Below are 144179 nucleotides of genomic sequence, written 5' to 3'. Positions count from 1 at the left end.
CATGTAAAAATGACTTGGAGGATTATCTGATATTGGAGGTTCCCCTTGACCCAGGAAACTGCTCCCTGCCATAAGCAAAGACTAAGTTCCAAATTGACTGTACTTGTCCTTGAATATATATAATAAATTATGTGCATTCCCACCAAGAAATTCATACTGAATCTGCATGTCCTCAAGTGAAACGTAACTGTAGCTTCTTTCTTTTTCTTGGTCCAAAGAGATTTTTATTCAGGTCACAAAGAACAAAATTTCCTTTGTTTTTATTGCTTTACAATGATCTGGTCTGGTCACTTGGATGGCTTGTTAGATCACACTGTAAGACAAATCAACTAACCTTCATGGGCCTTAGTTTACTCATCTCTAAAATAAGAGGGTTAGATAAGATGTTCTATATAAGAATGTTCCTTATACTTCACTTAAGAGAAGGGGAAATAAGGACTCTATGCACCTTGTAGTGAGGAGGAAGTGAGATATAATATTCTGGATCAATCAGACTCAGAAAGACTTCCTCCAAATACAAACCATTGAGTTAAAGCTAGAGTTTATTTTATATCCTGAGTTATTTAAATATATGCCTCAGTCTTCAGCTTCCCTCTATGTAGGGCATAGCCTAATTTCAGAAAAACAAGAAATCCTCATTCATAGAGCTAAGAAGGTCATTCTGTGAGTCTGAGACAATGCAGTTTCCCCTAGTTCCTCAAGGTACTTTGGATCTTGCCATAAAAATGAGTATGGCCAGGTGGGGAGCAGGTGGTAAAAGCCAAGGACCAGATGATTTTTTGGAGGCAGTCATCCCATGCATTTCAAATATATGTACCAGCTTTTTGTTTTTCACATACAAGCCAGCCACAAACCTCTCAGACTTTGAATAGCTTTACATAAGAAAAATAGAGAGATCTAGTCCATGACCAAGATACTTCCCATACTAAACTGAAAAGTCCCATGTTGCCTAAATATTTCCCTATTTGACTGCCTTTTACAATTTTCCTCTGGATGTTTGATGTTATATAGGCAAGACCCCAATCCTTGTCCTGTCTCACTCCTTATTCAACTAAAAGTCCACTTAATCTATCATATGTTCCAGAAGATTGTCTCTAAAAACAAATAAAACAAGTTTCCAAAGTAGATCTGGAGAGCAAAAATGACTTGACCAACACTCTATTTCCTCTTGTAGTAGAGAGAAAATAAACATTCATTTGATAATCCTGGCCCCAGAGAATCAGCTCGATGGATGTATAGATACCTTGTCAATGAATGAAGCAAATTTGTTGTTCAGAGTCTTGATTTGCTCCTTCTCATCCTTCTTCACCCTTTGAACATTGGGGTCAATCTCCAGGTTGAGGGGTGTCAGCAGGCTTGGATTGACAGTCACAGTTGTGATGGAAGATGGGGCTCCAATTCCACCAACCCTATACCCAAAACCAGGTCTGCCATACCCATAGCCAACACTGCCACTAGGCCCCAAGCCAATACTACTTCCAGCTCCAAAGCCAATGCTATTTCTAGTACCAAAGACAAGGCTACTTCCAGTTCCAAAGCCAATGCTACTACCAGCCCCAAAGCAAGATCCGCTGCTTGGTCCAAATCCAAAGCCAATGCCACTGCCAGACCCAAAACCAATTCTGCCACCACATCTAAAACCAATTCCAGAGTGGATGGGATAAGAGCTCACTGCCACCCTTCGGGGTGAGTAGGATCCAAAATTGCATAGACTCCGGCTCCCAAAACCACTCAAGCCCCTGAAGCTGACACCACTTCGGCAGGAGACAGAGTTGGTCTGATAACGATTCAGATTCTGGGGCACCACTGCTGAGCAGGAGCTAAAGTTGCCAACATGGCGGCCAGAGCTGACCCGAAAGGAACGGCAGGACATGATGGCTTCTAAGATGGGAGCAGAGAGTAACCAAGGAGCAATGAAGCCAATTGGTGCTAGGAGTCCCTTTGGAGGTAGTGGGTCCTATTCAACCCTTTTATGCATTTGGTGAGCTGAGGTTTGGCCCCATAAAATGAAAAAAGTCATTTGGTGGCTTTTATGAGCTTGGGTTGTTAGCAGAAACTCTTCATGCCTATAACCTCTTTAACAGTGAGTTAATCAGAGGCACACCTATTTCCATCTTCATTATGGCCTATAACATCAAACTCATAAACATTAAGAACACATAAACATTATAATCCTATATTCTCCTTAAGTCCACCACAATTGCACTTATGAGGACATTAATGGGCCATACTTATAAAACCAATAAGGTTATTTTTCTGAGTTTGTGGCTAACCACTGAAAAGTTAGAATGGCAACTGACTTGAGCAAGAGGTATTTGAGCCCAAGTATCTACACAGTCATGGCCATGATGAGAAGAAATGGGGGTTTTGGTGAGGACAGGCAATAAGGAAAGGGTCTATATACCCTAAATGAAAAGAGATGTGCTACCACTTCACATTAATGCATCTCTAGTTAGGCAGACTAATTATTCATTCAAGTTTCAAGAGGATTTGTTTGGATAGTTGAGTGTGGTAGAAATGGAGCTTATTTGACCTCCATGAATCCTTTTGGTTTTCTCCATATATTTAGTGAGCTTGTTTATTAACAAATCACTAGGTCACTAAAGGGCAATATAAACATATTTCAGATGTGAGACACTCAACAGATTCATTCATCCTCTTAGTTCAATGAATACCTACCATAAGCAAGTCATACTGGTCACTGAAGCAGATCCAAAGTTCATATGCTGATTCCCCTTGGTGAACTTACAGTTTAGTTGGGAAAAAAGATTTCATTTGAGAACCCCTTTTGGTTTCATCTATATGGCACAAGGTTATGGGAAGAAATAATATACCAATAAAATTCTTGGGTCTATTTAGCCAGCAGGATGTTACAGTTCTGTTCTTTTCTCTTCTCACCTCAAACCAACACTCCACCTCCACAGATTTTTGGATTCTGAATTATTGACTTATCTGCAAGGACTGAATGGACTGGAGAGGCCAGAAACCTAGAAATGCTTAGATCAAAAGTGAAATATTCAATCAGTCATACAGATATTTCTAAAAGATGTTTAACCTTATGTTAACTATATGGATGATTGACTTTTTCTTTACTTTCTGTTCTGGTGACATGAAGGTGAAATTATTTTCTTTTTATTGAAATCAATTAAATTCAACAATCTATTGAAAATTTGCAAGATTTTTTAAAGTCATTGCTTTAATTATAAATTATTCAGGTCAAGGAATTTATTCTCATGGATACATACCAGTTAAATGTGCAAATGGAAGAGCAACAAGTGGATAAAAGAAACAATTGATAAAAAAAAATAGAAGGGTAAGAGAAAGAATAGCAAGGAGGGAAAGAAGTTAGTAAAATATATAGGGAAAGGAAAAATCCAGGGACCTAGTTAAACTTGTAGGCTCCATGTACTTTTAGAATAATAGAACTTATTTAATATTTTCCCCAGTTACATATGAAAACACTTTTTAACTTTAATTCTTAAGACCCTGAGCTTCAAATTCTCTTCCTTTCTCCCTCCTCGAGCCCCTGTCCAACATTGAGAAGGCTAGCAATTCAATATAATTTATTCAAGAACAATCAAGTAAAATATTTCCATATTGGTTTTGTTATGAAAGAAAAGATTTAAAAAAAACTCAAGAAAAAAAGTAAAAAAAAAAGTATGTTTCAATCTGCATTCAGACACCATTAGTTCTTTCTCTGGAGATGGCCACAGTTTTGAACATTAAAGCCCTCATAGTTGTCTTGGATTATTGTATTGTTGAGAATAGCTATGTCATTCACAGATGATTATCCCACAATTTGACTGTTACTTTAAAAACTGCATTTCACCTTGCATCATTCCATGTAGTCTTTCTAGATTTCAGAATTAATAGAACTTAGAAGTTGAATGGACCTCAGGGATTTAATTCCAATCCTCTTGCATAAATAACTAAAATAAGAAAGTGAAGGTGGTGGTAGTAATGGGTCAGCTGGGATACTCAGGAACCTAGAAGACATCTGTATTTTTTATACTTGGGTAAGGGGAGAGTGTAAGGTTGGGCCATGTGGCAGAGGGACCAGGCTACTGAGGTGAAAGGCATCTATACTTCATCTAAATTCTTTGAAAGTTAGAGATCATTTAGAGAACTCAACCTTCTTTGTGATTATGCAAGAGTTTTTAGGTAAGGAAGTGGGAGTGGGAATTGTGAACAACATTATTTTCATCTATGAGAGGTATGGAGGATAGAGAGCTCATCTTGGAGCGAAGAAGACTGGAATTGAAAGTCTACTTCTGACATATACTGGTTGGGCAAGTTATGACCTCTCTAAGACACTCTAAAATTAGAAAATGCATGAAGATGCTAACTTACACTGGTTTAGGAAGTTTCCTTCTCTTGAAATTCCTCATAAAAATGAAATAAAAGTTCAATCCCTATCTAGGCATGATTCTGTACACATTGGAGGCTACCCTCAAAGGTGAGGGAGATGAATGGTGGTGACAGCTCTTCCTTTTCCCCTTCCTTCCTTCCTTCCTTCCTTCCTTCCTTCCTTCCTTCCTTCCTTCCTTCCTTCCTTCTTTCCTTCCTTTCTTTCTTCTTTTGTTCCTTTCCTTCTTTCATGCTCTCTCTTTATCCTCTTTCCCCTCTTTCATTTTGGACAAACCAGTCACATCTAAATTCTTGCCCCCATTACAATGAATTGGGATCTCTAATTTTCTGGACCCACTTTCCTCTCATTCTATAAGATGTATCTCTGCATATTTGTTACAGAGTTTGTGAGGGAGTCCCAACCTTAGTTCCTTCACTAGTTTGAAGGAGGGAGTAGAAGTAATTGTGATCCAGTCAAGCAAATCTCACCTCCTACCTCCTGATGAGTTGTCCCAAGCAATAGTTTATAGGTCTGAGACATCATTTCTCTCAATCAGCAATTGTCTGCTGCTTGGTGGGGGGAGATGTGCTGATTTTGCTGCTGTGACAGTTTCTTCTGATTGTTGACAGCCTGTAATCCCAAATATCTGATGGCAGGAGCCCAGCCCCAGCACCTGACAGGAATTACTATCAGGAAGTAGATGACTGCTGTTTCATCATGATACTATCTCAGGGCTCTTGGGATGATGGTAAAACTTTGATATAAGGAAGGGGAGATGGAGAAGAGGCCCCAGGGAAGTGGAAGGTTGAGGCAGGTAGAGGTGGGTGGAGGTGAAAATCAGACTTTTTGCTGGTTTAATGCCCCAGTGACTGGGGATAATCCTATAGTAAGTGGCTGAGGTGGAGGAGGATGTGGAAAACTTGCAATAGCAGGAATTCCTTTCATTTGGCAAGGCACTCATTTCTGCTGAATGGACAGAAATTGATCTGGTGAGGCTTACCTGTTATGGCATGCCTAGTCTTGCTTGTAAAGGAAGCTTTGTTCTCTCCACCTGGGAAAGAAGTCAAAGAGGACACTTCTTAGCCTGGACCTCAAGTGGGAAAGACTCCTAATGTCTTGAGAATTTCTCCTTGATTTAAAAATGTGTGTGTTTGTGGGTGTGGGTAAGAAGAGAGAGAGAATGAAAGAGAGAGAGAGAGAGAGAGAGAGAGAGAGAGAGAGAGAGAGTCAGACAGAGAGACAGAGACAGAAAGAGTGAGAGAGAGAGCATCCCATGTTCTTTATATTTATGCTTAACTTCTCTTTCATTACCTCCCAGATCCATACTATTCCTCTAGCTGTACAACCCAGCACATCCTTATACACCCTGACCCTCTTCCCTAATGGTACTTGACCTTGCTCTAGTATCTGCATCATTCTGTTCCCCACCTTCATTTCTCCTCCCAATCTATTACATAGAGAAGTTTCCCACCCCCACCTGTCAAAATGTTCATTCAATTTCATTTCAATTTCTTATTTAAATAAACAGAAACAAATAAAAAACCATTTTTATTCCTTAGTGATGATGAAGACCAAATCCATGGCAACCCAGTTAGTACCCTCTCTCACTTTTAATTATCCTTAATTTATTTTTTTTGAAAGGGTGTGTTTACATCTTTATTCTGAGTCTCTTTTGTAAGTCCGCTGGCTCCTAGTATCTCCAAGCTCAAAGTTCTCAGCTTCACATTGGAACACTTCAAAACCTGGCCCCTTCTAAGTTGCCAATTTCATACTTTATTCTTCTCACTCGTTCTAAGATCCAGTTATACCAATCTACTTCTTTATTTGGTAAGATGATACCAGAGGAGTGTGATCATAAAGCTGACTTGCCATCTTCCCTGAGTTCCCATCAAATAAACCAATTCTCTGAGGATCATGAGGTGTGAAACTTGCAAAGCTGGAGTCTGGGTATCAATCTACCATGATGAAGTCATAATGAATGTTCCATGTAGCCTTGCCGTGAGGGTCATGAGGTGTTGGAATGAGGTATCCAATGGGAGGTTGAGAAACAAGCATTTGTTAAGCATCTAATATAAATTATAGAAATGCTTGTACATAGGGTGCTGGTCTTTATGGATTTGTGTGAGAGTTATTATGTATAGGATGGGGTGGTGAAGTCAAGTATGGTTGAGGGTATTACTGTTTTGATTTGGTAGAGAAACATGGGAAGCCTAGGATATAAGTTGACTTCAATACTTCAATGAAGCCTACAGTTATCACGGCACAGTATTTAGAAGTTTGGGGGATATTCCCTGAGGACAGAAAGAGTTGAGAATATTGGACTAATGATGAGAATGAATACTGAAGTCTGTGTGTCTTGCTTATATCAAAAGTTCTCAATTAATGTTTGTAGAATTTTAAAGTAGATATTACTGAGGAAAATGTCTGAGAAAATTTTATCAGCTTATCTGAAACAGAAGCAGGTATTTTGAGCAATGCAGGTTGAATAGACTACAGAGGAAAACAAAAAATATTAATGGCAATGTTTTTCAAATAGTCAAACTAACTGGTAAAGCTCTTAAGATGGTAACCTCTAAGTGGCAAAGAAAATGTGCAGTGGATAGAGCACTGGTTCTGGAGTCAAGAGGACCTGAGTTCAAATTCAGCCTCAGATACTTGACACTTTCTAGCTGTATGACCTTGGGCAAATCATTTAATCCTAATTGTCTCACTTTCAGGGCCATCTCCAGTCATGCTAATCTCTGGTCACTGGATCCAAATGAGGAGAAAGAGAGGCTGATGAGTTTTCATAGCAACCCCTCACTCAATTACAATTCATGTACTTGTCTTGACATCACTTCCCTTATTTCATGGTCTTCTTCGAGAATGAAGGAGAAACACCAATATATACTCTTGTGCTAAGTCCTTTTCAGCTGTCTCATTTGATCCTCACAACAACCCTTAAATGCTATTTTAAAAAAATTTAATAGTATTTTATATTTACTAATTACATGTAATGACAATTTTCAACATTAATTTTAAATATAATTTTAATAGCATTTCAATTACAAGTAAAAATGGTTTTCAACATTCATTTTTGTAATATTTTGAGTTCAAAATTTTTCTCCCTCTTTCCCTTCCCTCCCCCCTTAAGACAGCAAGAATCTGATATAGGTTATACATGTATAATCATGTCAAACAGTTTTCTACATTAGTCATTAGCATATATTTTTTAATGATTTAGAGATCCAAATTTTTCTCCCTCCTTCTCCCTCCCCCTTTCTCTAAGATGGCAAGTAATAGGTGTATGTATGTATATATATATATATATATATATATGTATATATATATATATTATGTGTGTGTATACATATGCAATAGGCTATACATGTACAGTCCACATATTTGTCTATTAATAATGTTGTGAGGGGCAACAGATAGAGTATTTCCCTGGAGTCAGGTGGACTATGTGACCGTGGGCAAGTCATTTAACCCCACTGCTTTGCAAAAACCAAAAAAAAATCATGTTGTGAAAGAAGAAAAAAACCAAAAAAAAAAAAAGAAAATAGTATGTTTCATTTTACATTCAGACTCCATCAGTTCTTTTTCTGGATATGAAGAACATATTCTATCAAGAGTCTTTTGAAATTGTTTTGGATCATTGTATTGCCAAGAAGAACTAAGTCTGCCATAGCTGATCATCATACAGTCTTACTATTACTGTGAACACTGTTCTCTTGGTTGAGTTCACTTTGCAAAGCATCAGTTCATGTAAGTTCTTCCAGATTTTTTCTGAAATCTACCTGCTCATCATTTCTTATAGTGCAATAGTATTCCATTACATTCCTATATGATAACTTGTTTAGCCATTCTCCAATTGATAGGTATAATCTTAATTTGGTAGCTGCTATTAATATTATTTTACAGATAAGGAAACTACAGCAGACAGATTTACCCACAATTACATGAATGACTTCCATTTTTGTGTCTTTCCAGTGACTGTTCCCCAAATCTAGAATGTTCTTCCCTTCACCTTAATCTTTTAGTTTTCTTGCCTTCCTTCAGAACATCTTAAATTCTACCTTCTGCAGGAGATATTCCTCAGTTCACCTCAACTGCTAATACCTTCTGCTCCATACCTTCCTTTGCTCTTTATATATCTTGTATGTACTCATTTATATTTTACATGTTATCTCATCATTAGAGTGTGAACTTCTTGAAGACAGAGATCCTACAACAGCACCTAGCCTTGTGCCTGAATAACAAGTAGCTAATACATACTTGACTGAATGCCTAACTATTTCTCAGAAGCTTGTGTGAGACTTAGCTACTTTCAACACATCCATTTCTGAAGAGGAAAGGCAAGGATGGGATGCAATGGGATGAGATGAGGACTGAAGTCTCAGTAGTAGATCCAGAAAGGGAGACGGGGAAGCAGTGGCAACTGAGGTCTGAGCCTGATGTTCTGTTTGCTGGTTGGTGTGACAGGAAAACAACAACCCCCCCTCCCCTGGTTATACTACTCACACCTACTATGTTCCTAACCACAATGCTATTGAGTAATAGCCAGCACAACCAATGCTGCTATTGTGGACATGAAGTAGACATCTTGTCATAAATGAGTTGATGCTGTGCTTCTTGTACAATGTTATGGGGCTGGGACAAGGGGTCTAGAGGGGCTCTCAGAGTCTGAGAATGACACAGTTTAGGAGTCCTAAGTGGGTGAGTTCTGGGTTTGAATGTTAAGAGTGTTTGACACTTGACTCAGCAGTCAAGCCAAACTGGCCATCTTTCTGTTTCTTATCCATGATACTCCATCTCCTGTTGTCATGCCTTTGTATGGACTGGGCAGTATTCTAGGATTACCTTCCCTCCTCATCTCTATCTCCCAGAATTCCTTTATTCCTACAAGACTCAGCTTGAGCACCACCTTCTACATCCAACCTTTCCCGACTCACTTAAACCCCCTTGAATTTAACTAACTTGGGCTTTATTCCCTTTCTATACTCATAAGTATACTTGTTTTCTTCTCACATCAAATATAAGCTGCCTGAAGGTAGGAATTATTTCATTCTTTGTATTTGAGTCCCTGCTTAGAAGAGTGATCAAAACCCACCAAAGGAGCTTATCATAGGTACTTGTAATATTTGCATAGAACACTGAGCCTGAAAGTATTGAAGACCTGGGTTCAAATGCAACCTCAGACACTACATATATGAGCCTGGGCAAGTCATTTAACATCTGTTTCCTGTTTCCTGTAAAATGGGGAAAAATATTAACACTTCTCTCCCAGGGTAGTTGTGAGGATCAAATGAGACATTTGTAAAGTGCATAGTTCAGTACTTATCACATTGTAAGCACTATATAAACGTTTTAGCTATTATTATGTGATGAGTTGATCAATTGATTTAAGATTTGGCTACTTATTCTTTTTTAAATGTTTATTTTTATCAATTTATTAATATTCTTTTAAAAAATTTTCCAAATTCTCTCCTTTCTTTTACTTCCTCCTCTACCCATTAAGAAGGCAAGCAATATGACATTTACATATACACATGAAATCATGCAAAGCATATTTCCACATTAGCTATGTTGCAAAAGAAAACAACCCAGGAAAAACAAAGTGAAAAATTATACTTTAATTTGCACTCAAGAATTCATCTCTCTGTGAAGGTGGAGAGCATTTTCTACAAGTCCCCATCTTGGATCAGAGTGGCCAAGTCTTTCACAGTTGATCATCATTACAATTTGCTGTCAATGTGTACAATGATCTCCAAGTTCTTCTCACTTTACTTTTCATCAATTCATAGAGATCATGCCATGTTTTTTTCTGAAAATAATCCTCTCATCATTTCTTATTTTACAATAGGACTCTATCACAATCATGCATCACCACCTGTTCAGCCATTCCCCAATTGATAAGTATCCTTTTCCTAGGGGCTAGATGACTTAATGGATAGAGTACTGACTTTGAAGTCAGGAGGACAGGAGTTCCAATCTGTCCTCAGACAATGGACACTTATTAACTGTGTGTCCTTGGACAAGTACCTCCCATCCAGGGTCATTTCCAGTCATCCTGATCCATATCTAGTCATTGTACCCAGATGGCTCTGGAAGAGAAAGTGAGGCTCACTCAAATCCAATTCACCTGCTTGTTGTAGCATCACCTCCCTGATGTCATGATCTTGAAGGACAGACATCATCATCATCATCATCATTATTCCTTTTAAAGCACATGTCTGATGCTTTGTCTTTGCTATATTATGCTATACTGTGCCATATTATACTATACTACACTATAATATTATTTATTCTGATTTGATCTAGGAAGATTCAGTAGAAAATGAGGTTTGTTAGCTATGGCTTGAACTGGATGTACCCCTTTGAGTACAAAACACTTGAGAATGGTCCACAGAGACCATGCTATAAGTATATTTATTTGTATAACTTTTGTATTCCTTTAGTAGAATATAAAGGCTTTGAGGAAAGAGGTGGTTTACTTGTTTCCTTATATCTCTAATATTTAATCTAGTGATTTTTTAAATAGTGTGTTTAAGTTAACCAATATTTACTAAATCAAACTGAATCTAGTCAGCCTCCATTGTCTAATACTCTCCATAGACTTAAAAAGACTATTCCATCATCCATTAGATTTCCTCTTCTAGATTTTTTCCTTTTCTCTTCCTTTTGTCTATGCCTTCCCATCCTCAGAGATAGAATTCTTCAGTTTTTCCCACTTTCATGATATATTTCTAAAATTGGTGCATATTCTCCACATCTCTAGAGTGAAGGAGGCAAAAGAAAGCTAGGATCTAACAGGTACAGTTGTAAGAGCATTGAACTTTGGCAGTCTTTATTTCAACCTTTGCTCCTCTTGCTGGGTGACCTTGAGAAAGGTATTCAACCTCTCTGCCCTCTAGTTTTCTTATCTGTAAAATGAGGATGTTGGACTAATTCAAATTCTAATATTCTATACTTCCATGAAGTCCTTTGGGGAGGGGAAGAGGAGAATAAAGGAATTAGAAATGAATGATGCCAAACACTAAAGTGAGACCAAGAGCAATTGGGAAGAAGGGCAGGGTATATAAAAAAGAATGTATGCGTGTGTGTGTGTGTGTGTGTGTGTGTGTGTGTGAGTTTGTGTATATGTGTGTATGTATGTATGTATGTGTAACTATTACTATGGGGTAGAATTGGGTTGGGGACAAAGGAGAACAGAAGCTAAGCAGACAGAAGAGGAATATCAGAGAAGAGTGAACATAGACTTTTGGGGGGATGACTGGAGGACAAGAGGGGTCTGTGTGTGTATGTATGTGTGTGTGTGTGTGTGTGTGTGTGTGTGTGTGTGTTTGTGTGTGTTTCACGATCTAGGTAAGGGCAGCTTTCCATTCTTTGTTTCTCCTTGATTTTTCTTCATTTTTATCTACATCTTTCATTAACTACATCAGACAAATGATTAGAGGACTTGGGTCATTGTCTTTCTGAGGGCAGATGAGATGGCCAGAGAAGACCTGGTTATGCTTCTTATTCCTCCCACTCCAAAAAATATTAAAAAAGATCATTAGCAGGATCTGGCAAGATTGTTGGCCTTGTCTCCTTAAAATGGCAACTCCTAATGGAGGAGATAGGAAGAGGAAGCCTGGATAAATCTTCCCAGAGACACATTCTCTCACTAGGAAAATTCTGGGAATGTCACTGGTCTTGGAACATGTCCAGGTATTACCTTGTCTTGTTTCAGTCAATAAGAATTAAGAACAAGTTAAACCTAATAAGGATCTTTAGATAATTACTTGTGAACCATTTAATACTGTGACTGACACATAGTAGCTCTTGTTGATAAAGCTAACATTTTTAGTGCAATATTGAATAATAGTGAGGATAATGATCATCCTTGTTTCACCCTTGATAATATTGGATTTGCCTCTAGTTTATCCCCATTGCATACAATGTTTGCTGCTGATTTTAGATAGATACTGCTAATTGGTTTTTTTTCAGGTTTGTTTTTTTTTTTTACAAGGCAATGGGGTTAAGTGGCTTGCCTAAGGCCACACAGCTAGGTAATTATTAAGTGTCTGAGGTCAAATTTGAACTCAGGTACTCCTGATTCTAGGACTGGTGCTCTATCCACTGTGCTATCTAGCTGCCCATACTGCTAATTGTTTTGAGGAAATTTTTGATATGTTCAATTTTTTAGGTTTTTGCAAGGCAAACGGGGTTAAGTGGCTTGCCCAAGGCCACACAGGTAGGTAATTATTAAGTGTCTGAGGTTGGATTTGAACTCAGGTACTCCTGACTCCAGGGCCAGTGCTCTATCCACTGCTCTAACCACCCTTCTGAGGGCAGATGAGATGGCCAGAGAAGACCTGGTTATTGTTACTAACTGTGTGTCCTTGGACAAGTACCTCCCATCCAGGGTCATTTCCAGTCCTCCTGATCCATATCTAGTCATTGTACCCAGATGGCTCTGGAAGAGAAAGTGAGGCTCACTCAAATCCAATTCATCTGCTTGTTGTAGCATCACCTCCCTGATGTCATGATCTTGAAGGACAGACATCATCATCATCATCACCTAAATCGAACTGAATCTAGTCAGCCTCCTTTATCTAATACTCTCCATAGACTTAAAAAAGTCTAGTGAGAGAATGTGTCTCTGGGAAGTAACTTCCCGTGTCAAATTCCAATGCTTTAGCTAAAGCTACAAGTCCCTTTTCTCCACATATCTATTCCTGTAACTTTGAATGGTCCTCTAGACAAGTACACCTGTTCTCATCCTTCACCCTTACCTCTTTTGTCCTTTCTCTTAGGCTGCGAAAAAATCATTTCCCCAGTCTAAGTCAGTCTCCCTCCACCTCCATCTAGCCATGACTCTGTTGTGTAACCTTTTTTGACAATTCTCTCCAACAGATTAGATGCACTAGTTCTGCTCAACTACAACCTAGCTGCCCCAATATGTTCAATTTTGCTGATTGGTTTCCTAATTTTGAATCTCCCTTGCATTCCTGGTATATATCCTACCTGATCATAGTATACTATCTTAGTAATAACTTTGCTATAATCACTTTGCTAATATTTTATTTAAAATTTGATTTATAATTTTCTTTGTCTATTTTGACTTTCCTAGTTTAGGTATCAGAACCATAATGGTGTCTTAAAAGGAATTTGGAAGAACTTCATCTCTTTTTTCAAATATTTCCTTTAGAATTTGAATTAATTGATTTTTAAATCTATGATAGAATTCACTTTTTATCCATCTGGCCCTGGAGATTTTTTTATTAACTTCATTGATGAATTATTGATTAACATTGTCCTTCAGATATTTTTAATAGCCCTTCATCAACCAAAAAACCCTATCAACCTGTTTTTTAGGATGAATGATACTGATATCTGGATCCTTTGATTAAGAATTTATTTAATGACTTATCTGTGTTTCATGTCAAAATACCTTTACATGGGAGTTTGGACTCCAGAGATACTGGGAATGCAGGTACTGGAGGCAGAGCTCTTGCTCATGTCCTCCCCTGGGAGCCCATGGGAACACACTCTAAGCTACTCTAAAATGCTGGAGACATTATGTTGGGGAAGGGAAGGGAATGGGGGAGGGGGTGGAATAGGCTGGCTGCACTGTTAGAGATAAAGTAGGAAGAATGGAGAGAAGATTTGGTGCAATGTCCTTGAATACGTTGTTCTGCCTGCAAATTATCTACTTTTGTCATTTACAGCAATTGTTCTTAGTTGTTGGCTAGGCTTTTTCTAGGCTCAACCCCCCCTCATCTTCAGTCAGTGTGTGCTCAGAGACCATAGACACAGGAATAACAGAAGTAGTTGGGTAAATCTTCAGCAAAACCAAAAACATCCTGGAAAGTCAACTCTCAGTTTTATAGGTTTTTTTTTTTTTGCAAGGCAAATGGGGTTAAGTGGCTTGCCCAAGGCCACACAGCTAGGTAATTATTAAGTGTCTGAGACCGGATTTGAACCCAGGTTCTCCTGACTCCAGGCCCAGTGCTTTATCCACTGCATCACCTAGCCGCCCCAACTCTCAGTTTTATAAACCAGAAGAAAGGAGAAAAAAGTCCTAAAGTCATTTGTATGACCCAGTGCCTCCCTTGAAGACCCATTCCTCATTTTGGTTAAGGTAGATATGCATTGAGTTTGCTTTCTTTAGGCTAGTAAGAACCAAGCAAACTGGATAATTCTTTGCTTGGTGTTATTTGTTTTGTGAAAAGACTGGAGAGGCTATCTACTATTTTTATAATATCCTTTGTTTATCTAACCAGCTGCCTAAAGAGAATGGAGAATCAGCTCCATGAAGTTGAGATCTGTGTCTTAATGTCTGAATCTCATCTTTCCACCTCTGTCCCTGCAACAATAGCTAACACAGTGAAGATCAATAAATACAAACCCAGCACTGCATGGAGAATCAGAAGTTTTCACCACAATGAAAGACGGGTTCAAATGAAAACATACTATTGTACCACAAAAATGTTATGTAAGGGTTGGTTTCAGAGAAGGTTTGTATGAACTGTTGAAGAGTGATGGGAGCAGAGGCAGAACAATTTATAAAATTGCAGTCACAAAAGGAGGCAAAGTGACTGGTATGCTATGACTGGAATCAGTATGACTTATCTTTTTTGAATTCAAATATGGCCTCAGACAATGGGAAATTCACTTTAGCTCTGTATTTCTCAGTTTCCTCATTTGTAAAATGAACTGGAGGAGGAAAGGGTAAACCATTCCAGTACCTTTACAAAAAAAACCCAAATGGGGTAATGAAGTATCTAAGATGACTGAAATGACTGAACATTTCAACAATCACATTGTTAACAAAATGATTTTGAAAAACAAAATAATTCTTATCAAAGAATAACACATGATGACTCCAGAGAATCAATGATGAATAGGTTTGAGAATAAGTTTTGAGAGAATAGGTTTTGTTTGACCATGCATATTTGTTGGGAGAGCTTCTTTTTCTTTCATTTGGGGTGGTGGTGGTGGTGGTGAGAAAAAAGAAAATAAATGTTTGTTAATTGAAAAAAGAGGCAAATTAAAAAAAAACACACAAGGTCAATGAAGAAAGAAGTTTTGGAGCTTATAATTGTGCTGGGAAGCTGATTGAGAATCCAGGACTTGGAGATTCTTAGCCAGGTCAGATGATATTAGCATTTGTAATTAGATGAGCCACCAGACACAAGTTTGATACTTGAGTTTCGCCCACTCCCACAACTAACCCCCCCATGGGGGGCACAGGGAACATAGAGTTCACCAGTGCCCACCACAATGCTGCTCCCCACAGTGCCCAAACTGCAGCCACCACTGCTCCGAATGCCACTGGAGCCCCCAGGGCAGAACTCTGTTCTCATCATGCAAGGCTCATATAACATGGCACCTTTAGAACTGCTGACAGCTGTGAAATAGAAAAGAAGGGAAAGAATGGAAAATATTTGTCCAGAACATAATGTAGTCCTAGTAACTTCCCGTGTCAAATTCCAAGGCTTTAGCTAAAGCTACAAGTCTCTTTTCTCCACATATCTATTCCTGTAACTTTGAATGGTCCTCTAGACAAGTAGACCTGTTCTCATCCTTCACCCTTACCTCTTTTGTCCTTTCTCTTAGGCTGCGAAAAAATCATTTCCCCAGTCTAAGGCAGTCTCCCTCCACCTCCATCTAGCCATGATTCTCTTGTATAACCTTTTTTTGACAATTCTCTCCAACAGATTAGACTCACCAGTTCTGCTCTCCCCCAGTCTCTTCCCATTCCACCAGCACTGAAGCCCAGAGCTCATCCTAGAACTAGGAATCCTAGTCCTAATTTCTCTATGTCTCTGCCTGTTGTTGCTTGTATCCATCCCATCTCCTTTGTCAAGGTGAATGGTCCCTGAAGGCAAGGACAATGTTTTCTTTTCCTGCAGTAACTTCTACCTGGGAATCAGAAAATGACTCTATCTAACAGAAGTACTAGAAAGTGGGGATGATAATTTTTGATGGAAAAATGCTAGATTTGGATCAGGGATTCTTGGACAACAACACCTCAATTCCCACAGTCTGGGACAAATGTCTACTTACATATATTCACTGGTCCAACACCTTCACATAGCCTGGGAATAAGGGAGAAAAGGAAGAAAAGATATTCAGATATCACAATGAAAAAGGATGAAGAAGATGAAAAGTTATGGTATTATCCCACTTCACTGTTCCCCTCAGACTGACAGGAACCAAAGAAATTGGCTTGGAATAACTCCCTCTGTCAAATTTTCTGGGTCACTGTTACCCTTGGTTAGCACAAATAATCCACACTTGATTGCCAATGAAAAGCGTTAAAGTAGATAGACACTAGGAAGGAGAGCCAGAAACAAAAACCCTGGGAAATCCACAAACCCTAACTTATTAGCAGTTCTGTTAATCGCTGCTCACCTGTGCTCCTCTCCTTCTAGCAGACGCCTGTAGGTGGCAATCTCGATATCCAGCCCCAACTTGGAATTCATCACCTGTTGGTACTCCTTCAGTAGACATGCCATGTCCTGTTTGGCCTTCTGAAGGGCCTCCTCCAGTCCTGCCAGCTTGCACTTGGCATCACTGAGGGCAGCCTCTCCCTGCTGCTCAGCTTCAGCTATAGCACCTTCAAGTTTACATCGCTACAATGGGACACAGAGAGGCATAGGCCACTAGCATCACTAATAAGAAAGAACTGGGTTTATATCAAATTATTTCCTATCAAGGGGAGGGTGAGAAAAGGGAGCGAGCAAGAAAAATGTGGAATTCAAAATCTTACAAAAATAATGCTAAAAATATTTTTGAATGTAATTGGAATAATAAATAAATTTATTTTTTAAAAATGAATTGGGTTTCTTGGACCGTGGAGAGAACATTGAGGAATTTAGAGCTACTAGTCCTCATTAAACCACTCTAACACTATATGAGATTTCCTTTGTAGATGATAAAATACTTCTTTGGAAGAAATGAATGCATGTCTACCGGTTGATCTTTGTTGGCTTGTAACAATAGAGTTAATTTTCCAACAACTTGTTGGAAAACCCCTACCAGACCTATAATCATAAGATCAAAGAATCCTAGAATTGAAAGAAAACCTAGGGCCATCTATTCCACCCTCCTAGTCAATATTTGAGTCCTAGTTATAGCAGCCTTAACTGATGATCATCCAGGCTTTCTTGAATATTTCTAGTAGCCAGGAACTCACTTTCATGGCAGTGCATTCTATTCCTGGTAGTTCTTTCTTATCTAAAAATCTACTTCCTTGCAAATTTCACTCCTTGGTTCTAGTTCTACTTTCTGGAACAATTCAGAACAAGTATTCTTACTCTTTTATGTTACAGTCCTTCAAAAATTCCAATAGACTGTTAATCCTGATTTCAAAAGAATAGTTCTGAAGATAGATGAGTCAAAATATAGATTAATAATTCAGAATAGAACTGCAATCAGGGGTATGTTGAAGTCAGTTTTGGGCAACAATATGGAGATATTTTTGCTAAATTTTCATTATGCTGGGAGTATTTTCACCTTGGAAATCATCAAACACTTTTAATTGGGTTTGATTTATTGTTTTACTGTCTAGATTTAAGAAAGTATAAATAATAGAGATTAAGTTTAATATTAACTATATGTTTTTTTTTCTCATGGAGAGTCAGTTGCAGAGTACACTCCTGCCTGCAATGAAGTTTAGAATTAGAGCTCCATTTATCTCCCCAGAGTTTCACCTGAGCTTTAGCATTTTCAATTTCTTGCTGTAGTCTTTGGATTACTCGATTCATTTCCAGGATCTCATTCTTGCTGTTCCGTAGGTTGTCACAATGGTTTCCAGCTGTCAATCTCAGCTCTTCATACTGCCAGAGTACAGAAGTCAAAATCTCCAGGGACACAAACTGGATTCACCCCAGGAATGGCATCTCCCATATCCATAATCCTTCTAACTAGGCATTTGCACATTCAATTCTTTTCTCCATCCATGTAAACCTGTGTTCTGTCTACACTTCACCTCAGATCATTCTCCCAGGCTTCCCACTAGAGTAACTAACATTTTGCATTCCCATTTTTGCCTCTAACCCTAAGACTGTCCTCCCTTCCTTCTGTCTAAACCTTAACCCACAGTCCCCAGATTCTCTTCTGTCCTATTCCTCTTATAACGTGACATCCAGAGTTCTGTCCACCAATCTTCACCCTGTCTTTGACTCCATCTGGCTCCTGTTTTTACCATCAGACCTGCCAAGAGAATCACCACCTAACTACCACTTTCCCTCTCTCCTTCCTTGGCAAGGCTGGGGTGAGGGTGAGGGTGAATAAAAGGGGGATGCAAACAGGACACAGCTTCACCCATCAATGATGTTTTGTCCTTCATTTCCAAAGAAGACCACAACATCAGGGAAGTGATGTCATGATAAGTACATGAATTGGATCTGAGTGTGGGAATTCTGTGCTAAGTCACCAACTTCACTTTCTCCTCCAGAGCCATTTGGGTCCAGTGGCCAGATATAAATCAAGATGACTGTAGATGGCCCTGGATGTGAGGTAATCAGGGTTAAGTGACCCAAGGTCACCCAGCTAACAAGAGTCAAGTGTCTGAGGCTGGATTTGAATTTCCATCCTCCTGACTCTAGGGTCAGTTCTCTGTCCTCTGTATCACCTAGCTGGCCATTTTGCTCAGGCTATGACCAACTGACCTGAAAACTGATACCTAGAATTAGATGAACTCTGCTCAGATTTTTTTTCATAAAAAAATAAAAACTCTGTATTTCTTGCTTTAACTTCTTAACAATTAAAAATATCTTGTTTTTTGGATCTAATTTCTGAATCATGACCTTAAATTCTGGTCATTGTATATTTCCTGAATTTAATAGAAGCACAAATGATAGGACAGCATAGATAATAGCAAATAATCCTAAAGGCAATTTCTTTCTGGTTCTGAAACTCACTCTTTTTGCTTTATTTCCCTAAGAGAATGATATACCTTTTGATTTTGTTTAGCTGAAGAGACAATGAACATAGAAGAGATTTTGACACCCAGAAACCCAGCCACCCAGGCAGACTGAGGGAATGGGGAGGAGCCGAATTGGAATGAAGCTTAGCTGGTCTGAATACAGAATGGAAGCCTTTCATGACATTTCACAATGTCTAAACCTCCCGCTTCAATATGCTATAGGTCACCATGCAAATCCCTGTCTCACCTTCTACCCTCTTGGTGTCTAATTAACTGATTGCACAAATTGGTGGCTATATTAATCACTATTTCTGCTTGTCTATTACTAAGCATTCTATTCTGCCAGTCTTTCCCACGTTCAGTAAGTAACCCACTAGAAATATCCCAGTAGCATCACCATCATTGTCAAGTGGTATTTTACTGAGAGCAAATTAAAAGCTGGAGCTGGACTGGGAACTTTCAATGAGTTTAGGGTAAATAAAGCTTGGGCAACTGTTCCCTGATAATGGGTCTTCCACCCATATGTCTCACTGGGACTCAGTCCTCTAACAACCAAAAACAACATTGTCTGGAATTTACAGAGTATCCTGTTACTTCATGGGGGCCCTGGCACCTCATCAGTTAGCCTTCTGCTGTTTTGTAGGGGAAATTTGCCCTCTGCCCTGCCTCCTTCCTCCAGCTATCCTCACCCGGCATTGGTACCAGGCTTCAGCCTCAGCCTTACTCCTGCTGGCAATGTCATCATATTGAGCCTTAATCTCAGCAATGATGCCGTCCACATCCAAGTTCCGGCTATTATCCATCTTCACAATGACTGAGGTCTCAGAGATCTGAGACTGGAGCAGGCAGATCTCCTGGCAAATGAGGGAGGGAATTGGAAAGTCAGTGAGGTCTTCAGGGCAGGGTGTTTGGTATACTAAAGATACTATATTAGAAATAATGTTTCCCCAAATGATCCAGTGGCTATATTTTTGTTGCCTTTTCAAGCATTGTCTCATTGATTCACATTTTCTCTTCTTCACAAAAAAAGCTTCATCATTGCTTATAGCAAAAATTATAAGCCCAGACCCTCAGAGACCCATGGCCTCTGATTGAAATTAATATTTAAACTGAGAGGAGGACTCGGGAAGATTCTTTTTTTAGGAGATTTGCTGCCTAATATTCATTGGTTCTAATTTTAATGAGATAAAAGTTTTATCTTTTTGCATGAAAATTTTCTCACTGGTCAGAACAGTGAGACTTTTTTTGTATCATAGATCCCTTTGGCAATCTGGAGATAATATTTTAAAATGCATAAAATATAAAGAAATAGAAATTAAAATTTAAAAGTTAGTGAAAATAAAGACATGCTCTTTTCCCCATACAAGTTTTTAGATCTCTTGAAATCTTTCCTTGGCCTCACATTTCAAACCCTTGGGCTAGATGTTGAAACCACACCCAGTCCATGGATTACCATAGTATGAACTCATTTACCTCTTCGTACAAGTTTCTCAGAAAATTAGCCTCCTGAACCAGGGCTTCTACATTGGTCTCCAGGTCAGCTTTGATCAGAAAGGCTGTATCTACATCCTGAAGGAAGATAAGACATGTGAAATCCTAAACACGAGCACTACCAGTTATTGCTAAGAGTTTCTAAACTTTTCCTTGGCTGAGGGCCATCCTTGACTAATCAGAGCAGTTTTTTCATTAAGCAGAAGGAATCAAGAGTCCTGTGGTCTCTTTGTTTAGTAGTTGGAGGAAAGGTGGGGATGATGTAAATAGAGGAAGAGTAATCATCAGCAGTAGCAGCTTCATGTATCATAGCTAGTTGGCATTTGGGAGGGGAGAAAGGGTACACCATACTCTGACCAGGACTTTGGCAGGAGAGGGTTTTATGTTTATTTTGTTTCTAGGGAACACCTATACCATAGCTCCCTGAAGCTTTGATTGCCTTGACCTAGTTGGGACTTCCTTGCTTGAAGTATCCCTGCTTTGTTGAAAAAGTATTAGGACACTCTTTGTATATATATGACAACCTTCAATTATCTGAGTATCTTAGATAAAGTAGGTTTGGAGTGGAGGAAGTTGACCCTAGCATTAAGTTAATTATCATCTTTGCTTTATAGGAGACCTCAAACCTGCTTTTGCCTTAATGAATTGAAGAAGGTAAGACATAGGAAGACCTGAATATTCTAAGAAATTTATTTGAATTATCCATCAAACTTTAAGCTTCTTCATTGTATTACCCCCATCATCTAACTCAATGCTCTGAACACAGATTTAAAGGAATTCTGTGAATGACTAATGCTCAGCCCCTTCTTCATCATATATCCATAGGAGGCAAAGGGGCATTTGTTCAGCAACCTGCTTTTCCTTTTGGTTGATAGGAGAGGGGAGCAATAATGATAGTATTGCTGGGTACTGTCCAGGGTCCTGGTATTCTGTGGAACCTACCTGAAGGGTTCTAGGAAAAATTTCTATGCCCAGCCTTCCCTCACCTTTTTCAAGGCCACAAATTCATTCTCAGCACAGGGCCGCAGGGATAGTTCTTCCTCATATCTGAAAGGCAAGGACAGAAAATTACTTCTTCCTGGCTTGTCCCATTTGGAGATGACTTCTTTAGGATTATGGGATTTGGAAAGGGAAGAGTCCCTAGTGATTATCTAGTTCTACTTCTTTGTTTTATAGATGAAGATCCTGAGAGATGAAGTGATCTTTAGGAAGCCCTTCCTTGTATGAACTCTTATCTTAAGTATTGGGCTAGGCTGTTCTTTCTATTCTTTCTACTGGTAGGTGGGGAAGAGATGAGAGGATGCTGTTGAAGGGGGAAATCTGGTTTCTGTGTTGAAAGCTAGTTATCTAATTCCTGATTCTTACCAGCTAGTCTAAATGTCATCCTCTCTTTACAAACAGAAGTGAGTGGAGGGGTGTCAATTACATAATTTCCTGGACCCATGTAATAACAGGTATCATCACTGCTAAGATTTAATTGAAGATTACAGCAACTCAGTGAGTAGGTAATATTGCCCCCATTTTACAGATGAGGAGGCTGAGGATTTGAGAGGTTAAGGGATTTTTCTAGGGTCACATGGGATGAGACAGATCTCCTGACTCCAAGTCCAGTGCTGTTTCTATTGTTCCAAAAGGAGACCTGAGACCTTCTTGCCACTCCTCAATTTAGTACTGATTGAATGATTGAATTTGACTTTCATATGACTCTAATTTCCTATTTTCCCCCCTCCAACCCCTCCCATATATAATTTCTTCAAACACTCAAGTAGCTATTGAGACTTTCTCTCTTGTCCTTCATATCCAATCCAAATCTCTTTGTTTGGGCTTAATGTTCTCTACACCACCTCTTCCTCACCTGACCAATATATTTTCTTATGATTTTCCTATAAGGATTCCCCTTTCAAGATTCCTGATATCTCATCCTCACCTCACCTTAGGTGTATAATATATAGTGTTCCTTCCCAGCTGGCATACTTCCCTAACCTCCTCTGTACCTCTCTCTCCTTCCAAAGTCTGTGCCAGTTTCTCTTTTTTCAGGGACCATTCCTTAAATAATTCCACTTGACATTATTCCTTCCTGTGTCCTTGGAACTTCCCTAAAAAGTTTCTTAGCCTTTGTTTGCTCTTATTTCTGTTTCTGAGTTTCCTGAGCACACGTTCTTTCACTTTCATCAGCTACATGGAATAGTGGATATAGTATTAGATGTAAAATCAGGAAAATCTGAGTTTGAATTCTTCATATGATATATCACTAGGCAAGTTAACAGACCTCTCTTCAACTGTCAAATAAGTATTATAACAATAGCATCATAGTGTTATTGTGAGGCCAAAATTAAATAAAGTTGGTATAGGGTTTCATAAATCTTAAAATGCTAGATAAATCGTAGCTATTATCATTTTCAGTCTAAGAGTTTTCTCTTACCCACTACACACAAGGAGTATTCAGGACTCACTAGACATCCAAAAATCTGGTTTGTAGTAAACATGCCACCCCTTTTCCATCTTTCTGCACAATACACTGGCTTCTCTATTTCTCCCTTGTCTAGAATGAAGGAGGAGGGCAGACTCACTTTCTCTTGTAGCTTTCCAGCACATCCTGCAGACCACTAAGTTCTGTCTCCAGTCGCACCCGGTCTCCTGCCACACAATCCAGCTGCTTCTGCAGGGTGCTGATGTAGGTGTCAAAGATGGGTTCAATGTTGCTCTTGCAACATTTCTGTTGCTGCAGAAAGTTCCACTTGGTTTCCAACAGCTTGTTTTGCTGCTCTAGGAAGCGCACCTACCAACCAAATAGCCAGGAGATCATTTGGGATTGGGGAGAACCTGGAGAACTATGCCTATCAGGTGTAACTTTGTGAGGAAAAGGTACAATTTACATTATGGAGCTTACAGTTTAATAGGAGAACTTACAGTCTAATATATAATGGATAACTATAAAATACATTATTATGTGACACATGTAGTCATGATATAGAAAGTGAAATATAACATAATCTCTAGGGGGGATCTTCAAGGATATCTCCAGTTCTGACCACCCAATGTATCCTCAAACTGATGGAGGAGAATTTCAGGTATCCTTAACTTTCTAAATCATCCACAGATATCAGTAGGATAGGATGTGAGAGGTGAAAGGAGGGTTAGGGATCATCTAATACAATCCTCTCATTTTTCAAATAAGAAAACATGGATGTTATCCCATGTCTGAAAGGAATTCCTCCCTTACCTTATTCTTGTAGATACCCCAACAGCTTTAAAAACACAACATGCTATGTCCTACACCAGATTTCTCTCAACCCTTCCATTTCCCTACCCACTCTCCACTCCCATTGTTTTTGATTGTCAAGTCACCAAGACACACAACAAGCTGATAGTGGAGTCAGAACTAGAATCCATGTCTTCAACTTCCAAGTCAATGCTCTACTACTACAACTCCCTTTCAGTATAGTGATGATGATGATGATGATTAACAGCTGACATTTAAGTAGAGCTTTAAGTTTCACATTTTGTTCTGACATCCCCTCCATACAGATAGATAGGTAGTTAGATAATTGATAGGTAGACATGAACAATTAGAGCTAGATGGATGGATAGATAGATAGATAATTTACAAAGTTCTACATGTCAATGATATTTGGAGAGTTAGGACTTTGTATGAGATCAGAACTCATTTTTCCTAAGGTTCTTTTCATTAAGCCACATTAGATTCGGAAAAAGGGAAGCAACATGGCTTGGTGTCATGCTGACCTTGAAGTCAGAAAAGGTTCAGTTGAAATCCCCCCCTTTCACAGCTGCTAGTTGGGTGAGTTTCCCCATTTATATAAAATGAAGTGATTAGACTCAATCTTTTCTAAAGTCTCAGTAAGTTCAGAAACAGGAGGGAGAAGGAAAAGCAACTTGATAATCCACTGACTGGAATGCCATTTATTTGGTTAATAGAGGAAAAAAAGAATCATACTTCTTATCTCTAGTATTTCATTCATTTATTCATTCATTCATTTTTCAAAATTTTTTTTTAGGTTTTTGCAAGGCAAATGGGGTTAAGTGGCTTGCCCAAGGCCACATAGCTAGGTAATTATTAAGTGTCTGAGACCAAATTTGAACCTAGGTACTCCTGACTCCAAGGCCGGTGCTTTATCCACTGTGCCACCTAGCCACCCCTATTTTTCAAATTTTTTAGTACCTATTATATATATGTTCATGGCATTAACTAGGTTCTTAAAAGTCTCTGGAAAAAAGTCTTCCTCAAATACATACAAATAATCATAAAAGGAGTTGCTGATTATATAATTTTAGAGCTAATCACTTCTAAATGTTCTTAGAGTTGGAAATACTGATAGATTATCTAGTCTGACCCCATTTTACATATGAAGTAACTGAGGCTTAGAGGTCACATCATTCAGTCAATAAACATTTATTGAGCACCAACTATATGTAAGCATTTTGTTAAGTACTAAGGGATATAAAGAAAGGCAAGAGGCAGGCTCTGCCCTTGAAGAACTCACAATCTAATGGGGGAAGCAACATGCAAACAACCCTGCAAATAAGCTAGATAAGGAATAATTTTGAAATAACAGAAGGCCCTAGAATTAAAAGAGATTGGGAAAGATTGCCTTCAGAAGCTGAGATTTTAGCCAGGACATGAAGGAAGCCTGGGAAGCCAAGAGGAAGAGATGAAGAGGTAGAACATTCCATTAGTGGCATAAGAAGAACTGGTATTATATGAGAATGAAAGAAGTGAAGGCAGTATAAAGTTGATCTATACAAGCCAATTCTTCTTGTGAGAAGTTCTGGGTTTGGGTTCAGGTTAGGCTGAAATCACTTAATACACTGGATTTTCTGTGAGACTTTTTTTCCCTGTAAAATGAGGATTACAAGTCCTGCCTATCTCCCAGGGTTGTGATACTCAAATAAGAGAACATATATGCAAATGTTTTATCAACAAAAATACATATGTAAGATATTATCATTATTATCTTTATTCAGGCTATTTCTGTATTCTTCCCCATCTTTCCCAACTCCATGATCATGGATAATAGAAAACTGATTCTTATAGATTGTGGTCTTGGTTTTCCAGGCCTTGATTGGGTGATGGTATTGAAATCTACTGCTATGATGTGTTCTTGGAGTGTAGAGTCACAAATTTAGGACTATAAAGAACTTTATTTATCTATTTGGTTTTTTGCAAGGCAATGGGGTTAAGTGACTTGCCCAAGGTCACAGCTAGGCAATTATCAAGTATCTGAGGTCAGATTTGAACTCAGGTCTTCCTGACTCTGGGGCTGGTGCTCTTAGCACTGTACCACCTACCTGCCCCCTTTAAAGAACTTTGAAGTACACCCAGTTCAAACTCATTATTTATAGATCAGAAAACTGGTTCAGAAAGGATAAACAATTTGCTCAAAATGAGGAGAGTAGTAAATTGCAATTCAGTTTAACTGTTTAACTGACTCCTCCCATGGGAGATGTTTCTTGCTTCCCTCCATGGCTAACCTCTCTCTCCCTTGAAATTTTGGAGGAGTATAGTTGGTATTTACTTATTTTTATATGTCATTTCTCCCCCCAATAGAATGTTAGTTTCCATTCTCTACTTTCTGTATGTTTGTACTGTGTGTGTGTGTGTGTGTGTGTGTGTGTGTGTGTGTGTGTGTGTGTGAATTTGTTTCTGTTGTTTCTTGTTTCTGTAATCTAACATCTAGCACATTGCCTGGAACTTAAAGGTTGGATTTCAACTCAGGTCCTCCTGCCTCCAGGGCTGATGCTCTATCCACTGCACCACCTACCTGCCCCTCTCATGGTCATTTTTGGCTTCCCAGTGGTCTCTCCTTTCCATAAGCACATATGAAAAATAATTGACACATAAGTAGCTCAGTATATCCTGTCTGAAAAATTGGACCAGAATTGACCAGACCTGGTTTCCTTATGAGTTGATTGAAATGAGAGAAAGGAAGTCATTATTTATGATTATTTGAGGATGAATCTGGGGTTTTAGTCAACCAGGTTTACTCTAGGACCATGGAAAAGATAAATCTAATGAGGACTTGAGGACTTCCCACTTATGAGCCATCCTGCCTCAATTTTCTCACCTTGTTGATGAATGAAGCAAATCGGTTATTGAGGCACTTGATCTGTTCCTTCTCATTCCTCTTCAGTTGCTGTACACTAGGGTCTATATCCAGCTCCAGAGGGATTAGCAGGCTTTCATTGACAGTTACTGGGGTGATGCAGGGGGGAGGTCCACAGGCTGCCCCCACTCGGTAGCCGAAGCTGGGCAAGCTACACCTGGAGGCAATTCGGGGCTTCCCACAGCCTACATTGCACAGGCTTCTGGAACCAAAGCAGCCTAGCCACCGGAGGGTTCCCGTGCCCCCTACCTTGCATGGCCCCTTATTCACGGAGGAATAAGTCACTGTTCGAGGGATTACAGCAGAACAGGAGCTGAAACTTCGGTTGCCACATCTGGAGCCCATCTGGAAGGAGCGGCAAGACATGGCAAGAGAGATACAAGTGACCAGGATCAAAGGGAAGAAACAGCGGGGACCAGCCACTGGCACAATTCTCAATCAAGTCACCACAGATCTTCCCCCCGTTTTTATCTGAATGAGGGGGTTGGATCTCTGAGCTAGGCTAAACCCTAAATAACCATTAAATCACTTTTATGAGCTTGGGGCATTGGTAACTGCTAAGACCCAAGCTAGATAATTAGGAATGGAGAGGAGAAGCCAACGGACAGGGTAGATGAACCATATAAAGTTTCCATTTGTCCTCTTTTCCATATTTATGAGAGTGATGAAGGGGGCTGACTAGACAGGTGTGTTTGATGTGTGGCTGCAGAGCCCTGAGGAAAGTGAGAGTTGGAGGGTTATCCCATTTTATAGGAGGTAAGGAAGTGAAAGATTGGCTCTTTACCTGGATGATTATATACTTCAGCTACACTGAGACCTCAGGGAGAATTCAATATGATCCAATATGTCATGTCTATTTTCCTAATGATACATCTGGGGTTTCAAGGATTCTTGAGACATAGATCTCCTCTGATTTTCCAGATCCAGATGGTCCCAAAGAAAGTGGCTTTCATATAGGTGGAATAAATTTTCCAAATCATTCTAGTACATGCTCAGGAAACCAGTTATGACTCAAAGTATTCCCCCTAAAAATTATCACAAAGGGAACAGGTTACCCAGAGGTACTTGAAGATAAGCTGGCTAAGCATTTCCTTGGAGTGAGAAGTACAGAAAGAACATTCAGAGCTGTGAACAAACCTTTGGCCTTTATATCTAAAAAATTAAAAAGAATTTAAGCCATGAACTAATAGATAGCAGATAGTAATTTGATGGAAATCAGGTCCAGAAGATAAATAACACACTCAATTTCTCTTCTCAGAATTACCCAAGTGAGGATCAACATTTGCCAATGCTTAATGATAATAATAACTAATATTTATAAAGCATTTACTAGGTGCCAAACAGTGTACTAAGCACCTTATAATTATTATTTCACTTGATCTTCACAACAACCTTGGGAGGATTATTATTATTATTATTCTCATTTTACAAATCAAGAAACAGACAGGCCAGAGATGAAATGATTTGTCCAAGCTTCAGGTAAAGAGCCAATCTTCCACTTCCTTACCTCCTATAAGTGTCTGAGGCTAGATTTGAACTTAGCTCTTCCTAACTCTAAGCCCAGTGCTCTATTCATCATGCCACCAGCTACCTTTACTTCATAAGAAGAATGTACTTCAAAAGAGTTTGGATCAGAAGTAGTTGAGTATTTAATTCTCCAATTTATAGATGAGGAGACTCTGTTTCAGAGAGGGAAGAGATTTACTTCATGACACACAAGTAGAAATGAGTAGAACCAAGACTTGAAACTGGATCCTCTGACTCTAGGGTCTATCCCAGTGATCAAGCTAATGTTTCTTCAAAGCAACTGGGGATGCTATTGTTGAGTTGTTCATCATGACCCCATTTATGGTTTTCTTAGAAAAGATATTGGAATGGTTTGCCATTTCCTTCTCCAGCTCATCTTACAAATAAGGAAACTGAGGCAAACAGGGTTGAGTGACTTGCCCAGAGTCACAGAGTGACTAAGTGCCTGAGGCCAAATTTGAATTTATTTGAATGTCACCTAGCTGCCATTACTGACATTTTTTCCTATATTGTATTGTATTGGGTTAAATAAATAGTTTGTGTTGATGTAGTGGAAAGAGTTCAGGAAATTGACTGTGAGTTTGAGTTCTTTCAATAGCTTTTGTCAACATTAGTTGTCACTACTATTTCAGGTTTTTTTTTTGGTGTTTTTTGGTTTTTTTTGCAAAGCAATAGGGTTAAGTGGCTTGCCCAAGGCCACACAGCTAGGTAATTATAAAGTGTCTGAGGCTTGATTTGAACTCAGGTACTCCTGACTCCAGGGCCGGTGCTCTATCCATTATGCCACCCAGCCACCCTGTCACTACTATTTCTTATCTGGATTTTGGAGAGATAGTACATTGTTTATCTCAAGGGTTATTATGAAGAAACTTTAAAAACATAGAAATAGGACATTATGTGTCACGTCCCATTTCTTAGCTTTGGTTTGAATAATTATTCTCTTCATAGGTTTCTATGGGAGTCCACTTTATATTGACTCTTAATGGGCCTGGCTGTAGCTTTTGCTATGCTCTGAGCTCTGGTAAGAGAACAAAGAACTAGGAGATCTATGAAGGATAGAAAAGGGAAAAGATAGTGGAAGGAAGGACCTTGAAGAGACTTGGGACCTATTGGGGTCAGATAATTTTCAGTAACTATTCATTCTCCTTGAATAAAGAGAGAAAACTCTCTCAAGTAGGAAAAATTATTTATTTTAAATATAAATTTCCATGTGCATATTATCTTTTATATCACTTTTACTTCTCTCTCTCTCTCTCTCTCTCTCTCTCTCTCTCTCTCTCTCTCTCTCTCTCACAGAGATATTCCATATGAAAACAGCATCCAGAAAGGGAAAAAAAATCTAACATTATATGCAATGTTTACATCCATAGACTTTTCACATTTATAAAAGTGTGAGTGTATGTATGTATATCTGAAGAGGAAGATGTCTTTTCATATCTCTTCTTTAAAAAAAACCACTTTAATAAGAGTTTTCCAGATACCTCTTATCTGCCCCAGGACACATGAATCAATACCCTCTCATCCACTAGTAAAGGAAAATGAAGAGGAAATAGGGGGACAGGTGTTGGCCTGGACAAAGGGAAGTTCTGGGAAATTCCATGTCAGAAGGGGGCAGGTTGGAGACTGTTGTCCAAAGGACATCATTTATCTTTCTTCGGATAGTAACAGTATGAGTCAAGGTATCTGAGAGTTCAGGTTATAGATACTTCTTCCCTTGAAAAGTATAACTCTCTCAGTTAGCCTTGATGCATAGTGGGTGATAGGAATAGTGTGATGAGCCCAATCAGAGGGCCTTAGTGTTCTGAAAAACTCTGAGTCACTTCAAAGGTGCTTAATAAGGAATAGATATAAAAAGGGTTTTTAAAAAATAATTAAACTGGACCCTTTTACAACAGGAGGAAATGAGATTAGTCATTGAGAGGAAATGCAAAGATGAGAATCATCAGACATCTTGAGTAACAGGAGAAAGCTAGGTGAACTATGAAAACCAAAAGAGGGGTACCTAGTCCAAGATTGGCAGATATAGGGAAAAGGGATAGCAGAAGTGGTAGGAGGTATCTGGGTCTGGAGTCTGACTTAGGAGATGGACTCCATATTATCTATATCATTAGAGTATATGACAACAAACACCAGAATAGACCAGACAGTTTGACTGCCTTTTATTGAAGCTCTTTGAGCAAATGGGCCTGGAAGAAGGAGTACAGGAAAAGGACCTAAAACAAGGGAAACTTTTTTCTGTTAACAGTCATCTCTGAAAGCTATACTGAAAGAGGAACAGGAAACATGTGGCAATATTCAAATCTTTTCTGGTCTTGAGAAGTACATCCATCTTGTTTTAGTCTTAGACTAGGGTAGTGTCTGATTCCTCAAAAATTCACCAGACAAATGAACAAAATTTTACTATGAATAACAATCATAGAAAGGGTTGGGAAGTGGTCCTAATTTCCCCAACTTTTCTCTTTTCTACTTCTCCTGGATTCCAGTTTCTTGTGAAGGATGAGGGGTAGATAGTACCACTTTTCAATGATACTCAGCACCAACCTATGCTGAGCCTCACATTTGCTGCCCTTGTACCACACTTTCCTTGAGGGGTGACTAAGTTGGTATATTCATTTCAAAGTCCTTTACTTTTCATAAACCTTCTACTAGATTGCAGGTTGCATCTCAGAGTCAAAGTTTATAATACAGGCAGTGGTGATACCAACAAAAAAAAATTAAATATGAAAAAGAGTTGTTATCCAGGAACAAAGTGAAGAGTAAGAGAGACACAGAAGGAAATAGAATTTGAACTTTTAAACAAAATGAAAAAAGAAAATGGAAGGAGATAGTCAAAAGTGCAGAAAAGGGGAGAGAAAAGAGAACAAAAATCCAGATAGAGAAAGAATGGGATTAAAAGATGAGAGAGAAAGCCAGAAAACCAACAGATAGATAGAGACAGAGTGACATAGAGAGGGAGACAGACAGAAAGAGAAAGGAAGAGAGAGAGAGAGAGAGAGAGAGAGAGAGAGAGAGAAAATTTAATGAAATTAATTAATTAATTTGAATTTAATTAGAGAATTGAAAGAGGGATAGAAAAATGTCCAAGAAACAGAAATCACTAGCCCCAAACATTATTATTGGAGGATCAGATTATAACATAAGGGTAGGTAGTGGTGATGAGGTGAACAGGGAAATCCCTAATATGTGACCATTTGATTCGCCATTTATATAATATCCTATTTTTCATACCAGATTAGAAGCCCTGAGAAGTATTTGATCCTCATCAATCAACATTTCATAAAGTAAATTATAATACTAGTTTGAGGATAAACAAAAATAGACTGGATTCTGCTTTCAAATATCATTTACTGCCTCCCAGATATTCAGGGATAATTGAAAACTGACTGTATTCCAAAATCCTGCTTTTGGAGATAGAAAACTGATGGAAGAGAGGAACCTGGGAAGTTGATATTTCTTATGACTATTGTAGCTAGAGCCAAGGGATACTGATAATGGTGAACTTTGGACAAAGGAGGCAAGGTTTGACAATGAATTTGTATATAAGATACTCTGCCTCTGTTTTTACTTTTATTTTTTTTCCAGTACTGAGAAGATTTGCTGGAATTTTGCTTGCTTTTCAGTGAAAGTCAAATAGTATAACAGTCCTAATCTAGAGTAGATCAATTCTTGCTGAGACCCAGAAATGGAGAAACCAGGGTCAATTTCTAATAACGCCTCCTCCCACCCCTAGAAACAAGGAGAAATGATTTAAGGAAATGAAACAAGACAGATTCAGGCTACATAGCAAATAGAACTTCTTAACCATAAAGAATAGTAGATCTAAGAGAGACATTTATAGATTCTGGAGGACTTTGAAAACAAATACTGCTCTTCATCTGAGGAATGGCCTTTTTGAGGGCCCGCTTGGAAGCAAAAGGATGGACCAGATGGCCTTGGAAGACCTATGAACTGTTTGTTACCATATCTGACTGTACAAAAGAAATTACTTTCTGGATCTTAAGCAAAGTATCAGGTCTTAGGGTTGGGAAAATTGGGCTGGGGAAGGGTAGGCAGTCAAGTGGAGAAGTTTTAGCTCCGATAGCTTTTCTTAGTGGATGATGTCTTGGAGATGATGCGCATGCTGGAGCTGCTGCCTCCCATGCTGCTTGTCATGCTACGACCACTGGTGGAACTGAAGCCACCAACCCCACTTCCATAACAGAGGCTGCTGCTGAGGCCACCTCCACCTCCACAGACACCACTACTTCCACCATATCCAGTGCCCCCACTAGAAGTGACCACGGCTGTGGGGAAAAAAAGAAAAGAAAAATGTTCTTATTTGTTTATGTATTCACATCTTATTTTGCATACGGCAGCATCTCAGCTCATGCTTTGCAGTGATTCCTGTTTTTGTTACTATTTTCTCCCTATGCCAAATCTTTTTCCCTGGTACCTCTTTCCTAAGTGTCTCAATAGATCATTTAAGTTTTCCCTGTTTCACTGAGAGGTCACAAAGGCATAGAGAGGAAATAGGTACAATCAGATGAGGCTGACACCTGACCTCTGTATGTTGATTTACAATTATCAACATGCTTTCACATTTAGCAATTCATTTTTAAACAATATTTTCATGAGGTAGACAGTTTGGGAGAGATTAATATAAAAATATTAAAAACATATGAATTAATGTTTTAAATTTTTATTGATTTATTAATTAATAACTAACTAAAATATAATTATTAACAATAATTATATATTTAAGTTTTTATATAATCTATATTTAAACTTTAAAAAAGGTTTAATATTCATTACCTTATTTGATGCCCACATCAATTCTCAGAGGTAAACATTAGTATTACCTCCATTTTGCAGATGGGAAAACAGAGTGAAATTAGATTTGAATCCATATCTCCCTGACTCTAAGTTTGGGTTTTAGTACACCACATCCTACTACCTCTCTTCACAGTTCTAATTCTTAGATATTCTTTATTCTATTAAGCTGAAATTGGTCTCCCCAGAACTTTCAACATTAGTTTATAGTTCTACCTTCTGAAACCAACCAGAACACAGCTCTCCCTTTTCAATACGAAACATCCTTTAAAAAGAAGACTGAGCCTTTCTCTAAGCCTTATCTGCTTGAGGTTAAATGCCCATGTTCTTTTAATCATTCTTCATAGTAACCTGATTTCTATTTTCCTTACTAACTTATTTTGCCATTTTCCTTCTTAAAGCATGATGGTCAGAACTGAATAAGATATATTTATAGAATATTGTAGACATGATCTGATCCAGGAAAAGAATGAGCCACAAGTGACACCTAACCTATAATTCCAATTCTGGGTAGCACTGACAAGTCACTCAGTCTCTCTGGACTTTAGAACATAAAAGGGATAATAAAACTTTATACTTCTTATCTCACAGTTATTGTGATGATCACATTGGATGATGTACTACTTAATGAATTTTAAAGAGTGATACTATTATCTACTAGTATTATTATAATTTAACCTAAGATTATGTTGATCTCTGTGCATTTGTTTCTTAGTTTTGTTTTATTTTGTTCTTAGCAGTTGCATCACCCTCTAAGACAGCTAGATGGTGCAGTGGATAGAATGCTGGACCTGGAGTCTGGGAAATTCAGCTCAGTTCAAATCTGGCCTCAGGGAGACCCTGGACAAGTCACTTAACCCTGTTTGCCTTGTTTTCCTCATCTGGAGAAGGAAATGGCAATGTATTTTTGACAAGAAAACCCCAAATTGGGCCACAAAAGGTCAGGCACAACTGAAATGACTAAACAAAAAATAACAAATCACTCAACTTCAATAACATTGATCATTCTAAGCCACCATCTTTTTTACGTTAGGCTACCAAGTCAAATATCTGCTTCCCATCCTATAGTGGTGTGAATTTCTAAATAAAGAAATACATTCTTAATTGAATCTTATCTTATGGATTTGAACTCGGGGTTTCAGACAGAACTGAAATAAAGGATTGGTCATCCAAACTCTAGTCATGCTTATTTAAGGAACTACCTGCCTTCAGATTAATTTCCATCTATTAATCTCTCCAAAATTCTTGATTACATTAAATTCAAAGGTTTTTGTACAAAAATCCCAATGCAACTAAGATTAGAAGGAATGAGAAAGATGGGAGATAATTTTAGTGTTTCTGATAAAGGACTTGTTTCTAAATAGAGAACTGAATTAAATTTAAAATGATACAAGTTGGGGTGGCGTGGCTAGGTGGTGCAGTGGATAAAGCACCGGCCCTGGAGTCAGGAGTACCTGGGTTCAAATCTGGTCTCAGACAATTAATAATTACCTAGCTGTGTGGCCTTGGGCAAGCCACTTAACCCTATTTGCCTTGCAAAAACCCCCAAAATAAATAAATAAAAAATAAAATAAAATGATGCAAGTTATTCCCCAATTGACAAATGATCAAAGGATATGAACAGGAAGCTTTCAGACAAAGAAATTAAGGCTTTCTATAGTCATATGAAAGTTTTTTCTCAATCATTATTGATTAAAGAAATGCAAATTAATTTAAAAAATTTTTTAAAGAAATGCAAATTAAAACATTTCTGAGTTATCATTTCATAACCATCAGATTGGTCAATATGGCAGAAAAGGAAAATGATCAATTTTGGAGAGAATGTGGGAAAATTGGGATATTAATGCATTGTTGATGGATTGTGAACTGATCCAACCTTTCTGCAGAGCAGATTGGAACTATGTCCAAAAGGTAATAAAACTGTGCATACCCTTTTGATCCAGTAATACCACTATTAGGTCTATATCCCAAAGAGATCAGATAAAAGGGAAAAAGACCTATTTGTACAAAAATACTTATAGCAGTTCTTTATTATAGTAACAAAGAATTGGAAATTGAAGGTATGCCTATCATTTGGAAAATGGCTGAACAAATTATGAGATATAAATGTGATAGAATACTATTGTTATGTTAGAAATCATGAGTGGGTGAACTTCAGAAAAGCTTGGAAAGTTTTTCATGAACTAATGCTGAGTGAAATAAAAATTTTAAAAATAAAGTTTTTTAAGTCTCAAAATTCACCAATTTGACGGTGAATTCACTTTTGCAAGGATGACCTCATATACTTGGAAGCTTGGGTCATCAGAGTTATTTGTACATTTTCCCAAAAAGGAAAAGAGTTCACTTAACCCACTTCCAGCTCATCTCTTGCTGTTTGTTTAGTCATGTTTAACTTTTCATATTCCTATTAGTAGTATACAATGTCATTCCTTGAGGAATTCCTTTTCCCCAACTCCTCCCCAAAGTCCATTTTTTTCATTGGTTTGGAATCCTTAACATTTCTTTATCTGAAAAGAAATGCCCAAAGAAAGGGATCTTTGCAGGTGCTGACATCTATTGACAGTTCCTTCTCTAGCCCATCAGGAACTACATAAACTACATCCCCCTTCCCATATCAATAGTATTTTTTGAATTATTACTCACAAATATTCACAGGTCCAACACCTTCTCCAGTGAGTCTATAGGGGGAAAAAAGAAAGACTTACTGTTTATTTGGAAAACTCAGGAATTTAATATATTCATTTTTCTTCCTTGTGAATGTGAGAAGAAGATTCAAAGAGAGGGACATTGAAGAAATATAGATTCTCTCATGTAAAAAGAAACAGAGGGTAAAGAGGGAAAACAGAGGAACTGAAATAAGGAAGGAGAGGGACAGATAGAAATAAGATAACATAAAGAAAAAGAGGGAACAAGGATGATACTTTTCTAGGGATAGGAAAGGAGCAGCAATGGCTTTGATCAAGTCACTCCAACTCTTGTCTCTAGGCATTTTTTTCTGGCTGTCCCACATGCCTTAGAATACTCCTTCTTCTCTCTGACTACTTGCTGGCTTCCCTAGCTTCCTAACTAAAATCCCACTTTCTATAGGAAGCCTTCCTCAGTCTTCCTTTATTCTATTGTCTTCCTTCTGTTAACTATTTCTTATTTATCCTTAATACAGCATCCTTTGTATGTATTCTTTTGCTTGTTGTCTCCCTATTTGATTGTAAGCTTCTTGAGAACAGTGACTTTCTTTTGCCTCTTTGTGTATGTCTGACATGTGTAATGAGTGTTCATTGATGAACTGATTGATTTAGTTGCTGAAAATTCAAATAAACTGCCTAATGCTGTTGGGTGTTTTCTAGCCTTATTGAAGAATTATCATATCACTATGACACCACTGTTTAGTTTATATGATAAGGAGGAGATAGTTACCCACCTGCACTCCTCTCCTTCCAGCAGTTTCCTGTAGGTAGCAATCTCGATATCAAGGGCCAGCTTGACATTCATCAGCTCCTGGTACTCACGCAGCTGCCGGGCCATGTCCTGTTTGGCCTTCTGCAGGGCATCCTCCAGCTCCACCAGCTTGGCTCGAGCATCCTTAAGAGCCAGTTCCCCACGCTGCTCTGCATCTGCTATGGCAGCCTGAAGAGTGGCACACTGTGGAAGAAGATGTGATTTTTTTTGAATGCCTAATTTCACAGAAGATTATTAAGAATGCCTCTAATTCTCCATGTGATCTTACAAATGTTTTAATTCTCTAGGTCTCAGATTCTGGATCTGTAAAAAGAATGGGTTAGATTAAATGATGTTTAAAGCCCCACCTAGTTCTAACATTATATGATGTTGTGATATAAAATAAGATTATCTCAGAAAAAACTTCCTGACATTGGGCATCAACTGGAGGGCAGTCATGACTTCTCCGATTTTGAGAACCTTTGACAGTCAGAGTGCAGTGTCAAACTGAATGTTCAGATATTGCCTGGTAGAATTGTAATCTGTTGCTTCTAAACATTCTTTTCTCCTTTTGAATTCTCTGAATAATAATAATAATGATAAAGAAAACAACTAATATATGACTTTAATCTGAAAAGGCAATCAGCTTTCCTTGTATAGCAGGAGTAATTGAATGAAGTTAATAATATTTATTATAATTATAATAATAATAATAATAATTATTATTATTATTATTATTAAAACACTTATAGGGTACTTTAAAGGTTGTAGGGTATTTTACATATACTATTTTATTTACTAAAAAAAACCCTGGAAGATACTATTAACCTCATTTCACAGATAGGGAAACTGAGGCACCAAGCAGTTAAATAGTCACTGTCCAGAGTCTCAAAACAACCAAGTATCTGAGGCAGATTTAAATTTAGGTCATCTTGACCACAAATCTGGCATTCCAGTCCTTGTGCCATCTATTTATTTAATTTTAGGAAGACTGTCTTCATATCCTAGGTTGTACAGAGAAATTATAGAATTGAGATTATGGAATCTTATTTCTAGGAGGTTTTCAAGTCTTATTTGGTTAAATACAGGTTCTTTAGAAACCAGGATAATTACTAAGGTATGTCCTGTAAGTCTCACCATACCTGCTTCTTCAAATTGTCAATCTCAGAACGCAGCCTCTGAATCATCCGATTCAATTCCGATATCTCCATTCTGGTTGTCCGAAGGTCATCCCCATGTCTACCAGCAGAAAGTTGAAGTTCTTCATACTGTGAGAAGGAAAAGCAAACACCAAATGTAGAATTGAAGGAACAGGAACAAATGAGACTAGAAATAAAAATGCTGAGTTTTTCTAGTACCCCCCAAGTCTGTGAATTGTAATAGTGATGATTGATTCATTTATATTTCCTTCATTCGAATCATCACTAAATCTTGAAGAGTTATTATACTATTTCTTAGCCCATCTCCAATTCTATCCATTTTCACTCACCTTGACTATCCGTAATATACATCTAGATTGCCATGGTAACATTCTCTTATTTCCTGATGATCAACCTTTCAATCCAGAATTTAGCTTCTATGATTTTTACCAAGTACCATCTTAATCCCATTCCTTCTAGGCCACATAGCTGTTAGCTATTGTCTATGATAGTGGACTCAAAGTCATCTCCCTGATCTTACAGCATTTCCTTATACCTCACCACACCATTTCCTAAGACTTCTTGGTTTAAAGTGTCATTACTTGGTTAAATCTGTTCATTGCCCTACCACATAAAAATTAATACATGATATCCTCTTTTCCATGAAGAATGAACATTTGTCTTTTCCATTTAGACCTGTCTCCCCTCTACCTTTAACCCTTGTTCCACATTCTTTTTTCTTTGGGAAGTCTAACGTTTTCATTTGTTTCTCCCCTTTCCATTCACTAATAATGACCTCTAAAGCTTAGTTCAGACACTTATCATCTTGTTTCTCATCTCTATTTCTATACCTGTACAGTATATAACTCATCTCCTTTAAAAGATTGAGAGATCTCCTAAGGGAGTGATTGCCTATTTTTTTATATTCCTTCCATCTCTCCCGGGTTCCTTGGATTTGATTCTACTACACAAAGGGGAAATTTAAAACCCAGGAATGGATTATAGAATGGCTGTTTTTGATTCCAATCTATTTCTTCTTTGATTCCTCACCTTTGACTGGTACCAAGACTCTGCTTCAGCCCGGCTTCGATTGGCAATGTCTTCATATTGTGTTTTGACCTCAGAAATGATGCTATCCAGGTCTAGTTTGCGGTTGTTATCCATAGACAGGACCACTGAAGTTTCTGAGATCTGGGCCTGAAGCTGAGCCAGCTCCTGCAATTGGATCCAAGTATAGAATTATGGGAATTGAGGAGTGTGTGTGTGTGCACGCACATGTGTGTATGTCTGTGTGTGTGTATGTGTGTAAGAGAGAGACAAAGATAGACACAGAGACAAAAGAAGGGAAAATAGAGGAGAGAAATGGAGAGGAAAAGAGAAAAAGTGAAAGAGAAGAAAGCAAGATAGAGATTTTCTCAAACTTCTTTAGAGATTAAAAGATTGTAGCAGGTCAGTGTCTTAGTTTTTAGAATAACATTTACTACTAAATGAGCATTTTCAAGATATTGTATCTGAGAGCTGCCGTCTTAGTTAAAAGAAATCAAAAGGCTTAGATTTTTAAGCCTTGACTTTGCCACTCACAGTATGATCTTGGGCAGATCATTTTGCAAAACATTTTTCTCATCTAGAGGATGAAAATATTGGATTGGATAACCCATAAGTGTCCTTTTCTTCTTCTTTTTTTTTTTTTGCAAGGCAAATGGGGTTAAGTGGCTTGCCCAAGGCCACACAACTAGGTAATTATTAAGTGTCTGAGGCTGCATTTGAACTCAGGTACTCCTGAGTCCAAGGCCAGTGCTCTACCCACTATGCCACCTAGCCACCCCTGTAAGTGTCCTTTTCAATCATGATCTTATATCAACAGAATTATAGCTAATTATTTCTTGTGTGCTAATGGGAAGGGGTAATAATATGTATAATTCTGAATGGATTTTAAAAAAATTCCCATTTATTTTTGAAATACACTTCTGTCCCTTATATGTAAGTTGTATTCTTGCAAATGAAGCCATTTATTTATTCAAAAACATATCCTGAGCAAATGTGCAAAGTCCTATAGTTTGTTCAAAGTGAATAAGATAGGGGGCAGCTAGGTGGAGCAGTGAATAGAGCACTAGCCCTGGAGTCAGGAGTACCTGAGTTCAAATCCGGCCTCAGGCACTTAATGATTACCTAGCTGTCTGTGTGGCTTTGGGCAAGCCACTTAACCCCACTGCCTTGCAAAAAAAAAAAAAAAAAAAAAAAGAACAAAGTGAATAAGATAGAGAACACCAATCATTTAGCTAGGGAGACAGGGAGTACAAAAGCAAGTTAGCCAAAGGTGGGAATGATAAGTGCTCTAAAAGAGGCTCTTACACTTGAAAGGTAAGAAAAGTCACTTCTCCCTCAGAAGCAAAGCAACAGGCTAAGAAGAGCCTCCTCTCTCCAATTTTTTGTTTGTTTGTTTGTTTGTTTTTTAGGTTTTTGCAAGACAAATGGGGTTAAGTGGCTTGCCCAAGGCCACACAGCTAGGCAATCATTAAGTGTTTTGAGACCGGATTTGAACCCAGATACTCCTGACTCCAGGGCCGGTGCCCTTCCTCTCTCCAATTTTAAAGAACATTTGCCTCATACACATCTTAAGATAGGAAAGTAAATATTTTATTTTGATCTTTTCTGGTAGAGCAAGACAGAAGAAAGCAGAAAAATCATTAAGCAAAGTAATAATAGCATCAATCACTAACACTATTCTATAATCCATATCTTATTCACTTTGAACAAACTATAGGGCTTTGCACATTTGCACAGACAGCCTAACCAACTTCTCCTGGAAGTCACACTTTGATCTCCTTTCCTTGAGCACAAAGTAGTAGAAAGAATACTGGACTACCAGTAGCTTCAGTAACTCATTTCCATACCATTTACTTGACATATCTCTGAGACTATCTCCTTATCTGTAGTAATATTTATACTACCCAACTCATGAAACCTTGACAAATGAAATGATATGCAAAGGTAATTTGCAGCCCCAAACTCTATATAAATGGCTATTATTACTACTGATTATACCACCAATCTCTCTCTGAGTAATTGATTTGTTAATTGATTTCTGTCCCTAATCCTCTATAGGCACAACTAAGCAACTAAGCATGTTTGTATTCAGAAGCGTGAATTACTCATTATATTTCAGTTGATATGCTTGGATTGCTCTCCAGATTCAGAGAACACTATCTTTGGTGGGTTTAAATGAATCAGACAACATCATCTATAAAAACTACCTGTTCTCATAAAAACAGAAATTGAATAACACGAAATAATAATGATCAAGCTTGAATCCAAAGAAGAGACATAAGAACATTCTTTCCTCCCTTCTTTGCAGACGTAAAAGACAATAGATGTGAATACTACATACAAAATTATTTTGAATTATTTTGCTGAACTTTCATATTTCACAAGTCAAGTCAGGAAGTAGTTCCAAGAGAGATGGGAATGAAATGAAAGGGAAGAGAGATGGAGGGGAAGGAATAAAGGCCCTCCTTACCGCTTCATAGAAAGCCCTCAGAAAGTTGATTTCATCTGTCAGGGCATCAACCTTGGCCTCCAGTTCTACCTTATTCATGTAAGCTGCATCCACATCCTGAAATGCAAAATTAGAAATATTATAATTCTTGTCCTTCCCATATTTTAATTCCCCCCTCAGGCCCACAAGTCTGGTTGAAGTACTTTTATTCAATTGGGTGAGTAAGTTTTCAAATACCAGGCAATGGGGTAGCTTAGGGATGAGAATTCTGGAGGTGAGGTTTGGTGATAAATTCGGTAATATCATTGAGGTCCCTGTGGGGATATGTAAGATTTAGAATTCTCTTCCATGTTCCACCTCAAAAAAAAAATCGAGCTTATTAGACATTAGCTGTTGTTGTGTTCTCTCTAGGTCAAGAGGTTTTTAATTTGGGATCAGGGTATCCATGACCTTGGATGAGGAAAAAAAATTACATCTTTATTTTTAATTACCTCTACTTGAAATTTATCATTTCCTTCAATTATTTAAATGATTCTGAGAAGTGACAAGTAGCCTTCACCAGACTGTTAAAGGGATCCATTAAGACTAAGAATATCTGCTCTTGGGAGTTCTCTTCATATGATTGTACTATGAGGAAGTGAAGGGTTTCTTTCCCTAAACAATTTAACCCCTCTGGATTCTGACACCTTCCCTTAGGTTAGTCTCCTCATTAGATGGCCTCCTCCCTCTTCTCTTTTCTTCTTCACATTGATTTCCCACAATCTCCTCTTCAAGACTTCCTATTCTTCACAATCCATTTAGGTTTTCCCAATACAGCTCTATAGATCATTATCCATCTGCATTTGCTTCTGCTTGTGCCCTTGCTTTTTCTCTTTGTGTCCTGGGCAGGTACTCTCTTTCCTTCATCTGATCAGAAGCCTGCTTCCATCCTCCTCAGCACCCCAACTCTCTGGAATCAGATTTAGAGTCTCCTCCCTCATCCACCTTAGAAAATTCTGAGCAAATTGGTATTTCCCATCCTATGGCAGACCAGAGTCAATATGAAAGCAACTTTCTCTCCCCCTTCACCTTCTTGAGCACCACAAACTCATTCTCTGCTGCTGTGCGTCTGTTGATTTCATCTTCATATCTATTGGAATAAACCAAAGGTTAAGTTGCATTAAGATCAGGAAATCTGAGTATAAGGAAAAAGAAGTTTTTCTTTCTTTCTTCCTTTCTTTATTTTCCCTTTCTTCTCTCTCTGTCTGTCTGTCTCTCTCACTCACTCTCTTTTTAACTTTATTTTTAAGCATTTCCATAACAAAGTAATAAAATATGAATTAATAAAATAAATTTTAAAATTATTGTACATAAACTGCAAATCTATTGTGTACAACTTGCTATTCTTTTTAAATATGCAATAAAACTATTGATCCCCCAGACAGAATTAAAAAAATAATATTAAGGAGGACCTAAAGTCTAGGGTAACATTATCCACAACTCAGGATTAAAACTTGATTATAGCAGTAAGTTTCCAAAAATAAAATGAAACAAAATAAAAATGAGTAAGCAAAGGGAAAAGAACTCAATCATAGATAGTTACTTTGGTGTAAAAGATCTGATTTCATATTCAGGGGAAGACAGTGAGGTTACAAAAAAAATGTCACTCCTATCCCACGGAAAAATGTCAAAGGGTCACAAGCTCAGACATGAACTCCTTGAAAAATTTAAAAGGAATTTAAAAATAAAATAAGAGATATCAAGGAAAAATAGTAACAAAAACAAAAACAATCTAAGACAATTATGAAAAGAGGCACAAAATCTTGAGGAAGAAAATTCCTTGAAAATTAGAATTTCATTTGCCCAATAACATTATAAAACACTATGAAATATTGAAACCAGAAAAAAAAATAGAAGAGAACCAGAAACATCTCCTTAGTAAAACAACAGGTCTGGAGAATATAAGAATTATCAAAAGCTTTTCAGACGGCTGCTCCGAAACAATTTGGTAGAGTTCCATGATATGAAGTCACTAAGCAGAGGAGGTCTCTTATAAAAAAAAAAGACAGAAAGGGTGGAGAGGATGATACCACAGCTAATGATTCCCATTGTCCTGGTCCAGAGAAACCAGACTTAAATTCTCACTCCACCCTGGTTTTCTGTGACATCAGACAAGTCATGTAATGTCTCTAGCTTAGCTTCCTTGCCTCTAACACAGAGGAGTTAGGAGATCTCCCTTTCTGTTCCCTCTTACTGGGGAAATGTCAGAAAGGTTAATTATATTGTTTTTCTTTCAGAGAGGTGTGTTTCTGGGCAGTCTTCCAGGATCCCACAGAATGAGTTACCTTTCCTTGACTCCCAGTCATATCTTTGTGGAAAGGTCTGGGGAATAACACTCCCCTTTCTCCACTCCCCACAAACTCCTACCCCTGAGGCAATAAACAGAACAACAAAGTGAGGAACTACTGTCTCCCTTTCTTGGGGTCATCTCTGAGAGCCTCACAAGGGTCTTGTGAATCCCTGGCTCTTCTCAAGGCAAGGTAGAGGGCTGAGTTCATTCATTTCCCTAGAACCACAGGGTAGAGAATAAGAATGGGAAATTGTTAAGCAGAAACAATGTTGGATATACAGAAAGGGTCAAATCTCAATTAGTCACTTATGACCTGCATAACTTTAGGCAAGTCATTTAATATATCTGAACCTCAGTTTTCTCAAATATTAGATGAGTAAGAGTTGACCTACCTATAAGGACTCTCCTAATTATGACTTCAGGTGATTAAATATATTACCTAAAGGTAATCGAGGCTCTCCCTCTGCCTTTAGGCACTTCTCCTAACCCAGGGACAGATAGAAAGCTTGTCAACTATTCTGGATCTTAAGGAGAGAGAGTTTCCAATTACCCTACCCTGCCCTAACATCCACTGAAAGCCAAGAAATTTACCTTTTTTGTCTAGTTTGTATTTCTCCTGATACACCCTCACCCTAGTCTGATTTTATTTAGTGTATCTTTAGCAAGAATTTCATTCTATCTCAGACTTGAGGATTTGGGGGGGGGTCAAGTATCTCTACCAGTTACAAATTTTTCATCTAAGGTTTCAAATTTCCTCTACTCAGTACCTTTCTTCCTATTTTTAATGTAGATCTATTTTAATATAGATCTTGCCTCCCATCATGTCTCAGCTTAAGCTCAGGATCACTGGAATTTAGAGCTGATATGAGCCCCACAGACTTCATCCTTGTTTGCTTTCTGCCCCATATACCCCACCCAGCCCTACCATAGCCCCTGAACCCCCAATAAGACCACAGAGAAAAAAGTAAAAAAAAATGGATATTATTTAATTCAAACTTACAAAAAAAGAAGCTCTCAGTTTTGGATTATCCTTTGACATCAGGAGAATCTTTTATTTTTGCAGGCTATCATGTGGTCAATATTAAATGTCAGACAAACTTCTCTCCATCTTTAGTCCTGTTTTAGGCTTTGCCTTTCCACCCTATGGTCTCCTTGAGGAATGAGTCCTCATTTTCATATAAATATCATAGTCAAGTGAAAATGTTTCTTTCCAGGTCTGTCCCTGACAGGACTTAAGATCACTCACTTCATTCTTCTCTTCCTCAGCTTCCTCCACTGTAATATCAGTGGGTTGGACTAGACAACTCCCCAAAATGCCTTCTAACGGTAATGGGGCTAAAGTGAGTAAATCCATAATTTATGCCAAAGATCAACAGAAATGACTTTTGGATAATTCTCTGTTTGAGATGATTTATGGCTTACTTCCCAATTGTTAACACAGAGGAGGTCTGAGGACTGTGGGATGTAGAAGTGGAAGGGTGCTTAAAGATTGTCCACTCTACATCCTTCATTTACAGATGAAGAACCCAAAGTCCCAAAAAAACAAAAAGATCAGTCATACCATGAGTGGCAGAACTGGAACCAGATCTAAGACTTAAATCTAAATATAGTCATCTTTCCACAGTATTATATTGCTTTCCTTTTTATACTCCACTGCCTCAGGTTAATCTGCTCCCATACCTGAACAAACCCATTATTTTCTGGCCTTAGGACCTCTAGAAGTCTGCCTAGAACTCTGTCCAATAGGTCCAGGTAAATGCATCAATCCAAAATACTCTCCTTGTCATTTCCCCTGTCTTTCCCCTCACCTCAAATCTGATCTCTACATAGGACCCATTCAGCATCTTAGCACAAATCTCTCTATCTCTCTGTCTCTGTCTCTTTATCTCTCTGATTCTTTCTCTCAGTTGGTGTCTCTGTCTCTCTCAGCCTTACTTTCCTTAATTATGAAATGGGAATATTAACTTTTGCCCATTCACATTGTAAGCTATTGTCAAGATCAAAGAATAATGTCCTCTGAGAATCAGAAAGGTGCCTTTAGTAGCCATTCAATCCAATCCCAAACTTAAAAGGAATCCCTACTTTAACATACCAGATGAGTAACAGCTTCTGCTTGAAGACTTCCCCAAACTTTCAAGCAAACACATTCTGCTTTTGGACATAACTAATTGTTAAGAGAAGTTTGTTTGTTTGTTTTCCCCTCTAAATCAGAGGGGATTAATGTCTTTGATTATTCCACCGATTAATTACTCCTAGTTCTTTGCTCTAGGGCCAAACATATTAAGTTTAATCTTTTTCTATGTGGTATACCTTCAAGTACTTGAAGATATCTACCAAATAAGGTAATTTATTCAAAGCATTTTAAAACCATAAGGTGATATATATGTGAATGTATATTATTATTAAAATCATTTATAAATGCTTATTTGATTATTTGATTATTTAATCATATGAATGAAAATAGCATTAGATATTTTATATATTTCACAAAGTAGCTATGGGCCACAGAATTTTTAAAAATAACAATAATAACTCACATTTATATTGTATTTTATGGTTACAAAATTATTATATCACCATTCAAAGAATCTAAAATGACTTGTTCAGGGTCACATATGGAATCAATATGGAATGTGGGATGAACTCTGTTCTTTTCTGACTTCAGATCCACTATGATAACATCCTTTCCCCAAATATTGTTATTAATAAAAAGAAAATTAAAACAAGAGAACTCCTTTTCATTATAGTTATGAATATATTGGGACACACTGTATTGTTTTCAACTTTTGCCTCTAAGTGTATTGGGTTCATTCTAGGTGTATGTCCTCATCAAACTGAGAGTTGTCCAAAGGCAGCAACTGTCATTCTTTGTTTTTTTTTTTGGATTTGGCTTCACATCATCTTATTTCTTGCTCCCCAAAGATGGATTCTATGAATTTTAGCTATATTACTTATGCATAGAAGGTGGTTTTGTAAGGCTTGGAACAGATACATGGGAATAGTATAATCTTGGCTGTTCTGTTATTTTCGATTTCTTCTTGCCCTCAACTCCTCCCTGTGGCATTTGTCTAGAACTCTGTCCAGCTTCCTGAATCTGTTCTATTCTTTTTCTGGAGTGTGAGAGAAAAGGAATTGTTCTAGATTTAATCTCCTCTGAATATACTGGGAATAAAAGGTACTCAGGAAAGGAGGTGAATGAAATTGTGACTTGTATTTCTTTTGCACTCACTTGTTCTTGAAATCTTCCACCACATCCTGCATATTCTTCAGTTCAGTTTCTAGCCTTCCTCTTTCCCCACCCAGGCAGTCCAGTTGCCTCCTCAGGTTGTTGATATAGGCTTCAAACAGAGGATCAATGTTGGCTTTGGTTGTCTTATGGTCCTGGAGGATGCGCCATTTGGTCTCTAAGACCTTGTTCTGCTGCTCCAAAAAGCGAACCTGTATTCCCCAGAGAGAAGAGAACCTTTAGCATCCTGAAACAAAAATAAAAAATAAGAGCATCTAAAGAAAATTGTTTAGTGTTAACTTCAAAGTGGAAACATTGAAGATCACTGCTCTGCTCCATTTCTGAAAAGAAACTAGTGTCAAAGAGATTTTTTGATGGTGGTTCTCCTTGGGAGATGAAATAGAAGAAACTTTTATTTAAGTGAAGTGATAAATGTGAGAAGCAGAAACTGAAAAAAATGAAAATTGTTTGGAATGCCCAAGAGAAGTAGGGCTTTTGTCTCATTCCCAAAATATTTGTTTCTCTTTACCAAATAAGTAGAAGATAATTGCTTGACAGGAAAGAAGAATATATCAAGTTTATTCCCCAAATTATATCTAATTCACGTTATATAGACTTTGTACAACTCTACATGGAATCAATTATTCAATCAATTCAGAAAAACTGGAATGAGAAAATGAGTTTCAGAGCTAAAACTAGGGTTGATCAGTTGAGACGTCACTCTAACTATTAGAATTTTGGATGGTGGGATGTGGCATTTCTCCTTTCTCTGGTGGGAGAACATCTTATTCTTCACAAATCATAATTCTCTGCCAGTTGACCCTCATTGAAGCTGAAAGGACAGCTGTCTCTTTAAGGGACTGGTTGAAGAGGAGATAAGTAATACTTTCTCCTACAATTTCATCCTTAATTAATTCCCTCAGGGGCATGGTCTCAGAATCTAATCTTTCTCCAAAGTCAATTTGATCCAGGCATCAACATTTCTATCAACAGCTTTGGTGAAATCTCAATGAACTCTGAACCAGAAGAATTGAGTTCCAGTAACTGTTTTCCTTCTCAATCTAGCTGGATATGCCAAATAATGAATTGGATGTGACAGTCTCTTAAATTCCTGCTAACTCTAACATTCTAGGATTCTATTTTACTAATTTGGCTTTCTAGACCTAGTGAAGAATTTAACAAATATATTGAGCCAATATAAGCAATGACTTCTAGTAACATTCAGTCTTTCATGACTTATCCTGGAAGATAGGTTTTAATTTCCCTTGCTTCTAAAGAACACTTCTCAAACCAAGCATAGTGGGAATGAGAGTGGGTCAGAAAACAAAAATGACTGAAGTTTGGCCATGACACCTTCCCTTCATTTAAACTATAAATGATTAGAAGATAAAGGGACTTTAGAAGCATCTCAATTATAGATGAATAAAATGAGGTATAAAGGTGGATAAGTGACTTAGAGACAGCAAAAAATAGAATGTGAGTCTACTGACCAAGGATTTCTTCACAATATTTTGCTGCTAATCATTATTCCTTCTTTACCATGACTTCTGACATACTCTGTTCTCCATGTGTTATAAAAATAATGATAGAATCACATAACCACACTCTGATTTCTTCTCAGATAAAGCTAAAGTTCTAATCTCTTCATCACAGATGCCATGGAAGCCTGAAAGGGGAAGCAACAGGAAAAACACAGGATGGACTGAGCACTGACACAAGACAAAAAAGTGTAAGAACTGCTTTAATAGCAGTGTCCCCAACATATTTACCAGATAATAACCCTAGCAAGTGACACAAATATTTTATAGAATTACGGACTTATACTACTGAAAAATATCTTAGAGATCATATAAATGAAATGAATTTCCCCAAGGTCACATGGATATTTAAAGAATCAGGTAGAAGAATAGAACCCAGATTTCCTAAATTTTAGTTTCTGACACAATTAGAATTGAATTATTTGGATCATTGTCCCTGTTATTTTTTGAATGAGAAGGTGATTGGTCAATCTAGTTATTATATGGAGTTTAAGGAAGAAAGAATGAATAGAAAGTGAGATGATTATATTTCAGAATTAGAGGAAATGTCTAAGGAACTAACCAGTGTGTTCTGGGGTTCAAAACAGTTATCCTCCCATGGGAAAAAGGGTCTAAAAACATAGATTGCCTCCACCTAAAACATTCCTCTTGAATTACTGAACAGATGCCCCATTGTCATTAGACAGACATTCACCCTAGATCAAGTTTGTAATTATTTCATTCTATTTGTTAGCTTCATCTGGTCTGTTTCTTTCTGTTAAAAAAGTCATCTCTTTCTCAGTCATCATCTATTGAGAAAGAAATAACTTGATTATGAGCTAGGGAGCCTTCTAAACATATTACCAATCTAACAGCATTGCTCATGAATATAGAAGTCCAAACATTCTTTATCCTCTGCTTCACCAGTTGGAAGATTGAAGAACATGAACATGTTAGTCCATGGAATAGAGCTTTTGGGGCTGAGATCATAACTGCTTACTCTCTCTTCCTAACCTTTACTTTCCAAAAAAATCATAAAAAAATGCAGATTAATCAATAGACCACAAGGGAGCTTCTTACCAGGGGCAGCAGGTTCTTCTTACCTTATCTATGAAGGAGGCAAATTTATTATTGAGAGTCTTGATCTGCTCTTTCTCCTCCTTTCGAACTTTCTGGAGGGATGGGTCAATCTCCAGGTTGAGGGGAGCCAATAGGTTTTGATTGACAGTAACTTCATGAATGCCACCAGATCCTGCCATCATTCCACCTCCAAACCCATAGCCCCCAACCCTGTATCCTATGCCCCCATACTCCAAACCACAACTTGCACCTCCATAGCCAGCTGTACTGGAGCGGTATACTCCACTAACAGAGAGCCTTTTGCCTCCCATGAGACTATGGAGGCTCCTTGTCCCAAAGCCACCCCCAAGACGGTTCCCACTCTTCCCTCCCTGGGACACAGACACAGAGCTGAAACTGGTCTGACAGCCTGGGAGTAGTGATGGTGAAGCGGTACTGAAGCTCCGGTTGCCAATAGAGGACTTGATGCTGACTGATCGTTGAGCCATTAGGAAAGTGGGTGTGGAGAGATGAGAGAAATGGGACTGTCAAAGAAAGGAACAGAGCTCCTTCTCAATTTTACCTTCTGGTATTCTAGGCTTATATTCTCTTTGGGAACTGGGCTTGGCCAGAGAAAATCACAGACCACTGCACTGAATTCATCTCCTTGGCATGTCTGGCTATGGTCCATTTTTCATGTCCCACTAATAATCACTGAGGGAATCAAGAACACATCTATTAGAGGCAGGACCAGACCTGGGGATTCCTGACACTTAACATTACCCTATTCCATGTCCAGTAAATTTCTTCCCTGGTTCTAATTTTTGTAACCATAACTCCTTCATTTTTATGATACAATCAGATCCTCCCCATTTAGGATGTTTATCTTTCACACCCTAATTCTTTTTTAAATGTTCTATTGATATCTTTTTTTAACACACATTTAAAAAAACACCTCTTCCCTACCCCTTCCAGAGAGCCATTCCTTATAATAATGAAAACAAAACAGAAAAAAAAAAACAGTCCAGTAAAACTGACCAAGAATCACCAAATCTGACATTATATGCAGTGTTCTACAGTCATAAGCACTCATCTCTATGAAGAAAGAGGGGATATATGTTCTGAACCCTAAAAGTGTAAACTTTAAAAATATAGGGTTAAAATAAAATGATAGAAAAATAGAGGTTAGACATGAAGTTTTATCCTTTGTTCTTCATTCTTGAAAAAGACTATGCCATGACAAGCACATGAACTGGATCTGAATGATGGGGGCTATGCTAATCAGTGTTGTGACTTGCCCAAGGTTCACACAACTAGTAAATGTCAAGTGTCTGAGGCAGTATTTGAACTCCTGTCTCTTTCTGACTCTAAGACTAGTACCCTATCTACTGTACCACCTAGCTGCCCTGATAGCCCAGAACTGAGTGAGACAGGTATATTTATCCCAAAACAAAGGATGGGGAAATCATTAACCTTCTTGAAGATCAGCCGTGAAAGTTGCATAATCTTAAATTACCCAATTGCTTCTCAAAGCCTATAATTTTTTAGCAATACTATCTGGTTAATTGTTATCTCTTATTGAATTTGAAATGTCCTGAGGACAGAACTAGTCTTCCAGCATCCACATCCTTGTCATCTAGAGTTTGTAATTATCAAAAGGGCAGAGAGTCACTATTGGCAGAAAGGTGAATTTAGTAAGGTGAAGACTAAATGCTGTCTAAAGATATCAATTTTTTACAGTAATATAGTTGATAAAAACTTAATAATAACAACAATAATAATAATTATTATTATTATACTTTGACAGACTTCTCATATCTCTTCTTTGGATCCAAGTTAGGCTATTATCATTTCACAGCACTTGGTTTCAATTGCTTCACTGCTGTTCTTTCTTGACATTCTTTCCACCTTATGTTCTTAGCTTTTTAAACCTGCTCCTAAACTCTTTACTCATGGGGATTGAAAGAACATTTGAAAATTCTCCTTATTGTTATATATGTCTTGAATCACTCCTCATCTTCAACACACATACATACACACCTGCACACACACATAAATACACTCTTTGGCCTTTTGAATCTTTCATATTGAAACTTTCACTGTTAGTCTTAAGAAAATTCCTCTTGATCCTTCAGCCACCCATCAATAGGTGTCTGTAAAAATGCTTCCTATTTGAAACCATTTTAGCTACAGTCCCTTTCCTATCACTACTATCACTACCTTGGGGATTATTTCATTTTGGCACACCCTTGGCCAAGCCCTAATGAAAGGATCTAGGAAGCTTGTAAACTCAGATATTTGCTTGATTCCAGGATATGTCTAACAATTAAGGACCTAAATTCTCTCTTTTGTGAAAACTTTGCCCCTGGGGTTGGTTTTTAACTCTTCTCCCTGGTCTATTATTTCTCCACTCCTGTTGACAAGTTAGAAGTTGACTTAGAACAATCTCTCCCTTTGCAGCCTCTCTAGAGTAGAGGGGCTGGGCCACTCCAGTTGTATTGGTACATATTTCTGTTTAGGAGGGGAACAGAATCCTGTCCTTAAAACCTGGAAGGCTCTGTGAGATGGGAGCAGGGTCTCTGTTAGGACTATGCTATCTTCAATGAGACATAGATGAAGAATATGTGAATTAGAGAGCAAACAGGCAGAGAGGGATCTTTACACCAGTCAATCCTTTTCCTCCCACTTCCCTGCCCATGAATGCTTCATATCTTGAAAGAGAAAATAGTACATCAATTATGTAGCCAGTCCTTGGGCCTTAGAATGAGCAGTTGATCCACACTTTAGTTTCAACATTCGAACAGAATACATGAGTCTATATATTTATATATTATCCATGCATTTTAATAGATAATTTTTTAGCAGGCAAAGGAAGGAGCACCCTCAGGGAGCAGCTTATACACACCATAGGATGGGGCAGTCAACAAAATGATATCAGTTATATCAGCAAGATATACTGTTCCTAGGAGAGGAACTCATCTGAAAGCATTTGGAAAAATGGAATCTGGAACTCAAAGTCCCTATATTCTTGCATATGGAGAAGTCTTAGGGGAATATTCTAAAACTAGGACATCCTAGGAATCAGAACTCTTGCACATAGCATAGCAAAGACTTGTTGAACTGAATTGTCTTGAAAAAGAGAGACGTTGGCACTGTATCTTAGTCAGCAGAGCTAATTATCTATGAGGAGAGTAAGATTTATCTGAGAACCAATGTTTAGGCTAGAAGTTGAAGGCCTAGGTGGTTCTGTGACTCCCAACTCCTCAGCAGCATCAAAAGTATATCAGTGGATAGATGGATGCTTGACCATCTGGCAAGGGAGAGAAAAGAATACCAAAAGGCCTAGGCATCTGGGAGTAAGAGAAGATGCTTGAATACAGATTAGACCAAGGTCCAAATGAAGTGATGTTGGGGGGGAGATATTGATATCTCTATCTAATGCTTGTAGCTTTTTCTAGAGGAGGTGGTAGAGACAAACTTAATGCTGGAATTACTGCCACTGCCAAAGCTGCCTCCCAGGCCTCGGCCACTACTAGTGCTAAAGCCAGCACTCCCTAGGCCCCCACTTAGGCTGTGCCCACCACTGGTGGTATAGGAATAATTGGTACTCCCACCCAAACCCAAACTGGTACCGCCAACACCACTGCCACTGCCATAGCCGCTGGAGACAGTAGAGGTGACCACAGCTGTCAAAGGAAAAAGAATCAGAATCAGAGATGGAATTAGCTTGTTCCTTAAGGACATTTGAGCAAGTGTCAAATTCCTTGAACCATACTTTAAGTTACATGGAAAGATGACAAGCTAGAACAGAATCTGGGCTAGAAGGGAACCTCAAATATTTGCTCATCTATTATTTTGATTCTAAGCAAATCTGTGTCTACATCAACTAGCCTAACACCAGGACTCCATAGTGGTATAGAAGATTCCCAGATTTAGTATCACACCAGAGTGTCTCATGAGAGGTGACATTTATTTAGGATTTTACCATTTATGGAACACTTTATAAACATGCTATCCTCACACTACCTCTAAGGCAAGTGTAGTTAGTTCCATTTCATAAGTGACAAAACTGAAATTCAGCATGGTTCATGAAGTTCAGAACAGGGATTGGATTAGGAAAATAATCCAAGTCTTTGGATTCTAAAAACAGTATTCTTTCCACTGCTTTACATGGCACCCATAGCATAATGACTTTTGCAAAACTTCTAACCTTCAAGGTGGTGACAAATTAATTAACTAATAGCCTTCTCTTAAAATGGTGTAAAGAATTGAAATTTACTGCAATATCAAAGGAGATTATACTCACATATATTAACTGGTGCAACTCCTCCACTCAACCTGAGAAGAACCAAAAAGAGAAAGGCTATGTCTTGTGTTCAGCAAATGGCAGTCTCTCAGAATGATCCAAATAATAGTAATTGCAATAATAACAATGCTAATCATACAATAATTGAAATAATGTGTGGGTTGGAGACATAAAAGGAAAGTCAGTGATTTGGGCAATGCAACTTTATTTTCATATAAATTCATCAAACACCTCATGGAAAGGATTATTAGTCATATGTTGGCACCAAGACAGAAGGTAAGACTTCTGGAAACCTGTCACATAAGGAGGAAACTTTTCATCTTAATAATGAGCTATTGTCAGATACTTGGCTAATGTTCATGCTGTTATATTAGGAGAACATTATGAGCAACAACAAAATTCAGAAGTAAATTAGTAGTGCCACTTTTATGATGGAATCCATTGTTTCTTTTGGGAAAAAAAGCCAGTTGATTCCTTAGCTTATGAGAGAATATTGATAAAGTACTTAGCATAGAACCTGCTATAAAAATGCTTATTTCTCCCTTTCCCTTTATAAACAAAGATCTCCCTTGTATCCCTTTGTTAACTGGTCATTCTTTGGATTGATTCTGCATGTAAGTTCATAGAAGGCTGTCATTTCTATGCCTAACACTACACTCTTATCAGATTGACTAGACACCTTACAGCTCCTTTTCCCTCTGGAAAAACCTTCTGTGAGGAGGTTCATACCCTTATTTCAGTGGTGGGTAAGGGTAGTTCTATAGGAGAACATTAAGGAATTTCCTTGCATTAGTCTGCATACAGAAGCTAGGGCTTAGAACTCTTGAGTAATTTTGTTCCACTAACACCAAGCCCCCCACAATTTTATAGATAAGAAAACTAAGACCAAAGAAGAGGAAGTGATTTTCCTAATGCCATACAGATAGATGTTCTTGGAACCCATTTTTCTTGATTTCCCTCTGTGTTCTTTCCACCCTCTTGCTACCTCCTACATCTAGAAGCTTGTCAGAGAGCCAGGAGAATTTTTTTTCCTTTCACAGAAACTCTTAATTAGACCCAAAATGAGATCTTATTTTTGTTTCATGTTGAAAACAGGTTTGAAGAGCTAATAAGAAATCAGCCTGGCATCAAGGACAGAACTCAGCCCTGGCTTTTTTCTTTAGAAGGGATTCAGGGAATAAAAAGCATACTATTTGTATTAGTCACTGACTGGCCTGAATGTATGTGCATTCTTCTGTGGGATTTTCCAGAAGAAATATGAGTTGCAGTGACCTGAATCCTTGGAAACTTTACATAGTTACCAGATATTAGATGGTTATGTGCAGTTTGCCTTGGGGACAAAATCTTGTTTTAGGTTCTCCCACCTGCATTCCTCTCCTTCCAGCAGCTTCCTGTAGGTGGCAATCTCAATATCCAAGGCCAATTTGACATTCATTAACTCTTGGTACTCCCGAAGCTGATGTGCCATATCTTGTTTAGCTTTCTGTAGTGCATCTTCAAGATCTACCAGCTTGGCCCGGGCATCCTTGAGAGCCATCTCACCACGTTGTTCAGCATCAGCTATGGCTGTCTGCAAATTGGCACACTGCAGGGAGAACGGGTGTGTGTGTGTATAATTAAATTTCAGAGTTACATGAAATCTTTAAAAAAAATGTCTAACCCCTTTGCTTTGCATTTGGGGAAATTGAAGCCTAGGGAGGGAAATGACTAAGCCAAATGCATTAGAATGGATTAATGGAGGAGATATTAGAATCCAGATCCCCTATTCATTTCATCAGAGCACACTGCTTTACATTGTATATCACTCACAAAGGCTCCATGCTTCTTAAATGGAAATCCTATAAGAAAAACTAGGAGGGAAAGCAACCTCTTTGAAGGAGCTTATAGGAATATTAAATCTGCCCTTTTTGTGATTTTCCCATAGACTATAAGATATTCAGAGGTAATTACTTCTTTTCATTTAATCTAGCAGACAATTTGATTTGAGCTATCGATATTATCGATAATATTTTGGAGGTTTCCCCCAGACTACTTGAGAACCTTGTACAATTCAAGGGGGAAAAGAAATAGTTGCTATTAGTGAGCTCTCCATACTCTTACACTATTCTTTAGGAATAACTTGTGGCATTGGCAAAAACCAGCCTTTAAATACTAAACCTATGGTCAGTTTGTATATATTATTGGTCAATGGGTCAGGGGTTCTTTTGGAGCATCTAGAACCTTACCTGCTTCTTGGCATTGTCAATCTCAGCTCTCAACCTTTGGATCAGTCGATTTATCTCAGCAATTTCATGCTTGGTGTTACGGAGATCATCTCCATGACGTCCAGCTGTAACTTGAAGTTCCTCATACTAGAGTCACAAGAGCAGACTCAGTCAATTTATCAGTCAGCATCACTATCCTGAGCACTCTCCATAAGATGATTTTTATTTGAGGCATTGATCACAGAATCAAAGATTTAAACCTAGAAGGAACCTCTAGACTAACCCTTTCATTTTACACATGAGAACTTTGAAGCCCAACCTTACAAAAGCAGTAAGTGGCAGAACCAGAATTCAAATCCAGGTCCTCTCATCCTATATCCAGCCTCCTTTCCATTGTAGCATGCTTCCTCCAAGACTCAGATTAAAATGGAATACACAGCCCTTTTCCCTAGAAATGAGGATAGTCAGTCTAATTGGATACATAGCCAGGAAATAGACACAGAGAGACAAGGTCAGAATTAGTATTGACAAGAGAGCCATGAATAACATTGCTAGAGGAAGAACCTCAGAAAGGTTGGGTGTTAGGGAAAGTTACCATTTTCTCAGGTTATTTCTCTTCATCCTCCTCCTTGCTCAGCTATCACACTCATTCATCATATGCATTTTAGACTTTTATACTTTTTTATGTGAGCCCTGTAAAAATATACTTGTTTTCTCAATTCATTTGGCACCAAGCAGGTGCCTTATAAGCATTGCTTGAATGGATGATTGATTCATATTTCTGTTCCTTCCTTACCTTTTTATTTTTTGGCAAGGCAATGGGGTTAAGTGACTTGCCCAAGGTCACACAGCTAGGTAATTATTAAGTATCTGAGGCTGGATTGGAACTCAGATCCTCCTGACTCCAGTTTTGGTGCTTTATGTCACCTAGCTGGCTCCCTTCCTTCCCTTTAACTCAGACTGCAAGCTATGTCTTTATTTCTTTTACATCTTCAAATAGCATATATAATATAGTGCCCCTACCCACAGGATTCTAGTTTCTAATGACTTTAAGTCAACCAACCGTCATCATGGACAATGTTGATATTGTGGAGTGATAATATCTGAATTGCAGAACCCAATGAGGATGACTCATTGAGTTGTCTTTGATGAGAATATTTTCAAACATAGTCATGTAAGTCAGAGGTCCCAGATTCCAAAGGAGCTGACATAGTAATCTATGTATTGTTACTTCATTATTGTGAAGATTATGGGGGAGTACACTAGAACCCATTGCTGAAGCATCTGCTGCTCACCTTGGTCTGGTACCAAGACTCTGCCTCTGCTCGGCTGCGATTGGCAATGTCCTCATACTGAGCTTTGACCTCAGCGATGATGCTGTCCAGGTTTAGGCTCCGGTTGTTGTCCATAGAAAGCACCACGGAAGTGTCTGAGATTTGATTTTGCATCTGGGACAGTTCCTGTCAAGTCAGAAAGTCTAGGGTCTTAGCACCTCATAACTAGAAAGGACCTAGAGTTTACCCTTCAAATGGTCATGCAGTCTTGACTAGATGATCTAATGACAGAAACCCAAGAATAAATATTTCTCTTTAAGTTTTTTAAATTTTAATTTTTTCAATAAATAAATTCTGTTTTTCTTTATATACCACTTTATTTACTGCCATCCCTTAATAAAAAAAAATAGAACAAAGGAAAAAATTATAAAATTATTGTAGCAAATATAGTCATGCAAATTTCCACATTAACCATATACAAAAAAAAATTGTATCATTCTGTGCACTGAGTCTATGACTTTTCTGTCATGGCTTTCTAGTTCAGAGAAAAAACTGATAAATTTGCTTATTTTGTCTTGCAGAGACTTAGACTTCAAACACTCCCAAAGATTGAAACAAAAATGCCCACTATTCCCTTCCTAAGAGTCTTTTCTATGAACATGCCTTGGGATTCATATGGGAATATGATTTGCATTAAACTATGATGATTTCCATATGTTCTTTGCTCTTACCTACCTCAAAAGTTTCTTCTTTTCTCAGGCAACATTCAGGATAAGACCCCCTACATCTTATATCTCTTGCTTCTCTCACTGACTCAGGTCCCTAGCTATAGAAAGATGCTTAGAATGGAACTCTACCAAATGCCAGTGATATCCAGTATTCTGAAATCCTGAAAGCTGTCCTAGCCTTATTGAATTTCCCTACCTTGAGGGAAAGGGATCAGAACTGGCAACTTGCTTGGAAAGTGTTGGATAATTTGTATTAAGGAGACAATATTCCCTGGGCATTCAACCAGATTATAGTTTCCTTCATTAGGATCACAGAATCATAGATTTTGAACTGGAATGGTATTTGTAACCGACTAGTTCAATCTCTTTATTTTAAAGCTAAAAAAATGAAACCCAGAGATCTGTCTAAGGGACTTATCCAAAGTTACACAGGTGCTGAAGGGACCCCAAGCCTACTGACACCAAAGTCAGTGTTTTTGCCTTGAACCATGCTCCCTTCCTCTTCTCTATCTCCAGCATATATCATATATTCATATGTATATATACACAAATAGTTTTTTTTCTACCTGGAATATATGTGTGCATAAACACACACACACACACACACACACACACACACACACGCACACACATATTAGGGTTCCTTACTGAATTATACAATGTCCTGTAAAAGTTTATATCCATTGTCATTAAGTCGATGGTGGCCTCCAGGTCCATCTTGTTCAAATAGGCACCATCAACATCCTGAAAAGAAACCAATGTATTCTTAGCCACAAGCCTGTGTTCATAGCCTCATAGGAAATCAGGTGGAAAAGAAAAAAAAAGAAGTAAGGTTGTATGCCTCAAGAAAATTGTAAGCCTTTTCTGCTTCCTTTATGGGGATTTCCATAGTGAATGGTATGTGTGTGTGTGTGTGTGTGTGTGTGTGTGTGTGTGTGTGTGTGTGTTTATATGTGTATATGTATTGGATAAGGTAGAGGGAGCGAGTACAGAAGTACAAGAACTGAAGGAGGGGAAGAACTGAATTTTGTATCACTGAGTTTAACGCAATCTGAGAATAGTGGGCATCTGCGCAAATCAGGTGTATTTTATTTCTTTTAGAACTAGGTTTAGAAATGGTGGTACAATTTGCTGGCTTCCCAATAATTGAGGATAAGAAGGAGATATCCATAGTTCAAAAAACACAATTTATATTTTTTTTCCTTTGTTAAGGTAATATTCTGACTCTCACCTTTTTCAGGGCCACAAACTCATTCTCAGCAGAAGTGCGTTTGTTAATTTCATCTTCAAACCTATTGAGAAAGAAGAGAGATGATTGAATAAGTGAAAGTGTTGCAAGTCATTAAATGAGCTGATATGGTAGGTTAAGTCAGAAAAACTGATATCAAGCTCATTTCTTCTGCCAACTTAATCCGAGACTGTTTCTTCTTTAATAAAAGGAGGACAATTTCTTCTTCAATCAGAAGATTTTTTAAAATAAGAACAGATGATATGCATGGAACTCATGGGATTAAAAGTACAGGTGTGATTTCTCTCTTTCTAAAATCTGCCTTCTCTGCCCAGTTTTTATTTAGGACTATCTCTTCTAGTGACTGCTGTGACTGAGGAACTGGAACTTCCATTGAGTATCTGCTGAAGGAACTGAAACAAGGAAGTTTAACTTAGAGGAGAAAAGACTCATAGAGGAAATAGATTTGATTTCTTCTGCTCAATTTTATAGACAGAACTAGGGAAAATGCTGAAAGGCAGGTTTCTGTTTTTTGTAAGGGAAAAAAAGCAGTATGAGCTCTCTGAAAGAGTTGTTTTAGTACTGAGAGAAGAGAAATCAAGAATTTATCAAGTATCTAGGCAATTTGTGCTTTACAAGCATTCTTTCATTCGATCCTTACAATCCTGGGTATTGTTCCTATTTTACAATTGAGGAAATGGGTAGAGATTAAAGGACTTGCTCAGAGTCACACAACTCAGAAGTATTTGAGGCTGAATTTGACCTCAGGTCTTCCTGACTCCACTGTCTACTTCACTATTCTTTTACCTCTGGAAGAGACTTTAGATGTTTTCTAGTCCATCTCCCTCTTTTACAGATGAAAAAACTGAGATTGATTAATGAGCTCCTTCTTACTCAAACTTTTAAAAGTTTGGACTTGTTGAGTACTTGTTGAGGTTGAGCTTGAGATACAGGTTAAACTAGGCAGCATCCTATATCCCTCTGGACACTAAACTCAGGAGATCTGACTTTGTATTATGGAAGTACCTCTGGGTTGGGAGAGATTAAGGGTCCTATCTCAACTAGATTTGAATATATTGTTGTAATGTACAGAGGTTGTTGAATATCTTAAAGTAATCTCCCAGGGTCTTTGTAACATAGCCAAAATAAAGCTGACTGGAAACCTCCTTTTCTGTTAGAGTGATGTGATGTTACATGACACATCTGGGTGCTCAGTAGAGCGCTGGATCTGGAGTCAGGAAGATATGAGTTCAAATTTGACCTCAGATATTTTCCAGCAGTTTGACTCTGAACAAGTCATCTTACCTAGCCTGCCTCTGTTTTCTTATCTGTAAAATAGTAATGAGGGAATGTAATGAGGGAGTAATGAGGGAAAAGTGAGAGCAATAGTCTGAAGATCTTTGTAATCTTGAAGTACTATATATATATATATATATTATTGTTATTTTGCCTTCTTATTGTCTTCCATATCTTCATAAGTTTTAGAGTTAGAAAAGATTTGCTCATCTGAACCCCTAACTTTCCAGATGAGAAAACTGAGACATAGAGAAAAGAAGTGACTTTTAGAGGTTTCAAGATGCAGAACCAAGATTAGAACCTGCAAGAGTCCAAATTCAATATCCTTCCCACTGTTCCAGTGAAAACTCTCTTTTGGAGACAATCAATATTAAGTGACTTGCCCAGCTTCCTACAACTAGTAAGTGTCAAGTTGTCTGAGTATGAATTTGAACTCAGGTCCCCCTAACTCCATGACCAGTGCTCTACTATCACAGCTAACTTCCCCAAGAAAACTCTTCTAAAAGTATAACCCATGTCCCACAAAACCATGAAGCCACAGCTCCAGAAAATTGTCTCACCCATCCTAAAGTCAGGCCACAGAGGTGATTAGAGTATCTGACATTTTGAACACTAGCAGTACTAACAATACACCCTTCTAGTCATGATTAACAATCAGCACTGGCCAGCAGAGAGGGGTCCAGAATTGGGCCACTGCCCCAAATAAAATGGTTTCCAATCTCCTCATGCCTACATGATACCATTTTGCAGCCACATACCTCTCTCCTCCCCAGGAAAAGGATAGTGCCCAGGTGACTGATTGTAAGCATATTCTTCACTTACTTGTCTTTATAATCTTCGACAATAATCTGCATATTCTTCAGGTCAGAGTCAAGCTTCCCCCTTTCATTTTTGATGCTGTCTAGCTGTCGCTGGAGGCTACCAATGTAGTTTTCAAAAAGTGGACCCAGATCCTGCTTCACAGTCTTCATACCCTGCTCCTGAAGCAGTGTCCATTTTGTGTCTAGCACTTTGTTCTGCTGTTCAAGGAACCGCACCTGGAGGCCATACAAAGAAGGTAAAGTATATAGAATTGAGAGAGGAAAGCATTTCTATGTGTACTATCCACAGAGATGGATTCAACTAAAATCTTTGTGGAGAAAATATACTAGTCATAACCCCAATTTAAATCAGAAGCGATCCTAAAGAAAACTCGAAAAACTTTGGCAGAGCTGGGATAAAAGTGCCAATGTGAAGCTAATGGGATAAAGCATTATTTGGATTCTTTTGGGCAAGTTCAGGAATACCAATTGAATTAATTCTCTTCAGTGGGCAAAAGTCCTGAAAGAATTCCACATTGTGAAGGTTTTTACACTCTATATATACAACAAACACCACTCCCATCCCTACCCTCATCTTATCTTCTTTATAATATGATTTTCACCCAGAAATTGTTGAAACCAAGTTCCATAGATTCACTAAATGATGAGATGGGAGCATGGAATTGGAAGACAATGTAGCATAGTCTCAGGAACATAGAAGACAAGTATTTAGGAGATGCTCCATAACTATTGAATGAAGAAAGGAACCTGAATTTTTGTATCTTCCCAAGAAAAAAGAATAGTATTAATAGTCAAAAATCAATAGAAGTTTGCACAGTCCTATGAGAATATGACTGGTCTTATTTGTAGTATTCTTTCAACCTTACTGAACAAAACCAAATCTAATATCTCACCTTATCAATGAAGGAGGCAAACTTGTTGTTGAGGGTCTTGATCTGCTCTCTTTCCTCTTTCCTTACTCTCTGGATGATGGGGTCAATTTGCAAGTTGAGAGGAGCCAGAAGACTCTGGTTCACCATGACCTCTTGAATGCCACCAGGGGGACAGATAGGGAATCCAAGACCCCCATAACCACCCCCAACCCCAGCTCCAAAGCCTAGTCCACTTTTAATGCCACTACCAAAGCTATATCCACTTGCTCTTCCACCAAATCCACTTCGAAAGCCACTATTGGACCCACTGATGGAGATTCGCTTTGACCCATCCAAATTGTAAAGACTTCGACTGCCAAAGCCGGTCCCCACACCACTAATTCTCCCTAACCCTCCATGGCCTCCTGAAGAGTGAACCATGGAGACAGAGCTGAACCGGGAACGTCCAGTAGAAGGGGTGATGGCAGAGGCAGCGCTGAAGCCCCTTCGGCTCCCTGTCTTAAAGGTGACAGTGGACTGACGAGACATGGCAGGATGAAGTAGGTAGTCAGAAGAAATGTTGAGTGTAAAAGTAGAAAGAGAGGAGATACTGTGACTGAGAATCTGGAGGTTCCCTCAGTTTTTATGAGATTGTAGGAGGAGGCGGGATATTATTAATTGAAGGAGGCCTTGCTGATAGCATCCTCCTGACATTTGCCAACACTGAGCTCACAGCCAAATCTGGTTAGAAATAGTGTAAAAGTCATTGATGCCTTGGCATCCTGACCTCATGTGGAAACTGAAGTCCTGTCTCAACATGATCTGCCAACAAACAAGAAGCATACTACTTTCAGTCATGTCCCAGTCATGCACTCTATAATGAAGATAACAAATACAACTGTTAACAAAGCTAAGATGCTTCATTAGGATGCTGCTTTCTTAAGCCTAAAACTGACTCCCTTCTGTTCAAACACACTATGTTAATAGAAGCAGCTATTATTGGTTATTTCCTGTTTATTGAACTACTCCCTATCTCTGATGATTACTCTATTCCAACTCCTCTGACCTGGGGAGCAATAAATCACCCACTTTTCCATCTTCTAACTCTACTCTTATCTTCAATTCAATCTTTAGTCAAACAAACATTTATTTTTTCCTAGCAAACCCTGATCCATACCCACCTTCCTGAAGCTACCAATCTGTTCTCATGCTTGAATCCTCTCAATATTTAGCATCCTTTGTCCATCATATTTATATCTGTTCCTTTTTAGAATAATTTTGGGAGAATGTAAGACCAAATCTGTCCATGTATGTTACATGTTTGCACACATCTCATCTGCCAAACACTGGATTGAGAATCTGAAGACCTGGATTTGTGTGATGGTTCTTCCAATAATCACTTATGTAGTCTTGGATAAATCATTTCCTTCTTCTGAGCCTCAGTTTCCCTTAAAATGGGAAATGTTAATATATGTTAATGTTAATGTTAAAATGTTAATATATGTACAACCTGTCTCAGTGTTGTGAAGATAATGTGTGATAATACAAAATGTTTTGCAAACCACAAAGTTAAACATGTATTTATATGTATTTGCATGTGTGATCTAGGATGATCCCATTCTTGTAGCTTACAATAAATGTGTATCAAGAATAAAGACCATGTCTTCTCTTTCCAAACCAGTCATCAGCTATATATTTATTGACTGCTATTTCTCAGTCCAATAGCCCAATCAGGACCCTGAAAGATACCAAAGAAGACTTAGATGTAGTCTCTATCTTCAAGAATTTAACAGTCTCCTTAAGGAAGCAAACTAGATCATCAGAAGAGTATCAGAGAAATAGTCCAATGCACATTTCTAAGGTTCCCTAGCTGTCTCTTCCTATAATCTTACTGTTAAGAACTGCAAGAAACTTCAAAGGCCATCTCATCCAATTAATTATTCTTCAACTAATTAATTATTAATTAATTAGTTATTAAGTACCATCTATGTGCCAGATATTATCCTAGGATGCAGGGATACAAAGACCAAAAAAGGGCAATAATCCCTATTACAATGAGCTTGCATTTTAATGAGGGAAAAAACAAGCACATATAAAAATATTTATCATATTAATATACAATTAATATATAGACATGTGATTCTATACACATATAGACAAAATTGTTAAAAATAAACTACTTTAGAAGAAAAGACAGCAACTGTTGGGAGTGGGGAGTGGGAATCAGCAAAGGCTTTGTACAGAAGATCTCCAGGAAAGGTAGAGTCAGTGCTATGGTGGATGATCACTGTAAAGGCATTCATTATTCAGAATAGAAAACTGAGGAAGCTCAAGTGACTTGTCCTAAGTCACACACTGAAGACATTTTCAGACAGTATTAAACTCAGTTTCTTGGATATCAATTAAAACTTAACTCCTTCAGTTAAAGAAGTTAACTGAAGCATTTTCTGTTAAACTCCATTCTTTTCTCTTTACCATCCCGGAGGTCTCACTGTTTTAACTTCTTTATTACCCAAATCTCTAAATTTAATGCAAGAAGGAACCTTAGAAGTCATCTTATTTAACCCATTTATATAAAAGATGAAGAAAAGCCACAGAGTAAGCTGAGTTTTAAAGCCAGATCTTAAAACTCTGACAAGTTGTTCCTCATTCTAACCTTGTCTCTTGAAAAATTCTGTGTCCAATAGCTTAAATTTTATCTTGCCCTCTTCCTATCTCATTAATTAGAATGGAATCTCCCTGGGGGTGAGATGCCTTATATTTAATTACCCTGCTTCCCATCATATGATAATACAGTTAACTCAAACAACAGGCCTTCTCTATTGCTGACCTCTTGGTACCCTCTCCTTAGGAAGTCCGCTCTACCAGAAAGATGTTGGCAAAAGATGGTCTGGCAAGACTCTGTATCAATCAGTAAGGCAATGAGATGCCTTATGGATGACTTTCTTCTCAGGGATGAGACTGGGGAATTTTCTCCTCCATCACTATTTGATGAAACCCTCTTCCGCCAAAGGAAACCTATGAGTCATAGCATCTGTTGATACAGGCTATAAAGAACCTCAGAGCATTTTTCATCTTGTTGTTAGAGAACCCAAGTCTCACCAAGCCACCATAAAGGTGTGTTGTGTGTTACCTGAGTGGAAATAATAATTGTCTTTGTTTTTCTATAGGCCTCATTATCGGGGATAATCTTTCTCCCAGAAGAAGGAACATTTGTTTCCTGAGAGATGCTGACTAGCTACATGAAGTGTTTTCCATAGAACAAAGACAAGCAGAGGGTTAAAAGCAGAGTGTAGCTTGGCTTCATTATCTCATCTTATCTGGCATGCCTATCAGATGGAGACAGTTACAGTATTCTCCTAGTTGACTCTTCCCCTGTGGGAATCTGGCTGGGATTGGGCCTCTCTGGGCTATCCTATTTCTTTCCTGGACCATGTCCTATGAACCCTGTTCCCATTATTGTTGTTCTGGATTTTCTTCAAGTGTCACTTTCAAAGTGGGGTGAGCTCACTGCTTTCTCTGGAAAAGTATAAAAGTTTTCCATCGAGAGCATCATTTGCCTATTTCACTCATCATTGAGAATAAACAAGCTTTCCAATTACATGTAAAAATAATTTCTAATATTAATTTCTTTATGATTTTTAAGTTCCAAATTTTTCTCCCTCCTTCCCTTTTCTCCCCCTTTCCCAAGACAGCAAGCAACTTTACAATCATGTAGAACATCTCCACATTAATCATATTTCCTCACTTCTTTTTTGACCTATGATCCTGAAGTTCTCTCCTAGATTTCAGGTCTTTCTGTCAGATCATGTCACCTTCTCCTTTCAGGCTCAGTCCTGTTCCCATCTATGCCTAAGTCTTTCTGGAAAATACTGATCTGATCTGAAATTGTTGTTTATTCTTTGTTATCAAAGAGGACTAAGACATCAAGGAGATGATGCCATGACATTCAAGTGAATTGGATTTAAGTGAGGGAATGCTGTGCAAAGTCAGCAGTCTCATCTTCTCCTTTTCCTCCACTGGGTTCAGTGACCAGTACAGAACAAGACGACTGGAGATGGTTCTGGAGGCAGTGGAAGAAGTCTTTAAAAGGTCTCAGTTTGACTGAGTGGTCAGCACCCATTCAATGATTAAGGTAAGAAAGAGGCAAGGAATGGCCTCTTTTACCTAGTCAAAAAAAAATCAGTCTGGGAGGGGAAGACCCTCAGGGTTTCTGACCAAAACAAAAACAATTTCTATTAATTCTGAGACAATCAAGGCCCAATGACTAAAGAACTCTAGCTGGTAAACCCTAAGATATCATCTTTGTATTACCTTCTAAAAATAAGACTTTCCTGTTTTCCTCTGGAGAGTCAAGACACTGTATAGGGTTCTGGACTTGGGGGAGAGAAGAGATTAAGCTAGATCAGAGGTTCTTAATCTTTTTTTTAGGTCATGGACCCCTCTTGAAGTCAGGAGGACAGGAGTTCAAATCCAGCCTCAGACACTTGACTTCTACTAAGTGTGTGACCTTGGGCAAGTCACTTAACTCTGATTGCCTCACATCCAGGGCCCTCTCCAACTGTCATGATTCATATACGGCCACTGGACCTAGATGACTCTGGAAGAGAAAGTGAGTCTAATGACTTAGCACAGCATTCCCCTCACTCAAAATCCAATTCATGTGCTTGTCACAGCATCACCTCCCTGGTGTTGTGGTCTGAGAAAATGAAGGAAAAACATTATTATAATCCCCTTCTAAGAATAATGTTTTTAAAAGAAAATGAGATAATAGCAATAACAACAATAATAACAGGTTAACATCTAGAGAGCACTAAAAGATTTGCAAAGCATTTCACAGACATTATTTCATTTGTTCCTTATAACAATCTTGGTGGTAGCTGTTATTATTCTTTCCATTTTATAGATGAAGAAACTGAGAGACAGGTTAAATGATTTGTCTAGGATCACATAGCTAGTAAATGTCTGAGACTGGACTTGTACTCTTGACTCTGGGTTTAGTACTCTACTCACTGAGTGACTTGGATAGAAGTCTTAAGGCAAAATATAAATATATGTGATCATAAAGAAAATCAGTTATATAATAACCCCTCCCTCCTAGAATTATTGTGAGGATCAAATGAAATAATATTTGTTTAAAAATAATTAGGTCAGTGTCTGGCATTAAGTAGGCCCCTAAGAAATATGTTTCTTTCCTTCCTTTTATGACACTACTTCAAAATATTTTTCTGATCCAACTTCATGGGTGGCCTGAAATCCATCCACAGTCTCCTTGGGTATCTATGGACCCCAGGTTTTAAATCACTAACTAGACACTACAATAGGACATGTTCCAAATTCTAACAACCATAATTTTCTTGAGAGTCAAGACTCATTCTTTTATTCTATATCTCAAGACCATCTAGCTTATTTTAGAGATATATCTGGGACAAAATTCTTATATTTGATGAATGTTAAGTCAGAGGAATATTTGCCATTCCTCTGAGGCATATCAGGAGAATCATATGTTCTTTCCATCTCCTCCCACTCTGTGGATTCTAAGTGGTAGGTTGGGAAGGTGTGCCAGGCCACCATGGAGTTTGGGAAAGAGAAGGGAAGAAGAGGTAAGAATGGATTTGGGTTGCCCTCCTAGAGGGCTGAGTAGGTGGGGAGGGAGTGGTAGGTAGCTTGAGATGGTAACTATAAATTGAATGTATGGCACTTTTTCCCCAGGCTCATAATTCTCATAAGCTCGTCTTCTCCCTAGCTTCCAGAAAAATCATAAACTTTGTTTAACTCCCCCTGTGAAAAGAGAAAAATGGGAAATGCATGCCTTCCCTTGACAAAGGAAGGCTAGTGACTGATTTGGTCTCTATCTATACAGCTTAGCAGTGAAAAACATTGGTTCTATATGGGAAAAGGCAGGCCCATTCCATCCAAAGACAGTTTTCTTCCCTTGAACTCAATGTGTAGAAGAAGTAGGTTCCATAACCCTTGACATCTTCAATCAGATAAGGCTTGAGCACCCACTATCTAGACTTGGCTTTTCTACCTGCTCAGTTAAATGAGAAGGTTCATATGAGTATTATCAGTATCATTTTTCTGTGCAGGAATACATGTAGTTCATCATCATCATCATTAAGTCCCTCATATTTTACCCTTCTCCTCCACTCTCTATGCTTCACCTGAGTCCTGTATTTGAAGATCAAACTTTCTGTTCAGCTCTGGCCATTTCAACAGGAACGTTTAAAGTTCCCCTGGTTCACTGAAAGTCCATCTTTTTCCCTGGAAGAGGACATTCAGTTTTTCTGGGTAGTTGATTCTTGGTTGTGTTCTGAGCTCTTTTGCCTTCTGGAATATATTCCAAGCCCTATGAGCTTTTAATGTAGTTACTGCTAAGTCCTGTATGATCCTTCTAGCTGCTTGTAATATTTTCTCTTTGACTTGGAAGTTCCAGAACTTGGCTATAATATTCCTGGGGGTTGGGGTTTTTTTTTTGGATCTCTTTCTTGGAAAGATTGGTGGATTCTCTCCATTTCTATTTTGCCCTCTGCTTCTAGGATATCTGGGCAATTTTCCTGTAGTAATTCTTTGAAAATGATGTCAAGGCTCTTTTCCTGATCATGACTTTCAGGTATTCCAATAATTTTAAAATTATCTTTACTGAATCTGTTTTCCATATCAGTTGTTTTTTTCAATGAGATGTTTCACATTTTTCTTCTAATTTTTCCATTCTTTTGGTTTTGAAGTATTGTGTCTTGATTTCTCATAAAATCAGCAGCTTCCCTCAGTTCCATTCCACATCTGAAGGATTTGTTTTCCTCAGAGAGCTTTCTTATCTCTTTTTTCCATATGACCAATTTTGCTTTTTAAAGCATTCTTCTCCTCAATAACTTTTTGAACTGTTTCATCCATTTGATCTTTGCTGGTTTTTAACATGTTATTTTCTTTTTTTTTAAGGTTTTTGCAAGGCAAATGGGGTTAAGTGGCTTGCCCAAGGCCACACAGTTAGGTAATTATTAAGTGTCTCAGGCCTGATTTGAACTCAGGTACTCCTGACTCCAGGGCCAGTGTTCTATCCACTGTGCCACCTAGCCAACCGTAACATATTATTTTCTTCAGCATTTTTTTTTGGATCTCCCTGACTAAACTTGCTGACTTCTTTTTCATGTTTTTCCTGCATCTCTCTCATATCTCCCTCACTTGATTTTCAATGTCTTTTTTGAGCTCTGTCATAGTCTGAGTCCAATTTCTGTTTTTCTTGGAGTCTTTAGATACAGGAGCTTGGACTTCCTCATCTTCAGATTGAGTATTTTGATCCTTTTGGGGATCATAGACAAAGTATTTTTCAATGGTGTTCCTCTTTTTTCTCTGCTTACTCATTTCTCCAGCCTGTGCCTAGTTTTGGGGTGCTTCCTGAGTTTTTGAGTATTATTGGGACACCCCTCCACAAGGATCTCCATGTGTGAAGCTCTGTCTTCCCTCCTGGTCTATAAATGACCACAAGTGCACCCCTCTGCCACGGGGCTGAGGTGGGGGGCCCTGCTGTTCTAAGGGGGGGCCTAGACTGAGATCAGGATCTGAATGTGGTCAGAGTCCCAGAGTCCTGTTCCAGGTACAGAGGTTAGACCTTGGCAGTCTCTCTCCTCTCCCCTACCTAGTTTGAGCACTCAAGCCTGGAGGCTCCTGCTTATCAGCTCTGCCTGCTTCCAGTTCCTGGATCTGGGCTGCTGCAACCACACTGCTCACTGAGTGCACTGAGGGCTGGACTTTACATGCTCACTCTGGCAGAGGTCCCCCCTACTGCTCTTCCAAGTTGTGCCTGCTGCTCCCTGGGGTGTAGGTCAGGAAACTTCCCCTGCTGCCATGAGCTGCAGCTCCCAGCACCCTTGGGCTGCCTCCAGGAGGCTGAGGTTCCTTCACTCTTTTTTTTTAAACAAGAAGTTTATTTAAACAACAAGATGTTTGACTTGGAAGGGAAAACTATCTAGGATCAATTTCTTTATAGTAATTTATCCCTAATGAGAGACAGAGATTGCCCTACATGTAACAGCTACATACAAAAAAGTTATAAAATCGTCCTTGGTTTTACAATGATAAAAGAAAAACATTGAAATTATCCAATCAAACAAGGTATGCAGGGATTTTTTTGTGGGGGTTTTTTGTTGTTAAACAGTGAGAGCAAAATAACTTACTGGAATATAAAGATAAAAGTTGAATGAGCATGCCACTAATGGAGAAAAGGGATATTTTCACAGAACCAGTTTGTTTTTCCCCTCCCCATCTCCATTTGATGTTGATCAAGACATACCATCGGCCATTTAGTTTAAAAAAAAATACGCATTATGCCTGTGCACATACACCAGTTACTTTATGTACAATAAAGGAATGGGGGAAGGGAATCAAAGAGAAAACTATACTGCAGTAGTCAGGATGTGGATGAACCAAATCTTGGTTTTCTAATTGTGAATGTATTGTTTTCCTTGGAAGCACAGTTCTGGAGTACAGTTGCAGGTTCCCTTTTTAGTAAACACCTCCTGTCTGCTGCTGGAATACATCAATTGTATCTTCATCCTCCATTTCCAACTGAGCAGGTGTGTCTGTTTCATTGATTGGTTACCCATCAAATCGGAATCTGATCTGCCTCATTGACAAACCCTGTCGTTCACAATAGGCTTTCATTAGTTTACTAAGTGGTGTGTGTCTCTTAATCTTAAATTGCACCACTGAACCATCTTGCCCTGCCACCTTCAAGTTAATGTGGTCGTTGTTTTCAGTCTTGACTCCTTCCTTCGGCTTCTCGTGGGCCATGGCGAGTCTGGGGTCTCCTCAGCCGCCGCTTCACAAAAGAGGCACGAGGAGGGTCCGCTCCAAGGGAACGGGGGAGAAGCAGCAGCGGTGGGAGCAGGAGCGGCAGCGGGAGGAGGAGGATGGTGGTGATGGTGAGGAGGAGGAAGAGGAGGAGGAGGAGGCCAGAGAGGAGGAGGAGGAGGAGGAGGAGGAGGAGGAGGTCGAGGAGGAGGAGGCAGCGGCAGTGGTGCTGAGGGCGCGCACGTTCTGCCTCCTTCACTCTTGTGGCCCCGCCCCTCTAACCCTGTGAAGTGGAGCCTTTCTGCTATTTTCCAGGTTACCTTGGATTGGAGAACTGCCTCACTGGATCCCTGTGTGGGTTCTGTCTCTTGAAAATTTAGTTAGAGTCATTATTTTATAAGTTTGGAAATATCAGAGAGAGAGCACCTAAGAGAGAATCTTCTCCTGTCACCATCTTGGCTCCAACCCTAGATTTGGTTTTTGAAAATGAAACAAATTGAATGGACAGGTTTCCAGGCTCAGTTGAGTCATTGTCCAATTTATAATCTTACCTTCCCATAGAAAGACCCAACATTCAGTGGTAAAAGCTGCTTCCTATAGTTGGCTTATGTCAGCTTGGAGGAGAGTTGGTAATCCTTTCGTATGTCTAATGACATGTTGGCTCTACCTTTTACTATTCCTGTATCTTTGTGGAAGTACCTTCATCTCCAAGCCTCAATTACTTCATTGGGAAAATGGTTAATAGTACCTTGTAGTATGTACCTTACAGGGATATTGTGACGCTTCAATAATATCTTTACAGGAAAATTAAATCCTTAAATACCTTATATAGAATTTTTTCCCTAGGTCTATTATAATCAGTTCCTACCTAATCCAATATCCTAGCTCTAATCATATCATTCCTTTGCTCAAAAACTTTTAGTGACTCCCTATTATTTCTAGGAAAAAATATAGACTTTTCTATCTGTTGCTTAATGTTCTCTGCTCTATGGCTCTAACCAACCCTTCCAACCTTATTTCACAGTGCTACCTTTTATGTGCTCTATATTCTAATAAAACTGTCCTAGACAAACACAACATTTCTTCAAATTTGGCTATCTATTACTGCTGTGCCCCTAGATGAACTAATACACTCCCTCATAACTACAGCATCCCAGAATCCTAACCTTCCTTCGAGGCTCTGTTCAGTTATAACCTCTTCTATGAAGGTTTGTTTGATCCTCTCAGTCACTGGTTCTCTCTCTGCTCAAATTATCTTGTATTTACAGCCCTTAACCTTTTCTGTGTCCTGGAGCCCTTTGGCTGCCTGGTGGAATAAACCTCTTCTCAAAGTAATGTTTTTAAAATGCTTAAAATAAAATGGATAGGATTACAAAGTAAGCCGATTGTATTGACTTGTAGTTATCAGAATTTTTAAACATTGTCATCATCTGTGCATGATGACAAACTACCTGTAATTTCTGCTACTGAGGAAGGCTGAGACTGGTCAGTGACCTGAGTTCTAGAATCTTGAGCTGCTATTGAGCTACAGTCAATCAAATGTTCACACTAAATTTGGGAGGAATAGAGTTGAATTTAGATGAGCCTATTTGCAGGAGTAGCCAGGTGATTCAGAAGATAGAGCACTGGATCTAGAGGCAGAAAGACTCATCTTCCTGATTTCAAATTTGGATTCAGACACTAACTATAACTCATGTTTATAGGAGGGCAGTGAGGTGGCTTGATGGATAGAGTACTGGACCTGGAATCAGGGAAGACCTGAGATTTGGTCTCAGACTCTTAGAAGCTGTTTGATCCTGGGTAAGTCACTTAACCCACTTTGCCTTACTTTTTTCAACTAAAAAATGAGCAAGAGAAAGAAATGAAAAACTACTCTAGTATTTTTTCCAAGAAAAATCCCAAAATGGAGTCACAAAGAGTTGGATAATGACTAAAATGACTAAAAAGCAACAACTTTACTTTTATGACCTTGGTTTTAGCATCTTTAAAAACAGCAATTTTCAAAGATGGAAAGTTATGGGAGTATCATTCCATAAAACAGAGGGAAGCCCTAAGAAGACCATCTGGCAACCCAAGTCAGAACTGGGGTGATTAATAATTTCCCTGTTGATCAGCATTGTGTCTGGTTCTATATCCCTGTTGAGATAGAGGAACCAAGATGCAGGAGAAAAAAAAAAGTTCACGAAGTTCTCAAACGAAAAATCCTGTCCCATAGAGCATAAGCTTCCTCAGAACAGGGAACATTTTGCTTTCATCTTTTTTATCCAATGCACAGTGTCTCACACACACTTATTAAACACTGTTGAACTGAATTGAATTGTTATGAAGTCATTATTTTGTTTAATCAAACATTTTGCAGAAGATTCAATTATGCAGGATACTGAGACTATCCTTCAGACCAACTATTTTTTTACTTCAGTTTCCAATAACCTTAATAAGTACTCCTTGTAGTACTTTGAACTTTCAGTCAGGTTTTTTTTGGCGGGGGGGAGGAGAAGGGGAGAGAGATGAGTGCAAAATAATAGGAGCCAGTTCGTGCTCCTAGGAGGTTAAGATCCAGTTGTAGAGAAAGAGTATAAGGACACAAACATGCACAAAGAAAAGGTCTCACAAATACTCAGATACTCTGACAATGTCTACAGAGTTCCTGAATACAAAGGGATGGGGGAGGCAGAGAAATTCTCCTTTGTCTATGCAGCACTATTTGGGGCTTTGTGTAAAGACAGAAGATTGAAGGAAATTATTTTGACATCCTCTGCATTAAATCACCAGAGAAAAGAGTTGGATTTAAACAAGAAATCCATTGGTGGGATAGCAAGCTTCCTAATCATTCAGTTTAAACTTTTAATTAATTTCAATATTTGAGATGTTCCAAATCTTTCTGAGAAGAAGCAGGAAATCAGGAAAGCTGTTGAGAAAGGAGAGGTGCTTCCTCTTTTGGGAACAAATGGAAAGCTCTTTTTGCTGGACTTATTTCCTGGGTGGGTAGGGATGGAGTGGTTGTCTCTTATGAGTTGTAGCATAATCCCTAGAAATCTCTACATGGTAAATGTAGACATGTAGCAGCATCAACCTGGGGGGGGGGGGGTTCCAGTTAGGTTGGCTGGGTGATACTGCTGTAACCTGGAGACGCTGCTGACACCATCCTATTGGCTTGTTATCATGTAAAAAGAGTTAACTGTCTGAGGGTTGGAATGTGTGTCACTGTATGAAGAAATCATCACTGAAAGAGATATTCTTATCCCCATGTTTGTTTCTGGGACTCTCTCAGACATTATTTCATGAACTCTGACAACTCTTTTTCTTATCTCCTTTTTGACTCTCCAGTAATAACTGAACTTTTAAGTTTACAAAATTCTTTACATACATTATCTCATTTGTGCCTCACCTCAGCCCTGAGACAGGTACTTACAAGTTTATTTTCACTTTACAGATGAGAGAATTGAGGTTCAGAAAGGTTAAGGGATTTGCCCATGTTCTCATAACTGTTAAATGTCAAAGTTAAGTTTTACCTGACTTTTCCTCACTCCAGGTCTAGCCAACATGCCATTGTGCCAAAAAATTAGTCCCCTACTGCAAGCTTCACCTTCAGATCAGATCAAATAGAGGTTTCTGCTTAAGGGTCTACAAACTAGAAGGGATGACCCCCTCTAAAAAGTCTGGGAAAATGAATATGACAGTGTATTCAAGTGTTTGGGATATTACTGTTCTGCTTACCTTCATCCTCCTTCTGGAAAAGTATACAAAGGGAAAGCAATACCATCAACTATTAGAAAAATGTACATAGCTTTCTGGGAGTCAGAGGAGAGTCCGTCTTTCCTTAAAACCCTCTACCAATTGGCCCAATCCATCTTATTATATCTTATCTTGGACTCTTCCTAAATGAGCTTTCCATTTGAGACAGGTTTTTTTTTGCCTAACTCCTTGTATTCTTTACTTTCCTAACTCCTACTTTCTTGTAGCTTACTCAAGCTATTCCAAAATTCAGGAAGTGCTTCATCCTACCAATCCCTCCTTCATTTCTTCTACTCCTTTTCCTCTCAGCATTATATATTATCTTGCATTTAGCCTTGCCCCCCCAAATACTTAGGTGATTCACCATAAATTCTAAATATTCTCTTATTCCATGTCTCAGAAACCATCTAATTATTTATCATTCCCTCCTTCTTTGTCCCAGTCATTAATGAAGAGGTGGTCCAGAACTCTTGCCAAATCTAATTATGAACTTAATTTTAGAGTCATTTCTAGACAATTAAGATCTGTTAGAGTACCAGTTCTCAAGGATGGAAGATTGTGAGGAATATCACTTCACAAAACAGAGGGAAACTATAAAGGGAAGTTTAAAGAAAGTTTGGTAAAAGATCCAACAGAAAATCCCAAGGACATTCAAGATAAAAATAACAAAGGAGGATGACAAAGAGAAGAAAAATGTCTAAAATTGTTTCTAGTTAGACTACTTTCATCAAGAAGAGTAGTAGAATTAATATTCAGACTTAAAGATAATAGTTCTATAGAGGAGTCATAAATATTGCTAAAGAGAATAAGATGGGAGAAGCAGTTAGATGACATCATGCATACATAAAGTACATTGATGGGAGTAAAATTCAACAAAGGTAGACTAAGGCAAGATAGTATTTTATTAACTTGGCATGAACTTGCCAATAAGATGAGTTTAATGATTAACTCAGTTAGACAAAAGACCCCAAAATAGAAATTCAGTTCCCTTTTATAAGGTACAAAGAACAGAATGGGGTCCGTAGGGAATTGATACAATTAGTTTTAAGGTTGATTCAGCATCATAGACTGAAGACAACATGATTGGTTGAATAGCTGAGGCATGGGTAACAATATAATCAGTTAGAAGTTAAGAATGAGGGGCCAACCCCTCCTTCCCTCCTGTGACTAAGTAGTATTCATTGTTTGAGTCCACCCTCAAGATAGTAGACCAGACTTCTTTGGATAGCAAATCATACACTCTAAAGGATAGCTTGGTGGTATAAAGATGTTAGACCAGACTCCCTGATAAGAACCTGCATTTCATTGAGGTAAGAATAAACAGGGGCGGTTAGGTGGTGCAGTGGATGGGGTGGCTAGGTGGCGCAGTGGATAAAGCACCGGCCCTGAAGTCAGGAGTACCTGGGTTCAAATCTGGTCTCAGACACTTAATAATTACCTAGCCGTGTGGCTTTGGGCAAGCCACTTAACCCCATTTGCCTTGCAAAAAAACCTAAAAAAAAATGAATAAACAAAGATTAGTAAAACAACTAGATTTCTAAACTTATTATACATAATTATATATACATTACATATAAATATATATTTAAGCTCATAGATCACTTGAATATTTAAATTAAATTCATGGACAAAGAACAATGGATTGTGCTATTGTGGAACAAAATCAATTAACTAAATTGGATCAATAAAAAAATTATACAATCTCAAATCTGTGCCCAAAGGTATCATTATTGCAAGGGTACTGAGGACCTAAAAGAAGGAAACATGAATATAAAGTATTCAAAAAATAGAAAGATATCAAAATTGGGGGGTGATCCTATATCACTGTAGGAAAATAGTATTTAGTGGGAAAAGAGAGAAGGGCCAGGATAGAGCCCTGTGGGATGACATGATCAGGTTATGACGTAAAGATGCAGAAAAGGAGACTGTGAGATGGTCATACAGATAGAAAGAGAACCGGGAGGGAGCAGTGCCCCACAACTCAGAGAGAAAACAGTATTAATGAAGCATGACCAGCAGTGACAAAGATTATAGAGACGCATTAGAAGATGAGAATTGATATCGATAATATCTGTAAAACACTTAGCTCAAAGCTGGTATATAGTAAGTGATTAATAAAAGTTTGTTCCCTTCCTCTTCCCTCTCAACATCAACAGAAATTGAGTAAGGCCTCCAGAACATTGGATGAACCTTCTGTGACTAAGCTGTGAGGAAACATGAACATGATTTGTACAGGATGGACTGGTATATATGAGAGAGAACATACAAATAAAGTAATATTTGAATATTTGAATATTTGAATGTTTAGTGATTAGCTCTTTGTTCCATGCCATAGGGACCACAAAGGGATTATTTGCTTCAGTCCTTGACTTTCAAGTTGCTAAATAACTTTGGAGACAAACATAGATCCCATACACAAAACAATTAGAAGCAATTGAATATAGTCAAGATTGCATGAGTGACTGGAAAAGAGTGAGAGTGAGAGTTTAGTATTGGATCAAAGATTAAGATTTAGAATGGAGTTTTCCAGATCTAAGCTAAATTCTCTTGTTTGTTATAGCAGATTTGCCCAGAGACCTTGAGATAATTAATATGCAGCAAAATCAGGAGCAAAAGATCCACCATCTGAATACAGAGATCTGGTGCCTTGTTTCATTTTGGTTTTTGTGAACATGTGATGTGATTCTTTTTTTAGGTTCTAGAAGTGCTTCCTTATTACCTTCATAGCAAGAAGGTGTGTATGCCAGGACAGAAGGATGCTGAATTGTTGAGTTTGCCAAGGAAAATCCTCAAAGTGAAAAAATCAAGACATTTGTTCATTGAAAAAACAAGACTTATTTGACCAAGTAAAGTGGTGCTGACACAAGGAACAGTCAGCTGAAAAATTAAAAATGGATTCATTTGAATCTTTCTAAACAGTATTTCATTGGTGACTCTTCTGGGGATTGAATATCAAGCATAGTTGAGTTTTTTCATTTTCCTAATATTGTTGGATATCAGACAGGGCTATGACTTGAGGAAGCTCTGACTCTCTTGCACTGATACATTTCCAGTTCAAAGTCATAGACCATTGTCCTTTCTGGTCATATTGGCCAGTCTGAGATGTGTGAGGTGGTACCTCAGAGATGTTCTAATTTGCATTTCTCTAATAATTGGTGATTTAGAGCAATTTTTCAAATGATTATGGATCACTTTGATTTCCTCATTTGTAAATTGCCTTTGCGTATCCTTTGACCATTTGTCAATTGAAAATGACTTGTCTTTTTTTAAAAAATTTGACTCAGTTCTCTGAATATTTTAGAGATGAATCCTTTGTCAGAAACACTAGTCATAAAAATTGTTTCCCAATTTACTACACTTCTTTTGATCTTGGTTACAGTGATTTTGTCTGTGCAAAAGCTTTTTAATTTAATGTAATCAAAATTTTCTAGTTTATTTTTAGTGGTGTTCTCTATCTCTTCCTTGGTCATAAATTGCTTCCCTTTCCATAGATCTGAGAGGTAAACTATTCCTTGTTCTTCTAGTTTGCTTATAATATTGTTTTTTATGCCTAGATCCTGTATCCATTTTGATCTTGGTATTGGGTGTCTTTACATCTTTCTCATAGTATGCATTGATCTAAGTTGAATGTGATAGAAATCATATCCTTAAGAAAGAAATATGTAGTATGATATAGCAGAATTACATAATAAGACTTTTTTTTTTAAATTAAAGGTACATAGAAAGTCTTTGGTCTTTGTTTAAACTCCTCAATTATTTCTCAGGATACAGATGGCATTCTCCATCACAGATATCCCAAAATTGTGCCTGATTATTGCCCTGGTGGTAAGAGCAAGTTCATTAAAGTTGATCATCACTCCCATGTTGCTGTTAGGGTATACAATGTTCTTCTGGTTCTGCTCATTTTGCTTAGCATCAGTTCTTGTAAATCCCTCCAGGCTTCCCTGAATTCCCATCCCTCCTGGTTTCTAATAGAACAACAATATTCCATCACACACATATATACCACAGTTTGTTAAGCCATTCCCCAATTGGTGGACATTTCCTCAGTTTCCATTTCTTTACCACCACAAATAGAACTGTTGTGAACATTTCTGTACAGATGATGTTTTTACCCTTTTTCATAATCTCTTTAGGGTATAGACTCAGTAGTGGTATTGCTGGATCAAAGGGTATGCACATCTTTGCTGTCTTTTGGGTATAATTCCAAATTGCTCTCCAGAAAGGTTTGATGAGTTCACAGCTCCACCAACAATGTATTAGTGTCCCAGATTTCCCACAAAAACTGCCTTGGAGGGAAACAAGATTGGGGGAAAGATTTTAAAACTCAAAATAAACAAAACCTTTTTAAAAAACAAAGTCTCAGACCAGAGTAGAATCAATAAGTTTGGGGAATAATGATGATGATGATAATGATGATGACCATGACTATCTGACAATGGCCAAGACAATAACAATGATGATGGTAATATGGGGAAAACTGAGAATATTTTTGTCAGCAGGGTCACAAAAGAAATTCTTGTTCAGGATCTGCAAATACTTGTGCCTTGTTTGATAGAAACAAATACATCCAAACTCCTTTAAGCTCCCTGTGGGCTAATATTGTTTTAGTTTTGGTTTTGATAAGTCCTTAGAGATTTATTGAATTGACATAAGCTTCAATGATAATTTAGAATCTGATTCTTCTTTTTACAAAGGGACTAGCCCAAGAATTTCCCTGGTTAGCTAACTCTTCTAATGAATTTAAAGAATGATTTCATTTATAAACATTTTTAAAGAGTAGCCAAAAATTATAGACTATCAGAAGAAGTGGAAAAGATCTCAGAAGCCATAAATGCAATCCCCTAGTAACATGAATTACTTTTAGCAAAAGATGTCTCTAGAATGGAGAGCAATCATCTCTACAAAGAGCAAGATAGAACCTGAAGCAGGGGATCTGAAGGAATAGAATATTACTGTTCCCTCCCAACTTGGAAAAAAAATGTAAAGCATTCTATTTTCACATGTCCTGCCTGAGTGTTATTAGTGCTATTGTTCCTTTGGGAAATCGCCTAATTGTCTTGTTATATGTTCAAAGGAAAATTCCTTTTAAAGGTCTTTTTTGGTCTACCCTTGATCATGAGTTTGTTAAGCAAGGCTTGGAAAATTTGATGGAGATCCAGAAGTGGCAAAGAATATAACAAAAGGATTGAGAAAGAGACACCATGTGCAAAATGGAAAGAAATAGATTGAATAGATTTAGAGAAGGTTTGGATGTGGGAGGTAGGGATGATGAAAGACAGGGAAGAATAAATGAATAAGCAAGCACCTTCAAGTCTATATAAAGGCTAACCCTCTGAGCTTTTCTTGTTCATTCCTACCAGGAAATGGATATATCTTCCTCAAGAGAAATTCAAGTTAGAAAATAAGAAAAATTTCCCAGTTTGAAGTATCTGTGAGACAGGGAAATAGGGGAGATATGGTGAGAGGATACTTTTTTTTTTAGTTCCTGAGACAGGAAGATCTCAACTTGTTCTTTCTGGAATGACCACTTGTTGGCCTCATTGAAAAATTACCCAATTGATTAATTTGAAGAACAGTTCAAAAATCCAGACCTGTTTATCAAATTTTCATTTGAATAGACTTGAGGATAAAGTCCCTAGTAAAAACAAGACTGAAAAGTAATAAAACAACTAATGACACTATCTCAAGAGCAACTTGACTTGAATGAAAGAACAGTGCTTTATTGGAGGAGAGAAGATCAGAGCAGAGTAGAATAAAGCAGAGGAGAGGAGCTGTTCAATTAAAAGAATTTCCATCCTCTTCCAGGTAGTGTTTCCTGCTTAACTCCACCCAATTCTAATTGCCTCTGATTCTTTCATTCATTCTGAATTCTTTTCATTAACTCTTTTTCCAGTTGTACTTAGAGTTTTCCATGCTTTTGCACTTGCTCTGAGTCATAACCTGAATATTTTACCTTCTTCATTAAATTGAGACTCTTCCAAGGGCAGAGACTGTTACTAGACTCAATTCAACATGTATTTGTTGAATACTTAGCACCTTCTGATTTTTCCTCTATTGTTCAGTACTGGGCTTTACACACAGAAAGCCTCATATCATTTTGCTGACCAAGTGACTTTCAGGACATGTAGAGAAGTATTTATTAACTCTCTGAATAAAATAGTTTGAATAACTGTCAAAGGTTTCAAAATAATTATCTGCACTTTAAAATTATATCCTTTTGGAGTTAGTGTGTATATATATGCCAAACTCAATTAATCAAGTTTCCATCCTCTGGACTAAGCAAAGGTCACTGAACATTGGGAAGGAGTTGAAGTGGGGAGTGTAGAGCTGAACAGGATAGTCAGGAAAGGCTCCCTACAAAAGTAAAAAAAGTAAAGTAGAAAAATAAAGTAAAAAATAGTTTAAAATGAAGGATTTGCCAGAAGCAGAAGTGACCTATACAGAGGAAGAGAGGAGAGATTATGCCATACCAGAGAAGAGTTAAGATACTTAACCTTCTTTTCCTGTGACCAAAGACCCTTTGTCCCCAAATTCCAAAATAATGCCTTATAAACAACATAGATACTTCATAAAGTGTGACTGAAGGTTCAATGAAAACTGAATTGCTGGCTGTACTTGCCCAAGGAGGGTAATGACATCATTTATTAATGTTATAATGAACTCTTCTTGACTCAAGGCAGGTGATCCTGTTAGGTGATATACCCTTTTCATAATTCTCAGCTTTTGGCATTCCTCTGCACTGGAAGCTCCACAAGAGGGCAAACTAAGGAAGGGAGAAGTTGAGAAAAATTCATCTCAAACTTTTCTTCTCTATATCATCAACTACAACCAAAACAATATGGAAGAGGTCATTGAATTATTGGATTGAAAGTTAGAAGGGAGCTTGGCAGTCATAGAGTTTAACTGGGTCTTCTGTTTCCAAGTCCAGCTGGTGAACTCTTTCCATTTTATCATTGTCTTTTAAACCTAAATCTCTTTCTCAACCATAACTCCCTAATACAGATGGGAGTTAAAGTGGAACACATTCCTAGATTCCAAATATAGTGAATTGAACAGTATTCCTTGGAAATACATTAGGATTTTTTTATTTAAAAATTTTCTTTTTTATAAACTTAAAAATTTATAAACATGAACATTTCAATAAATGAAGGAAAACAAGAAAGAGCATTGTATATGAAATTGTGAACTTCTATTAAATTCATTCCTGGGGGAAGAAATCAGAGATATAAATAGCAAACTTGTGACTGTGGCAGCAAACTTCAAGATAAGATCAGGATGATTAAGCCCCTTCTTTCTATATCTTTTAGCTCTTGAAGACTGATCTTAATTATGTGAGTGGGAGATCTGAGTTTCAATGTTTCGGAAGTAGATGGTAGTGAACCTATAAAATTATCTGAGAGTTGGTTTTGTTACTAAAGGCAGAGACAAGGCAGAGATGCTGTTAAAAAATCCTTTAACCCTGGGGAAAGAAGAAAATGAGTTGAGATTAGAAGGGAAAAAAACTGTTGTGTTTTGCCCAGGATCACAGCTAGTAAATGGAAGAATTAGGATGTGAATTCAAGTCTTAAAACTTCAAATTCAGAGTTCATTCTAGTATAGGAAATTGTTTATTTTAAGCACATGTGGAAACAGAGGTGAAGTCATTTGTTCTCAAAGTGGAATTAACTATCTTATAAGGTAATAAAACCAGAAATTTAGACCTTACATGGCACCTTAGAAATCATAGAATCTAACACTCTCATTTTGCAGATGAGGAAACTGAAGGTCACATGAATTTGGTAGCAAAGTTGAGGTTCAAATGCAGGTTCTCTGACTCCAAAACTAATATTTTTTTTCCCATGGAGCCAAATTGATTTCTCCATTCTAAAGGTCTTTAACAAAGGTAGGAAAACTAACTTGTCAGACATACCATAGAGGGAATTCTTGTCCATGTGAATTGGAATTGGAAATGATATTGGCATTAAATTTGGAATTGATAGCTTTGAGATTCCTTTCATACTTGACATTTTGTGGTAACCTGTACTCCATGTCGAAGAGAATTTTAGAGAAAAAAGAGTGTTGGGAAACCTGCAAAGAATGAAAAGTAATTTCACTTAACTCAGTGCTTGATAAAGAGGGTTTCTTCCCTGGGAGTTCTCTATTCCAATAAAACCACAACTCTGGGGAAAAACCTAAAAGAAAATAAATCCTAGGGGCAAGAAGTCCAAGGGGAAGAAAAGGTCGAAGTATTGTCCCCTCTTAGAAGGGTTAGTGGAATGATCACCCCTTTCATTTTTAGTGAAAGTTACTCACACCTGGGCACCATGGTCACAGCAATCTGAAATAGGAAGTCTAGAGACAGCAGTTGTGCTGCATGGTGGCTCATATCTTCCATGTGAGGCAAACTGTAAGGGAGGGCAGTCATTCTTGAATGTTTCTTGTTGTATGTAAATGTAGAAGAAGTTTAATCCCTCTATGTCAATGGCAAAGTCCATTAGCTCTATGCTGGTAATAACTGATGGAAAGTTATTTTTGAGCAGGGGGTTCATAACCTCTTTTTTTGGTATGTCAGTCTGGTAAACCCTCCTCAGAATATTGTTTTTCAGATGAATAAGTTTTAAATATATAAGGTTACTAAGGAAGCCAATTTTATTGAAATACAGTTATAAAATATTTTAAAAATCAAATTCAAGGTCCCCTGCAATCTGTCCATGGATCTTTGAGAACTAGAATTTCTGGACTAGAATCTTCTCTGTGTGAGAGGAAGGTTAGAGGATTAAGAAAACTTTGACAACTACCAATATAGCATAAAGACAAAGTCAGACAATATCAGTATATATTATAAATCTGCTTTATTAGACAAGAGTAAGAGATGGAAGAGACCAAAGAAAAATGCCACAGGGATACAGTTTCTATATTCTATCTGCTTTTGTCACTTTTGTTTCCAGGGACTGGCAAGAAAACACCAATGCCTTGTCTTTTTAGCACATAGAGATTCAATAGGCGTACAACCCCAGATAGCCCGCTGAAGGTGACCAAGTGATTCTTTCAGATCCAAAGTGACTGTCTGTTCTTAAAAAGGATATGGTATTTTCTTCCAAGGTCTCAGACCAAGGACCTTAGAGAAAATAGGTGGACAATCTGATAACTTGGCAGGAGGGTCAGATAAAACTTGTGTGACCCTGCTCATTGATATTCTCAACAATTTTATGGCTAGAAGGTCATACTTGATGTATATAATGTATATAATCCAGTTGGTGAATATGTGGCGATTCAAATTTTAGACCCAATCCTGGGTGCAAAAGAGGATCAAAGGTTGGGGTAGGGGTGTCTAGAAATCAGCCCCAACATCTGCAGCAGCTCAAAAGGATAGCAGCCTTGATGCTAAGGGTTAGGAACAGGAAGCATTCTGGAGCCAAAGATCTGGTAGATGTGTGTTAGTGCTTGTAGCTCTTCTTAGTGGAAGATGTGGTCGTGGTGTACTTTACGCTGGTGCTGCTGCCCCCTAGAGAGCCTCTTCCACTGCCAGTACTGAAGCCTCCTCCTACGCTGAGTCCTCCTCCGACATTGTAGCTACCACTGCTGCCATAGGAATAACCGCTTCCTCCACCTAGACCAAAACCACTGCTCATGCCACTTCCACTGCCATACCCACTGGAGACTGTGGAGTTCACGACAGCTGTAAAAGGAAGGAAATGGAAAGAAATACACATTGAGACCCCACTAAGTCAGAAAACTATGAAGAAATAAAAACAAAAGTGAAGAGAACAATCAAAGATACTTACAGATGTTGACTGGTCCAACACCCTCTCCAGTCATTCTGTATGGGAGGAAACAAAAGAGTGTATCTCAAAATACTAAACTTGTGACAAAGTGGGATGATCTCAGAAGTTTCTCTGGTGGCCCAAAGAGTAACAATTCACTTTGTATTTTCTCAAAATGAGCTCACAGTTTCTGAGGTTCTGCTCAGTGACTGGATACCTGAGGTGACCCACCACACAGACCCCTAGTCACCTGCACTCCTCTCCCTCCAGCAGCTTCCTGTAGGTGGCAATCTCAATGTCCAAGGCCAGCTTGACATTCAGCAGCTCCTGGTATTCACGTAGCTGCCGGGCCATGTCCTGTTTGGCCCTCTGAAGAGCAGCTTCCAGCTCCTCTAATTTGGTCCTGGCATCCTTGAGGGCCATCTCACCCTTCTGCTCAGCTTCAGCAATGGCATTCTGCAGGTTAGCACACTACAGGGAAAAAGAAAATAATCTCACATTTTCTTCCTTTCTACTGGGATGGAGACTTACGGCAAAAAAAAAAAAAATTAGGAAAATAACTGGAACTCAAATCCTTTTCTCTTCCATCAGCAAGCCTCAAATTAATGCTGTTCCAGTGTTAAGTCTTATCAAATGAATGGCAACTGGTGGGAGATGGGCCAGATTATAGTAAGGACAGAATAAAGAAGCTTATTAATTGCTTCATGTGGGTAGATTTGGTATAAGGAAAGATCTTAGCAGTTCCTACAATGGTACATGAGCTGAGTTATTATGGTGTAGTGTTGAAGATGTCTGGAAAGGAAGTGCAATCTTGGCCCAGGAAATGGTTATAACCTACCTGTTTCTTGACATTGTCAATCTCTGTTCTCAGCCTCTGGATCATTCGGTTTATTTCAGAAATCTCATGCTTAGTATTGCGGAGGTCATCCCCATGGCGGCCAGCTGAGATCTGCAGTTCCTCATACTTATGTGACAGAAAAAAAGAAAAGGAGAGTGACAACATCAGTATCATACTGAAATGTTTCCCAAATTGTCTCAATATTTCCTCATGGGATTCTCTCTAAGTGCTCACTAGTACACTTTAACTTATCCTTCATAAGTCAACTGTCAGGGGGAGTGACTTTTCATGTCCCAAGGTTCTATTCCCTCAACACTCTGGTAGGTTATGATGAAGATTATGAACATCCCAGTTACCACCACCCTTATCTCACCTTGGTCTGGTACCAGGACTCAGCCTCAGTTCTGCTTCTCTGGGCAATCTCTTCATACTGAGCTTTGACTTCCTCAATGATGCTGTTCAGGTCCAGAGAGCGGTTGTTGTCCATGGACAGAACAACAGAGGTGTCAGAGATGTGGGTCTGCATCTGAGACAGCTCCTGAAGGACAGAGACAGTCAGTTATACCACCTGTACTTCAGGGAAGTATTCCCAGGAGATTTGGGAATTCCCCAACAGGTGCTCTAGCCCAAGCTTTCATTAGATAATATTTCAGGGTCTAATGGATCTGAGACATCAGGCTTAAAGTTTTACTTATTGAATAGTTAGCATATTTCTTTTGGCATCTGTCCCTTTTAAAAAAGCATTTTTTGTTGGTGAAATAAGAAAGAATTCTTACTGCTTCATAGATGGCCTTTAAGAAGTTGATTTCATCTAGGAGGGTGTCTACATTGGCTTCCAGTTCAACCTTATTCATATAGGCAGCATCCACATCCTGAATGGGGAAAGCATGCAGGAAGAAATCAGTCAATGAAAGCTCCTTTCTCCTACAACCAAATCCAGAATGCTTACTTGGGCACAGACTTCCTCTTTCTGCAGCATGTTCCTAAGATTCAATCAACTCACCTTCTTTAGTGTCACAAATTCATTCTCTGCTGCTGTGCGCTTGTTGATTTCATCTTCGAACCTGGATAGAAGTAGAAAGGAAAGATAGTTGAGCCAATGGCCAACAGAGCAGGGGAAAACCAAGCTGAAATCTCACGTCACCCACAAAATGGACTATTCCCATGTGGATCAAGAATCTCCTTCATTGCTATGGAGAGGTGAACTAATAGAGGGCATACTTGGAAATTTAGGAGATGGAGTTGTGATCTCTGAACTTCTTTTCTACTCCACCCCCACCCATTCTGTCCTCCTAGGGATGATATTTCCTCTTTGAATCTTTTGTAAATTTTCCCCATTTTTCTGTTCTTCATCCTTTAGGGAACTGAGTCTCACACTTTTTTTTTTGGCAAATATAGTCCTTTCATTTCCTCTCACTTACTTGTTCTTGAAGTCCTCCACTTGATCTTGCATGTTTCTCAGCTCTGAATCCAGAGAACCTTTCTCACGTGTGATTCTGTCCAGTTGCCCCCTGAGTTGGCTAATATAGGACTCAAACATTGGCTCCAAATTTTGCTTCACAGTCTTGGTGCCCTGTTCCTGGAGCAGTCTCCATTTTGTCTCCAAAACCTTGTTTTGTTGTTCAAGAAATCGCACCTAGAGAACAGAAGAGAAAGTCAGTCCCATAAAGCATCCTGAGATGGTGGTAGTCAGTGGAAAAAGACAATAATTCATCAAATTATGGCATGACCTGCTCCGACTGCTAGCAGGGCAGCAAATCCTGATATTGTCATGTTGTGAAGTGAGGTTTTGACCATGGCAATTCTTGACTCAAATTATACTGATAACTCCTCATTTTCCTTTTGGGGACTGCTCAATCATTATCCCTATCAGCAGATTTAAATAAAAGCTTCCCTCTTCTAAATCTCCTTTATATCATCACTTTAGTTAGTTTGTTTTTTAAAAAGTTGTAATTGAATTTAAGGAGACAATTTATTCACTTTAGAGTACAAAATGGGTTCTAGAATCTTATTGTTGGACTTTAGAGGACATGTAGTCCCACCTCCTACCCAGTACAGGAATCTTTTATACATAACCCTTTAAAGCCTCTGAAAAGCAATAGTTATTTTTAATCCACACATATTTTTAAAGTGCCCTAGAATTCATTGCCTTTCCTATCATGATGATTCTTGAGTAAACCAAACATATCTTTTGTTATACTTGAGTCTTCCTAAAATAGGATGCAAGAATCATAGTCTTAAAAATGAAAGTGATCTTAGAGGTCAACATGTACAATCCCCTCCTTTTACAACTGAGAATCCTGAGACTCAGAAATGGTAATTTGCTTAAAATCATACAGGTTGTATAATAGAACATGGATTCAAATGTTGGTCTTTTCAATGGGATAGAATTTTCCCTGTATCGTGCTCCCATACTATGCCATGGGGACTCCATTATCGTTCCCAACTGGTTAGAATTCCCTCTGTACCATGTTACCTTACTATTCACAGGAGCTCAACTATTATTGGCTGACAAAAATTTCTCATCATTCCCTTACATATTTCAGCAATGAAAGAACAACCTGTATTTTAACTTGTTTACCTCATATGCCCTAGGGTTATTGATAGCTGAGAAGTCTCCCCATTCATGGAGAAGAGGAAAAGTTTCTAAGAAATTAAACAACTTAGGCATGTTATTATCCCTTTCAGTAATCATCAAATGATCATCAATTTGACAATTTTTCTCAATAAAGAGAGAATTTGAGTCTCTCTTCTCTTTTATTCCCAAATCCCTCTCTGACTACAAGTTAAGCACAAAGAGATAAACACTGATTTTTTAGGGGACTCTGAAATATCTGGTAGTAGGCATATCATAGTATTTTACCTTGTCAATGAAGGAAGCAAACTTGTTGTTGAGGGTCTTGATCTGTTCCCGCTCTTCAGACTTCACCCTCTGGATGGTGGGGTCAATTTGGAGGTTGAGGGGAGCCAGGAGACTCTGATTGATAGTGACTTCTTGGATGCCACCAGGGGGGCAGACAGGAAACCCAGCTCCTCCATAGCCACCACCAAAGCCAGCTCCACCACCAAATCCGAAGCCACCACTGCCTCCACTGCTGAAACCAAATCCACCTCCTATTCTTCCGCCATATCCACTCTGGAAACCACAGCTGCTCCCTGCGATGGAGATCTTTTTGGACCTCCCTAGATTGTAAAGGCTCCTGCTGCCGAAACCAGCTCCCCCAGAGACTCCACAAGACCTTCCAAAGCCACCACTGCCCCCAGAACGGCAAACAGATACAGAGCTGAAACCTGACCGGTTGATGCCAGGGGTGATGGCAGAGTTAGCACTGAAGCCACTCCGGCCACTTCTTTGAATCCTGACTGTAGACTGAGAAGACATCATGGTTTGATTTTGCTCAAAAATGAGGAGGCTGAAGAGAGAAAGTTAAAGCTAAAGAGGACAAGAGAGGAAGAGAAGGACTGTGTGAGACTGAGGTCCTAGCAATGGTTTTATATATGGAGAAAACTAGGGTTGGGTCCAATGTATGAAGATGAGCTTGCAGGTGGGGAAGGGTTGGGCTTTACAAATAGTGAGATCATTCCCACCTTGCTGGAAAAGGTATGAAAGACCAAGGTTGCTTTTTTAACTTCCGTTAGTCATAGTGAAATACTCTAGCCTTCCAAACTTAACTTGATCCCTAGACAATGAAGGTAGTATGCAAATTCACTGAAGTCATCTAAGAGTCATGTTTCTAAACAAAGGAGACAAGGAGCCAAGGAGCTGATGTGTGGTAATTGTGCTTTGCTTACTCAGATATGTCCCCCCAAGTCTCTCCCTCTACCAGCACCACCCTCTGTAGGACTTTGCCATAAGGCAGTTAAGCATTTACTCAATGGTGTGTTTGTGTGTGTGTGTGTGTGTGTGTGTGTGTGTGTGTGTGGTATGAATGTGTTTGTGTTTCTAAGGAGGCTAAGAAAGCCACAGTCTCATTTGTTCCTATAACTTCTTCATAACATCCTAGTGATTTTCTTTGGGGGGGGGCATAATCTGATGATATCTGTCATCAAAGGAGCTCAATGGTGCCCCTACCCACTGGCAGCAGGGTCTTTGGAGAACTTTTCTGAGAGAAAAGGCAGAATCTCTACCCACCACACTGGCATTTGAAGTAAGGGGCTTCGGTTCAGCAACTATTTATTAAGCATTATCATGTGCAATACATTCTGCCTTAACATTTTATTGGAATGATATGCCATAGATTGTCATAGATAACAACTGAGGGTGAGATAGATCAACAATAATTCTAAGATGTATCTTTCTCCAGTAGAATGAGAACCCTTTAAGTTTTCCTTCTTGTGTTTTTCATTCATTTTGTCAGAGTATCTCTGGTGCCTATGACTGTTCCTGAGTTGTTCCATTAGATGGAGAGGACATTGTCCATTGTTCTTCCCACTTAACTCCCTACCTTAGCTTTTCTGCTAAACTATCATAGGACATTTTCATCTCCACTTTCTTCTTCCTTGGATTGCCTAACTGCAGATAGCATGATGAGGAGAACACAAAATGTATTAATGGAGCAACACATCGTTAAAGAAACTTCTAGTGGAGTGGGTGATATCTTCAGAATCAGATAACAAGGCTTCTAGTGGAGCAGCAAAAGGGTATTCAGCTATGAGTCATAGGTATATGTTCTAACAAGTAAGAGTGATTTTAGAGGCATATATCAAATACATATTTCTGATCTTACTTGCAAACTCAAATCCCAGCAGAGCTGCTCAGGGCAGTGTTTTGGGCAGGAGGGAGGGAGAGTACTGTAATTTGAAATTGACAAATTCATTTGCTGAGAAAAGGAAATAAATGTTATTATCTCTTTCCTACTACTATTAGCCTTCAGTGCTTTGTATCAAAGTTTTTTGAGAATAATTCGGAAGGTGTCCATACTCTAGGAGCAACTGGGAGAAACAAGAAAATTTGAGAGATCTTGTTTCTCTCAGCACAGTGAGTTTTTCTGCTACCATCCTCAACTTTTGACCAAGCAGTTGACCCTTTTCAACCCTTTTGGTTGGTCACTGTCCCCCATTCCCTTGTCATGGGTAGAACTTTTACTGCCACCAAAGAAGATGCCAACTCAGCATCTGGTTTGGCGGATGGCTCTTGAAGATGTCGGAAGCAGCATTCCTCCCTCCACCCTAGTTGCCCAACGGGATTCCAAGAATGCGCTTCCACCCAGTTCTGGGAAAGAAATGTTCCTTCTTGGGGCAGGGTGTCTCTGCCTAGGATCAATGGGAAGGGACTTCAGAAACAATCTAGTCCAACTCCCACATTTTACTGCTGAAGAAACAAAAACATAAAGAATTTAAATGACTTGGATGTAGTAAAATGGCAGAGAGAGAACATAAAAACAGATCTTCTAATCTAAGTCCACTATGTGAGTGAATCAAACTAGCATTTATCACTCTTTCACATAGGCTCTACCCCCATTGTTTTGGGATCAATGCCTTAGACATGACTTCAGTATCAGAGGAGGTAGGAATACCTGATAAGAAGGATGATACAATGTCAGATAGCCATGGGATATTTGACCAACAATGTGGAAAAGACTTTCTCTGGGTGATGTGGGAGGGGAAGGGATCAGTCAATATCTGCTAACTTCTTTCTAGAAATCTGTCATCCGAATGGCCTTACTTGCAGGTCCCATATCCCTGCTGATTGCATTCTCACATCAATACCCTTCTCCTTATCTTTCTTTAAAAAAATTATATTGATAATATATAAATTTTTGATACTTCTTTTCTTTTTTAAACATCATTATTACTTCCCACTAAATATATGTCATCCTCTTTTACAGTCAAGGAAAGAAAATCTTTTGAAAATGTATTTGTCATTTCTTAACATATAATAACATTCCATTACAAATGTGTAGTATGATTTATTTAATTGTCCTTTGAACACCCATCATTTTGTTTTGAATTCTTAACTACTCTAAAAAGTACCTTTATGAATATTTTTAAGCATATAGAACATGTCCCAAATGTTTAGTGCAGTTTTCAGGCTTAATCATTTTAGAAGTATAAATGTTAAATTGAACAACATTTTACTTGAAAGTCTAATCAGTGGATAGAGCACCGGCCCTGGAGTCAGGAGTACCTGAGTTCAGGTCCTGCCTCAGACACTTAATAATTATCTAATTACCTAGCTGTGTGGCCTTGGGCAAGCCACTTCACCCCATTTGCCTTGCAAAAACTAAAAAAAAAAGTCTAATCATTGAGGAGAAAAGGGAGACAATTTGGAACTCAAATATTAAAAAAAATCAGTGATAAAATTGTCTTTACATGTAATTGAGTATAATAAAATATTTAAAATATTAATTATTTCAATTTCTTGTATATTTATTCAGTGTTGTGGCTTTTAAATAATGCATTTTAATGCTATTTTACTAAGCATGGGGCATTGTATATGCAACAGTTTCTGGTTAACACATTCTTAGACTGATGAACTGGTAGCAGAGATCTTGCTTGATTCAATCACTCTGGGAAAAAATTGATACTTTACAACTAGTGACATCATTATTAGATATAAGCCTCCAAAGGTCAAAGACAAAGGGAAATGGCCTTTTTGGATATGTACAAAAATATTTAGAGCAACACTTTTGTTGTAGCTAGAATTAAATACAACATTTAGACCAATTCAAAATCTACCCAAAATAAGTCATTGGTGTCCTGCCTGTAGCCTTTGCAGCATATTAGCCCTGATTTTTTCCAAGGCAATGTTTACATAACACCAGGTCCAGAATAAATGAAAGGTTTTTAAAAATCCATCATTTCTCTGGCTACTGGGTTCAGTGCTGGGACATCCTGTCCTCAAGGAGCTAAAGTACTAAAGATATAAAATGAGACAAAATACAGTCCCTGCATATGCAGAGGCAATTTACAGATGAGGAAGTCAAAGCAATCCATAGTCATCTGAGAAATTGTTCTAAATTCTTACTGATTAGAGAAATGCAAATTAAAGTATCTCTGTGGTCCTCACACCTCTCAGACTAGCCAATATGACCAGAAAGGACAATGATCAAAGGATAATGTTGGAAGGGAGCTGTGAACTCATCCAACCTTTCAGGAGAGCAATTTGGAATTATGCCCAAAGGGCAATAACAATAAATAATATAACAATAAATAAAATACCCCTTGATCCAGCAATACCACTACTGGGTCTATACCCTGAAGAGATCATGAAAAAGGGTAAAAATATCACCTGTACAGAAATATTCACAGCAGCTTTGTGGTGGCAAAGAATTGGAAATTGAGGGAATGTCCATCAATTGGGGAATGGTTGAACAAATTGTGGTATATGTACATTATGGAACACTATTGCTCTATTTAGAAACCAAAAGGGATGAAATTCAGAGAAACCTGGAAGGATTTGCATGAACTGATATTGAGTGATTTGAGCAGAACCAGCAGAACATTGAACACCCTAACAGCACCATGGGGTTGCTGATCATTCTTAATGGACTTGCTCATTTCATTAGTACAACAATCAAGGACAATTTTGGGGTATCTGCAAGGGAGAATACCATCTGTATCCAAAGAAAGAATTGTGGAGTTTAAACAAAGATCAAAGACTGTAACCTTTTAAAATTAAAAAAAGATATCCTATGTAATTTTGCTATCTGTTATATTTTATTTTTTTCCTTAAGGATATGATTTTTCTCCTAACACATTCAGTTTTGATCAATGTATAGTATGGAAACAATTCAGACTGCCTTCCATGGGGGGTGGGGGGAGCAAAGTGAGATTAGGGGAAAAACTGTAAAATTAAAAAAAAACTCACAATCCCTGCCCTCAAAGAGTTTACAATCTATTGGAGGAGTCAACATGCAAGCAAACTTCTGCAAAACAAGATATATACAGGATAAATAGGAAATAATTAAAAGAGAGGAAGAACTGGAATTAAGGAGTTAGATAAGACTTGCTGTAGAAGATGAAATTTTAAATTGGTACTTAGAGTAAGATAGGGAGATTAGCACAAAGGAGGGAGAAGGAAGACGATACAGGTTTGTCCTAGTTTGGAAGGTCCTATTTACCTCCAATAGTCCCTGCTTGAGTTATGTCCTTGAGTGAGTCCAGAGCTCTACTGAGTAGGCAAGAAGTAGTTTTAATAAGAGAACCACTTCTCCACCTCCTATCTCTTATCATTACTCCCAGTTCAATTCATCACATTACTGATAATGTTCTGTATTTCCCTTGATTCTCATCATTGACTCTCACTGATAATATATTTTTGTAGTAAGATATTGACTCTAATGTCAAATATTGGCAAACTTGCTTGCATAAAATAAGGGATTCAATAAGAATTTAGAGAATGAATGAATGAATGAATGAATGAATGAATGAATGGTATGGTATAGTAGCCTTAAAATCTTTCATACTTAAAGATTAAGTTAAGTTCAGGGAATCTAATTAATGATATTTTAGAGATGGAGGGGGAAAGGCAGGAAGCATTAGCTTCTTCCCTGCCCTGAGCCCTGCTTCTTGGTGACATTGGGAATATGGTCAACTTTCCAAAAGCCCCACTCCTGGAATCCTCACGAAGTGACTTAGAATCATGGTAATGTACCCATCTTGTTGGTACAACCCAACATCACACCTAAAGTGCTACAGTATTCTGGGTGTGCTACCCATATTGTCACCCCCTTTCATCATTGCTATTTCCATCATTCACTTTCGTTTACTGCTTGTCACTGAGAGAAGGGTATAAGGAAATTATATAACTTAAAAATAAGCATATACATGTGAATGAATATTGCAAAACTTTCATAACCTATAATTGGAAAAATAAAATGTCAATAAAAAAGATGTACTGGTAACTGTACTGCCAAATCCTCCTTCCCCTCCCCTCTCCCCCCTCCCCCCAACCTTTGACTTACTTGGAATTAGAATGGGAGGAGTTGAAGAAAGTAGCACATAATATGTGCTAAATAAATGTTTATTGATTAATTCATTCTGGCTTCTTAATCGGACCACAAGACTAAGGCCACAACACTGCTAGGTTTGTCTCAATTCACAAGAACATAGCTGGTTAGTTGAAGGCTATGTCAAGATAAACATAAACATTGGCCTTGAACCTTTTAATCATCTTTCCCCATCAACAGACCCCTTAATTACTCTGTCTAGATTTATTCCTCAGCAGCTAGCATACACCTGCTCCTTCCTGCTCTCCCCTTCTCTATGACACCTCCAAGTACTGAAAAACAATTTTTCACTCTCCAGCCTCAGTTGTCTGCTCCCTCATTTCAAATACCCTTAACTCTGTCATCCTGTGTGTCACACTCCAGATCTGTCTGCCCCCTTTACTATGCTCTCTGGAATTCCTGCCTACATTTTACCTTTTTTTCTTTCTCATTCCTTCCATATTTTGCCACTCACTGAAACTTGACTCTCTTCTGATGATACTGCTGCCCTTGCTAACTTTTTCAACACTTTCATTCATACATCTGACTCACTGGGTATGGTTAGTGTTGTCGGATTACTCCTGGTGCCCTATTGAAGTTTCCAGACTCCCTTTCCTCTTTCCAGATCTCAAATTCTCTTCCTTTGATGATATTTCAGTTTAAATTTATCACCCAATTCAGATTCTGGTAGCTGTTGCCTTCTACCCAACACTTCCTCTACCCCACCCCAGATATTCTCCTTTTCTCAACAATTTCAGTGTCTGGTTAATGCTTCTGCTCCCGCATTTCAATTTCTTCCCTTATTTTAGAGGACTTCAGTGTGCATCTTAATTATTCCTTCAGATACTCAAACTTTCCCTTTTCTCATTCTATTCATACTTCCCCACTCTACCTCAGCTAGTCAATGTCCCACTTCTCTATCCACCAACTCAGAAATTCCTTTCTCTTCCCATAATCTTATGTCTTTCCATTTATCCCTCATTTGTCCTAAACCTATTCTTCATTCTCCTCATGCCCTCCAATCCCAACATCCCTCTGGACTATTCCAGACATTGCTTCTGCTCTGGTGTTCTTCCTTCCCAGTCTTGATATTTTGCCAAATCAGTTCAAATCTATGTTCTCCTCTACTCTTTATTGTTTGTAGTTCAATTTTTTATTTTTAATAAACTCAGAATATGCACAGCATATGAGCTATTGCTAAGTATGGCTTAAAGTTCAGACTTTAAATCTGACAAATTTTTTTTTCAGGTTTTTGCAAGGCAAATGGGGTTAAGTGGCTTGCCCAAGGCCACACAGCTAGGTAATTGTTAAGTGTCTGAGACTGGATTTGAACCCAGGTACTCCTGACTCCAGGGCCAGTGCTTTATCCACTATGCCACCTAGCTGCCCCTAAATTTGACAAATTTAAATCCATTCTTACATATGATTTTTCTGTCTTAATTTATGAACAGATGATATTACTGGAAGATGAAATTGTTACCACTGAATGTGCAAGTCACTGATAATGCTAGGACATAATGTGCCAGGGATAAAGGGGAAAGAAAGTGATCTCTTTCACAACTAAACAAATTTCACACAATCAATTGTTGAAACTTTAGCAAGTTCAGTTTCCTTCTCTGATCCCCTTGCTCCTTTATTCTATTAGCAGCCATGGCTTTTGCATTGAATCTTTGATCCCTCCTACCATCTTCCTCCTTCACTCTTACTCTGGTGTTGCTGAATGAGACTGGAGGATATCACAGAATTGTGCTGAATGACTGCATTTTCAGTTTATGTTAGTTTTAATCTCAATTGGGCACTTTTTAAAATCTTCTCACATTCTACTCTTGGGCACAGACTAGGATCCAGCCTCATTTGTTCTGTTTGCTATTCTGCATATGACCCTCCATTTCCTACCTCTCTGCCTTTGCCCTAGATGCTCTTCATGCTTTACAATGCTCTGAGAATCAGTCCCTGGTCTCAGTTAGGTCTCCGCTCAAACACCATCTCCTCTTGTCCTTATCTCCCCAACTTAGAGTTCCTCTCCCTCAAGGTTTATCTGCTATCCATTTTCTATTTATTGTATATATATATATATATACTGATGTATATATGCTATCTCCCACATTAGAATGTAAGTTCCTTGATGGCAGGAACTGTTTCTGCTTTTTCTTCATCTCCCCAGTGATTAATGCACAATGCCTTACACATATTAAGCACCTAATAAATACCTGCTAATTGAATAATTATTGATATGCTGTATAATGGCCTCATTTTAAAGTTTTGACTTGGGTGAATCCTCCATGTTAGCCATTAGGGTACCTGAGTCTGATAACTTCCTGCCTTGGATTCCCTTCTCCAAATATATTAGATACTAATGGTGATAGAAAAAAAACTTATGTTAGCCACAAGTGTCAGAGCTGAGGTCCCAGATTTGGGATAAGTTTCCAATCTCTACCTATTCCTGCATTAGAGAAGAGAAGACAATTAATTTAGTTTTTGTAAATTTTATTTTTATTTAAGGCAGTGGGGTTAAGTGACTTGCCCAAGGTCACACAGCTAGGGAATTATTAAATGTATGAGGTCACATTTGAACTCAGGTCCTCCTGACTCCAGGGCTGGTGCTCTATCGACTGTGCCACCTAGATGCCCCAATTAATTTAGTTTTAATGCCAAATTCAGTGCTGGTCCAAAACCATCAGACTAATTTACAGTGCAGAAATGTATATTTCAGTGGCTAAAATGGCTCTAATTTTGTTAAATATTTCTCATTACAATTTTTGGTTTTGTATATGTACAAGCTTTCAAAATTTTATTTTATTTTTAATTTATGGAATAAAACAAGCATTTCCATAACAGTATCATAAAAAGATGATTTGCACATGAAAATGCAAATCTATTATGTACAATTTGCTGTTCTTTTTTTAAATATATAATAAAGTTATCGTGTAATCTTTTTCCTTTTTTCTCCCCTACTGAGTCCTAGAAATGGCTGCCATTAGACACAGATGATTGTGTTTATACACATATATATCTATGTGTGTATATATGTCTATGAATCGCTTATGTAAAATTGTTCTATACATACTTCTATATATCAGTTCTTTCATTGGGTACAGATAGCATCTTCATATGTCCTTTATTTTTAATATGTGTATTTATAATAGTCAAAATGATTTAGTCACTCAAAGCCTTTATTAAAACAATAGTTTATTAGCTTAAATTTAAGTTTCTGATTTTGAGTCATATCTAGATCTATTTTTGAACCCCCAGAGCGTTTATTAGGAAACACAAAGAAATACATACATACATATATGTGTGTGCATGCATATACATATATATGTGTGTGTATATGCATATGTAAATATACTTATGAAAACAATTAACACACTCTCTATTGCTGTTGAAAGGATATCACTGATCATAGCTTTGTAGAGTGAGTGTGCTCACATCTGGACTAATGGTGCCTCTTGGATAGTTCTCAACTAAAAACTTTATAACAATGTCCTAGACATCTGGGAGATAGAGTTAATTTCAGATAGGTTAAGATTCAAGTCCAGGCATCACACAGATCATTAGTCTCTGACCAATTAGGTGGCACTGTGGATAGAGAGCTGAACATAAGAGTTAGAGAGATCTGCATACAAATCCCATCTCAGACACTTAGCAACTGTCCTAGGCAAGTCAATTAATCTCCTTCCTTATCTATAACCATTTCCTACCTCCCAGGATTTTGGGGAAGGTCAAATGAGATAGCTTAAGCACCTTGTATACCTTAAATCAATATGTAAATTCTATCATTATTATTATTATTATTCCAGATGCCATGGCAACAACAAATTGGTTCTTTTTTTTAGATGTTTAAAATTTTTTTTTGCAAGGCAAATGGGGTTAAGTGGCTTACCCAAGGCCACACACCTAGGTAATTATTGAGTGTCTGAGACCAGATTTGAACTCAGGCACTCCTAACTCCAGGGCCGGTACTCTATCCACTGCACCACCTGGGTGCCTCCAAATTGGTTCTTTTGATTATGTCATCTCATCCTTTCATTTATTGCCCTAGTTCATCTTGTCTGTAAATTATCCTTATTAGTATGGCACCTATAGAATATTCTTATTAGGACAATCTGCTGAGTGAACTTCTAATGGAAAGTTCATGCATTTCTCCATTGAACAAATTGAATATCTGACTGTTTCAAATATCACAAATGAATATAAGTAATATGGTTTGAGTCTACTGAAAACCTGTAGTCTTACTCATTCATCCAAACTCCTGGGGAAGGCAATCAGTCACTTGTACCTGTTTTCCAGGGCAATCCACAGCTAGATCCTGTGTTCCTAGGACACAGAATACAGCAGAGAAGAACTGAGTGGGGAAGATATGTTCTGCAAATTCCCTGATCTTAAAATTAGATATCTGGTTCTCTGCCATTGAAAAGAGAATCTAGTGGTAGACTGTTTTCCTGTCTGTGAGAGGCAAAAAAGAGATGGATATCAATGACTAGAACATAAGGTGTCACTGGGAAGAGTGCCTGAGGAGTCCAGAACAGGAAGAAATGGCCACATTCAAACAGATAAATTGACTGCTAATGAGTTCTACCTTTCCCACATTTCTGAGTCATGGGCATATTCACCCCCATTAACTTTGCCTTTTGTTTGCATTGGATTGTATCTTTGGCTTAGAATTGGGTGTAGTTTGGCACCACCTGATGCAAACCTGGTAGCCATGGAGCCAGCTGTCATCATCTTGAAATATACTATGGATCCCCGGCATCCCCAGCAAAGGCCCCATTATCCAAAGTAGTCAAGAAGTCAACAAATATTTATTAGGTGCTAAGTACTGGCATACAAAGATAGGCAAATATGGTTTCTGTCCTCAGAGAGCTCACATTTTCATAGGGGAAACAATATATACAAGATATATACAGAATGAAGGGAAGGTATTCTCAGAGGGAAGGAACTAGCATGGGAGAGGGAAGGCTAGAGTAAGGTAGACAGGGAAAATGCCAGAGAAATGCCTCCCAGAATTTGAGCTGAATCACAGAAACCAGTAGGTGGAAATGAGAAGAGAGAGTACTCTAAGTGGGGACAGTGTGCAAAAGCATGGAGCTGGGTTATTGGATGTCTTGTGAGCGGAAGACTCTTTTGGCTAGATGTTTAAGAACATGAAAGGAGAAAAGTATAAGAAAACTTGAAAGGTAAGAAAGACTTGGGTGGTGAAAGATTTATATAAAATATCAAATCATTTTATATTTGATCCTGGAGGTAATAGGAAGCTTGTGAATGAGAAGGTACCATAATTAAACCAAAGCTTTAGGAGTAAAATCCAACCCCTTGGACAGAATGTTCAAATTTTTCTATCTATTTAGTATTTTTGTTGTTTGTTTTTTGCAAGGCAATGGGATTAAATGACTTGCCCAGGTTCACACAGTTAGGTAATTATTAAGTGTCTGAGGCTGTATTGGGATTCAGGTCCTCCTGACTCCAGGGCCAGTGCTCCATCCACTGTGCCACCTACCTGCCCCCTATCTAATTAGTATTGAGGTCTGATGATTCCCCAGCTTAGATTCTCTACTCCAGACAAATTTGCTCCCCATCACCAATCTCTTCTTCTCTTCCACTTTTTACCCTTTAAGTAAGATTTTTTTCCATCTGTGATACCTTATCTGCTTACTACTTTCCTTCTCAATTTTCTAAATACTGTTCAAAATATAGCTTCTCCTGGAAAACTACCTCCATTCATTCCTGCTATTTCACTCCTACCCCCAATGCCAGTACTCTATTCATTTGAATTTGTCTATCCAAACTCCTATGTTCTGCACGTGATCTAGAGCTGTGTCCCATCTCATCTCCGAAGCCCTTCTCTCTAGCACTATCAGACCAGGAACTCCCAAGGATGGAGATCATATCTCCTCTCCCCTCTTTCATCTTCCTCAACACTCAGCTTAAAAACTTTTTCAGGACAATTATAGCAGCCCTCTTAGGACACTCATTATGCTATTGACTGTTGCATCTTCAAATATTTTTCCCACAGGATTGAGCATGGGGAAGGTCAGGCTTGTCTTAATCAGAGAACAAAAACCTGAAAGTTATGACAGCTGTGCAAAATAGACTGAAACTAGCAGTTCTGAGTAATTCTTGATGACAGTTGAACCACCTCCCCAGGCAGACTGCAAATAGAAATGGTAGAACCTCAGGGAGTCACCTGCCCTCAGGTAGTAGGATACTACTTCCTCCTCCCCTAAGTAGCTCTTGATCATTTTTCCCAGTGACCTATGGAGTAACCTATGTGCTTCTTACTTTTCCAGGGAAGACAGGCATTAAGCAATTGTAGCTTGAGTCATTCATCATTATGATGATTTGCCCAAATGGCTGCTATATTGGGTTGGGTTAGGGGATGAGAAAAAGGAGCAAACTATCATAATCATCAGAAAGCTCTGATTTAGTGTTCAAGCCTGCATAAACTTAGTCTCTGCCCATGAAAGGCATGCAATCTATGGAAATTTGATTGTGCAAACCCAAAGTAGAAGGTAAGCATTTTCACACCAAGAGACAAATGAAGAGTAATGGAAGGATTCTTAGACTTGGATTCAAGAGACCTGGGTTTAAGAGTTGTTCATGAGACTTATTAGCTATATGATCTTGGACAAATCTTTCCACCTCTCTGGGTCTCAGTTTCCTTATCTGTAAAATGAGGTAGTTGAATTAGAAGATTTTTCTAAGACCCCTTTCAACTCTAAATTCTATGAAAAGGTGACAACACTTTTACCCCTACCTCTAGGGTTTACATGATCATTGATTTGAAGCTAGAAGGGGCCTTAGAATTCATGTAGTTCAAAACTCTCGTTTTACAGATAAGTAAACTAAGGTCTAGAAAGATGGAATGACTTGCCCAGAGTTACAGATGAAAAAAACAGGGATCCAAACCTAGATATTCTAACTCCAAATCAAATTTATTTTCTATGTTTTGTAAACCAGAGAGCACTGTAAAAATAAAACAGAGAAAGAGAGACAGAAATAGAGAAACAGAAATAGAGACAGAGAGAATAGAGAGTGAATATATAAAGAATTGTAGCAACCCATGGACTATGCAGAATGCTGATGCCATGTCGAAGAGGTTAAGGAGCCAGTTTCTAGGAGAGTCATGAATATATATGATGAAAAGTACCTTGGAGAGACCCCAGAGAAGCTGTCAATAATGTCTCATCTCTTAAGCAGATTCTTTGACTCAAGTTGCAGGACCCAAGTTGGAGGCACCTTCAAAAGATATTGGGCTCTTGAGTTCATTCCCTTCCACTGCAATGTCTTCAGGGATCTCTGTTCTCTAGTTACAATATTGTAAGAGGAAAACCCTACCCTTCTGGGGCTAACAGGAAAATGGTTCTTGCTTTTTTGCCTGCCTCAGTATAGTCCTTTTGATATAGATAAAGGTGATGAATTTGGAGGCATCTATCTTGTGAAATTGAAAAGTTAGACAGGAGTGTGAACCTCTAGGAGTCTAGGGTTCTAGGAGCCAGGTTTTGCTATCTTCTCAGCTTTGATGACCCAAGAAGCATGCAATGACCTTTAGTACTTACCCATCCATAATTGAGAAGAGGACCCAAAGATAGTCATGCCCTATATGGATATAAATTAAATGAGATTTATGTTATTTAAAAACTATATACTCTGACCACATTATCCCCCAAAATTAAGATGGTAGATCAGAGAGTCTGCCCCAAAAAATGTGGGAGGAAAATATTTGTACTTATACCTTCAGAGTAAATATCCCTTTGTAAAAACTAATTGATGTTAAGAGTTAAATGGAACTGGATCATCAGTAAGAGGTATTTGACAATAGGAAGAACACAACTGATAGGAGCTGGAGATGATTGCAGTAGAAAAAGATGCTTCAATTCTTTAGATTATTCTAGAACCTTAATGGGAACATATAATTGGGCTGGCCCTGGGATAGAGAGTCAAAGGTACTTAATTGAAAATAAATAAAAGTGGGGTGGCTAGGTGGTGCAGTGGATAGAGCCCCTGTCCTGGAGTCAGGAGTACCTGAGTTCAAATTCGGCCTCAGACACTTAATAATTACCTAGTACTGTGGCCTTGGGCAAGCCACTTAGCCCCATTTGCCTTGTGGAAAAAACCCTAATAAATGAACAAACAAACAAACAAATAAATAAATAGATGGTAATTAGAGAAAGAGGATATGAAACACTGTGTTTAAGCTGTGTCTTGAAGGAAGTAGGAGGCTTCTATGAGAAAGAGATCAGTATTGAATAAATACCAGGTACAGAAACACAAGATGGCCCTGTGCTAAAGGAACAAAAAAACAGAAGTATACATAAAGGTTAAGAAGGGGAATAAAGTATAATGAGGCTAGTAAGATAAATATAGGTCAAGTCATGAAGAACTTTAAAAGTCAGAGAAATTTATAATTTATGATAAAGAAAATAGGAAATGACTGGCATTTATTGAGTAGGTAGTTAGATCTTTGCTTAAGGAAATTGTTTTGGCAACTCTATGGAAGGTAGACTGGAATGATGAAATACTTGAGGTGGGGAGAACCATTCAGAAGGTGTTGCAATATTCTAGGCAAGAGGTGATGAGGGCCTGAGATTAGGCAGAGGTTGTAAGTGCAGAGTTATGTCATACATGAAAGATGTTGCTGTGTAAATCAAAATGTTGAAGCAGAATCAAGATGTCAGAGTAAGAGTGATTTTATAGTATTGCTATCTCCCAGGTCTCTTCAACCAAATACAAAATGAACCAGACTAATTTCTGATTAGAAGAGCCAAGAAGTTACAATGAGTTATTTTTCCAACTCAAGAGCATTTTTGAACAATAAGGTCTGTGAGCCCCAGTGACAGAGGACAGCAGAAGTGAGCAGTGACTGTGGCAGAGAGTATTTCAGTGCCTAGGATTTAGAAAGAAAGAGCACTAAAAAGTTGTTTGGCTACTACCAATGAAACCTTCTTGGGGTCTCAGTTTCCTCTTTTGTAAAATGAAGAAGTATTAAATCATTTATTTTTTAAAATGGTGTTTTATTTTTCCCCAATTACATATTGTGAAAATTTTTTCATTCATTTTTACAAGATTTTGAGTTCCAAATTTTTCTCCTTCCTTCCTTTCTCTCTCCTCTTCTGAAAGTGGTAGGCAGTTTGAAATAGTTTCTACATTGTGCTATAATTATGACATTTTCATATTAGTCTTAGTTGTGGAAGAAGAAACAGATCAAAAGGCAAAAGTAACAAGAAAGAAAAGTAACTGAAGAAAATTTGCCTTAATCAGCTTTCAGAATCCATCAATTCTTTTATCTGGATATTAATACCATTTTCCTTTGTGAGCCCTTTGTACTTGGATTGGATCATTTTGTTGTTTAGAATAGCGGAGTCATTCACAATTGATCATCACACAATACTGCTGATGCTGTGCACATTTTTTCCTGTTTCTCTTCATTTTACTTTGTATCAGTTCATATAAGTCCAGGTCTTTTTGAATAGAGTTTTTCTAAAGCAGTTCTGTGTGTGTGTGTGTGTGTGTGTGTGTGTGTGTGAGAGAGAGAGAGAGAGAGAGAGAGAGAGCTGTTCCTATAGAGTAGCAATTACCCACAAGGGTTTGCACAAGGGTGTCACAAGGATTATGCTAACAAAGATTTATCCTTTTCTTAGTAACTCCAGGATAAAATACCAAATCCTCAAATGCTATGGAGACACTTTAAATCTTCCACAATCTGATTCTAACTTGTCTTTTCTAATATTCCTCCCTTTTGTGTATTCCATGTCTCAGAAGTATTAGACTACTTACCTAACACCCTGAACTCAACATTCCATGCCTCACCTCAGTTTAAGCTGTCTACTTCGGAGTCCTTTATCATCTCTACTGGTCAAAGTCCCAGAGATAGTTCACCTTTGGGTTATCTGCTCAGAGGAGCCTTCTTAGATTTCCTCAGTTGTTACTTTTCCAACCTCAAAATATATTTGTCCGTATTTGTGTTCTATCTCCCAAGGGCATTAAGTTCCTGAGGGCAAGGATTATTTAATTTTTGTCTTTGTATTATCAGGTATAGAACAGTTTCTGGCACATGGACATTCAATAAGAACTCAAAAGTTGAACAGAAACAATTAAAAAATACATTTGTTGGTTCATTCATTCCTGATTCTTTGTGACTCTTTTGGGGGTTTTCTTGGCAAAGATACTGGAGAGATTTGTCATTTCCTTCTCCAGCTGATTTTTACAGATGAAGAAACTGAGGCAAAGAGAATTAATTCCCCAAAGTCACATAGCTAATAAGTGTCTGATACTAGATTTGAACTCAGCTCTTCTGGATTCCAGATCCAGAGATCACTTTGCTGCGTAGCTGCCGCAAAGAAATCACCTTTAAGAAAACAATAAACTAGTTGATGGTGAGGTGGGTGAAATAATAAATCCAAGTACAAATAATTAATAATGCAAGGTAACTGACAAGGATAGGAGCCAAAAGACATTCAAGCAAAGTACTCTAGGAAAGTTTGAGGAAAGACAGGACACTTAGCTTATGGAACCAGAGTAGAAATTTAGTTAAGACCAAGGAAGCTTTTGAAGTAAGAGGATTGTAGCAGGTACATTTCAGGCAATATGGCAGGAGTTCGATTGTGTTGAATTTTAAAGACAAAGTCAGGGCTAGATAGTTTTCCTAGTGAAAGCCAGGAAATCTCTAGTATTTCTTGCCTTTAGGGCAGAGTTTCAGGACACTAATTGACTTTTTCATCTAGAAAATAAGGGAAGTTGCCTCTACAGGCCACTGTAATCTGTTTACCTTATGTTTTATAATGCTCTCTTGCCTTTTCAAAATGTGTTCTTATTTTATCCTCATAAAGGTATCTCATCTCCACAAGAAGCATTAAGTGACTTGTCTCAAGTTTTAGCAATTAGCTAGCTGCTGAACAAGAACATTGAATCTAGATTTGGTTTACTGGACTACTAGCCCCAAGTTCTTTTCATTACACATCCTAGCATCCTTTGGGGGGGGGGGGGGGGAGGAGTGTAAACCTCTTTATAGCAATCCAGAGAATTTCTCAGGTATCCCAGTCACTGATCTGTGTTTCCAGGGACCCCTAGGGACCCCTTTCCACCCCCTTCCTGTTCCCTCTGGAAAAGTACTAAATTACCTTTGTGGGTAAGCGCCACTCTATGAAGTGTCCTCAGACTGGCAGACACTTCAATGCCCATGTGCCCTTATCAGTGATCCCATTCTATTTAAGCAGTATCCATCTATGACTCTCAAGGTCGGTTATAGATATGGAAAAGAAATTCTGCTCAGAAACTTAAATTATAAATGTATTTTATTGAACAAACACCAAAAAGTGGTCAGAATCAAGAACAAACAATGGGGGTGGGGTGGGGGGTGGAGTTCCGTTGACATTCACCGAGTTACCTTTCCTCCCAGTACAAGTGAATGCTACCTCCAGAGAAATGAAATGCAGTCTCCCAGGAGAAGCCAGAATCGCTTACCAGACAAATGGCTAAATCCCACCTCAGTCACCGTGGGGAGGCTAAGACACCTTTCCGCTAGACAAAGGTTGGGCTGAATCACTCTTTCTGAAATCAGAAGCTTGCCCTAGGGTGCCCCAGCAAGAGACTCTACCCAAATACAGGTCGAGGACCCCAGAATCTGACTGAACCAAAGCCTGTCTTCGGTTGTTTCCGATTCGTATCTTCCTCAGTTTAAGGATTTTCTAAGCAAACACTCCCAATTGGACCCTGCTTTTCACAACTTTGGCAAGGTAGTCAGGAGGGCGTGGTCATGGCTTTGGGCGAAGTGCTTCTAAGAGAGGTGAATGGTAATGAGTGGAGTCTAGGAAAGGAGGATAGAGATCACTTATTAGGCCTCCAAAGTTCATTGGAAAACATTTTTGGATGGCCTCTGGCCAGGCTGGGAGCTAAGAACCAGAGGTGAGGGTGCTAAGTGCTAGAGGTGACCTTTCGGAAGGCTCATGAATCCAAATCACCCCCTTAGCCTGCTCTAGACTAAACACTAGTGAAAAGGGCTGGAGAGAGGGAGGAGGAGACAGGAAAGCTGAAAGCAGCTTGGCTGCCAGTCAAGCAAATGAGGGTCCGTCGGACAGTGGCCAAGGGACAGGGAGAGCCGAGATTCCAGTGGAAGACACTCGCTGGGAGGAGATTTAACTCTTGAAGCTCTTCCGAGTGGCGGAAGTGGTGGACACGAACTTAACACTGGAGCTGCTGCCCCCGCCGCCACCTCCCAGGCTAAGCCCCACGCCCCGCCCACTGCCGGAGCTGAAACCGGAGCCGAAACCGGAGCCCCCTGCGCCGCCGCCGCCGCTGCTGCTGGAGTAGGAGTAGCCGCCGCCGCTGCTGCTGCCGAAGCCGCCGCCGCTGCCGAAGCCGCCGCCGCCGCTGCCGTAGCCGCCGGACACGCTGGAAGTGACCACCGCTACAAGAACGGGAGAGAGGAGATGGTGAGGCGGCCCGGCGCCCCCGGGGCTGATGACAAGGGCCCTGGCCAAGGGCCGGGACAGAGGAGGAAGGCGGTCCGCAGTCCAGGACTGATCCTACCGGCCCCGCCTCGGGATGTCCGCCGACATGGCCCAGAGCTTGGGGAGCGACTTTGCAAGCCTAAAGCAGGAACACTGCAATAGTAGCCGCTCCGTGGGCTCAGGTGAGTCTGTTCACTATAAAAACCTCCCCCAAATTTAATTTCTGTAAAGAAGTATAGATTCTGAACTGGAGCAATTAAACATCATTCCATCGTGCTCTTTTGCAGATGAGGAAAATGACTGGATCGTGGTCATGGGATCGTGACTGTTCCTATTTCTAATCATCAGATGCAGCCTCTGTTAATTCAATTAAGCAAACATGCATTGCAATTCTCAAGGAGCTGACACATGAGTTTTTATACCTTCTGAATCATTTATATGGGTTTTATGACAATTGATCATGTTTGCAAGGCAGGTATTATTCTTCCCATTTTACAGATGGAGGAAATTAAGGAACTGGGTTGCGGAGTTTGGTCAAGGTTCCTCAAAACCAGAAGGAGAAGCCCTTCTGTCCTCATCTGAGTTCTTTTCACTTTAACACATTTCTTTGTGACCTCTTGCTCATATGGAATTTCCAGGTGGGAAAACTGCCTCTCTAAGGACCCGACCTTCAAAATTAGAACCCAGAGTCTGATATAACATTATTCCAGCTCTTCTGAACAAGGTACTTACAGATGTTGACTGGTCCAACTCCTTCTCCACTCAACCTATAAAGAACAAAGAAAAGGAAGTGAGATTGGAAGGAGACAGTGAAACAAGTAAAATAAGCAGTTTTGTGTCCATGAAGATAATTTCAAAATACTATAACCAATTGATAAGATACCTTACATACATTATTTCATTTTGATGCTCACAATTATATGATTTGGGGGATGGTGGAACATCATTTCTTGATCATCATAACCCAGCAAGGTAGATGCCATTATTGTTCCCATTTTACAGATAGAAAAACAGACTTAAAGAGTTTGAGTGACTTATGCAGTTATACACTAGTCTGAGGAGAGATTTCAACCCAGGCTTTCCTAATTCTAGGTCCAGAACTCCAGTCATTACTACGGCACACTAAAATGGTTTAAATTGCAGCAAGGAATTGGATGGAGTGCAAGAGAACATTTCTTGACTATTATAAAATCATTTCCTACTAGAACAGGTAGTAACTAGTAACCTAAGGAGGTTGAGGCAGATCTCTTCCTAGAGACCTTTCTGGACTATCTATCTATTTTGATTTCTGATTCCCAGGAGGCAAATTCCAATTCTGCAATTCTCTATTCTAGCCTGGTAGGCAATGATGAAAAACAACTTACCAGGTCTCAATCAAAAGAAAATCTCTTTATCAGTGACACCCTCAATCTCTCAAAGTATAAAATTGGAAAATCTAGTCAGCTTTCAGTTATCTGCAGTAAAGGAGGGAGGTAGCTAAGTGGACAATCTGAAACATGTATAACTGAAAACAAACCTAAAACTCCCAGACTGCATCTGGCTGGTGATAGTTCAACATATTTGCAATTGTTTTTTAAAAATCTCATTTATTTCTTAAAAGACCTTATGAATGTTAAATAAAAGCAAAATAAATGAAGGTTCAACCAGGATGAATTATTTCAGCTTTAGATAGGATTTTTGGGGTTTGGATGGAAGTAGGGAAAGAGGGGAAGGTTCAGTTCTCACCTGCACTCCTCTCCCTCCAGCAGCTTCCTGTAGGTGGCAATTTCGATGTCCAGGGACAACTTGACATTCATCAGCTCCTGGTATTCTCGAAGCTGCCGGGCCATGTCCTGTTTGGCCTTCTGCAGAGCATCCTCCAGCTCAGCCAGCTTAGCCCGAGCATCCTTGAGGGCCAACTCCCCACGCTGCTCAGCATCAGCAATGGCGGCCTGCAGATTGGCACACTACAGGAGAGAAGAGAGAGCAGTGTTTGGGGTGGGACACAGCAGACAGAGCTTAGTCTTTCTTTTTTTCATCCTAAAGAATCTTAAGTCACACAAATCAGCTGATCCACCAGGAAGAAGCAACCTATATGAACTCGTGAACCTTGGTGGCTTGGATATTTGGCAAAGTGTTACCATGTGGCCAGTCCTGAATGAATATGACTATGTATTTGAGTGTGTGTGTTGAGGTATGTGCATATAGCAATAGGAATGCCCACAGACACCTTCACCTTTGACCCATTTGTATGCCTTCTTTCAACATCCCCCTACCTGCTTCTTGACATTGTCAATCTCAGCCCTCAGCCTCTGGATCATCCTATTCATCTCAGAGATTTCATGCTTGGTATTTCGGAGGTCATCTCCATGTCGTCCTGCTGTCTGCTGCAGCTCCTCATACTGTTGTCCCACAGAGAAGAAGAAAAAGTTTAGTATAAGAATAGAAAGAAGGCACTCTTGATAAGATAAATTAAGCCACCATGTTATGCTAGATCTTGGTAGAAGGAAAACTTGCTTTCTCTAATAAGCTTTTCTCTCCAGAAAAAGAAGATTTAGAATCTTGAAAACAAAAAAGCTTTTGGGGATTAGAATAATGGACCCAATTTCTCTAACCTCCAAATTTTACAAAATATTATACTCATGACAATCTCATTATCTAGGCATGTCAAGTAATATTAAATTCATTTTATAAGTAAGGAAACTGGGAAACAGAGAAGTTAAGTGATTTATCTAAAAATCACAATCTGTAAGAAGCAGCTCTTATAAACTCGAAGTGTTGAACACTTTAGATAAAGCTAACCCCATCCTTGACAGACTTCTCCTAAGAGTTCCACCAATCTTTAGAAATTTCCCCATTAGGTCCACCCTTTGCCTAGCCTTCACATTTCCACAATCCCTTAAGCAACAATTGTCTAGTTCTCCTGGACTGAGTCCCAGATCTCGTATTCTCATTACAAATTAGCACTAACTCACCTTAGTCTGGTACCAAGATTCAGCTTCTGTTCGGCTGCGGTTGGCAATTTCTTCATACTGAGCTTTGACCTCAGAAATGATACTGTCTAAGTCAAGGTTACGATTATTGTCCATAGATAGCACAACATTGGTGTCAGAGACATGAACCTGCATTTGAGAGAGTTCCTGTGGAGAGATTTACTGTCATGTAACTTGAGTCTGTCATTAATCTTATGTTCCTTTCTCTCATAGGAAACAACTTCAGCCTACATTCAAATGTTGAAGAAAATTAAGAGAGCAACTAAAATCTTTGCTGAAAGAATTCTAAAAGAACTACAAGATTCCAAATATTTTCCAGCATGGCGGTTTTCAAATGTTTATATCCAATGACTTTTTCCCCCACCTCTAGCTCACCAAGAATTTCCATAATCTCTCAAATTTTAATCTTGCTTCTTCTCTCTAATTAAAATATAACTTCCTATTCTTGGAGAGACAAGAAAGTAATATATGAAGCCAGGAAACCTCGGGAAAGGAAGGCTTTAGCAAAGCAATTTCAAGGATATCTTCCAGCTCAAACATCCTATGAATCCATGGGTCTCATTTCCAAAACTCTTTATTAAACATAAGTTTACTGGGAATAAATGAAGAATTCCTTTCAGGAATATAAATGACCAGGAAATGAGAGTTGGAGAATTACAAGAGGAAGGTATAGGTTTGTACCTAGGAAAATTTGAATCTGGGAATAGGATTGTATTTGTTTGTCCCAGGATTTGGGGATCTAGCTAGCCCTTATTCTCCAGAGACTAGTGGCAAAGTCACCAACTGCTACATCCTGTACTTGAATGAGAGGAAGTGGTTCATTACCAGGTCATAGAGGCTTCTCAGGAAGTTGATTTCATCAATGAGGTTATCTACTTTGCTTTCCAGTTCCACCTTGTTCATGTAGGCACCATCTACATCCTAGAAAAATCAAATCAAATTTTCCATCCAAACTCCAATGAACCATGCCCTATCCCCAAAATGTAACTTAAGGCTATAGGAAGGAATCAATCCACACCTACCTTCTTGAGTATAACAAATTCATTCTCTACTGTAGTGCGCTTGTTGATTTCATCTTCATACCTAATGGGAAAGGGAAGAGGATCAATTGTAAAGCAACCTGGGATAGTTAATTTTGAGGGTACAATTACAGATATGATTGAGCCAAGCATACATTGGTCTTCATATTGACTACAAATAGACTCATCTCTGCTTCTGCAGGATGTCTATTTCTTATTTCTTCTTTCCTACTATAGGTAAGAACCTCCATTTGGGGAGAGAGAAGGAGAAAACATAGGATGATGACACCTGCTGTGAAAGAATGGGCTCTTTGGCAGAAGGAAAAGAAGTTGTCATTGCCTAAGCCCCTGGGTTTAGGCAATTGTGGGAATCTGTCTCCCCTATCTGTTTGGAAGAATCTTTACCTGCCCACTCAGTTACTAATCAGATTATTGTAAGAATATACTAATAGATTCTCTATCTTACTTTTCTTCAATCTATGAAGCCATTTATACTGATTCATACTGTATATGCATATGACCTCTTCATATGGGCAGCTAGGTGGCACAGTGGATAGAGCACTGGCCTTGAATCCAACTTCAGACACTTGCCACTTACTAGCTGTGTGACCTTGGGCAAGTCATTTTGTCCTGATTGCCCTGTATCCAGGGCCATCTCTAGCCAGCCTGATTCCTATCTGACCACTGAACCCAGTTGTCTCTGGAGGTGAAAGTGAAGCTGGTGACTTAGCACAGCACCACCTCACTCAAATCCAATTCACGTGCTTGTCATGACTCCCTGATGTTGTGATCTTCTTTGAAAATGAAGGACAAAACATTATGACCTCTTCACACAGAAGTCACTCAGAACACTGAAGCCCTGAGTCTATCAAATAGTTATTCATTGGATCCTAAGATAGTAAATATAGAATTAGAAAAGACATGGGTCATCTAGTTGTATGAAGGAGATGGGACACAAGAAAGTCAGGCAATTTGCCCGAGGTCATAAAAGTATTCTGTTGTAGATATGGGTAGAATTTGAACCCAAGTCATTTAAACTCCATCCCCAGTACTCCTTCCACTAAATCATGTTTCCTTTGAATGGAAATAAAAGAAACTGAATTGAATCAAGTTGAATCCTATTTGATTCCATTTGATGTAATTTAATTCAAGCTAATTCAGAAGTCCAGTTGTGGAAGGGTCAGAAGAAAAGCCTTTAATGTAAATGTTTCATGTCTGCTTTCTTTGGTCACCATTGTTCCCCCTCTCCCTGGATACAGGGGAGAGTTCTACTGGGTGAAAAATGGAAATGAAAACCTTTAAGGGGGCAGGAACTATAGAGTATGTCTGTGCTATAAGGGTGTAATCATTGCTAAAAGTTAAATGCCAAGGGAAAGAGGTTAAGCCCTAAACTAGTTTGCTTTATTTTCACACATAGGAGTGCATTATCTCCCAGCTCCAGGGGTAGAGGCTTAGCTCTGGGAATTGGGGGGGGGGGCAAAGGATAGGATGGGGGCCACCAAGTAGGAGGATTCAGAAACAAAGGCACTCCTGGTCTAAGTTAAAGAAGGTGCAAACACATTGTGATGTTCTGGACAGTGCTCAGAGAAATGTAAGGACCTAGCCAAAAATACATGTATACAATATACATCACAATTCTGTCAAGGCTGGAACCTCATTTGCTGGCAGTGTTGGAGGAGGGAACTCATGAACTGCTAGGTGCTTCCCAATTTTATGGTTTTATTGCTAAGGTAGTAACTCCCGTTGTAGGGAAAATGGGGGAAAGCTGGACTGGAAAAACTAGATTCTTCCAGAAACTCCTTGACATAACTAGGTTTTTCCAGACTGTGAGTTCTGAGGTAGGATACAGAAAAGACAGCATAGAAAAGGCTAAGGGCTGTAGATTCCCTCATTTGCTAATTCCTTCATATTACATATAGAAGAAATTCAGGATCAGTAATCTGTCACAAGGCAAAGCAAATCTTTATCACACACTATGCTTTCTAATATTTTGACTCTTTCCCCCACTCAACCATACCTCACCCTATTCCCCCAATCCTTGCTCACAGATTGGGAAGATTACATCAGGGAGGGAGATAGCCTTCCCCACTTTACTTCTTATGTTCCCTCTTCCTTCTTTCAGCTTACCTGCATTTCCCTAGGCTCTACCAATAACTTGATATTTAATTTCTACAATGGCGAAACCACAATGCTTCCCATAGTACTGGGGAAAAAATTCTTGAACATATTTATCTCTCTGTCTGTCTCTGTTTCTCTGAGTATTTCTCTGCCTCTATCTTGCTCCCCCCCCTTCTTCTCCCTACCTTTCCATCATGAACTTATCTAACAGTAGAAAGACAAGACAACCCCCCCCCACACACACACCACTCCCCATCAAGTGCTCTAACTCACTTGTTCTTGAAATCCTCCACTGTATCCTGCATGTTCCTCAGCTCAGATTCCAGGCGGCCCCTCTCAGCGTTAATACCCTCTAGCTGCCTCCTGAGATTGTTGATGTAGGTTTCAAACATGGGTTCCAAACTCTGTTTCACGGTCTTGTGACCCTGTTCCTGGAGCAGCGTCCATTTTGTGTCCAACACTTTATTCTGCTGCTCAAGGAATCGCACCTGGAAACCAGAAGAAGAGACTATTTCAAGAGGAATATCCAATATGTGTGTGTGCGTGTGTGCGTGTGTGCGTGTGTGTGTGTGTGTGTGTGTGTGTGTGTGTGTGTGTGTGTGTGGTGTGTGTATTATTCATTGGAATATCTCAGGGTTGATGCTTTCAAATCATCATTCATCTTTCATCTATGTCTTTCCCTTATTATTCTCTACCTCTCTCTCTACACACACACACACACACACACACACACACACACACAGACAGAAAGACAAAGATACACACCCACACCACACCTTTTTTTTTCTCCCTAGAGAAAAATCTAGAGGGAGGACTAGAAATGGTCCTTACTTTGAAGGACTTCAGTATAGTGAGGAAAAAAAGAGAAGCATAATTTACAGAGTTACAAAAACAAAGTAAAGGGCAGTTGGACAGAACGCTAGGCATATCTGCAAAAGGGAGAGGGAACAAACTGGCTTTGCTTTCAGAATAACCTGCATACTTCCATGCAATCTGCCCAACATTTAAAGTTTTGCCTACAATATCTCTCTTTAACATAAGATTAAAATTCCTAATGCTGTACTCTGGAAGGAGCAGATTAAAAAGGATGGGAGATTGTTCCATTCTTCAGGCTCCTAATCTAGTAGGAAGGGTAGACCACACAGACAGAGGAATGGCAGATGGAGGAGTAGAAATAAAGATAACGTACACTCTGTACATATTTGGCTTCCTATCCCTTCTTGCTTTGACATTTAACCTAGATTCACAGCAATTTAGTAAGCATTTCTTGTCTCACCTTGTCGATGAAGGAGGCAAACTTGTTGTTGAGGGTCTTAATCTGTTCCCGCTCTTCAGACTTTACCCTCTGGATGGTGGGGTCAATTTGGAGGTTGAGGGGAGCCAGGAGACTCTGGTTGATAGTGACTTCTTGGATGCCACCAGGCGGGCAGACAGGAAACCCAGGTCCCCCATAACCTCCACCGAAACCAGCTCCACCACCTAGCCCAAAACCACCACCAGACCCACCACCAAAACCAAATCCGCTACCAGCTCCTCCACCAAAGCTATAGCCTCCTCCTACTCTCCCTCCATAGCTACTCCTGAAGCCACCACCGCCTCCCATAGAAATCCTCTTGGACATTCCAACGTTGTAAAGACTCCTGCTGCCAAAGCCGGCTCCCCCTCCAGAACCACCAACACTGATGCGGCCATAGCCAGCACCACAGCCACCTCCTGCCCGGGATACAGAGACAGAGCTGAAGCTGGATCGGTTGACAGAGGGGGTGATTGCCGAAGAGGCGCTGAAACCACGGCGGCCCCCGCTCTGGAATGATATGCTTGATTGCCGAGACATGGCTGCTTGGGGAGCAGAAAGACCAAGTACCCAAGGAACTTTAGAAAGAAAAGAACAGAGCAAGGTGAAGGAGGAAGACAGAGGCTCTGTTGTGCTGGGATTCAGATCTTCCCCCTCTTTATACCCTTCTAAGGGCTGGGCTGGGCTGAAGAATCTCTTGCAGATCAGAATGATTAAGTGGGTTGGGCATGCCTGGGGGGCAGCTGTGAGCTCACCCTTCACACACCTGCATAGTAGTAGGGGATACAAAAGATTTCTTCCTGGCAGAAGAATCATTTAGAAACAAGCCTGCCTTGCAGCGCCCATGTGTTAGTGGCACCCCCAAAGCCTTGCCAAGCCTTCCTTTCCCCCACCAGATGCTGGGAGGTTAAAGAAGATAATACCATGGGGCAAATGGACATTCATCCAATTTTGAAGGAGAAGTACTTTCAGAAGAGGGCTTACTCTTTCCAATTTGCTTTGTATAATGGCCTAGCATTATACACCAGCATTGTTTGGGTGATGTGAACTTCTTCACTAGGAAGGGAAGTAAGTATCCAGTGATGTGTGTAATAATCAGCTTTTGTCATTTTTCTGAGGGAAATAGCAGTAGTAGGTAGGGACCTAAGTCCTTGCAAACTCAATCTAATAGCCTGACATCATAATGTTTTGCCAACCTTAAGATAAGTTCTTTCTGGGATCAGATCCCATCTCTCTGCTACTTGTGGCATATGTGGTAAATCACATTACTTTTCTGGGCTTCAATCTCCACATATATAAAATAACAGAGTAACCAAGGCAATTTCTAAGGTCTTTTCAAAGGTAAATACTATAACTTCGTCAAAGTATGTTGCATTAAATCCCATACAAGAGCTCCAGCTATCATTCTCTTATTTTTCATTTCCTTCTCCCATCTCCAAAAAAGTACTCTAAGTCCAATTTGCTCAGACATCCTGAGTGCCTACCTTCATTCATTCATTGACCATCCTGCCTTGATTCAATTCTCCCCAAGGCAACCTATTCTAAGGCATTTTCCCATCATTCCTGCTTAACCAGGACTCTATAGAGATGTCTTCCCATCTCCCCAACCCTTTTAGAAACAGAACTGAGGTACCAAGAATCAGATTCACACATCTCATTCTTTCCCTGGAGGGGGGGCTCTTTTGTCCCCCTTTCGCCTCAAGTGTGTTCCAGCAAGCTTCATTCCACAAAAAGGAAGAAGTGAATCATCATATCTGTTGATACAGGCTGAAGACTGCCACAAACACATACCTGCAGGAGTTTTCTAATCTCGACAAAAACATGTTGAGAATCTGCCTACTTGTTATAACGGCTTGCTGCATTGTTCTACATGGCAGCAACTGACTAGGCAGTCTTCAAGTTCAGTCCAAGTGAAAGGAATGATATTCCTACCAAAGGAATAGTAATAGGGAATACAAAAGATTCCTTCCTAAGAATGATCTTGCCTTCTCCCCAAAGCAACCTATTCCATGGCATTTGTTCATTATTGCTGCTTAACCAGGACTGTATGGAACTGTCTCCCATCTCCTAATTCCACTTAGAAACAGGACTGAGACACCAAGAACCAGATTCATATATCCCTTTTCTTTTCCCTTTGAGGGGGCTCTTTTGTCTCCCTCCTCCTTTGTCCAATGTCTATTCCAGCAAGCTTCATTCCACAAAAGAAAATAGTGAATCATTATTTCAATAGATGTGAATTTGATGAAGATGTGGTTAGTGTGGCTCTAGACATAGATAAGGTGTAACTGGGAACCACAGGATTTAGATTTATGTTGGACTTGGGGAAGGGAGGATTTAAACGTTAGGGTAGAGGAGGGGGGTGTAAGTAACTGGGAATGTGGGTATTATTTAATGGGAACCCTGAGGAGATCTAGGAGTACAGTTCAGTTTCAATCTCCAATATTCCTAAGTAGATGACCACAAAGAAGCCAAAACCACTGTGAAATGATTCAATGGTTGGTTGAAGGTTGACCTTGATAGTTCTCTCTGCTCCTTACTCAAGATCTGTGGTGAGAAAGGAGCTGACAGAGTAAGTCAAAGAGACAGACAGAGCTGCAGTTATAAGTCTTAAGTCATAAGGTTTGGGCCACCTCCCTAGAGAGTTTCCCAGCTATAGCTACAGGGTGCTGAGTGTGCTTTTTTCATTGATTCTGAGAACCAGAGTAGCTGTTTGTTGAAGGCTGTGGCTTCAGGGCTAGAGAGTCAGGATGGGGGAAAAAAGACCCCCCCCCCACACACACACCATAATCACTACCATAATCCTTCAGAAATCCTCTCAGAAAGTTAGTCCATGGGTATTCAAGAACCTCTAGTCAGGGTGTTTTGATGTCCCTCCAAAAACATACAGATCATGAAGTTCTCCCTTTCTCATTCTAGTAGCCCATGCCCGCTCCTTGTTGCATTCTGGGGGAGTCCCACTCCTGCTGGAAGACTGGGACATTCTCTTCTCCACATCCTCCTCCCAGCTGTGTTATTAAAAAGCACAGGAGGTGCTGAAAAAAAGAATGCATCCTGGTCTGCTTGGGAATCACTGGAGCTTGCCAAGATCTTGATCCAGATGTCACCAACAGAGTATGAGTGGGTGGTAGGTAAACTGCCTCTTATTATTTGATGCTTTGTTCCAAACTTTAGAAAAGAAGGTTACCTAGCCGTGTGGCCTTGGGCAAGCCACTTAACCCTGTTTGCCTTGCAAAACCCTAAAAAAAAAAAAGAAGGCAATTACTCTTCTGTCCTTAGAGCAGACCTGGCAGATCAGAACCATGTCAGAGCTCCAGAGCAATATGACTGAAACAGATAATACAGGTCCTCCCAAAGGCACTGGCACCAATACCCTCTGGTGAATTCCATCAGGGCTGGCAGATAGCTTAGGAGGTTTGGGGCTTCAAGGAATCTTAATCTAATGAACTCATCTTTAAGACAAGGGAATTAAGGTCTAGAAAGAGGGAAAGGGACTTACTCAAGGTGATCTGAGGTTGAATTCCAAATCTGGTACTCTTTTCTTTGCTACATGCTGCCTAAAATGCCCCATTTGCACCAAGAGTAAAGGGTCTCTACCACTATTCATAAATCTATATTCAGTGATTATGTTGAGTGCCATACAATTCAGCAAGTAATTTAAAATGAATAAGTCAATGTGCTTGTATGTGCCAGCTTCTGGATTAAGAGCTAGGGATACAAAGAAGGGTAAAAATAGTCCCTGCTCTCAAGGAGCTTATGATCTAATGGGAGAGACAACAAGGATACAGCTATGTACCTAAATAATTAATAATAATAATAATAATTTTTATTTATATAGTGCTTATTATATAGCATTTTGCTAAGTACTTTACTAGAGGATAACTTGGAGGTAATAACAGAGGGAGGGAGAGTTGGCATCTATTCAGATGGAATAGGTAGCGTCCAAGTTCCAATCTGGCTTCAGATACTTGCTAACTGTGTGACCCTGGGCAAGTCACTTTACCAAGGTTGCCTCAATTCCTCATTTGTTTTGTGAAATGAACTGGAGAAGGAATGACAAAAGACTCCAGTTTCTTTGCCAAGAAAACCCAAAGTAGGGTCATAGGGAGTCAAACATGTCTGAAATGATTGAACAACAATCTCCTTCTGCAGAAGATGAGATTTTTAGCTGAGACCCAAAGGGAGCCAGAGATATCAGAAAGTTGAAAGATGGGTGAGGAGGGAAGGGGGAGAGGGGAGAAAGGGGGAAGGGCTGTGCAATGAGTACATGGGAAATGGAGTATCTTGTTCAAATAAAAGCAAGGAGGTCAGTGTCACTGGTTGAAAAGTACCTTCTTTGTGCAACGCCTCATGATAGGTACTGGGAATGCAAAATGAGAAAAGAACACTGTTTTCAAAGTAATCATTCCCCCATACCTCTAAATTCAAGTGACTGATATAAGATTAGTGGGATATAAATCCATGGTTTTGATGCTTACTAACTGTGTGACTTTAGACACATCCCATAAGCCTTGTGAACTTCGTCTTCACATTGTGAAGTCCCTCATTTGCCAGGTCCTTGTAGGGAAAGTTCTTCATTCTAGAGCTCTCAAAGAGATAAGGGAATGCAAACTAGTGTTGTACTGCCAGGGACATGGGCAGACATGCATAAAACACTGAGACAGATAAGTTCTGCACCACCCATGTTCCACACTCTCCAGTTGTAATGATTCTATTAGGCTTTGCTGACTAACAGCCAGCTTTGCTCCACCCAATCCCTTCCCATCCCTTTGTCTGGAAGGCTTGAGACCTCTGAGTTGCACCTCCTGGTTCCCTGTGGGCTATAGTCTTGCTGTTTGTGTCCACCATATCCTCTGTGTGCCTCTTTCCTCCCTTCCTGAGCCAAAGGGTCTTTGGTATATAATGCTTCCTTCTCAGCTGTACCTGCCTCCTCCTTTGGCAACTTCCTGCATTCTTGGCAGACTTCTACACAGAAGGGAAACCATTCAGAATGATAGCAAAAACAAAGAAAACAAAAGACTAGAGGGGCTGACTTTATCTCTCCATCAATGATCATACATCGACCAATTCCTACCCCCTAGGATTCCTATCAAAGAAATCAGGATCCCCTTCCAGCCCAAATCTGACTCCGTTGCTTTTACAAAGCTTCTATTCCGTTGGAATTTTGACTGTAAGCTGAGTTTAGGTTGGTGAGTCAGACTATTCATTGGAATAGTGGTTGGGTGCCTGAGCCAAAGGCAGCAGGATGGGGAGGGGCAGGTACCAGCCATTTGCCAGTCACAGGCAACTACTAACAAAGCTCTAGCCTCAGGGGGGGAATGTGAATGAATATTTTTCCCTGACTCCACCCAAGACTGGGGGGGGGGTCCCCCAATCCAAATCTCAAGTTTGGATTTAGCAAAAAATCCTTAAAGCTCTCAAGTTTTTATATGGGTGGGAATAGGTTGGAAAATGTCAAAAGAAGTAGGAAGAACTATATATGATGCATGGAAAGGACCCCTGAACTTTGGAGTAATAAAAACCAAGTTCAATTTTGGCTAAGCATTAGCTAGCTTTGGTACCTTAGAGAAGTCATTTTACTTCTTTGGGACTTGGTTTTCCTATATGTAAAATGAGGAGGGTCTTTAAGAACCCCACCAGTCACCAGTTGCAATATTCTGTCTTATTGTCTGTTTCCTTCAAATTGAAGTGTGATGTATCCCTATGATGTCTTGATGAGTTTTAGCTACATAAAGGAGATGTGCTTTGAGATCACAAAAAGAAAAATGGTGACATGAATACAATTAAAAAAGGGAGACCTCAAAGTTTTAGGGAAAGGATTAGATAAGAATAATTACAATAAAAATAAAAGGGGAAACAGAGTTTAGGCTGTGGGGGAAACTTGCTGCTGGAATTATTAGATTACTGGTGGAAAAGGATCTCCCATCCTTTTATGTGTGCTGATAAAAAAAAAAAAAGCAGCTCTGAGAAAATCGTCTCACATCAGACCAATTCTGTGTTGTATTTGGCCCCAGTTTACTGTGTGACTACAAAAAAATTGCTTAGCTTCTCTGGGCTCTGTTTCACCCGTTTGTTCCCTAGAGAACGTAAGATCCAGAGCCACAAGAAAGTTGTGGCAAAACACACAAAATCACTAAGAGAATAAGCCTTTGAGTAATCTTGAGGGGTCACTGAAACCAAGAAAACTTAAATATCAGTGGTGGGGTGGGAAGAATAAGAAGGAAAGGACAGTAAAGAGTGCAGAAAGGGGATCAGGATCAACCTTAACTCTTATTACTCAGACATAGCCTTTGATGGTAGCTAGCTGGGTGAGGGCTTAAAATTGAGTGCTATGCCTTCATCCAACAGGCCCCCACAAGTCTGAGGAATGTTCTTTCCTCATTTGGAAGGGTGTTGTGCCAATAGTGTTACTAAACCCTCAGAAACCCCCCTTCTGACTTTGGCTGATGAAAGCTATGACCTGAAAACCAAGAAGAGTGAATTGGTCCTGGGGGGGGGGGGGGACCTAATAAAGTCAGTTCTCAGTTTTCTTCACTATTAGAGAAGAACAGTGGCATAAATAATCCAAAATCAGCAAATGTCAGGAAAAAAACTTTTCTAAATTACATCTGGATTTTTTTTTGTCTTTAAATAGGAATATAGGTGTGTTTGAAGTCACCTAGCAAGAGAACATAATTCTAGAAGTACTGGAAAACTGTCATGCTTCCCCATATTGATCCTATCAAGTGACTTCTTCCTCTTACCCCACCATTCTCCATGATAGAGATCACCAGCATCACCCTTCAGACTGATAGGAAACACCAAATTGAGTAATTTGTCCTCTTTCTCTAAACTTTTGTCTTTATAATTCTCAATTTCCCAAAAGAGTAAATCACAAGATAACAAATGCTGTGTATTTTGCTTTTGAAGCATTTTGCCTTCCACTTATTGTTGACCTCCAAGCTACATTCATAAATAAGAGTCCATAGAGGTTGTTCATTTATTTTTTCCTCTTTTAATATAAATATTTTATTTGATTTCCAATTATATACAATAGTAGGTTCTTCCTATCATTTTTGTAATGTTTTGAATTTTACAATTTTCTCCCAACCTCACTTCCCTCCCCCCACCCCAGAAGGCAGTCTGATAGTCTTTACATTGTTTCCATGCTATTCATTGATCAAAATTGAATGTGTTGAGAGGAAAAATCATATCCTTGAAGAAAAAACAAAATATTAGAGATAGCAAAGTTACAAAATACATAAGATAACTTTTCTTTAAAATTGAAGGTAATAATCTTTGGTCTTCGTTTAAATTTCACAATTCTTTCTTTGGATACAGATGGTTTTCTCCATCACAGATACCCTAAAATTGTGCCTGATTGTTCCACTGATGAAATGAGCAAGTCCATTAAGGTTCATCATCACCCCCATGTAGCTGTTAGGGTGTACAAAGTTCTTCTGGTTCTGCTCTTCTCATTCAGCATCAGTTCATGCATATCTTTCCAGGCTTCTCTGAATTCAAATCCCTCTTGGTTTCTAATAGAACAATAGTGTTCCATCACTTACATAAACCACAATTTGTTCACTCAATTGATGGACATGCCCTCAATTGCCAATTCTTTGCCACCACAGACAGAGCTGCTATGAATATTTTGCTTTGTTTTGCTTTTTGGGTTTTTTTTTAAGGTTTTTGCAAGACAATGGGGTTGAGTAACTTGCCCAAGGCCACACAGCTAGGTAATTATTAAGTTTTCTAATGTCAGATTTGAACTCAGGTACTCCTGACTCCAGGGCCAGTGCTCTATCTGCTGCACCACCTAGCTGCCCCTTTGCTATGAATGTTTTTGTAAAAGTGATATTTTCACCCTTTTTCATGATCTCTTCAGGATATAGACCCAGGAGAGGTATTGCTGGATCAAAGGATATGAGCATTTTTATTGCCCTTTGGGTATAATTTCAAATTGCTCTCCAGAAAGTTTGGATCAGTTCACAGCTCCACCAACAAGGTATTAGTGCCCCAGATTTCCCACATCCTTTCCGATATTGATCATTGTTCTTTCTGGTCATATTGGCCAATCTGAGAGGTGTAAGGTGGTGAGATGGTTCATTTAACAAACAGAAACTAGAGCTTAAGTTTGTGGATAGGAGAAAAAAAATGAACATAGAGGTTAAGTACTTAGATTGGTGCTCAGGGGAGGATTGGGGTGGGGGGAGTCTGCTTAAAATGCAGCTCCCTCATTCCCATCCCTACCCAGGGAACCTCTGTGCCCCAGATAAAAGCAGCTATGGAGATAAACTAAAAGGAGTTCTTGGAGGAGAAAGGCTCCAGTAATAGAGTTTCTGAACCAAGCTTCCTAGAATAAAGAGGAAAAATAAACTTACTATGCTGAGTTTCCAAATTTTGCAAGCAATGGATGGAGACTCAGGAGCAACAAAAAGAGTAGATATACATTTTATTATTCATTTGTTCTAGACTCAGATGTGAGTCATAGCCTGATATTTCCAGAGGAAACCAAGGTGGGATACTAATTAAAGTGAGTGATCCACCCCCCCCACACACACATACGCAGATCCCACCATGCCAAACCTAGTCTGTGTAAATCCAGAGCTAGGGTTCTGCGTCATGGATTTCTTCCATTATTTTTAATAAGTAATTATAAACAATTAATCACTGATAATACTTCATTCAAATTAGAATTTACACTTCAAAATCCTTTTATATCTATGATATCAATGATTACAAGTGTACTCTTTCTCTTCTCAAATCACCTTATATTTAATTTTAAGGTTCTATTTATTCCTAAATAGAATTTATGCTCCATGAATTCAGGGACCATCTGTTATTTTGTTTAGTTTTTCTTTTGTCTTTATGTGTCTCTAGCCTATTGCCTCAAACATCATAATAATGTGGAATAGTAAATGTTGGTAGAATTAATTGCATTGAATTGAATAGAGATTGTATCATCAGGTGGCTTAAGTAATATGAGTGACTGATATTGTTATTGAAACATGATGTAGAAAGACTCAAATGTGAAGGAGTCAGAGGCATTGTTGAAAATAGAACTTCCATTTTCTCTTCAAGGGATATCATTGACTTAGAAAGTTATCAAGACAAATTGGTATTGGCTGACCTCTCCTGCTCCACTCTGAGTCTTCCAATCCATTGACTCTGATTACTCCCACTAGACCTTTTAATTCTTCATCCTCTCCAACACACATCAAGGTGTGTTGTTTGTGAGATTAGTGAGCAACATCAAAACTGGATGCAGCTTCTTGGATGGACTGGGAGACAAAGGAGGGAGGTATTCATAGGGTGGGGTTTACCTCTGTCAGGTAGCAAGGCAGCTTTGCACCTTTGGTCTTGATCCACTGTTAGAGGTAACCTAGAGAAATGAATCTTAAATGAACTGTGCATCAAGAATAATGAAACCCTTGTGCTTATAGAGGAGTGCAAATTCATTCTCACTTGTTGGCCTGCTTCTTTTGGGGTATGTTTCTTAATCTGCTTTCACTTCCCATCTCCACCTCCAACCAATGATGAGGCAAGCAATGGTTCCATGTCTTCCAGTGCCTGGATGAGACTTTGACATGGTTGGCTGGAAGGGGAATGCAGATGTTGAAAGCAAGATGTGTTGGGGGGGGGGGGTTGGGGATGATTTGGTTTCAGTAAAAACTTGATCCCATCAAAAATAGCTGGGTGATCTTAGGCAAATCATTCAACCTCTGTTAGCCTTGGTTTCATCTGTAAAATGGAGGTAATAATAGCATTTATCTCCCAGGGTTCTTTTAAGTATAAAATAAGATTATATTTGTAAATCACTTTAAGACACTATTCAAACTTTAAGACACTATTCAAATGCCCGCTATAATTGTTTATATTTTGGTTGATGATGTGAATTTTATCCTGGAGCTGATCTTTCTAATTCTGAGCCTAAATCAAAGCTGCCACTAAGGACTTCTGCATTTCTTCTGTAACCTCTTCTGCAAATGGAACTGGCCATAGCTGAGGAAAAGGATGAAAATCATTGGGAATGCCTTTTCCATTCTCATTTAAGTTATTCAGGGAAGTTGTAGTCTTCAGCTTGACCCTCTTCCATCCTGTTTCAGAAATCCACAGGGCTCCCTGTGGATACTGAATACACTCTCCCTAGGATGACTTTAGAAAAAGCTCCATGTCTCCTCCCTTTCACATAATTTCCTCTTATCTCTTCCAGACTATTGTGCACATAGCAGACCTTGGGGTTAGATAGAAGTCTACTCTCCCCAACACCATCACTTCTCTTTGGAATTCCCTCCTCACACTATGCTTCACTATCTTCTGTAGCCAAAACCTTTGAATAGGCTGCTGTGCAACTCCACTATGTCTTCCCCCTCCCCCCACTGCCTCTTCTCTCTCTACCTATACTAATCCTTAAGAATTTAAGATTCTTTATCTGGAAAGTATTTTTTTTAAAAGATATTTCATTTTCATCAATTGCATGAAAAGACAATTCAATTTTTTTTTTAATTAAAAAAATTTTTTTGAATTCCATATTTTTTTCTCTCCTCTTACCTTCCCTTTCCCTGTTACAGCAAGGAATTTGATATGTTATACATGTGCAATCATGCAAAATATATTTCATATTAGTCACATAGTGAAAGGAGACACAGATCCAAAAGGAAAAAAAAATCCACACAAAAAGAACAAAATGAAAAATAGCATACCCAGAAAGTCTTCTTTAACTAATCTTACTCCTAGTTGTACATCCTGAAACTCCTCCTCTTTTCTCCTACAAGGATTTCTAGAACTCTGCCAAGTCAATCAACAAGCATTTATTAACTATTTACTATGGTCCAGGAACTGTGGTAGCCACTAGAGATACAAATATAAAAAAAAATGAAACAAAATCTATTCTCAAGGAGCTTGCATTCTAATGGGGAAGACTGACAAATACATCAATGCAAACACATATGAATAAATATATACACATAAAAATATAAGGTAAATAAATATAATGGGAAAAAGTACAAATAATAAAGTAGCTAAATATAAAGTAATTTGGAAGAGAAGGGATTAGTATTTGAGGGAATTAGAATTCTCTGAGTCAGAACTAAGGAAGGAGTCCAGTGAGACTTTTATAGAACTACCAACGCACAGAAGTCAGTTATGAGAAAGGGGAATGACGTTCAATGATTCCAAAAAGATAAGTTGGGGGCAATTCATGAAAGGCTTTAAAAAGAATTTTTCTTTTGCTTGAGGGACAACAGAGATTGCTTCTGTCTTTGTCTCTTTCAGTGTCTCTTTCTGGTGTAACCAAAATGAGGAACTCATCAAGACCTCACACTGAATTTTACTTCTTTTCACCCCATAACTTCATTCTCCAGGACTGGACTCAGAGGATAGAATGGATGTGGAGCTTGTCTTGACTTTTTAAGGGTTGTGTGTGTAACCTCCTCTACAACTGGAACTGGCCATAGCTGAGGAACAGAAAACTTAGAGTTTGTTCATTCATCTTTATTATGAATACAAATGAGTTACTCATAGATACTCCCTAATGTGATTCTTTCTTTAGTCAATGCAAGAGAGCCACAAAAACATTGAGCTGTAGATTCACTGAACATATCAGAAATTATTAGCTCCTGTAAAGATGGGGCAAGTTTCATTATGGAAACAGGCAGAAAGAACATTTCCTCAACTAAACCCAAAGGCAGTAACAGAGTCAAGACTCCAATTCAATAAGGTGGACAATTTAACAGAATGTCAGGACCATGAATAAAGATTGGACTTTACACAAAGAGAGCTTAAGAGAACTTCTCAGATTCATAAAAACTGGGACAAACATCCTATCTCCCTCAGTATCTTAACATAGTGATCTGAATATAGTAGGTACTTAATAAATGTTTGTTCAAAAGGTAGAATAAAACTAGAAAGAACTTTAGATATCAGCTAGTTCAAACTCTTCATTTAACTGATGAGGAAACAGAGATATAAAGACTTGTCCAAAGCCATATATACATAGTAAATGATAGAATTTAACTGATTATATCTTATGTTTTATGTCAAAAAAGAGAGAATGGAACTTTATCCTTGATTGTTTGTGCTCTCTTCCTACTTTTCCTTCAGGAAAGACTAAGATTTCAACAGAAGCCCTGGAAAATTGCTTCCTCCAGGTAGTATCATTCTGAAACAATGAGATTTTTCTTGGAAATATATATTTTTTTAAAATCCTCAGCCCAACCCCCATTGTCCAAAAGTTTTTCTTTACTGTTACCTGCTTATGCAGGTGTTTGAGATCAGCATATTCAGGTAGCTCTCATGGAGTGGAAAGACCCCAGAAGGTTTAGTGCTGAATTTAGGGAAAGAACTTTAAAGAATATTGAGTTCCACTCTTCATTTTACAGATGAAACAGAAGCTAAATAACTTGCCTGTAGTCACATGGTTAATAAATAGCAGAGTCAATACATTAATCCAAAACTCTGGTTCAAATATCATTTTCTGTCAGTGCTTCAAAGCCATTTCTGAGGTTGATGAAGTAGCCTGCCTAAACCCCAAGTGTACCTACTAGCATAAGGATGACACCCAAACAGGAGATGATTCCATTTCATTCCTGTCTATCACCCAATTTCTCATTAGGCCCAGGGCCTGATTTTCTTTAGTCTCTCTTTCCTAGACCAGAATCCATTAAGCTCTAACGTACTCCACCCAATGAAAGCATTTTTGAGCTTTGGAGTTCAGCACTTCCAGATTAGGAGTATTCTAAAGTGAACAAAAGTATCTATTCATACTCCCTCTGCTCTTGATCCCAATACAAGGGACTGAGATGCCCAACAGGTTTGTGAACTGGCCCTGTGGGGCTGCAGCTCCACCCAACTCTTTTTAAATCCTTCAGAAGCTTCACAGAGGTGCTGAGATCAACATCCAGGACCAGCTAGACCAATAACCACAGTGTTGATAGGTGGTTAGACTGGACTTAGCCTTTTATAGGGTCTCTGATAGTTCATCCAATTTGGCCAGAGAGTTTTTGAGGGCTAACTCTCCAGCACCTTGTAGGTTGGCACATTGCCCTCTGAATAGAACAATGACTTATTATGGTTTTGGAGACCTCAGACTTATATAGACTCATTGTTCTGAGTCTGGGAAATCATCTAACACATCTCCTGGGAACTCTGATTATCCTCAAACCCCCTTCTCACTCCACCTCCTTGCAGTCAAGAATGTGCCCCAGGTTCCCAAAACAATTCAATTTAGTCCAACAAATATGTGCTAAGCACCCAGTGTCATAGGGGAACACAAAGGCAGACTAGCTACAGAGCCTGCTTGCAAAGAACTTATAATCACCTTAGGAGTCCTGCCTCACAAGAACACTAAAAAGCTACCATTTCTTTTAAGATTGCAAAACAACTCCATTGATATCATCCCATTTGATCCTCCCCAAAAACCTTCTGCTACAGTTAGAATCATCATCATTTTGGAGGTGAGGCAGCTGAGACCAAGAAAGTTTCAATCAACTTGTCCAGGGTCATTCTGTTGCTAAATGTAAAAGGTGAACTTCAAACCAAGGTCTAGATTCCTGACTCCACAATTAAGTAGATGAACTATAATATAATAATGCGACATTTAGGATATTCATGTAGGACTAGCACTTTGCTGTGAGGGCTTGCTGTGACCTCTGCAAGGTAATCTATCCACCTTTGGTGTCCACCTTCACCCAACTCTCACCTATGACTCCAAGAAGCTGTAGCATGTGCAGTAGCCACATCCCAGTAAACCATTTTGATAGATGGGCTAAAGAAGCTGAGTATAACCAACAGACCTCAAATTCATTGGTGAGGTAGGGATATGTCCACCCCCAACATCTGAAAATTTCACCTAGCAGAGTGAGTGGACAAGAACAATTTGTTTCAGTGGACATGAAGATAGTTGAGGCAGGCACTTAGAAGTACCTAGAATTTCATCAGATATTGAAGATGCCAATATCATCTACTGCAGCCCAATCCATTATCAGTTATCTTGATGTCTTGCCACTGAACTTCAATGACTAGAAGAGAGAGTGAAGATGATGACTGCAACTCTCCCTCACTTAAATCCAATTTACATGCAAGACAAGGCTTCTTTTCTTTCCCTTCTTTTCTCTTTTCTTTTTTTCTCTAGATGTCCTTGGTCCTTTTTGAAATGAAGAACAAGCAACAACAGACTATAATAGATACCAATGGAGAAATCCCAGACAAAGTATGCTAAGGAAATTGATGGAAGGAAAAAATCATATTTCAATTTCCTATCATGTAATGTTGTTGATTCTTATTGCCTCTGTTGTGTTATTCCCAAGTAACATTAAGTAATTAAGTCCCAGTAACACTAAAGCAAGGAAATACTAACTCTGTCCTTTTATTTATTTATTTTGTACAGTACATACTTTGGAGGGGAAGCTCTTATTGAGATTCCACCCTAAGATCAGACCTTACTGAACTGGGAAAAGGCATCATCTTATTAATAACTCATACTTCTATAACACTTTAAAATATAGAAAGCACTTTTGTCACAAACCCTTGAAGTAGATAGGACAAGTGTTATCTCATTTTACAGATATAGAAACTGAGTTTTAGAGAATTGAAGTGATCCAAGGTTGATGGTTGGTTGGTTAGTTGGTTAGGTCTTGTCCTTTGTTGTTGAAGAAGACCAAAATGACATTACTATGTTTGAGACAAATTACAGTGTGTCTGACTGTGACTGATCAGACAAATATGAGCTTGGAATGCTCTACCACAGATTGGGTACAAATAGTCAATGTGAACACCTGGGGTGGATACTCTTAAATTTACTGTATGTCACATTTTCTTTGAACTGCTTCAATTCTGTCTTCTTCATAGAGTGCAGCATTCTCTCTGATGAGGGCATGCCATGCTGTGCCAGTGTCTCCCAGGTTGTACAATCAATTCTAAAGTTCTTCAATGAGACCTTCAGGGTATCTCAGTATTACTTCTTCTGACCCCTTTGTGAGCTCTTGCCCTGTGTGAGTTCTCCATAAAATAGTTTTTTTTGGCAAGCGTACATCTGGCATTCTAACAGCATGTCCAGACCCTCACACCTGCACTCTCTGCAGTAATGTTGGAATGCTAGGCAGTTTATCTTCAGAAAGGACCTCCATGTCTGGTATCTTCTCCTGCCAGGTGATCTTCAGTATCTTCCTAAGATAATTTTAGATGGAAGCAACATGGCACTGGTAGACTGTCCAGGGTTTCACCGGCATATAGCAATGAAGACAGCACAATGACTCTTGTAGACTTTCAAGTTGGTAGTCTAATACCTCTTCTCTCCCACACTTTCTTTCATAATCTCCCAAATACTGAGCTAGTCCTGGCAATGTGAGTGTCAACCTCATTGTCAATGTGTTCTTCCTCAGAAAAGATACTGCCAGGGTAAGTTGAAATAGTCCACAGTACTCAAAACTTCTCCATTTACTATAATCGATGGTTCCACAAGTGGATAGTGTTTGCTGGCTGATGGGGCACCTGTGTTTACTGGTGTTCATTGTTAGACCAAAATGAGCACAAACAGCAGAGAATTGATCCATACTTTGTTGTATCTCAGCTTCAGAGGCTACATTGAGTGCACAATCATCTGCAAACAGAAGATCATGCACCAGCATTCCCTCCACTTTAGTCTTGGCTTGTAGCCTTTTCAAGTTGGAGAATTTGCCATATCACACTGATGACCCATGGCCAGAGCTGAGACTCAAATCTGAGTATGTGGCCCATCTGTTTAGCAGATTGGGAGTTGAAGTAGATCTTTTACTCCTTCTGAATTCCTTCTCTTACCCTCATTTCACTCTGTCACCAGTGAAGACATATTCCAGATAGTCAGAGACTTAAGAGAGCTGGAAAAGACCTTAGTACCAAGTCTGGAAAAGACATCTAGTACAATTTTCTCACTTTATAGATAAGAAAACTTCATTCCACAAAGGTGTGACTTGCCCAGAGTCATACAATGCTAAGTGGTAGAGATGGTATATGAAATCTGGTCTGGATCTGAAGTTATTGTCTCATACTACTGACTGACTTTTAGGTGTGATAAAGCAAAAAGTCATAGACTTCTTAAAATTTGGGCTTCATAAGCAGAAAGTACAGAGCTTAAGCTTCTTCTTAGGCAGCATTTGGAGGAAAATGGGAGATCTCATCCCTGATCTCTCAAGAAATTAATTTTGTCCCTCAGTGAGGCCACTTGGGCTTATTCGTGTAGGTAGCACCTTCCTATAAAAAGAGAATGTGCTCTCTGAAATGGAGAGAATGTGAAGCTCCTTCTTCTGCCTCCTATTCCCTTCCCTCATATATCTCCTTCTTAAAACATGGTCAAGATCATAACGCTGCTAAATGGCAAAGCTGGGGCTCAAACCTAAGTCATCTGACTCCAAATGCAATGGTTTTCCCAGTAGATCACACTTCATTCTGACCCTTCTCTCATCACTAATTCTAAGAATGCATCCTCTTTCTGAATGCCAATTTCAAACAAAATAAGGTATAAATCTTTTGTTATTTAGCCATCTTCTATCTTGCTGCAACATCAGCATATCCATCAAGGAAGGATTAGAAAAATTGACTAGCATTTTCTTTATCCTAACCCTTGATAAACCTGAAAGCTATTCCTGAGACTCTCACATCTCCTTCATAAACACCCCTTAACCAATTTTAATCCCTACCCCACCCTAACTTCTTCTATACCTTACAACCATTCCCCTAATGACTCAGAGTGAATGAGAAGAGAGAAAATGGAAAGAATGTGAAGCTCCTTCTTCTGAAAGTCTATTGCAATCTCCATCCAAAGGGTGAAATGAAATATTTGCTCATTCTCATTATATCTAAACCCTGGAAAATCTTGTTTGTTGACTTTATCATCTGCTCATCTTGAGCTGCATTAGAAGGATGGTATGTAGAATGAGAATGACTATAATTCTCTGTTCTAGTTAGATTGTTTCTGGAATATTAAGTTCTGGGTACCACATTATCGGAATGACATTATAGGATCATGTTATCAGCATGGTAAGAACATAGATTGTTTGAAATAATTAGAGTTTAGTTTAAAGAAGGAAGTTCTAAGGTTTAGACTGAAGAAAGGAAGTCCCTGTCTTCAAAATTTTAAAGCACTGCCATGAGGGAAAAGGTATTCAAATTATCTTGCTTCATTTCAGAGGATAAAATTGCAGGGAAACCACAGAAGCTTATTTTAATTTTAATATCAATTGGATTTATCCAAAATTAGAGTGGATTATCCCAGAAGCAATGAGTTTTTCTGACCCTAGAATTCTGTGAAATTCTATTATGTGATATTCTATTATTCTATCTTATAAGTTCAAGTAGATAGACTCTGGGGATCTTTACGAATCTGTAATTCTATGATTCTGTGCCAACCATTTTGGCTAATTTTTACTTTCATGTGAACCCTATCAACCAGGAGGAACTGGGAAAGAAGTTCTTCCAAATCATAACACTGGGAGGCTTGCAGTTAAAATGGCAACCCCAGTTTGAAGCAGACCCAGCTCCAGACCCAGAATTACAACTCCCCAAGAATTTTAAAATCAAAGAAAAATTTCATTGAGTTTTTCCATCCCATAAGGGTTGATAAAAGAAAATCTAAAGTAAGAATTGCTCTCAAGGTAGAGTCCTCTCACTTGAGATAGGTGAAATAACCAGGCTAACACCACTAGTAGCTGGGGCCTGGGGTTCTATGGAATCAGCTTTAAGCCTTGATAACTGGGGTCTGGGATTTCATGGACCTCTTTGTAGATGGGAAATGTCAAATCCTGAATAAACCAGAGGAAGCCAACTGATCCAGTTTAGCTGAAACCACTAAATCTGTCTAAGTGACTACCCAAGGTCAGTGCTTCCAGTTGGGACAATCCCAAAAGACAGATTGACACAGTAGCAGGGATTTAGGACTAAGGCAACATTCAGCTTCTCACCTCAGATCAGGCTGTGGAAGTGCCAGGGCCTGGCTTCAGGTAGCCTTCTATCCAGAGACCACAAGTCAGTCACTTTTAGACTGTAATGAAGGTAGAACTTAGTCCTGGTTTAACATCGTTCTACTTCAGGGCATGAAACAGTATCTGGACCTAGCTATTCCCATCTAATCATGCAAAAGAATAGAGTTGGCTCTAGGACAAAGCCCTAATTTAAGAATTGACATGAGATTTTGTTGTAAAAAGAACTTAATAGAAAATTAGACATACAATATCCAAGAGAAATATTGGGTAACCATCAAAGACAAATAAGAACTAACTATACATGGAAATGTAAACTGTATGTCCAAGATTGCTATTAATAATTGGGTAATTGGGAGGAAATACTGGGGTAGAGCTGAGAAGGATGGAACTCTAAAAAATAAAAAAAATTTTGTAAAAGATTAGAAAAAGAATTATCATCTTATACAAATAAGGTGTGAAAGGAAGAACTGAAACAGAAATTAGACGGGGAAGGAGAGCTGGTAGCTTTGGAAGACTACTTTCATTGGGAATAGGTTAAAGAGGAAGCAATACATACATACATACATATATATATATACATGCACATATGTGTATTTTATTTTATTTTTTAAAGCATAAAACAATTTTAATTTTTTTGCTTATTTCTTTTTTTCTGATGAACACTTTATTTTATTTTTTAATTCCATTTTGTACAAATATTTTTACATTAATAAAATATTCTTGTTTAAGAGTAAACAAAATACCCCTCCCCCCATGAATATAGACTTGCTTGGGTGATAAAGTAAAGGGGAGAGAAAAAAATTAAAATTAAAAAAAATAATAGTAATAATTGTAGGTATGGCCAGGTGGCACAATGGACGATGCACCAGCCCTGGAGCCATGAGCACCCGAGTCCACATCCAGCCCCGTAAACCCAACAATCACCCAGCCATGTGACATGCAAGCCACCTGATCCCCACTGCCCTGCAAAAACCAAAAAGAAGAAAAAAAAAGACCCAAAATAAAATAAAATAGTAATCATAGTAGGGGTGGCTGGGTGGTAGACAGAGCATTGGCCCTTGAGCCAGGAGCACCCGGGTCCAAATCCAGCCTCAGACACCCAAAGATCACCCTGCTATGTGACCCCAGGCAGGCCACCCAGCCCCATTTGCCCTGCACCCTCCCCCAAATAATAATAATAAAAAATGTGCTTCAGTCTTTGTTCCAACACCAACAACTCTGTCATAGGTGGATCGCATTCTTTATGGTAAGTCCATCACAAAAGTTGCTTCCACATTTTTCCGAAGTTGCCATTGCTGATCGCAACTCCCTCCTTTCTTATTTCTCCACTAGTATGTACTATATTTTCTCTCTCCTTTCACTCTGACTCTACTGTAGGGTAGCTGAGTGGCGCAGCAGACAGATTCCTGGTCCTGGGGCCAAGAAGCCCTGAGCCCCCATACCACCCCTTAGGCCCAGAATCCACCTGGCCCTATGGTCCTGGACAGGCCTTCCAATCCCAGCCCCTAGCAAGAAGTAAAAAAGAAAATGTGTTATATCTGAACACTTTCCCACCATGGTCCATCCTTTCCTCCTTTATTCACATCCCCACCCCTTCCCCCTGCTCCCCGCTCCTTCTTACTCCAGATGCCTATACTCCATTGAATATATAAGCTGTTTCCTCTCCTAGTTACCTCTAATGAGAGCAAAGTTTCCCTCATTTCCCCCTTGCCTCCCCACCCCTTCCATATCATTGCAATAGCTCATTGTAATAAAAAAAAATATCTTATTATATGAAATATCTTGGCCTATTCCCTCTCTCCTTTTGCTTTCTCCATTACATTTCCCTTTTTTTCTATTGATTCCATTTTTACACCATATTTTATCTTCAAATTCAGCTTTCTCCTGTGCTTCAACTATAAAAGCTCCCTCTCCCTGCTCTATTAACTGAGTATTATCAGTGTCATTTTTCTATGCAGGAATACATGCAGTTCATCATCATTAAGCCCCTCATATTTTCCCCCTCTCCTCCAATCTGCATGCTTCACCTGAGTCCTGTATCTGAAGATCAAACCTTCTGTTCAGCTCTGGCTATTCCAAAAGGAACATTTGAAATTCCCCTGGTTCATTGAAAGTTCATCTTTTTCCCTGGAAGAGGACATTCAGCCTTGCTGGGTAGTTCATTCTTGGCTGCATTCTAAGCTCTTTTGCCTTCTGGTATATTATATTCCAAGCCCTACGAGCTTCCAATGTAGTTGCTGCTAAGTCCTGTGTGATCCTGACTGCAGCTCCACGATATTTAAACTGTGTCCTTCTGGCTGCTTGTAATATTTTCTCTTTGACTTGGGAGCTCTGGAACTTGGCTATAATATTTCTAGGGGTTGGTTTTTTGGGATCTCTTTCTTAGGGGGATCGGTGGATTCTCTCCATTTCTATTTTGCCCTCTGCTTCTAGAATATCAGGGAAATTTTCCTGTAGTAGTTCTTTGAAAATGATGTCAAGGCTCTTTTCCTGATCATAACTTTCAGGTATTCCAATAATATTTAAATTATTTTTCCTAAGTCTGTTTTCCATATCAGTTGCTTTTTCAATGAGATATTTCACATTTTCTTCTAATTTTCCATTTTTTTGGTTTTGAAGTATTGATTCCTGATTTCTGGTAAATTCATCAATCTCCCTGAATTCTATTCTTTATCTGAAGGATTTGTTCTCCTCAGAGAGTTTTCTTACCTCTTTTTCCATCTGGCCAACTTTGCTTTTTTAAGGCATTCTTCTCCTCAATAACTTTTTGAACTCTTTTATCCATTTGATCTAAGCTGGTTTTTAGCATTGCTATTTTATTCAGCATTTTTTTGGATTTCCTTGACTAAGCTGCTGACTTCATTTTCATGTTTTCCCTGCATCTCTCTCCTTTCTTTTCCCAGTTTTTCTTCCAACTTCCTCATTTGATTTTCAAAGTCTGTTTTGAGCTCTGTCATAGCCTGAGCCCAATTTCTGTTTTTCTTGGAGTCTTTAGATGTAGGAGTTTGTGCTTCCTCATCTTCAGACTGAGTATTTTGATCCTTCTTGGGCTCATATGCAAAATATTCCTCAATGGTCTTCCTCTTATTACTCTGCTTGCTCATTTTCCCCAGCCTGGGCCTGGTTTTGGGGTGCTTCCTGAGTTATTGGGGCACTCCCACAAGGGTCTTAGTGTGTGAGGCTCTGTCTTCCCTCCTGGTCTGTGAATGACCATAAGTGCCCCCTTCTGCCACGGGGCTGAGGTGGGGGGGGGCCCTGCTGCGCTTAAGGGGGGGGGGCCTAGACTGCTATCAGGATCTGAATGTGGTCAGAGCCCCAGAGTCCTGTTCCAGGGGCAGAGGACAGAGCTCTGCAGTCTCTCTCCACTCCCCTCCCTCAGCTCAATGGGCTCATGCCCTGGGGGCTCCTTCTCCTCCAGCTTCTGTTTCGAGATCTGGGCTGCGGAAAGACCAAGCTGCTGGCTGTGTGCCCTGAGGGCTGGGCTCCATGTGTTTGCTCTGGCAGAGGTCCCCCGCTGTACCCCCACTTTGTGCCTGGTGCTCTTCAGGGTGCAACTCAAGAGACTCCCCCTCTGCTGTGAGCTGCGAGTCCCAGCTCCCTGGGGCTGCCTCCAGGAGGCTGAAGTTCTTTTGCTCTGGCAGGCCACCCCTCTGGCAGGCCACCCCTCCGACCCCAGGGAGCAGAGCCTTTCTGCTCTTTTCCAGGTTACCTTGAGTAGGAGAACTGCCTCACTGGGTCCCTTTGTGGGTTCTGTCTCTCGAAAGTTTAGTTAGAGTCCTTAGTTTCAAGTTTTATCAGAGAGCGCCTAAGACTCGATCCCTTCTTGTCTCCGTCTTGGCTCTGCCCCACCCCATATGTGTATTTTAAATTTAAAATTTTAAAAATCTAAAAGATTTAATTTCAGAAAGAAATAAGAGAAGGGGATAGGAAGGGTATTGAGTTAGAGGGTGAAGAAATTGGATAAGGGAGTATTTAGAATGGTGTGTGGCTCAATAGGGAAGAGGGGGCATAGAAGGGTGTTTAAGGGAGGGATTCTTGGAAGGGCAGTAGTTGTCTAAGATATGAAGAAGATGGGCTGACCTCTTTCACTGGTAGAAAGTTCCTTGCCAGAAATCCCCCTAAACCAATGAAATCACATGTCTAGTTTATGTGCTCACAGTCACATGTATATGTATGGGTGCATGTGCTCTGTATGTGTTTGTGTATGCATGTGTTTGTGTGTGTATCTAGATATAGATATACACACATACTTATTTTTTTTATTTTTTTTGGATTTTTGCAGGGCAAATGGGGTTAAGTGGCTTGCCCAAGGCCACACAGCTAGGTAATTATTAAGTGTCTGAGGCCAAATTTGAACTCAGGTACTCCTGACTTCAGGACTGTTGCTCTATCCACTGTGCCACCTAGCCTCCCTACACATATACTTATTAGGAAAGCATGAGATCAGTGCATCTGGGTCTCACCGAGAAGAGGAAAAATCAGACTTCAGAAACCCCAGGATTGCTGTCTTTGCATTGTTCCCTGTGACTTGGTTTCAGAGTCTCCACTGACAATGATCAGACTGTTTCCCTAGAATGTTCCTTTACCTATTTTAGAAGAATCAGACACCCTTTCATAGGTAAAAGCCTCATATGTTTTGGAACCTTGTAATCTTGGCCCAGAGGCTTACCATATCTTACACAAATTTCTAGGACCATATGCAATGCTCTTTTCCAATACATAGTATAAACTCTTTTTATTATATTATATACAATATGTACTTTATTATATTAATACACACTGTATTGTACACAATATATAGTATGTTATAAATCCTGTGTGCACTATCATTTATTATATATATAACATACCATATATAATTGTATGTGTGTATAGGTATGTCCACACACATGTGTGCCTTTATCTATCTACATATGTAGATATATGCAAATATATAAACATATATACATATATATATATATATATGAAAGATGGAAGCCAAAACAAATCTAATCCCTCTTCCTTTTGACAGGCTTTAAAGACTTAACACAGCTATTGTTCCCTTCCCCACTCCCTCTCCCCCCTTTCCTCCAAGTCTTCTCTTATCTAAGTTAAACACCTCCAGGTCTTTCTTCTGATACTCTCACTAGTTGGTTTCTTCCAGATGCTCTTTAGTTTAGCAGTGTAGTTCCTAAAGGTGGCATCTAGAACAAAACATAATTGTTTTGGTGTGGTCTGATTAGCTTAGAGTGAAATGAATGAGGTTACCATTTCCTTTGTTTGACTTTATCTCTCTTAATTCAGGCTTGCACTAGTTTTTTTGAACTGATACTTCATAACTTAATGATAATTCATAACCTTGAATTTACTTTCTACTATAGAACATGAGCAGTATGACTTTCTAAAAGATCCAAGAGACATCATTTCTGGATAATTTAATCATTTTATGAATAAGGCCAGGATGTTTATTAATAAAAAGATGGCCATTTGACCATCTCTCAAGACCAAAGACCCCTTATGATGTTGGACTTGGGTGCTCTTCAAAATGAGGATGACAATCAACTGGGATTGGTTTCCACTTAATAAGAAAGAGAGTTTTACAATGAGAGAGTAGATGATATTAAAATAAGGGTCTTGGGGTATGTGATTTGATCACCTAAATCTTGGTGTCTAACAAAAGATAGGATACATATTTTCCCAGACTTGTTTGAGCAACGCAATAAGGAGAAAAGCACCTATTAGTCCAAACTTAGAATTCTCTTGTTGTATTTGATTAGATCTTGGCCTGTTTGTTTTTTGCAAAGCTTTGGGGTTAAATGACTTGCCCAAGATCACACAACTTAGTGTCTGAGATTTGAACTCAGAGCCTCCTGACTCCAGGATGTGTCCTTGCTCCCAAACTTTTTAGCATGATGTTTTCAGCCACATTATCAAATGCCTTCAACACTGAAGGCAAATTCTTCAATTTGAAAAGGCTACAAGCCAAGATCAAAGAGGAGGGAGTGTTGGTAAATGATCTTCTATTTGCAGATGATTGTACACTCAGTGCAACCCCTGAAGCTGGGATGCAACAAAATATGGATCGATTCTCTGCTGCTATGATATGATATGAGTCTCATTTTGGTCTAACAATTAACACTAAGAAAACACAGGTGCTCCATCAGCCAGCCCCACACCATCCATATGTGGAACCATTGATTACAGCAAATGGAGAAGTTTTGAGTTCTGTGGACTAGTTCACTGACTTTGGCAGTGTTCTTTCCAGGGAGGTATACATTGACAATGAGGTTGGCACATGCATTGCCAGAGCTAGCTCAGGATTTGGGAGACTCTGAAGAAAGTGAGGGAGAGAAGAGGTAATAGACTGACTACAAAACTGGAAGTCTACAGAGCCCTTGTGATGACCTCTTTGCTATATGCCTGTGAAACCTGGACAGTCTACTACTTTCCATGTCAGGAAACTGAATTGCTTCCATTTAAATTGTCTTAGGAAGATTCTGAAAATCACCTGGAAGGAGAAGATACCAGACGCTGAGGTCCTTTCTCAAGCTAAACTGTCTAGTATCACAACATTACTACGATAGGTTGGATATATTATTAGAATTTTAAACATACGAAAGACACTGACACAGGGCTACCCCACATGACATGCCCTCGTCAGTGTGGATGAGGAAAGGCAAAATTGAAGCAGTAGAATAAGTTCGGATACCACCTCAGATGTTCACAAGAACTATTTGTGCCCAACCTGTGGTAGAACATTCCAAACTTGTATCAGTCTGATTAGCCACAGTTGGACACACTGTGATTTGTCTCAAAGTGATGTCATTTTGGTCTTCTTTGATAATCAAGGACAAGAACCAAATCTCAGCCTGGGTACATCTTTGAGAGAGATCTCTCACACTGGATGATTTCTGGATTAGGAAGTAGAAAAGGAGGAAAGCCTTGGTCCTTCTACAACAATTAGTTAATAATAGAAAGAAATAATCATGTCTCACAAGAAGACTATAAACACAGAAAGGACACAATTAGAGAGACATACCATATGAAGAAAATCTGAGGACAAGGTATCCAAAATGCACTGAGAAGAGAAAAATCAGTTTTCTGAAGTTCCTGGACTGTTGTCCTCACAGTCTTCTCCTTAACCTTGGTCTCAGAATCTCCAGTGGCCATTGTCAGACACTATTTCCCATGCTGCTTTAGTCAGCTATTTTAGAAGAAACAAACATCCTTCCAAAGGACTTGTACAACTCTCATCTGTTTTGCATTGTTGTAGTCTTAAATCAAGAGGATTACCACCTCTTGAGAAAATTCTGGAACATATAAAGTCTTTTGCAGCAAATAATCTTGTTATTCCAGCAAACTATTGTTCTCAGAGGGGACTAGTGTGGGGGTGGGGGTTAATTTTTTTTCAATACTCATGTCTTATAGAGCTAAATTACTTTGGTTAGAAACCTCATCCTAGTTTTTGATGAATAACCAAAACACTTCCTAAATTTGATTCTCAATTGTCCAGGCCTAAAAATATTCTGGAATTCTGAGTTCTCTCAATTTTCACATATGCATTTCTCCTTACTTGTCCATGTAAATGAGTGGACAGGAAGTGGATAAAAGGAGCAGTCTATACATAGAAGATAAAACTCATTGCTTCTACCTAGTGTTCAGTGAATTTCTGGCCTTTTTTTGAACAAAAGCTGATTCTCAAGGTCCAAAAGAAATCCTGTTCCATGCCAACTGTTGAATTCAGGGGCATGGCTACACCCACATGAGTCACACCACAACAGAACCCCTTAATTCTTTTTGAGTGTATCCTCCATTAGAGATGTGAAATGGAATGCCCATGCCTACAAGAGAAGAGAACCGAAGAGAACAGGACAGAATTTAGAATAGATATTAGAACAGAACAGAATAGAATAGAATAAAGAACAGAATAGAACAAGACAGGACAGGTCAGGACATGATGGGATAGGATAGAATATATGATTTGATATGATGGGATATAATATGATAATCCTTTTTTTGCTATTCCACTTTGTTATGGAAATGCTTATTTTGTTTCTTAAGTTCAGAATAAAAAAAAGTTCCAAAAATTCACTACCCTGAATCACCATCAATTTGATCAGGGAACTAAAGAAGATTCAGAGCTTCCTATAGTTGCTCTTCTCCATATATTATTACCTCAGAGTATGCATTTATATTCTCTCCATGAGACAAGGAGCTCCTGTGCTTCCAGAATCACCACCGCTAAACCCTTCATCCAAGTGTCCAAGTCTGAGGAGTTAGGATCTGGGACAGGCAAAGGTATTGCCTGACAGCTTTGGGAGATCTGAATGTGAACCTGCTTGGATACCTGACTTAAATGCAAGGAAGTAATGAATTCTCATAATTATATGATATGGATTTCTGGAAACCACAAGTGGATACTTAGGAAGTCAAATAACAGTTGTTAGAGAGGGCAAGAGGGAGGATGAATTTAAGTTATAACAGCTCTTTGACCCAGGAAGAAAAGAGAGCCAAGGCAATGAAAAGACACAAGGCACACTTGGGGTTTTCTCATTCTGAACCAGTCTGTGGATTCCTGGGGCACTTCCTTGTGCTGGCCCCTAGCATCTCTCTGCTCTATCCTCAACTCCTGAACTAGGGTCTAATTTTGAAAATGCTTTTCATTGTTCAACAAGAGATACTCAAAAGCCCCTAAAAGAATCCCAATCTCAAAATCATGAGCTCCTTTCTTTACTCTGTTTTCTCCCCCTTTTACCAGAACTTAATCTCTTGACAGACTGTCAATTTATACAGATAAAAAGATTAAAACTTACAAGCATCTAAGTGCCAGTAAATGAACTGTTGGGGAAAAAATTCACTGGACTCACTTAAGTTTAAGCATTATTAACTTCATCCCATCACTTTCTCAATACTAGACAATCAATAAAACAATCATTTAAGCTCTAATTAGTTTTGTTTGAGGATTTCTGAGGTATAAATGCTCACGCTGAAAATTTAGCAATTGGCTCAAAGCTGGCTTCAGCATACCTCAGATTGTAAGAGACCTCAGCAACCACCCAGTCCAACCCTTACTGGAAAGGAATGCTCATTATGATATACCCTACAGAGGGTCAATCATACATCTTTAGAATAGGTCCAGTGAAAGATAACCACCCACCCTTCCCCCACTTTGCTTCCATTGAGGCAATCCATACTATTTTTTTCATTCATTCCATTCAAAAGCCACTTGTTGAAGGATCTCGTCATCCTAGGCTCTGTGTTAGATACTGGGCTAGATACACAAAAATCAACTTCCTTAAGTAGCTTACCACCATCTAGGAGGGGAGTGGCAGTGTGAAAATTTAGAATGACAGATTCTTATAAAAGCCACCAAATGCAAAAAGGATTGGGGAAAGAAGAGAGAGCACATCTCATTGGGAGAATCTAAGGATCTTCATGGGGGAGGTGGCACCAGAACTGGCATTTGAAGAATGGATAAAGCCAAAAATGAGGTAAGGACTGACTCCAGGATAGGTTTGGAGGGAAAAAGTCAGGACAAATTCAGAATGGATCAGGATAAATGCAGCATCAGGGAAATTCATGGAATTAGGGATGCCAAAGACCACTCAAATGCCTTCTACTGGAAAATTCAGCTTTAAAAGCATAGTAGCATCCACAATTGCCAATTAGCATGTTAAAGGAAGAAAGGGAAAACAATAGAAATCTAAAAATTTTTGTGTCTTTCATTAAGTTTATTTAGTCAACATTTATTATCTACAGTATGAAAAGCTAATGGACATAGAAAATTTAGAGAGGATTCTGTTTCTGTCCTCATGGTGCTTATAGTATGGGGAGGGGACAAGTTATAAACACAAATTATAACTATAGTTTATATATGTATATGTCTGTATATATACATATATATAAACAAACTATAACTACAATTATATATATAAACACAAACACAAAGTATAATCATAATTTATTCATTGTTTTCCATAAGTGCAACAGAGAAATGGAAAATAACTAAACTTACATAGTGCCTACTATATACCAGACACTATGACAACTGCTTTATAATTATTATATCATTTGATATTCACAAAAACCTTGAGAGGTAGATGCTACTATTGTCTCCATTTTTCAGATGAGCACATTGAAGCAGATATGGCTAAATGACTTGCTTACAATCACTCAGTCAGAAACTCTCTGAGGTTAGATTTGCACTCAGGTCTTCCTGACTCCAGGTCCAGTAATCTGATCACTTATATGAGGTTCAAGGGAGCTTGTGGTTTATTGAACTATGAGGAAAGGCTTCATGGTGATTCTCCTACCTTTCTCATTCTTTGTACCATTTTTTTGATTCAACTGTCCTCTGCAAAAACCCAAACCTGCAGATGGTCTGGAAGATACTAATGATCCCCATAGGCTATTTGGTAATTTGTATTATTATTCAGTCACTCTGTATCAACTGGCTTATTGGAGGAGGGTCAGACTTAGTGGGAAGAAGAGCTAAGTTTGATTCTAACCTACTGATGCTAACTATGTTACTTTTGAAAGCTCATTAGGACTCAAATTTAAAATAGGACTCTTACCTTAGTCATTTGCCAAGGTTGTTGTAAAAATTAATTCAAATATTGAATATAAAATGCTTTGAAACTATAATTATAGATGGTATTATTCATATCATTATTCATATCACATTCATATATTCATATATTCATATCATATTATAAGGGTGAATGGTGAATGCAACAATGTAAGGGAAATTAGATTTGATTATCTATAACAAAATGCTTCAGCTATCAAACAATTATATTCAGCCAATATTTATTAAGCACTTACAAGATACTGTGATTTGTTGTTATTGTTGTTCATTTTCAGTCATGTCCTACTCTTTGCATATGGGTTGCAGAGTGCTTAGAGCAGGGGAAGGTCATTTGACTTAGGAGAGTAGTAATAATTGGGTGCCTGCCAAGGGACAGAACAAGAAAAGTTTCACATATGATACTTGAGTTGAGTCTTCAAAAGAACTCTACAACTACAGCCTCCAAAATCCCTCTGGATATGACTCTTCCTTCTTTGCCCCAACATCCCAACTCCCACTTTCCCACTCATGTTATTGACCCTTTGATTTTTTAATAGATTTCAGCTGTTAGACGTTTAGGTTCAGTCTTTCTAGAAAGTATGGCGATGGATAATAGGGTTCTTAGAATTTCTGTTTCCTGAAATCTCTTCTATAGTAACTTGGTCTTCTCTGAGCTCTTAATTTCTCCTCTTCCTTGCTATCAAGGATCATCACTAACCTAAAATAATATTCCCTTGGGGGCAGCTAGATGGGATAGTAGATAGAGCATAGTCCCTGGAGTCAGGAGTAACTGAGTTTAAATCTGGCCTCACACACTTAATAATTGCCTAGCTGTGTGACTTTGGGCAAGTCATTTTAACCCCATTGACTTGCAAAAAACAAAAAATAATAATAATAATATTCCCTTCTGGCTAAGGAACCATTGGGAACTGAAACCATAGCATAGAGAAGAGATTTGTTCAGTCCTGCCTCTGAACCCTTACCTAGGTCATTCATTCCCTCCTCACCTCAGAGTTACCCACTTCCAGTTTACCAGACCAGGTTATCCTGCTTGCTCTGCTTCACTTCCTTTCCTTTAAAACTCTAATTCCAAATTCTCCTTCTCCAGGAAGATTTCCATGACTTATGGCTCCCAGATTTCCACCGTCTTTACCATTGTCTTCTGAAATCGTCTTTAGGCTTTTTGATCATCCCTGTATTAATTCTACTGACTTTTGTTATCTTCTTGCTAGAAAGTCCTCGCTGTGGCATGTCCCACCAATCTGAGAACACTTTGAGTATGGGCTTGGTAACATGTGCTGTCCAAAGGCCAGCCTTTCTATGGCCAGAAACACTAATTACTAGATTGGTTACAAGGTGAATAAAAATAATAATTTTAATAATATCTGATATTTATATAGTGCTTTAAGGTTGACAAAGTGTTTTTAAAATATCTTCTTTGATCCTTGCGACAATCCTGGCATATAGATACTATTGTTATCTCCAGAGTCACCCAGCTAAGAAGTATTTGGGACTAGATTTGGACTGAGGTCTTCCCAACTTCCAGGTCCATGTTCTATCTACTATACCAATCTAACTCAACTACAGTAACTCTTGAGGAATTATCTGCTAAGTGTAGAGGAAAGATATCTGCATTGGTGAGGAAGTAGACACTGATGAATTCACAAATTCTTCAAGGATTAGACTTTTTGATCCTTTTGT

At 38.9% G+C, this 144179-nt stretch overlaps 7 protein-coding genes and 1 long non-coding RNA gene across 8 annotated transcripts in view; 1 reads left to right on the top strand and 7 right to left on the bottom strand.

Annotated features, from left to right (window-relative positions):
• KRT84 (keratin 84) overlaps positions 1 to 1928 on the bottom strand; it is a 10152-nt gene extending 8224 nt beyond the window's left edge. Inside the window, exon 1 of the mRNA XM_074225868.1 lies at positions 1244 to 1928. Coding sequence (XP_074081969.1) covers positions 1244 to 1873 — 630 coding nt within the window. The 5' untranslated portion in view covers positions 1874 to 1928. The remainder of the gene's footprint in view (positions 1 to 1243) is intronic.
• Positions 1929 to 15480: 13552 nt separating this feature from the next.
• On the bottom strand, positions 15481 to 27232 carry KRT82 (keratin 82). The gene is made up of 9 exons (XM_074220747.1): positions 26828 to 27232; positions 23315 to 23523; positions 21731 to 21791; positions 20727 to 20822; positions 19943 to 20107; positions 18037 to 18162; positions 16736 to 16956; positions 16388 to 16419; positions 15481 to 15728 (listed from the first exon to the last, which is right to left on the bottom strand). Exons 1-9 carry the CDS (start codon positions 27230 to 27232, stop codon positions 15481 to 15483), a joined length of 1563 nt encoding a protein of 520 aa, XP_074076848.1.
• Positions 27233 to 32382: 5150 nt separating this feature from the next.
• Positions 32383 to 49912, bottom strand: LOC141511627 (keratin, type II cytoskeletal cochleal-like). Its single transcript, XM_074220746.1, has 9 exons — positions 49448 to 49912; positions 46831 to 47039; positions 42341 to 42401; positions 41294 to 41389; positions 38827 to 38991; positions 37780 to 37905; positions 36621 to 36841; positions 35846 to 35880; positions 32383 to 32676 (listed from the first exon to the last, which is right to left on the bottom strand). The coding sequence occupies exons 1-9, from the start codon at positions 49910 to 49912 to the stop codon at positions 32462 to 32464; spliced, it is 1593 nt and encodes a 530-aa protein (XP_074076847.1). The 3' UTR covers positions 32383 to 32461.
• A 2333-nt stretch (positions 49913 to 52245) lies between these two features.
• On the bottom strand, positions 52246 to 62710 carry LOC141514784 (keratin, type II cytoskeletal 75-like). Its single transcript, XM_074225866.1, has 9 exons — positions 62154 to 62710; positions 61262 to 61476; positions 59147 to 59207; positions 58564 to 58659; positions 57209 to 57373; positions 55935 to 56060; positions 55074 to 55294; positions 53710 to 53741; positions 52246 to 53089 (listed from the first exon to the last, which is right to left on the bottom strand). The coding sequence occupies exons 1-9, from the start codon at positions 62658 to 62660 to the stop codon at positions 52839 to 52841; spliced, it is 1674 nt and encodes a 557-aa protein (XP_074081967.1). The 5' UTR covers positions 62661 to 62710; the 3' UTR covers positions 52246 to 52838.
• Positions 62711 to 70613: 7903 nt separating this feature from the next.
• On the bottom strand, positions 70614 to 70901 carry LOC141511626 (small ubiquitin-related modifier 2-like). Its single transcript, XM_074220745.1, has 2 exons — positions 70748 to 70901; positions 70614 to 70690 (listed from the first exon to the last, which is right to left on the bottom strand). The coding sequence occupies exons 1-2, from the start codon at positions 70899 to 70901 to the stop codon at positions 70614 to 70616; spliced, it is 231 nt and encodes a 76-aa protein (XP_074076846.1).
• Positions 70902 to 83453: 12552 nt separating this feature from the next.
• Positions 83454 to 88694, bottom strand: LOC141514783 (keratin, type II cytoskeletal 6A-like). The gene is made up of 9 exons (XM_074225865.1): positions 88084 to 88694; positions 86642 to 86856; positions 86224 to 86284; positions 85997 to 86092; positions 85594 to 85758; positions 85221 to 85346; positions 84633 to 84853; positions 84404 to 84438; positions 83454 to 84297 (listed from the first exon to the last, which is right to left on the bottom strand). Exons 1-9 carry the CDS (start codon positions 88603 to 88605, stop codon positions 84056 to 84058), a joined length of 1683 nt encoding a protein of 560 aa, XP_074081966.1. The 5' UTR covers positions 88606 to 88694; the 3' UTR covers positions 83454 to 84055.
• Positions 88695 to 105423: 16729 nt separating this feature from the next.
• Positions 105424 to 114646, bottom strand: LOC141514781 (keratin, type II cytoskeletal 5-like). Its single transcript, XM_074225864.1, has 9 exons — positions 113982 to 114646; positions 112979 to 113193; positions 110591 to 110651; positions 110394 to 110489; positions 109551 to 109715; positions 108852 to 108977; positions 108322 to 108542; positions 107329 to 107363; positions 105424 to 106553 (listed from the first exon to the last, which is right to left on the bottom strand). The coding sequence occupies exons 1-9, from the start codon at positions 114537 to 114539 to the stop codon at positions 106282 to 106284; spliced, it is 1749 nt and encodes a 582-aa protein (XP_074081965.1). The 5' UTR covers positions 114540 to 114646; the 3' UTR covers positions 105424 to 106281.
• Positions 106409 to 111821, top strand: LOC141514782 (uncharacterized). The gene is made up of 3 exons (XR_012476116.1): positions 106409 to 106778; positions 106884 to 108769; positions 109782 to 111821. It is a non-coding gene; the product is annotated as an uncharacterized LOC141514782 (long non-coding RNA).
• Positions 114647 to 144179: the final 29533 nt, after the last annotated feature.

The sequence above is a fragment of the Macrotis lagotis genome, chromosome 2 (assembly GCF_037893015.1).
Source record: "Macrotis lagotis isolate mMagLag1 chromosome 2, bilby.v1.9.chrom.fasta, whole genome shotgun sequence".
Lineage (NCBI taxonomy): Eukaryota > Metazoa > Chordata > Mammalia > Peramelemorphia > Peramelidae > Macrotis > Macrotis lagotis.
This window is presented reverse-complemented; position numbering and strand designations above follow the sequence as displayed.

Bases quoted from the DNA above. Each gene is read 5' to 3' on its own strand.
- KRT82 (XM_074220747.1), bottom strand. From the start codon at position 27,232: ATGTCTTGCCGCTCCTTCCAGATGGGCTCCAGATGTGGCAACCGAAGT. The intron at 20,108-20,726 runs GTAAATGAGTTC...CTCATTTGCCAG, and splicing joins TGAGAAACTTGTACGAAGAG to GAGATCTGCCTGCTCCAGTC. The intron at 15,729-16,387 runs GTAAGTAGACAT...TCTATTTCACAG, and splicing joins TGTTGGACCAGTGAATATAT to CTGTCAGCAGTTCTAAAGGT.
- LOC141514781 (XM_074225864.1), bottom strand. From the start codon at position 114,539: ATGTCTCGGCAATCAAGCATATCATTCCAGAGCGGGGGCCGCCGTGGT. The intron at 108,543-108,851 runs GTAGGGGGATGT...TCTCTCCTGTAG, and splicing joins TTGACAATGTCAAGAAGCAG to TGTGCCAATCTGCAGGCCGC. The intron at 106,554-107,328 runs GTAAGTACCTTG...CCGTTCTTGTAG, and splicing joins AGTTGGACCAGTCAACATCT to CGGTGGTCACTTCCAGCGTG.
- LOC141511626 (XM_074220745.1), bottom strand. From the start codon at position 70,901: ATGGCCCACGAGAAGCCGAAGGAAGGAGTCAAGACTGAAAACAACGAC. The intron at 70,691-70,747 runs GTTTGTCAATGA...TCAATGAAACAG, and splicing joins AGCCTATTGTGAACGACAGG to ACACACCTGCTCAGTTGGAA.
- LOC141514783 (XM_074225865.1), bottom strand. From the start codon at position 88,605: ATGATGTCTTCTCAGTCTACAGTCAGGATTCAAAGAAGTGGCCGGAGT. The intron at 86,285-86,641 runs GTAAGTGAGAGG...ACTTCTATCCAG, and splicing joins GTGGAGGACTTCAAGAACAA to GTTCGAAGATGAAATCAACA. The intron at 84,854-85,220 runs GTAGGTTATAAC...TTTTCCCTGTAG, and splicing joins TTGACAATGTCAAGAAACAG to TGTGCTAACCTGCAGAATGC.
- LOC141511627 (XM_074220746.1), bottom strand. From the start codon at position 49,912: ATGGCTCAACGATCAGTCAGCATCAAGTCCTCTATTGGCAACCGGAGC. The intron at 42,402-46,830 runs GTGAGTGCAAAA...TTATTCCAATAG, and splicing joins GTGGAAGATTTCAAGAACAA to ATATGAAGATGAAATCAACA. The intron at 32,677-35,845 runs GTGAGTAATAAT...TTTTCCCCACAG, and splicing joins TGTTGGACCTGTGAATATTT to CCGTGGTCACTTCTAGTGGG.
- LOC141514784 (XM_074225866.1), bottom strand. From the start codon at position 62,660: ATGTCTCGTCAGTCCACTGTCACCTTTAAGACAGGGAGCCGAAGGGGC. The intron at 58,660-59,146 runs GTGAGAGTCAGA...GTTTCTTTTCAG, and splicing joins AGTTTGTGGCCCTGAAAAAG to GATGTTGATGGTGCCTATTT. The intron at 56,061-57,208 runs GTGAGCAGCAGA...TTGTGACTCTAG, and splicing joins AGTCTTGGTACCAGACCAAG to TATGAGGAACTTCAAGTTAC.